The sequence below is a fragment of the Symphalangus syndactylus genome, chromosome 4, assembly GCF_028878055.3.
Source record: "Symphalangus syndactylus isolate Jambi chromosome 4, NHGRI_mSymSyn1-v2.1_pri, whole genome shotgun sequence".
In the NCBI taxonomy this organism is placed as follows: Eukaryota; Metazoa; Chordata; class Mammalia; order Primates; family Hylobatidae; genus Symphalangus; species Symphalangus syndactylus.
In genome coordinates this window covers 7,086,259-7,230,437 of record NC_072426.2, presented here as the reverse complement: position 1 = coordinate 7,230,437, position 144,179 = coordinate 7,086,259, and positions in this window count along the sequence as shown.

The following is a 144,179-nucleotide window of genomic DNA, read 5'->3' as shown; positions in this document are numbered from 1 at the left end:
CAGAGTTAAACCATACTTTTGATTGAGCAGATCTGAACACTCTTTCTGTAGAAAATGCAACTGCACATTTGGAGCGCTAAGAGGGTAGTAGTGGAAAAAGGAATATATTCAAATATAAACTACACAGAAGCCTTCTGTGAAACTTCTTTCTGATCTGAGCATTCAGCTAACAGAGTTAAACCATACTTTTGATTGAGCAGTTTTGAAACACTCTGTCTGTAGAAAATGCAACTGGACATTCGTAGCGCTAAGTGGGTAATAGTGGAAAAAAGAATATGTTCAAATATAAACTACACAGAAGCATTGTATGAAACTTCTTTCTGTTCTGTGCATTCAACTAACAGATTTGAACCTTACTTTTGATTGAGCCGTTCTGAAACACTCTTTCTGTAGAAACTGCAATTGGACATTCTGAGCGCTAAGAGGCCTATATTGGGAAAAGGAATGTCTACAAATAAAAACTACACAGAAGAATTGTGTGAAACTTCTTTCTGTTCTGTTTGTTCAACTAATAGAGTTGAACCTTAGTTTTGATTGAGCCGTTCTGAAACACTCTTTCTGTAGAAAATGCAAGTGGAGATTCGGAGCGCTAAGAGGGTAATAGTGGAAAAAGGAATGTCTCCAAATATAAACTACACAGAATAATTCTGTGAAACTTCTTTCTGATCTGTGCATTCAGCTAACAGAGTTAAACCATACTTTTGATTGAGCAGATCTGAACACTCTTTCTGTAGAAAATGCAACTGGACATTTGGAGCGCTAAGAGAGTAGTAGTGGAAAAAGGAATATATTCAAATATAAACTACACAGAAGCATTCTGTGAAACTTCTTTCTGATCTGAGCATTCAGCTAACAGAGTTAAACCATACTTTTGATTGAGCAGTTTTGAAACACTCTGTCTGTAGAAAATGCAACTGGACATTCGTAGCGCTAAGTGGGTAATAGTGGAAAAAAGAATATGTTCAAATATAAACTACACAGAAGCATTGTATGAAACTTCTTTCTGTTCTGTGCATTCAACTAACAGAGTTGAACCTTACTTTTGATTGAGCCTTTCTGAAACACTCTTTCTGTAGAAACTGCAATTGGACATTCTGAGCGCTAAGAGGCCTCTACTGGGAAAAATAATATCTTCAAATAAAAACTACACAGAAGCATTGTGTGAAACTTATTCCTGATATGTTCATTAAGCTAACAGAGTTAAACCATACTTTTGGTTGCGCAGTTCTGCACACTCTTTCTGTAGAAAATGCAAGTGGACATTCGGAGCGCTAAGAGGGTAATAGTGGAAAAAGGAATATATTCAAATATAAACTACACAGTAGCATTCTGTGAAACTTCTTTCTGTTCTGTGCGTTCAACTAACAGTGTTGAACCTTACTTTTGATTGAGCCGTTCTGAAACACTCTTTCTGTAGAAACTGCAATTGGACATGCTAAGCGCTAAGAGGCCTACATTGGGAAAAAGAATATCTTCAAATAAAAACTACACAGATGCATTCTGTGAAACTTATTTCTGATCTGTAAATTCAGTTAACAGAGATAAAACATATTTTTGATTGAGCAGTTATGAAACACTCTTTTTGTAGAAAATGCAAGTGGAGATTCGGAGCGCTAAGAGGGAAATAGTGGAAAAAGGAATGTCTCCAAATATAAACTACACAGAATCATTCGGTGAAACTTCTTTCTGATCTGTGCATTCAGCTGACAGAGTTAAACCATACTTTTGATTGAGCAGATCTGAACACTCTTTCTGTAGAAAATGCAACTGGACATTTGGAGCGCTAAGAGCGTAGTAGTGGAAAAAGGAATATATTCAAATATAAACTACACAGAAGCATTCTGTGAAACTTCTTTCTGATCTGAGCATTCAGCTAACAGAGTTAAACCATACTTTTGATTGAGCAGTTTTGAAACACTCTGTCTGTAGAAAATGCAACTGGACATTCGTAGCGCTAAGTGGGTAATAGTGGAAAAAAGAATATGTTCAAATATAAACTACACAGAATCATTGTATGAAACTTCTTTCTTTTCTGTGCATTCAACTAACAGAGTTGAACCTTACTTTTGATTGAGCCGTTCTGAAACACTCTTTCTGTGGAAACTGCAATTGGACATTCTGAGCGCTAAGAGGCCTATATTGGGAAAAAGTATGTCTACAAATAAAAACTACACAGAAGAATTTTGTGAAACTTCTTTCTGTTCTGTTTGTTCAACTAAAAGAGTTGAACCTTAGTTTTGATTGAGCCGTTCTGAAACACTCTTTCTGTAGAAAATCCAAGTGGAGATTCGGAGCGCTAAGAGGGTAATAGTGGAAAAAGGAATGTCTCCAAATATAAACTACACAGAAACATTCGGTGAAACTTCTTTCTGATCTGTGCATTCAGCTAACAGAATTAAACCATACTTTTGATTGAGCAGATCTGAACACTCTTTCTGTAGAAAATGCAACTGGACATTTGGAGCGCTATGAGAGTAGTAGTGGAAAAAGGAATATATTCAAATATAAACTACACAGAAGCATTCTTTTAAACTTCTTTCTGATCTGAGCATTCAGCTAAGAGTTAAACCATACTTTTGATTGAGCACTTTTGAAACACTCTGTCTGTAGAAAATGCAACTGGACATTCGTAGCGCTAACTGGGTAATAGTGGAAAAAAGAATATGTTCAAATATAAACTACACAGAAGCATTGTATGAAACTTCTTTCTGTTCTGTGCATTCAACTAACAGAGTTGAACCTTACTTTTGATTGAGCCTTTCTGAAACACTCTTTCTGTAGAAACTGCAATTGGACATTCTGAGCGCTAAGAGGCCTATATTGGGAAAAATAATATCTTCAAATAAAAACTACACAGAAGCATTGTGTGAAACTTATTTCTGATATGTTCATTAAGCTAACAGAGTTAAACCATACTTTTGATTGCGCAGTTCTGAACACTCTTTCTGTAGAAAATGCAAGTGGACATTCGGAGCGCTAAGAGGGTAATAGTGGAAAAAGGAATATATTCAAATTTAAACTACACAGTAGCATTCTGTGAAAATTCTTTCTGTTCTGTGCATTCAACTTACCGAGTTGAACCTTACTTTTGATTGAGCCGTTCTGAAACACTCTTTCTGTAGAAACTGCAATTGGACATGCTAAGCGCTAAGAGGCCTACATTGGGAAAAAGAATATCTTCAAATAAAAACAACACAGATGCATTCTGTGAAACTTATTTCTGATCTGTAAATTCAGTTAACAGAGATAAAACATATTTTTGATTGAGCAGTTATGAAACACTCTTTTTGTAGAAAATGCAAGTGGAGATTCGGAGCGCTAAGAGGGTAATAGTGGAAAAAGGAATGTCTCCAAATATAAACTACAGAGAATCATTCGGTGAAACTTCTTTCTGATCTGTGCATTCAGCTAAGAGAGTTAAACCATACTTTTGATTGAGCAGATCTGAACACTCTTTCTGTAGAAAATGCAACAGCACATTTGGAGCGCTAAGAGGGTAGTAGTGGAAAAAGGAATATATTCAAATATAAACTACACAGAAGCATTCTGTGAAACTTCTTTCTGATCTGAGCATTCAGCTAACAGAGTTAAACCATACTTTTGATTGAGCAGTTTTGAAACACTCTGTCTGTAGAAAATGCAACTGGACATTCGTAGCGCTAAGTGGGTAATAGTGGAAAAAAGAATATGTTCAAATATAAACTACACAGAAGCATTGTGTGAAACTTCTTTCTGTTCTGTGCATTCAACTAACAGAGTTGAACCTTACTTTTGATTGAGCCGTTCTGAAACACTCTTTCTGTAGAAACTGCAATTGGACATTCTGAGCGCTAAAAGGCCTATATTGGGAAAAAGAATGTCTACAAATAAAAACTACACAGAAGAATTGTGTGAAACTTCTTTCTGTTCCGTTTGTTCCACTAAAAGTGTTGAACCTTAGTTTTGATTGAGCCGTTCTGAAACACTCTTTCTGTAGAAAATGCAAGTGGAGATTCGGAGCGCTAAGAGGGTAATAGTGGAAAAAGGAATGTCTCCAAATATAAACTACACAGAATCATTCGGTGAAACTTCTTTCTGATCTGTGCATTCAGCTAACAGAGTTAAACCATACATTTGATTGAGCAGATCTGAACACTCTTTCTGTAGAAAATGCAACTGGACATTTGGAGCGCTAAGAGAGTAGTAGTGGAAAAAGGAATATATTCAAATATAAACTACACAGAAGCATTCTGTGAAACTTCTTTCTGATCTGAGCATTCAGCTAACAGAGTTAAACCATACTTTTGATTGAGCAGTTTTGAAACACTCAGTATGTAGAAAATGCAACTGGACATTAGTAGCGCTAAGTGGGTAATAGTGGAAAAAAGAATATGTTCAAATATAAAGTACACAGAAGCATTGTATGAAACTTCTTTCTGTTCTGTGCATTCAACTAACAGATTTGAACCTTACTTTTGATTGAGCCTTTCTGAAACTCTCTTTCTGCAGAAACTGCAATTGGACATTCTGAGCGCTAAGAGGCCTCTATTGGAAAAAATAATATCTTCAAATAAAAACTACACAGAAGCATTGTGTGAAACTTATTTCTGATATGTTCATTAAGCTAACAGAGTTAAACCATACTTTTGATTGCGCAGTTCTGAACACTCTTTCTGTAGAAAATGCAAGTGGACATTCGGAGCGCTAAGAGGGTAATAGTGGAAAAAGGAATATATTCAAATGTAAACTACACAGTAGCATTCTGTGAAAATTCTTTCTGTTCTGTGCATTCAACTCACAGAGTTGAACCTTACTTTTGATTGAGTCGTTCTGAAACACTCTTTCTGTAGAAACTGCAATTGGACATGCTAAGCGCTAAGAGGCCTACATTGGGAAAAAGAATATCTTCAAATAAAAACTACACAGATGCATTCTGTGAAACTTATTTCTGATCTGTAAATTCAGTTAACAGAGATAAAACATATTTTTGATTGAGCAGTTATGAAACACTCTTTTTGTAGAAAATGCAAGTGGAGATTCGGAGCGCTAAGAGGGTAATAGTGGAAAAAGGAATGTCTTCAAATATAAACTACACAGAATCATTCGGTGAAACTTCTTTCTGATCTGTGCATTCAGCTAACAGAATTAAACCATACTTTTGATTGAGCAGATCTGAACACTCTTTCTGTAGAAAATGCAACTGCACATTTGGAGCGCTAAGAGGGTAGTAGTGGAAAAAGGAATATATTCAAATATAAACTACACAGAAGCATTCTGTGAAACTTCTTTCTGATCTGAGCATTCAGCTAACAGAGTTAAACCATACTTTTGATTGAGCAGTTTTGAAACACTCTGTCTGTAGAAAATGCAACTGGACATTCGTAGCGCTAAGTGGGTAATAGTGGAAAAAAGAATATGTTCAAATATAAACTACACAGAAGCATTGTATGAAACTTCTTTCTGTTCTGTGCATTCAACTAACAGAGTTGAACCTTACTTTTGATTGAGCCGTTCTGAAACACTCTTTCTGTAGAAACTGCGATTGGACATTCTGAGCGCTAAGAGGCCTATATTGGGAAAAAGAATGTCTAGAAATAAAAACTACACAGAAGAATTGTGTGAAACTTCTTTCTGTTCCGTTTGTTCCACTAAAAGTGTTGAACCTTAGTTTTGATTGAGCCGTTCTGAAACACTCTTTCTGTAGAAAATGCAAGTGGAGATTCGGAGCGCTAAGAGGGTAATAGTGGAAATAGGAATGTCTCCAAATATAAACTACACAGAATCATTCTGTGAAACTTCTTTCTGATCTGTGCATTCAGCTAACAGAGTTAAACCATACTTTTGATTGAGCAGATCTGAACACTCTTTCTGTAGAAAATGCAACTGGACATTTGGAGCGCTAAGAGAGTAGTAGTGGAAAAAGGAATATATTCAAATATAAACTACACCGAAGCATTCTGTGAAACTTCTTTCTGATCTGAGCATTCAGCTAACAGAGTTAAACCATACTTTTGATTGAGCAGTTTTGAAACACTCTGTCTGTAGAAAATGCAACTGGACATTCGTAGCGCTCACTGGGTAATAGTGGAAAAAAGAATATGTTCAAATATAAACTACACAGAAGCATCGTATGAAACTTCTTTCTGTTCTGTGCATTCAACTAACAGAGTTGAACCTTACTTTTGATTGAGCCGTTCTGAAACACTCTTTCTGTAGAAACTGCAATTGGACATTCTGAGCGCTAAGAGGCCTATATTGGGAAAAGGAATGTCTACAAATAAAAACTACACAGAAGAATTGTGTGAAACTTCTTTCTGTTCTGTTTGTTCAACTAAAAGAGTTGAACCTTAGTTTTGATTGAGCCGTTCTGAAACACTCTTTCTGTAGAAAATGCAAGTGGAGATTCGGAGCGCTAAGAGGGTAATAGTGGAAAAAGGAATGTCTCCAAATATAAACTACACAGAATCATTCTGTGAAACTTCTTTCTGATCTGTGCATTCAGCTAACAGAGTTAAACCATACTTTTGATTGAGCAGATCTGAACACTCTTTCTGTAGAAAATGCAACTGGACATTTGGAGCGCTAAGAGAGTAGTAGTGGAAAAAGGAATATATTCAAATATAAACTACACAGAAGCATTCTGTGAAACTTCTTTCTGATCTGAGCATTCAGCTAACAGAGTTAAACCATACTTTTGATTGAGCAGTTTTGAAGCACTCTGTCTGTAGAAAATGCAACTGGACATTCGTAGCGCTAAGTGGCTAATAGTGGAAAAAAGAATATGTTCAAATATAAACTACACAGAAGCATTGTATGAAACTTCTTTCTGTTCTGTGCATTCAACTAACAGAGTTGAACCTTACTTTTGATTGAGCCTTTCTGAAACACTCTTTCTGTAGAAACTGCAATTGGACATTCTGAGCGCTAAGAGGCCTATATTGGGAAAAATAATATCTTCAAATAAAAACTACACAGAAGCATTGTGTGAAACTTATTTCTGATATGTTCATTAAGCTAACAGAGTTAAACCATACTTTTGATTGCGCAGTTCTGAACACTCTTTCTGTAGAAAATGCAAGTGGACATTCGGAGCGCTAAGAGGGTAATAGTGGAAAAAGGAATATATTCAAATATAAACTACACAGTAGCATTCTGTGAAACTTCTTTCTGTTCTGTGCGTTCAACTAACAGTGTTGAACCTTACTTTTTATTGAGCCGTTCTGAAACACTCTTTCTGTAGAAACTGCAATTGGACATGCTAAGCGCTAAGAAGCCTACATTGGGAAAAAGAATATCTTCAAATAAAAACTACACAGATGCATTCTGTGAAACTTATTTCTGATCTGTAAATTCAGTTAACAGAGATAAAACATATTTTTGATTGAGCAGTTATGAAACACTCTTTTTGTAGAAAATGCAAGTGGAGCTTCGGAGCGCTAAGAGGGTAATAGTGGAAAAAGGAATGACCCCAAATATAAACTACAGAGAATCATTCGGTGAAACTTCTTTCTGATCTGTGCATTCAGCTAACAGAGTTAAACCATACTTTTGATTGAGCAGATCTGAACACTCTTTCTGTAGAAAATGCAACTGGACATTTGGAGCGCTATGAGCGTATTAGTGGAAAAAGGAATATATTCAAATATAAACTACACAGAAGCATTCTGTGAAACTTCTTTCTGATCTGAGCATTCAGCTAACAGAGTTAAACCATACTTTTGATTGAGCAGTTTTGAAACACTCTGTCTGTAGAAAATGCAACTGGACATTCGTAGCGCTAAGTGGGTAATAGTGGAAGAAAGAATATGTTCAAATATAAACTACACAGAATCATTGTATGAAACTTCTTTCTGTTCTGTGCATTCAACTAACAGAGTTGAACCTTACATTTGATTGAGCCGTTCTGAAACACTCTTTCTGTAGAAACTGCAATTGGACATTCTGAGCGCTAAGAGGCCTATATTGGGAAAAAGAATGTCTACAAATAAAAACTACACAGAAGAATTGTGTGAAACTTCTTTCTGTTCTGTTTGTTCAACTAAAAGAGTTGAACCTTAGTTTTGATTGAGCCGTTCTGAAACACTCTTTCTGAAGAAAATGCAAGTGGAGATTCGGAGCGCTAAGAGGGTAATAGTGGAAAAAGGAATGTCTCCAAATATAAACTACACTGAATCATTCGGTGAAACTTCTTTCTGATCTGTGCATTCAGCTAACAGAGTTAAACCATACATTTGATTGAGCAGATCTGAACACTCTTTCTGTAGAAAATGCAACTGGACATTTGGAGCGCTAAGAGAGTAGTAGTGGAAAAAGGAATATATTCAAATATAAACTACACAGAAGCATTCTGTGAAACTTCTTTCTGATCTGAGCATTCAGCTAACAGAGTTAAACCATACTTTTGATTGAGCAGTTTTGAAACACTCAGTATGTAGAAAATGCAACTGGACATTAGTAGCGCTAAGTGGGTAATAGTGGAAAAAAGAATATGTTCAAATATAAAGTACACAGAAGCATTGTATGAAACTTCTTTCTGTTCTGTGCATTCAACTAACAGATTTGAACCTTACTTTTGATTGAGCCTTTCTGAAACTCTCTTTCTGCAGAAACTGCAATTGGACATTCTGAGCGCTAAGAGGCCTCTATTGGAAAAAATAATATCTTCAAATAAAAACTACACAGAAGCATTGTGTGAAACTTATTTCTGATATGTTCATTAAGCTAACAGAGTTAAACCATACTTTTGATTGCGCAGTTCTGAACACTCTTTCTGTAGAAAATGCAAGTGGACATTCGGAGCGCTAAGAGGGTAATAGTGGAAAAAGGAATATATTCAAATGTAAACTACACAGTAGCATTCTGTGAAAATTCTTTCTGTTCTGTGCATTCAACTCACAGAGTTGAACCTTACTTTTGATTGAGTCGTTCTGAAACACTCTTTCTGTAGAAACTGCAATTGGACATGCTAAGCGCTAAGAGGCCTACATTGGGAAAAAGAATATCTTCAAATAAAAACTACACAGATGCATTCTGTGAAACTTATTTCTGATCTGTAAATTCAGTTAACAGAGATAAAACATATTTTTGATTGAGCAGTTATGAAACACTCTTTTTGTAGAAAATGCAAGTGGAGATTCGGAGCGCTAAGAGGGTAATAGTGGAAAAAGGAATGTCTTCAAATATAAACTACACAGAATCATTCGGTGAAACTTCTTTCTGATCTGTGCATTCAGCTAACAGAATTAAACCATACTTTTGATTGAGCAGATCTGAACACTCTTTCTGTAGAAAATGCAACTGCACATTTGGAGCGCTAAGAGGGTAGTAGTGGAAAAAGGAATATATTCAAATATAAACTACACAGAAGCATTCTGTGAAACTTCTTTCTGATCTGAGCATTCAGCTAACAGAGTTAAACCATACTTTTGATTGAGCAGTTTTGAAACACTCTGTCTGTAGAAAATGCAACTGGACATTCGTAGCGCTAAGTGGGTAATAGTGGAAAAAAGAATATGTTCAAATATAAACTACACAGAAGCATTGTATGAAACTTCTTTCTGTTCTGTGCATTCAACTAACAGAGTTGAACCTTACTTTTGATTGAGCCGTTCTGAAACACTCTTTCTGTAGAAACTGCGATTGGACATTCTGAGCGCTAAGAGGCCTATATTGGGAAAAAGAATGTCTAGAAATAAAAACTACACAGAAGAATTGTGTGAAACTTCTTTCTGTTCCGTTTGTTCCACTAAAAGTGTTGAACCTTAGTTTTGATTGAGCCGTTCTGAAACACTCTTTCTGTAGAAAATGCAAGTGGAGATTCGGAGCGCTAAGAGGGTAATAGTGGAAATAGGAATGTCTCCAAATATAAACTACACAGAATCATTCTGTGAAACTTCTTTCTGATCTGTGCATTCAGCTAACAGAGTTAAACCATACTTTTGATTGAGCAGATCTGAACACTCTTTCTGTAGAAAATGCAACTGGACATTTGGAGCGCTAAGAGAGTAGTAGTGGAAAAAGGAATATATTCAAATATAAACTACACCGAAGCATTCTGTGAAACTTCTTTCTGATCTGAGCATTCAGCTAACAGAGTTAAACCATACTTTTGATTGAGCAGTTTTGAAACACTCTGTCTGTAGAAAATGCAACTGGACATTCGTAGCGCTCACTGGGTAATAGTGGAAAAAAGAATATGTTCAAATATAAACTACACAGAAGCATCGTATGAAACTTCTTTCTGTTCTGTGCATTCAACTAACAGAGTTGAACCTTACTTTTGATTGAGCCGTTCTGAAACACTCTTTCTGTAGAAACTGCAATTGGACATTCTGAGCGCTAAGAGGCCTATATTGGGAAAAGGAATGTCTACAAATAAAAACTACACAGAAGAATTGTGTGAAACTTCTTTCTGTTCTGTTTGTTCAACTAAAAGAGTTGAACCTTAGTTTTGATTGAGCCGTTCTGAAACACTCTTTCTGTAGAAAATGCAAGTGGAGATTCGGAGCGCTAAGAGGGTAATAGTGGAAAAAGGAATGTCTCCAAATATAAACTACACAGAATCATTCTGTGAAACTTCTTTCTGATCTGTGCATTCAGCTAACAGAGTTAAACCATACTTTTGATTGAGCAGATCTGAACACTCTTTCTGTAGAAAATGCAACTGGACATTTGGAGCGCTAAGAGAGTAGTAGTGGAAAAAGGAATATATTCAAATATAAACTACACAGAAGCATTCTGTGAAACTTCTTTCTGATCTGAGCATTCAGCTAACAGAGTTAAACCATACTTTTGATTGAGCAGTTTTGAAGCACTCTGTCTGTAGAAAATGCAACTGGACATTCGTAGCGCTAAGTGGCTAATAGTGGAAAAAAGAATATGTTCAAATATAAACTACACAGAAGCATTGTATGAAACTTCTTTCTGTTCTGTGCATTCAACTAACAGAGTTGAACCTTACTTTTGATTGAGCCTTTCTGAAACACTCTTTCTGTAGAAACTGCAATTGGACATTCTGAGCGCTAAGAGGCCTATATTGGGAAAAATAATATCTTCAAATAAAAACTACACAGAAGCATTGTGTGAAACTTATTTCTGATATGTTCATTAAGCTAACAGAGTTAAACCATACTTTTGATTGCGCAGTTCTGAACACTCTTTCTGTAGAAAATGCAAGTGGACATTCGGAGCGCTAAGAGGGTAATAGTGGAAAAAGGAATATATTCAAATATAAACTACACAGTAGCATTCTGTGAAACTTCTTTCTGTTCTGTGCGTTCAACTAACAGTGTTGAACCTTACTTTTTATTGAGCCGTTCTGAAACACTCTTTCTGTAGAAACTGCAATTGGACATGCTAAGCGCTAAGAAGCCTACATTGGGAAAAAGAATATCTTCAAATAAAAACTACACAGATGCATTCTGTGAAACTTATTTCTGATCTGTAAATTCAGTTAACAGAGATAAAACATATTTTTGATTGAGCAGTTATGAAACACTCTTTTTGTAGAAAATGCAAGTGGAGCTTCGGAGCGCTAAGAGGGTAATAGTGGAAAAAGGAATGACCCCAAATATAAACTACAGAGAATCATTCGGTGAAACTTCTTTCTGATCTGTGCATTCAGCTAACAGAGTTAAACCATACTTTTGATTGAGCAGATCTGAACACTCTTTCTGTAGAAAATGCAACTGGACATTTGGAGCGCTATGAGCGTATTAGTGGAAAAAGGAATATATTCAAATATAAACTACACAGAAGCATTCTGTGAAACTTCTTTCTGATCTGAGCATTCAGCTAACAGAGTTAAACCATACTTTTGATTGAGCAGTTTTGAAACACTCTGTCTGTAGAAAATGCAACTGGACATTCGTAGCGCTAAGTGGGTAATAGTGGAAGAAAGAATATGTTCAAATATAAACTACACAGAATCATTGTATGAAACTTCTTTCTGTTCTGTGCATTCAACTAACAGTGTTGAACCTTACATTTGATTGAGCCGTTCTGAAACACTCTTACTGTAGAAACTGCAATTGGACATTCTGAGCGCTAAGAGGCCTATATTGGGAAAAAGAATGTCTACAAATAAAAACTACACAGAAGAATTGTGTGAAACTTCTTTCTGTTCTGTTTGTTCAACTAAAAGAGTTGAACCTTAGTTTTGATTGAGCCGTTCTGAAACACTCTTTCTGTAGAAAATGCAAGTGGAGATTCGGAGCGCTAAGAGGGTAATAGTGGAAAAAGGAATGTCTCCAAATATAAACTACACAGAATCATTCGGTGAAACTTCTTTCTGATCTGGGCATTCAGCTAACAGAGTTAAACCATACATTTGATTGAGCAGATCTGAACACTCTTTCTGTAGAAAATGAAACTGGACATTTGGAGCGCTAAGAGAGTAGTAGTGGAAAAAGGAATATATTCAAATATAAACTACACAGAAGCATTCTGTGAAACTTCTTTCTGATCTGAGCATTCAGCTAACAGAGTTAAACCATACTTTTGATTGAGCAGTTTTGAAACACTCTGTCTGTAGAAAATGCAACTGGACATTCGTAGCGCTAAGTGGGTAATAGTGGAAAAAAGAATATGTTCAAATATAAACTACACAGAAGCATTGTATGAAACTTCTTTCTGTTCTGTGCATTCAACTAACAGAGTTGAACCTTACTTTTGATTGAGCCTTTCTGAAACACTCTTTCTGTAGAAACTGCAATTGGACATTCTGAGCGCTAAGAGGCCTCTACTGGGAAAAATAATATCTTCAAATAAAAACTACACAGAAGCATTGTGTGAAACTTATTCCTGATATGTTCATTAAGCTAACAGAGTTAAACCATACTTTTGATTGCGCAGTTCTGCACACTCTTTCTGTAGAAAATGCAAGTGGACATTCGGAGCCCTAAGAGGGTAATAGTGGAAAAAGGAATATATTCAAATATAAACTAAACAGTAGCATTCTGTGAAACTTCTTTCTGTTCTGTGCGTTCAACTAACAGTGTTGAACCTTACTTTTGATTGAGCCGTTCTGAAACACTCTTTCTGTAGAAACTGCAATTGGACATGCTAAGCGCTAAGAGGCCTACATTGGGAAAAAGAATATCTTCAAATAAAAACTACACAGATGCATTCTGTGAAACTTATTTCTGATCTGTAAATTCAGTTAACAGAGATAAAACATATTTTTGATTGAGCAGTTATGAAACACTCTTTTTGTAGAAAATGCAAGTGGAGATTCGGAGCGCTAAGAGGGTAATAGTGGAAAAAGGAATGTCTTCAAATATAAACTACACAGAATCATTCGGTGAAACTTCTTTCTGATCTGTGCATTCAGCTAACAGAATTAAACCATACTTTTGATTGAGCAGATCTGAACACTCTTTCTGTAGAAAATGCAACTGCACATTTGGAGCGCTAAGAGGGTAGTAGTGGAAAAAGGAATATATTCAAATATAAACTACACAGAAGCATTCTGTGAAACTTCTTTCTGATCTGAGCATTCAGCTAACAGAGTTAAACCATACTTTTGATTGAGCAGTTTTGAAACACTCTGTCTGTAGAAAATGCAACTGGACATTCGTAGCGCTAAGTGGGTAATAGTGGAAAAAAGAATATGTTCAAATATAAACTACACAGAAGCATTGTATGAAACTTCTTTCTGTTCTGTGCATTCAACTAACAGAGTTGAACCTTACTTTTGATTGAGCCGTTCTGAAACACTCTTTCTGTAGAAACTGCGATTGGACATTCTGAGCGCTAAGAGGCCTATATTGGGAAAAAGAATGTCTACAAATAAAAACTACACAGAAGAATTGTGTGAAACTTCTTTCTGTTCCGTTTGTTCCACTAAAAGTGTTGAACCTTAGTTTTGATTGAGCCGTTCTGAAACACTCTTTCTGTAGAAAATGCAAGTGGAGATTCCGAGCGCTAAGAGGGTAATAGTGGAAAAAGGAATGTCTCCAAATATAAACTACACAGAATCATTCTGTGAAACTTCTTTCTGATCTGTGCATTCAGCTAACAGAGTTAAACCATACTTTTGATTGAGCAGATCTGAACACTCTTTCTGTAGAAAATGCAACTGGACATTTGGAGCGCTAAGAGAGTAGTAGTGGAAAAAGGAATATATTCAAATATAAACTACACCGAAGCATTCTGTGAAACTTCTTTCTGATCTGAGCATTCAGCTAACAGAGTTAAACCATACTTTTGATTGAGCAGTTTTGAAACACTCTGTCTGTAGAAAATGCAACTGGACATTCGTAGCGCTCACTGGGTAATAGTGGAAAAAAGAATATGTTCAAATATAAACTACACAGAAGCATCGTATGAAACTTCTTTCTGTTCTGTGCATTCAACTAACAGAGTTGAACCTTACTTTTGATTGAGCCGTTCTGAAACACTCTTTCTGTAGAAACTGCAATTGGACATTCTGAGCGCTAAGAGGCCTATAATGGGAAAAGGAATGTCTACAAATAAAAACTACACAGAAGAATTGTGTGAAACTTCTTTCTGTTCTGTTTGTTCAACTAAAAGAGTTGAACCTTAGTTTTGTTTGAGCCGTTCTGAAACACTCTTTCTGTAGAAAATGCAAGTGGAGATTCGGAGCGCTAAGAGGGTAATAGTGGAAAAAGGAATGTCTCCAAATATAAACTACACAGAATCATTCTGTGAAACTTCTTTCTGATCTGTGCATTCAGCTAACAGAGTTAAACCATACTTTTGATTGAGCAGATCTGAACACTCTTTCTGTAGAAAATGCAACTGGACATTTGGAGCGCTAAGAGAGTAGTAGTGGAAAAAGGAATATATTCAAATATAAACTACACAGAAGCATTCTGTGAAACTTCTTTCTGATCTGAGCATTCAGCTAACAGAGTTAAACCATACTTTTGATTGAGCAGTTTTGAAGCACTCTGTCTGTAGAAAATGCAACTGGTCATTCGTAGCGCTAAGTGGCTAATAGTGGAAAAAAGAATATGTTCAAATATAAACTACACAGAAGCATTGTATGAAACTTCTTTCTGTTCTGTGCATTCAACTAACAGAGTTGAACCTTACTTTTGATTGATCCTTTCTGAAACACTCTTTCTGTAGAAACTGCAATTGGACATTCTGAGCGCTAAGAGGCCTATATTGGGAAAAATAATATCTTCAAATAAAAACTACACAGAAGCATTGTGTGAAACTTATTTCTGATATGTTCATTAAGCTAACAGAGTTAAACCATACTTTTGATTGCGCAGTTCTGAACACTCTTTCTGTAGAAAATGCAAGTGGACATTCGGAGCGCTAAGAGGGTAATAGTGGAAAAAGGAATATATTCAAATATAAACTACACAGTAGCATTCTGTGAAACTTCTTTCTGTTCTGTGCGTTCAACTAACATTGTTGAACCTTACTTTTGATTGAGCCGTTCTGAAACACTCTTTCTGTAGAAACTGCAATTGGACATGCTAAGCGCTAAGAAGCCTACATTGGGAAAAAGAATATCTTCAAATAAAAACTACACAGATGCATTCTGTGAAACTTATTTCTGATCTGTAAATTCAGTTAACAGAGATAAAACATATTTTTGATTGAGCAGTTATGAAACACTCTTTTTGTAGAAAATGCAAGTGGAGCTTCGGAGCGCTAAGAGGGTAATAGTGGAAAAAGGAATGTCTCCAAATATAAACTACAGAGAATCATTCGGTGAAACTTCTTTCTGATCTGTGCATTCAGCTAACAGAGTTAAACCATACTTTTGATTGAGCAGATCTGAACACTCTTTCTGTAGAAAATGCAACTGGACATTTGGAGCGCTAAGAGCGTAGTAGTGGAAAAAGGAATATATTCAAATATAAACTACACAGAAGCATTCTGTGAAACTTCTTTCTGATCTGAGCTTTCAGCTAACAGAGTTAAACCATACTTTTGATTGAGCAGTTTTGAAACACTCTGTCTGTAGAAAATGCAACTGGACATTCGTAGCGCTAAGTGGGTAATAGTGGAAGAAAGAATATGTTCAAATATAAACTACACAGAATCATTGTATGAAACTTCTTTCTGTTCTGTGCATTCAACTAACAGTGTTGAACCTTACATTTGATTGAGCCGTTCTGAAACACTCTTACTGTAGAAACTGCAATTGGACATTCTGAGCGCTAAGAGGCCTATATTGGGAAAAAGAATGTCTACAAATAAAAACTACACAGAAGAATTGTGTGAAACTTCTTTCTGTTCTGTTTGTTCAACTAAAAGAGTTGAACCTTAGTTTTGATTGAGCCGTTCTGAAACACTCTTTCTGTAGAAAATGCAAGTGGAGATTCGGAGCGCTAAGAGGGTAATAGTGGAAAAAGGAATGTCTCCAAATATAAACTACACAGAATCATTCGGTGAAACTTCTTTCTGATCTGGGCATTCAGCTAACAGAGTTAAACCATACATTTGATTGAGCAGATCTGAACACTCTTTCTGTAGAAAATGAAACTGGACATTTGGAGCGCTAAGAGAGTAGTAGTGGAAAAAGGAATATATTCAAATATAAACTACACAGAAGCATTCTGTGAAACTTCTTTCTGATCTGAGCATTCAGCTAACAGAGTTAAACCATACTTTTGATTGAGCAGTTTTGAAACACTCTGTCTGTAGAAAATGCAACTGGACATTCGTAGCGCTAAGTGGGTAATAGTGGAAAAAAGAATATGTTCAAATATAAACTACACAGAAGCATTGTATGAAACTTCTTTCTGTTCTGTGCATTCAACTAACAGAGTTGAACCTTACTTTTGATTGAGCCTTTCTGAAACACTCTTTCTGTAGAAACTGCAATTGGACATTCTGAGCGCTAAGAGGCCTCTACTGGGAAAAATAATATCTTCAAATAAAAACTACACAGAAGCATTGTGTGAAACTTATTCCTGATATGTTCATTAAGCTAACAGAGTTAAACCATACTTTTGATTGCGCAGTTCTGCACACTCTTTCTGTAGAAAATGCAAGTGGACATTCGGAGCCCTAAGAGGGTAATAGTGGAAAAAGGAATATATTCAAATATAAACTACACAGTAGCATTCTGTGAAACTTCTTTCTGTTCTGTGCGTTCAACTAACAGTGTTGAACCTTACTTTTGATTGAGCCGTTCTGAAACACTCTTTCTGTAGAAACTGCAATTGGACATGCTAAGCGCTAAGAGGCCTACATTGGGAAAAAGAATATCTTCAAATAAAAACTACACAGATGCATTCTGTGAAACTTATTTCTGATCTGTAAATTCAGTTAACAGAGATAAAACATATTTTTGATTGAGCAGTTATGAAACACTCTTTTTGTAGAAAATGCAAGTGGAGATTCGGAGCGCTAAGAGGGTAATAGTGGAAAAAGGAATGTCTTCAAATATAAACTACACAGAATCATTCGGTGAAACTTCTTTCTGATCTGTGCATTCAGCTAACAGAATTAAACCATACTTTTGATTGAGCAGATCTGAACACTCTTTCTGTAGAAAATGCAACTGCACATTTTGAGCGCTAAGAGGGTAGTAGTGGAAAAAGGAATATATTCAAATATAAACTACACAGAAGCATTCTGTGAAACTTCTTTCTGATCTGAGCATTCAGCTAACAGAGTTAAACCATACTTTTGATTGAGCAGTTTTGAAACACTCTGTCTGTAGAAAATGCAACTGGACATTCGTAGCGCTAAGTGGGTAATAGTGGAAAAAAGAATATGTTCAAATATAAACTACACAGAAGCATTGTATGAAACTTCTTTCTGTTCTGTGCATTCAACTAACAGAGTTGAACCTTACTTTTGATTGAGCCGTTCTGAAACACTCTTTCTGTAGAAACTGCGATTGGACATTCTGAGCGCTAAGAGGCCTATATTGGGAAAAAGAATGTCTACAAATAAAAACTACACAGAAGAATTGTTTGAAACTTCTTTCTGTTCCGTTTGTTCCACTAAAAGTGTTGAACCTTAGTTTTGATTGAGCCGTTCTGAAACACTCTTTCTGTAGAAAATGCAAGTGGAGATTCGGAGCGCTAAGAGGGTAATAGTGGAAAAAGGAATGTCTCCAAATATAAACTACACAGAATCATTCTGTGAAACTTCTTTCTGATCTGTGCATTCAGCTAACAGAGTTAAACCATACTTTTGATTGAGCAGATCTGAACACTCTTTCTGTAGAAAATGCAACTGGACATTTGGAGCGCTAAGAGAGTAGTAGTGGAAAAAGGAATATATTCAAATATAAACTACACCGAAGCATTCTGTGAAACTTCTTTCTGATCTGAGCATTCAGCTAACAGAGTTAAACCATACTTTTGATTGAGCAGTTTTGAAACACTCTGTCTGTAGAAAATGCAACTGGACATTCGTAGCGCTCACTGGGTAATAGTGGAAAAAAGAATATGTTCAAATATAAACTACACAGAAGCATCGTATGAAACTTCTTTCTGTTCGGTGCATTCAACTAACAGAGTTGAACCTTACTTTTGATTGAGCCGTTCTGAAACACTCTTTCTGTAGAAACTGCAATTGGACATTCTGAGCGCTAAGAGGCCTATATTGGGAAAAGGAATGTCTACAAATAAAAACTACACAGAAGAATTGTGTGAAACTTCTTTCTGTTCTGTTTGTTCAACTAAAAGAGTTGAACCTTAGTTTTGATTGAGCCGTTCTGAAACACTCTTTCTGTAGAAAATCCAAGTGGAGATTCGGAGCGCTAAGAGGGTAATAGTGGAAAAAGGAATGTCTCCAAATATAAACTACACAGAATCATTCGGTGAAACTTCTTTCTGATCTGTGCATTCAGCTAACAGAATTAAACCATACTTTTGATTGAGCAGATCTGAACACTCTTTCTGTAGAAAATGCAACTGGACATTTGGAGCGCTATGAGAGTAGTAGTGGAAAAAGGAATATATTCAAATATAAACTACACAGAAGCATTCTTTTAAACTTCTTTCTGATCTGAGCATTCAGCTAACAGAGTTAAACCATACTTTTGATTGAGCAGTTTTGAAACACTCTGTCTGTAGAAAATGCAACTGGACATTCGTAGCGCTAACTGGGTAATAGTGGAAAAAAGAATATGTTCAAATATAAACTACACAGAAGCATTGTATGAAACTTCTTTCTGTTCTGTGCATTCAACTAACAGAGTTGAACCTTACTTTTGATTGAGCCTTTCTGAAACACTCTTCCTGTAGAAACTGCAATTGGACATTCTGAGCGCTAAGAGGCCTATATTGGGAAAAATAATATCTTCAAATAAAAACTACACAGAAGCATTGTGTGAAACTTATTTCTGATATGTTCATTAAGCTAACAGAGTTAAACCATACTTTTGATTGCGCAGTTCTGAACACTCTTTCTGTAGAAAATGCAAGTGGACATTCGGAGCGCTAAGAGGGTAATAGTGGAAAAAGGAATATATTCAAATTTAAACTACACAGTAGCATTCTGTGAAAATTCTTTCTGTTCTGTGCATTCAACTAACCGAGTTGAACCTTACTTTTGATTGAGCCGTTCTGAAACACTCTTTCTGTAGAAACTGCAATTGGACATGCTAAGCGCTAAGAGGCCTACATTGGGAAAAAGAATATCTTCAAATAAAAACTACACAGATGCATTCTGTGAAACTTATTTCTGATCTGTAAATTCAGTTAACAGAGATAAAACATATTTTTGATTGAGCAGTTATGAAACACTCTTTTTGTAGAAAATGCAAGTGGAGATTCGGAGCGCTAAGAGGGTAATAGTGGAAAAAGGAATGTCTCCAAATATAAACTACAGAGAATCATTCGGTGAAACTTCTTTCTGATCTGTGCATTCAGCTAACAGAGTTAAACCATACTTTTGATTGAGCAGATCTGAACACTCTTTCTGTAGAAAATGCAACTGGACATTTGGAGCACTAAGAGCGTAGTAGTGGAAAAAGGAATATATTCAAATATAAACTACACAGAAGCATTCTGTGAAACTTCTTTCTGATCTGAGCATTCAGCTAACAGAGTTAAACCATACTTTTGATTGAGCAGTTTTGAATCACTCTGTCTGTAGAAAATGCAACTGGACATTCGTAGCGCTAAGTGGGTAATAGTGGAAAAAAGAATATGTTCAAATATAAACTACACAGAATCATTGTATGAAACTACTTTCTGTTCTGTGCATTCAACTAAGAGAGTTGAACCTTACTTTTGATTGAGCCGTTCTGAAACACTCTTTCTGTAGAAACTGCAATTGGACATTCTGAGCGCTAAGAGGCCTCTACTGGGAAAAATAATATCTTCAAATAAAAACTACACAGAAGCATTGTGTGAAACTTATTCCTGATATGTTCATTAAGCTAACAGAGTTAAACCATACTTTTGATTGCGCAGTTCTGAACACTCTTTCTGTAGAAAATGCAAGTGGACATTCGGAGCGCTAAGAGGGTAATAGTGGAAAAAGGAATATATTCAAATATAAACTACACAGTAGCATTCTGTGAAACTTCTTTCTGTTCTGTGCGTTCAACTAACAGTGTTGAACCTTACTTTTGATTGAGCCGTTCTGAAACACTCTTTCTGTAGAAACTGCAATTGGACATGCTAAGCGCTAAGAGGCCTACATTGGGAAAAAGAATATCTTCAAATAAAAACTACACAGATGCATTCTGTGAAACTTATTTCTGATCTGTAAATTCAGTTAACAGAGATAAAACATATTTTTGATTGAGCAGTTATGAAACACTCTTTTTGTAGAAAATGCAAGTGGAGATTCGGAGCGCTAAGAGGGTAATAGTGGAAAAAGGAATGTCTCCAAATATAAACTACAGAGAATCATTCGGTGAAACTTCTTTCTGATCTGTGCATTCAGCTAACAGAGTTAAACCATACTTTTGATTGAGCAGATCTGAACACTCTTTTTGTAGAAAATGCAACTGGACATTTGGAGCGCTAAGAGCGTAGTAGTGGAAAAAGGAATATATTCAAATATAAACTACACAGAAGCATTCTGTGAAACTTCTTTCTGATCTGAGCATTCAGCTAACAGAGTTAAACCATACTTTTGATTGAGCAGTTTTGAAACACTCTGTCTGTAGAAAATGCAACTGGACATTCGTAGCGCTAAGTGGGTAATAGTGGAAAAAAGAATATGTTCAAATATAAACTACACAGAAGCATTGTATGAAACTTCTTTCTTTTCTGTGCATTCAACTAACAGAGTTGAACCTTACTTTTGATTGAGCCGTTCTGAAACACTCTTTCTGTGGAAACTGCAATTGGACATTCTGAGCGCTAAGAGGCCTATATTGGGAAAAAGTATGTCTACAAATAAAAACTACACAGAAGAATTTTGTGAAACTTCTTTCTGTTCTGTTTGTTCAACTAAAAGAGTTGAACCTTAGTTTTGATTGAGCCGTTCTGAAACACTCTTTCTGTAGAAAATCCAAGTGGAGATTCGGAGCGCTAAGAGGGTAATAGTGGAAAAAGGAATGTCTCCAAATATAAACTACAAAGAATCATTCGGTGAAACTTCTTTCTGATCTGTGCATTCAGCTAACAGAATTAAACCATACTTTTGATTGAGCAGATCTGAACACTCTTTCTGTAGAAAATGCAACTGGACATTTGGAGCACTAAGAGCGTAGTAGTGGAAAAAGGAATATATTCAAATATAAACTACACAGAAGCATTCTGTGAAACTTCTTTCTGATCTGAGCATTCAGCTAACAGAGTTAAACCATACTTTTGATTGAGCAGTTTTGAAACACTCTGTCTGTAGAAAATGCAACTGGACATTCGTAGCGCTAAGTGGGTAATAGTGGAAAAAAGAATATGTTCAAATATAAACTACACAGAATCATTGTATGAAACTTCTTTCTGTTCTGTGCATTCAACTAACAGAGTTGAACCTTACTTTTGATTGAGCCGTTCTGAAACACTCTTTCTGTAGAAACTGCAATTGGACATTCTGAGCGCTAAGAGGCCTCTACTGGGAAAAATAATATCTTCAAATAAAAACTACACAGAAGCATTGTGTGAAACTTATTCCTGATATGTTCATTAAGCTAACAGAGTTAAACCATACTTTTGATTGCGCAGTTCTGAACACTCTTTCTGTAGAAAATGCAAGTGGACATTCGGAGCGCTAAGAGGGTAATAGTGGAAAAAGGAATATATTCAAATATAAACTACACAGTAGCATTCTGTGAAACTTCTTTCTGTTCTGTGCGTTCAACTAACAGTGTTGAACCTTACTTTTGATTGAGCCGTTCTGAAACACTCTTTCTGTAGAAACTGCAATTGGACATGCTAAGCGCAAAGAGGCCTACATTGGGAAAAAGAATATCTTCAAATAAAAACTACACAGATGCATTCTGTGAAACATATTTCTGATCTGTAAATTCAGTTAACAGAGATAAAACATATTTTTGATTGAGCAGTTATGAAACACTCTTTTTGTAGAAAATGCAAGTGGAGCTTCGGAGCGCTAAGAGGGTTATAGTGGAAAAGGGAATGTCTCCAAATATAAACTACAGAGAATCATTCGGTGAAACTTCTTTCTGATCTGTGCATTCAGTTAACAGAGTTAAACCATACTTTTGATTGAGCAGATCTGAACACTCTTTCTGTAGAAAATGCAACTGGACATTTGGAGCGCTAAGAGCGTAGTAGTGGAAAAAGGAATATATTCAAATATAAACTACACAGAAGCATTCTGTGAAACTTCTTTCTGATCTGAGCATTCAGCTAACAGAGTTAAACCATACTTTTGATTGAGCAGTTTTGAAACACTCTGTCTGTAGAAAATGCAACTGGACATTCGTAGCGCTAAGTGGGTAATAGTGGAAAAAAGAATATGTTCAAATATAAACTACACAGAATCATTGTATGCAACTTCTTTCTGTTCTGTGCATTCAACTAACAGAGTTGAACCTTACATTTGATTGAGCCGTTCTGAAACACTCTTTCTGTAGAAACTGCAATTGGACATTCTGAGCGCTAAGAGGCCTATATTGGGAAAAAGAATGTCTACAAATAAAAACTACACAGAAGAATTGTGTGAAACTTCTTTCTGTTCTGTTTGTTCAACTAAAAGAGTTGAACCTTAGTTTTGATTGAGCCGTTCTGAAACACTCTTTCTGTAGAAAATGCAAGTGGAGATTCGGAGCGCTAAGAGGGTAATAGTGGAAAAAGGAATGTCTCCAAATATAAACTACACAGAATCATTCGGTGAAACTTCTTTCTGATCTGTGCATTCAGCTAACAGAGTTAAACCATACATTTGATTGAGCAGATCTGAACACTCTTTCTGTAGAAAATGCAACTGGACATTTGGAGCGCTAAGACAGTAGTAGTGGAAAAAGGAATATATTCAAATATAAACTACACAGAAGCATTCTGTGAAACTTCTTTCTTATCTGAGCATTCAGCTAACAGAGTTAAACCATACTTTTGTTTGAGCAGTTTTGAAACACTCAGTCTGTAGAAAATGCAACTGGACATTAGTAGCGCTAAGTGGGTAATAGTGGAAAAAAGAATATGTTCAAATATAAACTACACAGAAGCATTGTATGAAACTTCTTTCTGTTCTGTGCATTCAACTAACAGATTTGAACCTTACTTTTGATTGAGCCTTTCTGAAACACTCTTTCTGTAGAAACTGCAATTGGACATTCTGAGCGCTAAGAGGCCTATATTGGAAAAAATAATATCTTCAAATAAAAACTACACAGAAGCATTGTGTGAAACTTATTTCTGATATGTTCATTAAGCTAACAGAGTTAAACCATACTTTTGATTGCGCAGTTCTGAACACTCTTTCTGTAGAAAATGCAAGTGGACATTCGGAGTGCTAAGAGGGTAATAGTGGAAAAAGGAATATATTCAAATATAAACTACACAGTAGCATTCTGTGAAAGTTCTTTCTGTTCTGTGCATTCAACTAACAGAGTTGAACATTACTTTTGATTGAGTCGTTCTGAAACACTCTTTCTGTAGAAACTGCAATTGGACATGCTAAGCGCTAAGAGGCCTACATTGGGAAAAAGAATATCTTCAAATAAAAACTACACAGATGCATTCTGTGAAACTTATTTCTGATCTGTAAATTCAGTTAACAGAGATAAAACATATTTTTGATTGAGCAGTTATGAAACACTCTTTTTGTAGAAAATGCAAGTGGAGATTCGGAGCGCTAAGAGGGTAATAGTGGAAAAAGGAATGTCTTCAAATATAAACTACACAGAATCATTCGGTGAAACTTCTTTCTGATCTGTGCATTCAGCTAACAGAGTTAAACCATACTTTTGATTGAGCAGATCTGAACACTCTTTCTGTAGAAAATGCAACTGCACATTTGGAGCGCTAAGAGGGTAGTAGTGGAAAAAGGAATATATTCAAATATAAACTACACAGAAGCATTCTGTGAAACTTCTTTCTGATCTGAGCATTCAGCTAACAGAGTTAAACCATACTTTTGATTGAGCAGTTTTGAAACACTCTGTCTGTAGATAATGCAACTGGACATTCGTAGCGCTCACTGGGTAATAGTGGAAAAAAGAATATGTTCAAATATAAACTACACAGAAGCATCGTATGAAACTTCTTTCTGTTCTGTGCATTCAACTAACAGAGTTGAACCTTACTTTTGATTGAGCCGTTCTGAAACACTCTTTCTGTAGAAACTGCAATTGGACATTCTGAGCGCTAAGAGGCCTATATTGGGAAAAGGAATGTCTACAAATAAAAACTACACAGAAGAATTGTGTGAAACTTATTTCTGATCTGTGCATTCAGCTAACAGAGTTAAACCATACTTTTTATTGAGCAGATCTGAACACTCTTTCTGTAGAAAATGCAACTGCACATTTGGAGCGCTAAGAGGGTAGTAGTGGAAAAAGGAATATATTCAAATATAAACTACACAGAAGCATTCTGTGAAACTTATTTCTGATCTGAGCATTCAGCTAACAGAGTTAAACCATACTTTTGATTGAGCAGTTTTGAAACACTCTGTCTGTAGAAAATGCAACTGGACATTCGTAGCGCTAAGTGGGTAATAGTGGAAAAAAGAATATGTTCAAATATAAACTACACAGAAGCATTGTATGAAACTTCTTTCTGTTCTGTGCATTCAACTAACAGAGTTGAACCTTACTTTTGATTGAGCCGTTCTGAAACACTCTTTCTGTAGAAACTGCAATTGGACATTCTGAGCGCTAAGAGGCCTATATTGGGAAAAAGAATGTCTACAAATAAAAACTACACAGAAGAATTGTGTGAAACTTCTCTCTGTTCCGTTTGTTCCACTAAAAGTGTTGAACCTTAGTTTTGATTGAGCCGTTCTGAAACACTCTTTCTGTAGAAAATGCAAGTGGAGATTCGGAGCGATAAGAGGGTAATAGTGGAAAAAGGAATGTCTCCAAATATAAACTACACAGAATCATTCGGTGAAACTTCTTTCTGATCTGTGCATTCAGCTAACAGAGTTAAACCATACATTTGATTGAGCAGATCTGAACACTCTTTCTGTAGAAAATGCAACTGGACATTTGGAGCGCTAAGAGAGTAGTAGTGGAAAAAGGAATATATTCAAATATAAACTACACAGAAGCATTCTGTGAAACTTCTTTCTGATCTGAGCATTCAGCTAACAGAGTTAAACCATACTTTTGATTGAGCAGTTTTGAAACACTCAGTCTGTAGAAAATGCAACTGGACATTAGTAGCGCTAAGTGGGTAATAGTGGAAAAAAGAATATGTTCAAATATAAACTACACAGAAGCATTGTATGAAACTTCTTTCTGTTCTGTGCATTCAACTAACAGATTTGAACCTTACTTTTGATTGAGCCTTTCTGAAACACTCTTTCTGTAGAAACTGCAATTGGACATTCTGAGCGCTAAGAGGCCTATATTGGAAAAAAAAATATCTTCAAATAAAAACTACACAGAAGCATTGTGTGAAACTTATTTCTGATATGTTCATTAAGCTAACAGAGTTAAACCATACTTTTGATTGCGCAGTTCTGAACACTCTTTCTGTAGAAAATGCAAGTGGACATTCGGAGTGCTAAGAGGGTAATAGTGGAAAAAGGAATATATACAAATATAAACTACACAGTAGCATTCTGTGAAAATTCTTTCTGTTCTGTGCATTCAACTAACAGAATTGAACCTTACTTTTGATTCAGTCGTTCTGAAACACTCTTTCTGTAGAAACTGCAATTGGACATGCTAAGCGCTAAGAGGCCTACATTGGGAAAAAGTATATCTTCAAATAAAAACTACACAGATGCATTCTGTGAAACTTATTTCTGATCTGTAAAATCAGTTAACAGAGATAAAACATATTTTTGATTGAGCAGTTATGAAACACTCTTTTTGTAGAAAATGCAAGTTGAGCTTCGGAGCGCTAAGAGGGTAATAGTGGAAAAAGGAATGTCTCCAAATATAAACTACAGAGAATCATTCGGTGAAACTTCTTTCTGATCTGTGCATTCAGCTAACAGAGTTAAACCATACTTTTGATTGAGCAGATCTGAACACTCTTTCTGTAGAAAATGCAACTGGACATTTGGAGCGCTAAGAGCGTAGTAGTGGAAAAAGGAATATATTCAAATATAAACTACACAGAAGCATTCTGTGAAACTTCTTTCTGATCTGAGCATTCAGCTAACAGAGTTAAACCATACTTTTGATTGAGCAGTTTTGAAACACTCTGTCTGTAGAAAATGCAACTGGACATTCGTAGCGCTAAGTGGGTAATAGTGGAAGAAAGAATATGTTCAAATATAAACTACACAGAATCATTGTATGAAACTTCTTTCTGTTCTGTGCATTCAACTAACAGAGTTGAACCTTACATTTGATTGAGCCGTTCTGAAACACTCTTTCTGTAGAAACTGCAATTGGACATTCTGAGCGCTAAGAGGCCTATATTGGGAAAAAGAATGTCTACAAATAAAAACTACACAGAAGAATTGTGTGAAACTTCTTTCTGTTCTGTTTGTTCAACTAAAAGAGTTGAACCTTAGTTTTGATTGAGCCGTTCTGAAACACTCTTTCTGTAGAAAATGCAAGTGGAGATTCGGAGCGCTAAGAGGGTAATAGTGGAAAAAGGAATGTCTCCAAATATAAACTACACAGAATCATTCGGTGAAACTTCTTTCTGATCTGTGCATTCAGCTAACAGAGTTAAACCATACATTTGATTGAGCAGATCTGAACACTCTTTCTGTAGAAAATGCAACTGGACATTTGGAGCGCTAAGAGAGTAGTAGTGGAAAAAGGAATATATTCAAATATAAACTACACAGAAGCATTCTGTGAAACTTCTTTCTGATCTGAGCATTCAGCTAACAGAGTTAAACCATACTTTTGATTGAGCAGTTTTGAAACACTCAGTATGTAGAAAATGCAACTGGACATTAGTAGCGCTATGTGGGTAATAGTGGAAAAAAGAATATGTTCAAATATAAACTACACAGAAGCATTGTATGAAACTTCTTTCTGTTCTGTGCATTCAACTAACAGATTTGAACCTTACTTTTGATTGAGCCTTTCTGAAACACTCTTTCTGTAGAAACTGCAATTGGACATTCTGAGCGCTAAGAGGCCTATATTGGAAAAAATAATATCTTCAAATAAAAACTACACAGAAGCATTGTGTGAAACTTATTTCTGATATGTTCATTAAGCTAACAGAGTTAAACCATACTTTTGATTGCGCAGTTCTGAACACTCTTTCTGTAGAAAATGCAAGTGGACATTCGGAGTGCTAAGAGGGTAATAGTGGAAAAAGGAATATATTCAAATATAAACTACACAGTAGCATTCTGTGAAAATTCTTTCTGTTCTGTGCATTCAACTAACAGAGTTGAAGCTTACTTTTGATTGAGTCGTTCTGAAACACTCTTTCTGTAGAAACTGCAATTGGACATGCTAAGCGCTAAGAGGCCTACATTGGGAAAAAGAATATCTTCAAATAAAATCTACACAGATGCATTCTGTGAAACTTATTTCTGATCTGTGCATTCAGCTAACAGAGTTAAACCATACTTTTGATTGAGCAGATCTGAACACTCTTTCTGTAGAAAATGCAACTGCACATTTGGAGCGCGAAGAGGGTAGTAGTGGAAAAAGGAATATATTCAAATATAAACTACACAGAAGCATTCTGTGAAACTTCTTTCTGATCTGAGCATTCAGCTAACAGAGTTAAACCATACTTTTGATTGAGCAGTTTTGAAACACTCTGTCTGTAGAAAATGCAACTGGACATTCATAGCGCTAAGTGGGTAATAGTGGAAAAAAGAATATGTTCAAATATAAACTACACAGAAGCATTGTATGAAACTTCTTTCTGTTCTGTGAATTCAACTAACAGAGTTGAACCTTACTTTTGATTGAGCCGTTCTGAAACACTCTTTCTGTAGAAACTGCAATTGGACATTCTGAGCGCTAAGAGGCCTATATTGCGAAAAAGAATGTCTACAAATAAAAACTACACAGAAGAATTGTGTGAAACTTCTTTCTGTTCCGTTTGTTCCACTAAAAGTGTTGAACCTTAGTTTTGATTGAGCCGTTCTGAAACACTCTTTCTGTAGAAAATGCAAGTGGAGATTCGGAGCGCTAAGAGGGTAATAGTGGAAAAAGGAATGTCTCCAAATATAAACTACACAGAATCATTCGGTGAAACTTCTTTCTGATCTGTGCATTCAGCTAACAGAGTTAAACCATACATTTGATTGAGCAGATCTGAACACTCTTTCTGTAGAAAATGCAACTGGACATTTGGAGCGCTAAGAGAGTAGTAGTGGAAAAAGGAATATATTCAAATATAAACTACACAGAAGCATTCTGTGAAACTTCTTTCTGATCTGAGCATTCAGCTAAAAGAGTTAAACCATACTTTTGATTGAGCAGTTTTGAAACACTCAGTCTGTAGAAAATGCAACTGGACATTAGTAGCGCTAAGTGGGTAATAGTGGAAAAAAGAATATGTTCAAATATAAACTACACAGAAGCATTGTATGAAACTTCTTTCTGTTCTGTGCATTCAACTAACAGATTTGAACCTTACTTTTGATTGAGCCTTTCTGAAACACTCTTTCTGTAGAAACTGCAATTGGACATTCTGAGCGCTAAGAGGCCTATATTGGAAAAAATAATATCTTCAAATAAAAACTACACAGAAGCATTGTGTGAAACTTATTTCTGATATGTTCATTAAGCTAACAGAGTTAAACCATACTTTTGATTGCGCAGTTCTGAACACTCTTTCTGTAGAAAATGCAAGTGGACATTCGGAGTGCTAAGAGGGTAATAGTGGAAAAAGGAATATATTCAAATATAAACTACACAGTAGCATTCTGTGAAAATTCTTTCCGTTCTGTGCATTCAACTAACAGAGTTGAACCTTACTTTTGATTGAGTCGTTCTGAAACACTCTTTCTGTAGAAACTGCAATTGGACATGCTAAGCGCTAAGAGGCCTACATTGGGAAAAAGGATATCTTCAAATAAAAACTACACAGATGCATTCTGTGAAACTTATTTCTGATCTGTAAATTCAGTTAACAGAGATAAAACATATTTTTGATTGAGCAGTTATGAAACACTCTTTTTGTAGAAAATGCAAGTGGAGCTTCGGAGCGCTAAGAGGGTAATAGTGGAAAAAGGAATGTCTCCAAATATAAACTACAGAGAATCATTCGGTGAAACTTCTTTCTGATCTGTGCATTCAGCTAACAGAGTTAAACCATACTTTTGATTGAGCAGATCTGAACACTCTTTCTGTAGAAAATGCAACTGGACATTTGGAGCGCTAAGAGCATAGTAGTGGAAAAAGGAATATATTCAAATATAAACTACACAGAAGCATTCTGTGAAACTTCTTTCTGATCTGAGCATTCAGCTAACAGAGTTAAACCATACTTTTGATTGAGCAGTTTTGAAACACTCTGTCTGTAGAAAATGCAACTGGACATTCGTAGCGCTAAGTGGGTAATAGTGGAAGAAAGATTATGTTCAAATATAAACTACACAGAATCATTGTATGAAACTTCTTTCTGTTCTGTGCATTCAACTAACAGAGTTGAACCTTACATTTGATTGAGCCGTTCTGAAACACTCTTTCTGTAGAAACTGCAATTGGACATTCTGAGCGCTAAGAGGCCTATATTGGGAAAAAGAATGTCTACAAATAAAAACTACACAGAAGAATTTTGTGAAACTTCTTTCTGTTCTGTTTGTTCAACTAAAAGAGTTGAACCTTAGTTTTGATTGAGCCGTTCTGAAACACTCTTTCTGTAGAAAATGCAAGTGGAGATTCGGAGCGCTAAGAGGGTAATAGTGGAAAAAGGAATGTCTCCAAATATAAACTACACAGAATCATTCGGTGAAACTTCTTTCTGATCTGTGCATTCAGCTAACAGAGTTAAACCATACATTTGATTGAGCAGATCTGAACACTCTTTCTGTAGAAAATGCAACTGGACATTTGGAGCGCTAAGAGAGTAGTAGTGGAAAAAGGAATATGTTCAAATATAAACTACACAGAAGCATTCTGTGAAACTTCTTTCTGATCTGAGCATTCAGCTAACAGAGTTAAACCATACTTTTGATTGAGCAGTTTTGAAACACTCAGTATGTAGAAAATGCAACTGGACATTAGTAGCGCTAAGTGGGTAATAGTGGAAAAAAGAATATGTTCAAATATAAACTACACAGAAGCATTGTATGAAACTTCTTTCTGTTCTGTGCATTCAACTAACAGATTTGAACCTTACTTTTGATTGAGCCTTTCTGAAACACTCTTTCTGTAGAAACTGCAATTGGACATTCTGAGCGCTAAGAGGCCTATATTGGAAAAAATAATATCTTCAAATAAAAACTACACAGAAGCATTGTGTGAAACTTATTTCTGATATGTTCATTAAGCTAACAGAGTTAAACCATACTTTTGATTGCGCAGTTCTGAACACTCTTTCTGTAGAAAATGCAAGTGGACATTCGGAGTGCTAAGAGGGTAATAGTGGAAAAAGGAATATATTCAAATATAAACTACACAGTAGCATTCTGTGAAAATTCTTTCTGTTCTGTGCATTCAACTAACAGAGTTGAAGCTTACTTTTGATTGAGTCATTCTGAAACACTCTTTCTGTAGAAACTGCAATTGGACATGCTAAGCGCTAAGAGGCCTACATTGGGAAAAAGAATATCTTCAAATAAAAACTACACAGATGCATTCTGTGAAACTTCTTTCTGATCTGTGCATTCAGCTAACAGAGTTAAACCATACTTTTGATTGAGCAGATCTGAACACTCTTTCTGTAGAAAATGCAACTGGACATTTGGAACGCTAAGAGAGTAGTAGTGGAAAAAGGAATATATTCAAATATAAACTACACAGAAGCATTCTGTGAAACTTCTTTCTGATCTGAGCATTCAGCTAACAGAGTTAAACCATACTTTTGATTGAGCAGTTTTGAAACACTCTGTCTGTAGAAAATGCAACTGGACATTCGTAGCGCTAAGTGGCTAATAGTGGAAAAAAGAATATGTTCAAATATAAACTACACAGAAGCATTGTATGAAACTTCTTTCTGTTCTGTGCATTCAACTAACAGATTTGAACCTTACTTTTGATTGAGCCTTTCTGAAACACTCTTTCTGTAGAAACTGCAATTGGACATTCTGAGCACTAAGAGGCCTATATTGGAAAAAATAATATCTTCAAATAAAAACTACACAGAAGCATTGTGTGAAACTTATTTCTGATATGTTCATTAAGCTAACAGAGTTAAACCATACTTTTGATTGCGCAGTTCTGAACACTCTTTCTGTAGAAAATGCAAGTGGACATTCGGAGTGCTAAGAGGGTAATAGTGGAAAAAGGAATATATTCAAATATAAACTACACAGTAGCATTCTGTGAAAATTCTTTCTGTTCTGTGCATTCAACTAACAGAGTTGAACCTTACTTTTGATTGAGTCGTTCTGAAACACTCTTTCTGTAGAAACTGCAATTGGACATGCTAAGCGCTAAGAGGCCTACATTGGGAAAAAGGATATCTTCAAATAAAAACTACACAGATGCATTCTGTGAAACTTATTTCTGATCTGTAAATTCAGTTAACATAGATAAAACATATTTTTGATTGAGCAGTTATGAAACACTCTTTTTGTAGAAAATGCAAGTGGAGCTTCGGAGCGCTAAGAGGGTAATAGTGGAAAAAGGAATGTCTCCAAATATAAACTACAGAGAATCATTCGGTGAAACTTCTTTCTGATCTGTGCATTCAGCTAACAGAGTTAAACCATACTTTTGATTGAGCAGATCTGAACACTCTTTCTGTAGAAAATGCAACTGGACATTTGGAGCGCTAAGAGCGTAGTAGTGGAAAAAGGAATATATTCAAATATAAACTACACAGAAGCATTCTGTGAAACTTCTTTCTGATCTGAGCATTCAGCTAACAGAGTTAAACCATACTTTTGATTGAGCAGTTTTGAAACACTCTGTCTGTAGAAAATGCAACTGGACATTCGTAGCGCTAAGTGGGTAATAGTGGAAGAAAGAATATGTTCAAATATAAACTACACAGAATCATTGTATGAAACTTCTTTCTGTTCTGTGCATTCAACTAACAGAGTTGAACCTTACATTTGATTGAGCCGTTCTGAAACACTCTTTCTGTAGAAACTGCAATTGGACATTCTGAGCGCTAAGAGGCCTATATTGGGAAAAAGAATGTCTACAAATAAAAACTACACAGAAGAATTGTGTGAAACTTCTTTCTGTTCTGTTTGTTCAACTAAAAGAGTTGAACCTTAGTTTTGATTGAGCCGTTCTGAAACACTCTTTCTGTAGAAAATGCAAGTGGAGATTCGGAGCGCTAAGAGGGTAATAGTGGAAAAAGGAATGTCTCCAAATATAAACTACACAGAATCATTCGGTGAAACTTCTTTCTGATCTGTGCATTCAGCTAACAGAGTTAAACCATACATTTGATTGAGCAGATCTGAACACTCTTTCTGTAGAAAATGCAACTGGACATTTGGAGCGCTAAGAGAGTAGTAGTGGAAAAAGGAATATATTCAAATATAAACTACACAGAAGCATTCTGTGAAACTTCTTTCTGATCTGAGCATTCAGCTAACAGAGTTAAACCATACTTTTGATTGAGCAGTTTTGAAACACTCAGTATGTAGAAAATGCAACTGGACATTAGTAGCGCTAAGTGGGTAATAGTGGAAAAAAGAATATGTTCAAATATAAACTACACAGAAGCATTGTATGAAACTTCTTTCTGTTCTGTGCATTCAACTAACAGAGTTGAACCTTACTTTTGATTGAGCCTTTCTGAAACACTCTTTCTGTAGAAACTGCAATTGGACATTCTGAGCGCTAAGAGGCCTATATTGGAAAAAATAATACCTTCAAATAAAAACTACACAGAAGCATTGTGTGAAACTTATTTCTGATATGTTCATTAAGCTAACAGAGTTAAACCATACTTTTGATTGCGCAGTTCTGAACACTCTTTCTGTAGAAAATGCAAGTGGACATTCGGAGTGCTAAGAGGGTAATAGTGGAAAAAGGAATATATTCAAATATAAACTACACAGTAGCATTCTGTGAAAATTCTTTCTGTTCTGTGCATTCAACTAACAGAGTTGAAGCTTACTTTTGATTGAGTCATTCTGAAACACTCTTTCTGTAGAAACTGCAATTGGACATGCTAAGCGCTAAGAGGCCTACATTGGGAAAAAGAATATCTTCAAATAAAAACTACACAGATGCATTCTGTGAAACTTATTTCTGATCTGTGCATTCAGCTAACAGAGTTAAACCATACTTTTGATTGAGCAGATCTGAACACTCTTTCTGTAGAAAATGCAACTGCACATTTGGAGCGCTAAGAGGGTAGTAGTGGAAAAAGGAATATATTCAAATATAAACTACACAGAAGCATTCTGTGAAACTTCTTTCTGATCTGAGCATTCAGCTAACAGAGTTAAACCATACTTTTGATTGAGCAGTTTTGAAACACTCTGTCTGTAGAAAATGCAACTGGACATTCGTAGCGCTAAGTGGGTAATAGTGGAAAAAAGAATATGTTCAAATATAAACTACACAGAAGCATTGTATGAAACTTCTTTCTGTTCTGTGCATTCAACTAACAGAGTTGAACCTTACTTTTGATTGAGCCGTTCTGAAACACTCTTTCTGTAGAAACTGCAATTGGACATTCTGAGCGCTAAGAGGCCTATATTGGGAAAAAGAATGTCTACAAATAAAAACTACACAGAAGAATTGTGTGAAACTTCTTTCTGTTCCGTTTGTTCCACTAAAAGTGTTGAACCTTAGTTTTGATTGAGCCGTTCTGAAACACTCTTTCTGTAGAAAATGCAAGTGGAGATTCGGAGCGCTAAGAGGGTAATAGTGGAAAAAGGAATGTCTCCAAATATAAACTACACAGAATCATTCGGTGAAACTTCTTTCTGATCTGTGCATTCAGCTAACAGAGTTAAACCATACTTTTGATTGAGCAGATCTGAACACTCTTTCTGTAGAAAATGCAACTGGACATTTGGAACGCTAAGAGAGTAGTAGTGGAAAAAGGAATATATTCAAATATAAACTACACAGAAGCATTCTGTGAAACTTCTTTCTGATCTGAGCATTCAGCTAACAGAGTTAAACCATACTTTTGATTGAGCAGTTTTGAAACACTCTGTCTGTAGAAAATGCAACTGGACATTCGTAGCGCTAAGTGGCTAATAGTGGAAAAAAGAATATGTTCAAATATAAACTACACAGAAGCATTGTATGAAACTTCTTTCTGTTCTGTGCATTCAACTAACAGAGTTGAACCTTACTTTTGATTGAGCCTTTCTGAAACACTCTTTCTGTAGAAACTGCAATTGGACATTCTGAGCGCTAAGAGGCCTATATTGGGAAAAATAATATCTTCAAATAAAAACTACACAGAAGCATTGTGTGAAACTTATTTCTGATATGTTCATTAAGCTAACAGAGTTAAACCATACTTTTGATTGCGCAGTTCTGAACACTCTTTCTGTAGAAAATGCAAGTGGACATTCGGAGCGCTAAGAGGGTAATAGTGGAAAAAGGAATATATTCAAATATAAACTACACAGTAGCATTCTGTGAAACTTCTTTCTGTTCTGTGCGTTCAACTAACAGTGTTGAACCTTACTTTTGATTGAGCCGTTCTGAAACACTCTTTCTGTAGAAACTGCAATTGGACATGCTAAGCGCTAAGAGGCCTACATTGGGAAAAAGGATATCTTCAAATAAAAACTACACAGATGCATTCTGTGAAACTTATTTCTGATCTGTAAATTCAGTTAACAGAGATAAAACATATTTTTGATTGAGCAGTTATGAAACACTCTTTTTGTAGAAAATGCAAGTGGAGATTCGGAGCGCTAAGTGGGTAATAGTGGAAAAAGGAATGTCTCCAAATATAAACTACAGAGAATCATTCGGTGAAACTTCTTTCTGATCTGTGCATTCAGCTAACAGAGTTAAACCATACTTTTGATTGAGCAGATCTGAACACTCTTTCTGTAGAAAATGCAACTGGACATTTGGAGCGCTAAGAGCGTAGTAGTGGAAAAAGGAATATATTCAAATATAAACTACACAGAAGCATTCTGTGAAACTTCTTTCTGATCTGAGCTTTCAGCTAACAGATTTAAACCATACTTTTGAGTGAGCAGTTTTGAAACACTCTGTCTGAAGAAAATGCAACTGGACATTCGTAGCGCTAAGTGGGTAATAGTGGAAGAAAGATTATGTTCAAATATAAACTACACAGAATCATTGTATGAAACTTCTTTCTGTTCTGTGCATTCAACTAACAGTGTTGAACCTTACATTTGATTGAGCCGTTCTGAAACACTCTTACTGTAGAAACTGCAATTGGACATTCTGAGCGCTAAGAGGCCTATATTGGGAAAAAGAATGTCTACAAATAAAAACTACACAGAAGAATTGTGTGAAACTTCTTTCTGTTCTGTTTGTTCAACTAAAAGAGTTGAACCTTAGTTTTGATTGAGCCGTTCTGAAACACTCTTTCTGTAGAAAATGCAAGTGGAGATTCGGAGCGCTAAGAGGGTAATAGTGGAAAAAGGAATGTCTCCAAATATAAACTACACAGAATCATTCGGTGAAACTTCTTTCTGATCTGTGCATTCAGCTAACAGAGTTAAAACATACATTTGATTGAGCAGATCTGAACACTCTTTCTGTAGAAAATGAAACTGGACATTTGGAGCGCTAAGAGAGTAGTAGTGGAAAAAGGAATATATTCAAATATAAACTACACAGAAGCATTCTGTGAAACTTCTTTCTGATCTGAGCATTCAGCTAACAGAGTTAAACCATACTTTTGATTGAGCAGTTTTGAAACACTCTGTCTGTAGAAAATGCAACTGGACATTCGTAGCGCTAACTGGGTAATAGTGGAAAAAAGAATATGTTCAAATATAAACTACACAGAAGCATTGTATGAAACTTCTTTCTGTTCTGTGCATTCAACTAACAGAGTTGAACCTTACTTTTGATTGAGCCTTTCTGAAACACTCTTTCTGTAGAAACTGCAATTGGACATTCTGAGCGCTAAGAGGCCTATATTGGGAAAAATAATATCTTCAAATAAAAACTACACAGAAGCATTGTGTGAAACTTATTTCTGATATGTTCATTAAGCTAACAGAGTTAAACCATACTTTTGATTGCGCAGTTCTGAACACTCTTTCTGTAGAAAATGCAAGTGGACATTCGGAGCGCTAAGAGGGTAATAGTGGAAAAAGGAATATATTCAAATTTAAACTACACAGTAGCATTCTGTGAAAATTCTTTCTGTTCTGTGCATTCAACTAACCGAGTTGAACCTTACTTTTGATTGAGCCGTTCTGAAACACTCTTTCTGTAGAAACTGCAATTGGACATGCTAAGCGCTAAGAGGCCTACATTGGGAAAAAGAATATCTTCAAATAAAAACTACACAGATGCATTCTGTGAAACTTATTTCTGATCTGTAAATTCAGTTAACAGAGATAAAACATATTTTTGATTGAGCAGTTATGAAACACTCTTTTTGTAGAAAATGCAAGTGGAGATTCGGAGCGCTAAGAGGGTAATAGTGGAAAAAGGAATGTCTCCAAATATAAACTACAGAGAATCATTCGGTGAAACTTCTTTCTGATCTGTGCATTCAGCTAACAGAGTTAAACCATACTTTTGATTGAGCAGATCTGAACACTCTTTCTGTAGAAAATGCAACTGGACATTTGGAGCACTAAGAGCGTAGTAGTGGAAAAAGGAATATATTCAAATATAAACTACACAGAAGCATTTTGTGAAACTTCTTTCTGATCTGAGCATTCAGCTAACAGAGTTAAACCATACTTTTGTTTGAGCAGTTTTGAAACACTCTGTCTGTAGAAAATGCAACTGGACATTCGTAGCGCTAAGTGGGTAATAGTGGAAAAAAGAATATGTTCAAATATAAACTACACAGAATCATTGTATGAAACTTCTTTCTGTTCTGTGCATTCAACTAACAGAGTTGAACCTTACTTTTAATTGAGCCGTTCTGAAACACTCTTTCTGTAGAAACTGCAATTGGACATTCTGAGCGCTAAGAGGCCTATATTGGGAAAAAGTATGTCTACAAATAAAAACTACACAGAAGAATTGTGTGAAACTTCTTTCTGTTCTGTTTGTTCAACTAAAAGAGTTGAACCTTAGTTTTGATTGAGCCGTTCTGAAACACTCTTTCTGTAGAAAATGCAAGTGGAGATTCGGAGCGCTAAGAGGCTAATAGTGGAAAAAGGAATGTCTCCAAATATAAACTGCACAGAATCATTCTGTGAAACTTCTTTCTGATCTGTGCATTCAGCTAACAGAGTTAAACCATACTTTTGATTGAGCAGATCTGAACACTCTTTCTGTAGAAAATGCAACTGGACATTTGGAGCGCTATGAGAGTAGTAGTGGAAAAAGGAATATATTCAAATATAAACTACACAGAAGCATTCTGTGAAACTTCTTTCTGATCTGAGCATTCAGCTAACAGAGTTAAACCATGCTTTTGATTGAGCAGTTTTGAAACCCTCTGTCTGTAGAAAATGCAACTGGACATTCGTAGCGCTAAGTGGGTAATAGTGGAAAAAAGAATATGTTCAAATATAAACTACACAGAAGCATTGTATGAAACTTCTTCCTGTTCTGTGCATTCAACTAACAGAGTTGAACCTTACTTTTGATTGAGCCGTTCTGAAACACTCTTTCTGTAGAAACTGCAATTGGACATTCTGAGCGCTAAGAGGCCTATATTGGGAAAAAGTATGTCTACAAATAAAAACTACACAGAAGAATTGTGTGAAACTTCTTTCTGTTCTGTTTGTTCAACTAAAAGAGTTGAACCTTAGTTTTGATTGAGCCGTTCTGAAACACTCTTTCTGTAGAAAATGCAAGTGGAGATTCGGAGCGCTTAGAGGGTAATAGTGGAAAAAGGAATGTCTCCAAATATAAACTACACAGAATCATTCGGTGAAACTTCTTTCTGATCTGTGCATTCAGCTAACAGAATTAAACCATACTTTTGATTGAGCAGATCTGAACACTCTTTCTGTAGAAAATGCAACTGGACATTTGGAGCGCTATGAGAGTAGTAGTGGAAAAAGGAATATATTCAAATATAAACTACACAGAAGCATTCTGTGAAACTTCTTTCTGATCTGAGCATTCAGCTAACAGAGTTAAACCATACTTTTGATTGAGCAGTTTTGAAACACTCTGTCTGTAGAAAATGCAACTGGACATTCGTAGCGCTAACTGGGTAATAGTGGAAAAAAGAATATGTTCAAATATAAACTACACAGAAGCATTGTATGAAACTACTTTCTGTTCTGTGCATTCAACTAACAGAGTTGAACCTTACTTTTGATTGAGCCTTTCTGAAACACTCTTTCTGTAGAAACTGCAATTGGACATTCTGAGCGCTAAGAGGCCTATATTGGGAAAAATAATATCTTCAAATAAAAACTACACAGAAGCATTGTGTGAAACTTATTTCTGATATGTTCATTAAGCTAACAGAGTTAAACCATACTTTTGATTGCGCAGTTCTGAACACTCTTTCTGTAGAAAATGCAAGTGGACATTCGGAGCGCTAAGAGGGTAATAGTGGAAAAAGGAATATATTCAAATATAAACTACACAGTAGCATTCTGTGAAAATTCTTTCTGTTCTGTGCATTCAACTAACCGAGTTGAACCTTACTTTTGATTGAGCCGTTCTGAAACACTCTTTCTGTAGAAACTGCAATTGGACATGCTAAGCGCTAAGAGGCCTACATTGGGAAAAAGAATATCTTCAAATAAAAACTACACAGATGCATTCTGTGAAACTTATTTCTGATCTGTAAATTCAGTTAACAGAGATAAAACATATTTTTGATTGAGCAGTTATGAAACACTCTTTTTGTAGAAAATGCAAGTGGAGATTCGGAGCGCTAAGTGGGTAATAGTGGAAAAAGGAATGTCTCCAAATATAAACTACAGAGAATCATTCGGTGAAACTTCTTTCTGATCTGTGCATTCAGCTAACAGTGTTAAACCATACTTTTGATTGAGCAGATCTGAACACTCTTTCTGTAGAAAATGCAACTGGACATTTGGAGCACTAAGAGCGTAGTAGTGGAAAAAGGAATATATTCAAATATAAACTACACAGAAGCATTCTGTGAAACTTCTTTCTGATCTGAGCATTCAGCTAACAGAGTTAAACCATACTTTTGATTGAGCAGTTTTGAAACACTCTGTCTGTAGAAAATGCAACTGGACATTCGTAGCGCTAAGTGGGTAATAGTGGAAAAAAGAATATGTTCAAATATAAACTACACAGAATCATTGTATGAAACTTCTTTCTGTTCTGTGCATTCAACTAACAGAGTTGAACCTTACTTTTGATTGAGCCGTTCTGAAACACTCTTTCTGTAGAAACTGCAATGGGACATTCTGAGCGCTAAGAGGCCTATATTGGGAAAAAGAATGTCTACAAATAAAAACTACACAGAAGAATTGTGTGAAACTTCTTTCTGTTCTGTTTGTTCAACTAAAAGAGTTGAACCTTAGTTTTGATTGAGCCGTTCTGAAACACTCTTTCTGTAGAAAATGCAAGTGGAGATTCGGAGCGCTAAGAGGGTAATAGTGGAAAAAGGAATGTCTCCAAATATAAACTACACAGAATCATTCGGTGAAACTTCTTTCTGATCTGTGCATTCAGCTAACAGAGTTAAAACATACATTTGATTGAGCAGATCTGAACACTCTTTCTGTAGAAAATGAAACTGGACATTTGGAGCGCTAAGAGAGTAGTAGTGGAAAAAGGAATATATTCAAATATAAACTACACAGAAGCATTCTGTGAAACTTCTTTCTGATCTGAGCATTCAGCTAACAGAGTTAAACCATACTTTTGATTGAGCAGTTTTGAAACACTCTGTCTGTAGAAAATGCAACTGGACATTCGTAGCGCTAACTGGGTAATAGTGGAAAAAAGAATATGTTCAAATATAAACTACACAGAAGCATTGTATGAAACTTCTTTCTGTTCTGTGCATTCAACTAACAGAGTTGAACCTTACTTTTGATTGAGCCTTTCTGAAACACTCTTTCTGTAGAAACTGCAATTGGACATTCTGAGCGCTAAGAGGCCTATATTGGGAAAAATAATATCTTCAAATAAAAACTACACAGAAGCATTGTGTGAAACTTATTTCTGATATGTTCATTAAGCTAACAGAGTTAAACCATACTTTTGATTGCGCAGTTCTGAACACTCTTTCTGTCTAAAATGCAAGTGGACATTCGGAGCGCTAAGAGGGTAATAGTGGAAAAAGGAATATATTCAAATTTAAACTACACAGTAGCATTCTGTGAAAATTCTTTCTGTTCTGTGCATTCAACTAACCGAGTTGAACCTTACTTTTGATTGAGCCGTTCTGAAACACTCTTTCTGTAGAAACTGCAATTGGACATGCTAAGCGCTAAGAGGCCTACATTGGGAAAAAGAATATCTTCAAATAAAAACTACACAGATGCATTCTGTGAAACTTATTTCTGATCTGTAAATTCAGTTAACAGAGATAAAACATATTTTTGATTGAGCAGTTATGAAACACTCTTTTTGTAGAAAATGCAAGTGGAGATTCGGAGCGCTAAGAGGGTAATAGTGGAAAAAGGAATGTCTCCAAATATAAACTACAGAGAATCATTCGGTGAAACTTCTTTCTGATCTGTGCATTCAGCTAACAGAGTTAAACCATACTTTTGATTGAGCAGATCTGAACACTCTTTCTGTAGAAAATGCAACTGGACATTTGGAGCACTAAGAGCGTAGTAGTGGAAAAAGGAATATATTCAAATATAAACTACACAGAAGCATTCTGTGAAACTTCTTTCTGATCTGAGCATTCAGCTAACAGAGTTAAACCATACTTTTGTTTGAGCAGTTTTGAAACACTCTGTCTGTAGAAAATGCAACTGGACATTCGTAGCGCTAAGTGGGTAATAGTGGAAAAAAGAATATGTTCAAATATAAACTACACAGAATCATTGTATGAAACTTCTTTCTGTTCTGTGCATTCAACTAACAGAGTTGAACCTTACTTTTAATTGAGCCGTTCTGAAACACTCTTTCTGTAGAAACTGCAATTGGACATTCTGAGCGCTAAGAGGCCTATATTGGGAAAAAGTATGTCTACAAATAAAAACTACACAGAAGAATTGTGTGAAACTTCTTTCTGTTCTGTTTGTTCAACTAAAAGAGTTGAACCTTAGTTTTGATTGAGCCGTTCTGAAACACTCTTTCTGTAGAAAATGCAAGTGGAGATTCGGAGCGCTAAGAGGCTAATAGTGGAAAAAGGAATGTCTCCAAATATAAACTGCACAGAATCATTCTGTGAAACTTCTTTCTGATCTGTGCATTCAGCTAACAGAGTTAAACCATACTTTTGATTGAGCAGATCTGAACACTCTTTCTGTAGAAAATGCAAATGGACATTTGGAGCGCTATGAGAGTAGTAGTGGAAAAAGGAATATATTCAAATATAAACTACACAGAAGCATTCTGTGAAACTTCTTTCTGATCTGAGCATTCAGCTAACAGAGTTAAACCATGCTTTTGATTGAGCAGTTTTGAAACACTCTGTCTGTAGAAAATGCAACTGGACATTCGTAGCGCTAAGTGGGTAATAGTGGAAAAAAGAATATGTTCAAATATAAACTACACAGAAGCATTGTATGAAACTTCTTCCTGTTCTGTGCATTCAACTAACAGAGTTGAACCTTACTTTTGATTGAGCCGTTCTGAAACACTCTTTCTGTAGAAACTGCAATTGGACATTCTGAGCGCTAAGAGGCCTATATTGGGAAAAAGTATGTCTACAAATAAAAACTACACAGAAGAATTGTGTGAAACTTCTTTCTGTTCTGTTTGTTCAACTAAAAGAGTTGAACCTTAGTTTTGATTGAGCCGTTCTGAAACACTCTTTCTGTAGAAAATGCAAGTGGAGATTCGGAGCGCTTAGAGAGTAATAGTGGAAAAAGGAATGTCTCCAAATATAAACTACACAGAATCATTCGGTGAAACATTTTTCTGATCTGTGTATTCAGCTAACAGAGTTAAACCATACTTTTGATTGAGCAGATCTGAACACTCTTTCTGTAGAAAATGCAACTGGACATTTGGAGCTCTAAGAGAGTAGTAGTGGAAAAAGGAATATATTCAAATATAAACTACACAGAAGCATTCTGTGAAACTTCTTTCTGATCTGAGCACTCAGCTAACAGAGTTAAACCATACTTTTGATTGAGCAGTTTTGAAACACTCTGTCTGTAGAAAATGCAACTGGATATTCGTAGCGCTAAGTAGGTAATAGTGGAAAAATGAATATGTTCAAATATAAACTACACAGAAGCATTGTATGAAACTTCTTTCTGTTCTGTGCATTCAACTAACAGAGTTGAACCTTACTTTTGATTGAGCCTTTCTGAAACACTCTTTCTGTAGAAACTGCAATTGGACATTCTGAGCGCTAAGTGGCCTCTACTGGGAAAAATAATATCTTCAAATAAAAACTACACAGAAGCATTGTGTGAAACTTATTTCTGATATGTTCATTAAGCTAACAGAGTTAAACCATACTTTTGATTGCGCAGTTCTGAACACTCTTTCTGTAGAAAATGCAAGTGGACATTCGGAGCGCTAAGAGGGAAATAGTGGAAAAAGGAATATATTCAAATATAAACTACACAGTAGCATTCTGTGAAAATTCTTTCTGTTCTGTGCATTCAACTAACAGAGTTGAACCTTACTTTTGATTGAGCCGTTCTGAAACACTCTTTCTGTAGAAAGTGCAATTGGACATGCTAAGCGCTAAGAGGCCTACATTGGGAAAAAGAATATCTTCAAATAAAAACTACACAGATGCATTCTGTGAAACTTATTTCTGATCTGTAAATTCAGTTAAAAGAGATAAAACATATTTTTTATTGAGCAGTTATGAAACACTATTTGTGTAGAAAATGCAAGTGGAGATTCGGAGCGCTAAGAGGGTAATAGTGGAAAAAGGAATGTCTTCAAATATAAACTACAGAGAATCATTCGGTGAAACTTCTTTCTGATCTGTGCATTCAGCTAACAGTGTTAAACCATACTTTTGATTGAGCAGATCTGAACACTCTTTCTGTAGAAAATGCAACTGGACATTTGGAGCGCTAAGAGCGTAGTAGTGGAAAAAGGAATATATTCAAATATGAACTACACAGAAGCATTCTGTGAAACTTCTTTCTGATCTGAGCATTCAGCTAACAGAGTTAAACCATACTTTTGATTGAGCAGTTTTGAAACACTCTGTCTGTAGAAAATGCAACTGGACATTCGTAGCGCTAAGTGGGTAATAGTGGAAAAAAGAATATGTTCAAATATAAACTACACAGAAGCATTGTATGAAACTTCTTTCTGTTCTGTGCATTCAACTAACAGAGTTGAACCTTACTTTTGATTGAGCCGTTCTGAAACACTCTTTCTGTAGAAACTGCAATTGGACATTCTGAGCGCTAAGAGGCCTATATTGGGAAAAAGAATGTCTACAAATAAAAACTACACAGAAGAATTGTGTGAAACTTCTTTCTGTTCTGTTTGTTCAACTAAAAGAGTTGAACCTTAGTTTTGATTGAGCCGTTCTGAAACACTCTTTCTGTAGAAAATGCAAGTGGAGATTCGGAGCGCTAAGAGGGTAATAGTGGAAAAAGGAATGTCTCCAAATATAAACTACACAGAATCATTCTGTGAAACTTCTTTCTGATATGTGCATTCAGCTAACAGAGTTAAACCATACTTTTGATTGAGCAGATCTGAACACTCTTTCTGTAGAAAATGCAACTGGACATTTGGAGCGCTAAGAGAGTAGTAGTGGAAAAAGGAATATATTCAAATATAAACTACACCGAAGCATTCTGTGAAACTTCTTTCTGATCTGAGCATTCAGCTAACAGAGTTAAAGCATAGTTTTGATTGAGCAGTTTTGAAACACTCTGTCTGTAGAAAATGCAACTGGACATTCGTAGCGCTAAGTGGGTAATAGTGGAAAAAAAATATGTTCAAATATAAACTACACAGAAGCATTGTATGAAACTTCTTTCTGTCCTGTGCATTCAACTAACAGATTTGAACCTTACTTTTGATTGAGCCTTTCTGAAACACTCTTTCTGTAGAAACTGCAATTGGACATTCTGAGCGCTAAGAGGCCTATATTGGAAAAAATAATATCTTCAAATAAAAACTACACAGAAGCATTGTGTGAAACTTATTTCTGATATGTTCATTAAGCTAACAGAGTTAAACCATACTTTTGATTGCGCAGTTCTGAACACTCTTTCTGTAGATAATGCAAGTGGACATTCGGAGTGCTAAGAGGGTAATAGTGGAAAAAGGAATATATTCAAATATAAACTACACAGTAGCATTCTGTGAAAATTCTTTCTGTTCTGTGCATTCAACTAACAGAGTTGAACCTTACTTTTGATTGAGTCGTTCTGAAACACTCTTTCTGTAGAAACTGCAATTGGACATGCTAAGAGTAAAGAGGCCTACATTGGGAAAAAGAATATCTTCAAATAAAAACTACACAGATGCATTCTGTGAAACTTATTTCTGATCTGTAAATTCAGTTAACAGAGATAAAACATATTTTTGATTGAGCAGTTATGAAACACTCTTTTTGTAGAAAATGCAAGTGGAGATTCGGAGCGCTAAGAGGGTAATAGTGGAAAAAGGAATGTCTTCAAATATAAACTACACAGAATCATTCGGTGAAACTTCTTTCTGATCTGTGCATTCAGCTAACAGAGTTAAACCATACTTTTGATTGAGCAGATCTGAACACTCTTTCTGTAGAAAATGCAACTATACATTTGGAGCACTAAGAGCGTAGTAGTGGAAAAAGGAATATATTCAAATATAAACTACACAGAAACATTCTGTGAAACTTCTTTCTGATCTGAGCATTCAGCTAACAGAGTTAAACCATACTTTTGATTGAGCAGTTTTGAAACACTCTGTCTGTAGAAAATGCAACTGGACATTCGTAGCGCTAAGTGGGTATTAGTGGAAAAAAGAATATGTTCAAATATAAACTACACAGAATCATTGTATGAAACTTCTTTCTGTTCTGTGCATTCAACTAACAGAGTTGAACCTTACTTTTGATTGAGCCGTTCTGAAACACTCTTTCTGTAGAAACTGCAATGGGACATTCTGAGCGCTAAGAGGCCTATATTAGGAAAAAGAATGTCTACAAATAAAAACTACACAGAAGAATTGTGTGAAACATCTTTCTGTTCTGTTTGTTCAAATAAAAGATTTGAACCTTAGTTTTGATTGAGCCGTTCTGAAACACTCTTTCTGTAGAAAATGCAAGTGGAGATTCGGAGCGCTAAGAAGGTAATAGTGGAAAAAGGAATGTCTCCAAATATAAACTACACAGAATAATTCTGTGAAATTTCTTTCTGATCTGTGCATTCAGCTAACAGAGTTAAACCATACTTTTGATTGAGCAGATCTGAACACTCTTTCTGTAGAAAATGCAACTGGACATTTGGAGCTCTAAGAGAGTAGTAGTGGAAAAAGGAATATATTCAAATATAAACTACACAGAAGCATTCTGTGAAACTTCTTTCTGATCTGAGCATTCAGCTAACAGAGTTAAACCATACTTTTGATTGAGCAGTTTTGAAACACTCTGTCTGTAGAAAATGCAACTGGACATTCGTAGCGCTAAGTGGGTAATAGTGGAAAAATGAATATGTTCAAATATAAACTACACAGAAGCATTGTATGAAACTTCTTTCTGTTCTGTGCATTCAACTAACAGAGTTGAACCTTACATTTGATTGAGCCTTTCTGAAACACTCTTTCTGTAGAAACTGCAATTGGACATTCTGAGCGCTAAGAGGCCTCTACTGGGAAAAATAATATCTTCAAATAAAAACTACACAGAAGCATTGTGTGAAACTTATTTCTGATATGTTCATTAAGCTAACAGAGTTAAACCATACTTTTGATTGCGCAGTTCTGAACACTCTTTCTGTAGAAAATGCAAGTGGACATTCGGAGCGCTAAGAGGGAAATAGTGGAAAAAGGAATATATTCAAATATAAACTACAATGTAGCATTCTGTGAAAATTCTTTCTGTTCTGTGCATTCAACTAACAGAGTTGAACCTTACTTTTGATTGAGCCGTTCTGAAACACTCTTTCTGTAGAAACTGCAATTGGACATTCTGAGCGCTAAGAGGCCTATATTGGGAAAAAGTATGTCTACAAATAAAAACTACACAGAAGAATTGTGTGAAACTTCTTTCTGTTCTGTTTGTTCAACTAAAAGAGTTGAACCTTAGTTTTGATTGAGCCGTTCTGAAACACTCTTTCTGTAGAAAATGCAAGTGGAGATTCGGAGCGCTAAGAGGGTAATAGTGGAAAAAGGAATGTCTCCAAATATAAACTACACAGAATCATTCGGTGAAACTTCTTTCTGATCTGTGCATTCAGCTAACAGAGTTAAACCATACTTTTGATTGAGCAGATCTGAACACTCTTTCTGTAGAAAATGCAACTGGACATTTGGAGCGCTATGAGAGTAGTAGTGGAAAAAGGAATATATTCAAATATAAACTACACAGAAGCATTCTGTGAAACTTCTTTCTGATCTGAGCATTCAGCTAACAGAGTTAAACCATACTTTTGATTGAGCAGTTTTGAAACACTCTGTCTGTAGAAAATGCAACTGGACATTCGTAGCGCTAACTGGGTAATAGTGGAAAAAAGAATATGTTCAAATATAAACTACACAGAAGCATTGTATGAAACTTGTTTCTGTTCTGTGCATTCAAATAACAGAGTTGAACCTTACTTTTGATTGAGCCTTTCTGAAACACTCTTTCTGTAGAAACTGCAATTGGACATTCTGAGCGCTAAGAGGCCTATATTGGGAAAAATAATATCTTCAAATAAAAACTACACAGAAGCATTGTGTGAAACTTATTTCTGATATGTTCATTAAGCTAACAGAGTTAAACCATACTTTTGATTGCGCAGTTCTGAACACTCTTTCTGTAGAAAATGCAAGTGGACATTCGGAGCACTAAGAGGGTAATAGTGGAAAAAGGAATATATTCAAATATAAACTACACAGTAGCATTCTGTGAAAATTCTTTCTGTTCTGTGCATTCAACTAACCGAGTTGAACCTTACTTTTGATTGAGCCGTTCTGAAACACTCTTTCTGTAGAAACTGCAATTGGACATGCTAAGCGCTAAGAGGCCTACATTGGGAAAAAGAATATCTTCAAATAAAAACTACACAGATGCATTCTGTGAAACTTATTTCTGATCTGTAAATTCAGTTAACAGAGATAAAACATATTTTTGATTGAGCAGTTATGAAACACTCTTTTTGTAGAAAATGCAAGTGGAGATTCGGAGCGCTAAGAGGGTAATAGTGGAAAAAGGAATGTCTCCAAATATAAACTACAGAGAATCATTCGGTGAAACTTCTTTCTGATCTGTGCATTCAGCTAACAGAGTTAAACCATACTTTTGATTGAGCAGATCTGAACACTCTTTCTGTAGAAAATGCAACTGGACATTTGGAGCACTAAGAGCGTAGTAGTGGAAAAAGGAATATATTCAAATATAAACTACACAGAAGCATTCTGTGAAACTTCTTTCTGATCTGAGCATTCAGCTAACAGAGTTAAACCATACTTTTGATTGAGCAGTTTTGAAACACTCTGTCTGTAGAAAATGCAACTGGACATTCGTAGCGCTAAGTGGGTAATAGTGGAAAAAAGAATATGTTCAAATATAAACTACACAGAAGCATTGTATGAAACTTCTTTCTGTTCTGTGCATTCAACTAACAGAGTTGAACCTTACTTTTGATTGAGCCGTTCTGAAACACTCTTTCTGTAGAAAGTGCAATTGGACATTCTGAGCGCTAAGAGGCCTATATTGGGAAAAAGAATGTCTACAAATAAAAACTACACAGAAGAATTGTGTGAAACTTCTTTCTGTTCTGTTTGTTCAACTAAAAGAGTTGAACCTTAGTTTTGATTGAGCCGTTCTGAAACACTCTTTCTGTAGAAAATGCAAGTGGAGATTCGGAGCGCTAAGAGGGTAATAGTGGAAAAAGGAATGTCTCCAAATATAAACTACACAGAATCATTCTGTGAAACTTCTTTCTGATATGTGCATTCAGCTAACAGAGTTAAACCATACTTTTGATTGAGCAGATCTGAACACTCTTTCTGTAGAAAATGCAACTGGACATTTGGAGCGCTAAGAGAGTAGTAGTGGAAAAAGGAATATATTCAAATATAAACTACACCGAAGCATTCTGTGAAACTTCTTTCTGATCTGAGCATTCAGCTAACAGAGTTAAAGCATAGTTTTGATTGAGCAGTTTTGAAACACTCTGTCTGTAGAAAATGCAACTGGACATTCGTAGCGCTAAGTGGGTAATAGTGGAAAAAAAATATGTTCAAATATAAACTACACAGAAGCATTGTATTAAACTTCTTTCTGTCCTGTGCATTCAACTAACAGATTTGAACCTTACTTTTGATTGAGCCTTTCTGAAACACTCTTTCTGTAGAAACTGCAATTGGACATTCTGAGCGCTAAGAGGCCTATATTGGAAAAAATAATATCTTCAAATAAAAACTACACAGAAGCATTGTGTGAAACTTATTTCTGATATGTTCATTAAGCTAACAGAGTTAAACCATACTTTTGATTGCGCAGTTCTGAACACTCTTTCTGTAGATAATGCAAGTGGACATTCGGAGTGCTAAGAGGGTAATAGTGGAAAAAGGAATATATTCAAATATAAACTACACAGTAGCATTCTGTGAAAATTCTTTCTGTTCTGTGCATTCAACTAACAGAGTTGAACCTTACTTTTGATTGAGTCGTTCTGAAACACTCTTTCTGTAGAAACTGCAATTGGACATGCTAAGAGTAAAGAGGCCTACATTGGGAAAAAGAATATCTTCAAATAAAAACTACACAGATGCATTCTGTGAAACTTATTTCTGATCTGTAAATTCAGTTAACAGAGATAAAACATATTTTTGATTGAGCAGTTATGAAACACTCTTTTTGTAGAAAATGCAAGTGGAGATTCGGAGCGTTAAGAGGGTAATAGTGGAAAAAGGAATGTCTTCAAATATAAACTACACAGAATCATTCGGTGAAACTTCTTTCTGATCTGTGCATTCAGCTAACAGAGTTAAACCATACTTTTGATTGAGCAGATCTGAACACTCTTTCTGTAGAAAATGCAACTATACATTTGGAGCACTAAGAGCGTAGTAGTGGAAAAAGGAATATATTCAAATATAAACTACACAGAAACATTCTGTGAAACTTCTTTCTGATCTGAGCATTCAGCTAACAGAGTTAAACCATACTTTTGATTGAGCAGTTTTGAAACACTCTGTCTGTAGAAAATGCAACTGGACATTCGTAGCGCTAAGTGGGTAATAGTGGAAAAAAGAATATGTTCAAATATAAACTACACAGAATCATTGTATGAAACTTCTTTCTGTTCTGTGCATTCAACTAACAGAGTTGAACCTTACTTTTGATTGAGCCGTTCTGAAACACTCTTTCTGTAGAAACTGCAATGGGACATTCTGAGCGCTAAGAGGCCTATATTAGGAAAAAGAATGTCTACAAATAAAAACTACACAGAAGAATTGTGTGAAACATCTTTCTGTTCTGTTTGTTCAAATAAAAGATTTGAACCTTAGTTTTGATTGAGCCGTTCTGAAACACTCTTTCTGTAGAAAATGCAAGTGGAGATTCGGAGCGCTAAGAAGGTAATAGTGGAAAAAGGAATGTCTCCAAATATAAACTACACAGAATAATTCTGTGAAACTTCTTTCTGATCTGTGCATTCAGCTAACAGAGTTAAACCATACTTTTGATTGAGCAGATCTGAACACTCTTTCTGTAGAAAATGCAACTGGACATTTGGAGCTCTAAGAGAGTAGTAGTGGAAAAAGGAATATATTCAAATATAAACTACACAGAAGCATTCTGTGAAACTTCTTTCTGATCTGAGCATTCAGCTAACAGAGTTAAACCATACTTTTGATTGAGCAGTTTTGAAACACTCTGTCTGTAGAAAATGCAACTGGACATTCGTAGCGCTAAGTGGGTAATAGTGGAAAAATGAATATGTTCAAATATAAACTACACAGAAGCATTGTATGAAACTTCTTTCTGTTCTGTGCATTCAACTAACAGAGTTGAACCTTACATTTGATTGAGCCTTTCTGAAACACTCTTTCTGTAGAAACTGCAATTGGACATTCTGAGCGCTAAGAGGCCTCTACTGGGAAAAATAATATCTTCAAATAAAAACTACACAGAAGCATTGTGTGAAACTTATTTCTGATATGTTCATTAAGCTAACAGAGTTAAACCATACTTTTGATTGCGCAGTTCTGAACACTCTTTCTGTAGAAAATGCAAGTGGACATTCGGAGCGCTAAGAGGGAAATAGTGGAAAAAGGAATATATTCAAATATAAACTACAATGTAGCATTCTGTGAAAATTCTTTCTGTTCTGTGCATTCAACTAACAGAGTTGAACCTTACTTTTGATTGAGCCGTTCTGAAACACTCTTTCTGTAGAAACTGCAATTGGACATTCTGAGCGCTAAGAGGCCTATATTGGGAAAAAGTATGTCTACAAATAAAAACTACACAGAAGAATTGTGTGAAACTTCTTTCTGTTCTGTTTGTTCAACTAAAAGAGTTGAACCTTAGTTTTGATTGAGCCGTTCTGAAACACTCTTTCTGTAGAAAATGCAAGTGGAGATTCGGAGCGCTAAGAGGGTAATAGTGGAAAAAGGAATGTCTCCAAATATAAACTACACAGAATCATTCGGTGAAACTTCTTTCTGATCTGTGCATTCAGCTAACAGAGTTAAACCATACTTTTGATTGAGCAGATCTGAACACTCTTTCTGTAGAAAATGCAACTGGACATTTGGAGCGCTATGAGAGTAGTAGTGGAAAAAGGAATATATTCAAATATAAACTACACAGAAGCATTCTGTGAAACTTCTTTCTGATCTGAGCATTCAGCTAACAGAGTTAAACCATACTTTTGATTGAGCAGTTTTGAAACACTCTGTCTGTAGAAAATGCAACTGGACATTCGTAGCGCTAACTGGGTAATAATGGAAAAAAGAATATGTTCAAATATAAACTACACAGAAGCATTGTATGAAACTTCTTTCTGTTCTGTGCATTCAAATAACAGAGTTGAACCTTACTTTTGATTGAGCCTTTCTGAAACACTCTTTCTGTAGAAACTGCAATTGGACATTCTGAGCGCTAAGAGGCCTATATTGGGAAAAATAATATCTTCAAATAAAAACTACACAGAAGCATTGTGTGAAACTTATTTCTGATATGTTCATTAAGCTAACAGAGTTAAACCATACTTTTGATTGCGCAGTTCTGAACACTCTTTCTGTAGAAAATGCAAGTGGACATTCGGAGCACTAAGAGGGTAATAGTGGAAAAAGGAATATATTCAAATATAAACTACACAGTAGCATTCTGTGAAAATTCTTTCTGTTCTGTGCATTCAACTAACCGAGTTGAACCTTACTTTTGATTGAGCCGTTCTGAAACACTCTTTCTGTAGAAACTGCAATTGGACATGCTAAGCGCTAAGAGGCCTACATTGGGAAAAAGAATATCTTCAAATAAAAACTACACAGATGCATTCTGTGAAACTTATTTCTGATCTGTAAATTCAGTTAACAGAGATAAAACATATTTTTGATTGAGCAGTTATGAAACACTCTTTTTGTAGAAAATGCAAGTGGAGATTCGGAGCGCTAAGAGGGTAATAGTGGAAAAAGGAATGTCTCCAAATATAAACTACAGAGAATCATTCGGTGAAACTTCTTTCTGATCTGTGCATTCAGCTAACAGAGTTAAACCATACTTTTGATTGAGCAGATCTGAACACTCTTTCTGTAGAAAATGCAACTGGACATTTGGAGCACTAAGAGCGTAGTAGTGGAAAAAGGAATATATTCAAATATAAACTACACAGAAGCATTCTGTGAAACTTCTTTCTGATCTGAGCATTCAGCTAACAGAGTTAAACCATACTTTTGATTGAGCAGTTTTGAAACACTCTGTCTGTAGAAAATGCAACTGGACATTCGTAGCGCTAAGTGGGTAATAGTGGAAAAAAGAATATGTTCAAATATAAACTACACAGAAGCATTGTATGAAACTTCTTTCTTTTCTGTGCATTCAACTAACAGAGTTGAACCTTACTTTTGATTGAGCCGTTCTGAAACACTCTTTCTGTGGAAACTGCAATTGGACATTCTGAGCGCTAAGAGGCCTATATTGGGAAAATGTATGTCTACAAATAAAAACTACACAGAAGAATTGTGTGAAACTTCTTTCTGTTCTGTTTGTTCAACTAAAAGAGTTGAACCTTAGTTTTGATTGAGCCGTTCTGAAACACTCTTTCTGCAGAAAATGCAAGTGGAGATTCGGAGCGCTAAGAGGGTAATAGTGGAAAAAGGAATGTCTCCAAATATAAACTACACAGAATCATTCGGTGAAACTTCTTTCTGATCTGTGCATTCAGCTAACAGAGTTAAACCATACTTTTGATTGAGCAGATCTGAACACTCTTTCTGTAGAAAATGCAACTGGAAATTTGGAGCGCTATGAGAGTAGTAGTGGAAAAAGGAATATATTCAAATATAAACTACACAGAAGCATTCTGTGAAACTTCTTTCTGATCTGAGCATTCAGCTAACAGAGTTAAACCATACTTTTGATTGAGCAGTTTTGAAACACTCTGTCTGTAGAAAATGCAACTGGACATTCGTAGCGCTAACTGGGTAATAGTGGAAAAAAGAATATGTTCAAATATAAACTACACAGAAGCATTGTATGAAACTTCTTTCTGTTCTGTGCATTCAACTAACAGAGTTGAACCTTACTTTTGATTGAGCCTTTCTGAAACACTCTTTCTGTAGAAACTGCAATTGGACATTCTGAGCGCTAAGAGGCCTCTACTGGGAAAAATAATATCTTCAAATAAAAACTACACAGAAGCATTGTGTGAAACTTATTCCTGATATGTTCATTAAGCTAACAGAGTTAAACCATACTTTTGATTGCGCAGTTCTGAACACTCTTTCTGTAGAAAATGCAAGTGGAGATTCGGAGCGCTAAGAGGGTAATAGTGGAAAAAGGAATGTCTCCAAATATAAACTACACAGAATCATTCGGTGAAACTTCTTTCTGATCTGTGCATTCAGCTAACAGAGTTAAACCATACATTTGATTGAGCAGATCTGAACACTCTTTCTGTAGAAAATGCAACTGGACATTTGGAACGCTAAGAGAGTAGTAGTGGAAAAAGGAATATATTCAAATATAAACTACACAGAAGCATTCTGTGAAACTTCTTTCTGATCTGAGCATTCAGCTAACAGAATTAAACCATACTTTTGATTGAGCAGTTTTGAAACACTCAGTCTGTAGAAAATGCAACTGGGCATTAGTAGCGCTAAGTGGGTAATAGTGGAAAAAAGAATATGTTCAAATATAAACTACACAGAAGCATTGTATGAAACTACTTTCTGTCCTGTGCATTCAACTAACAGATTTGAACCTTACTTTTGATTGAGCCTTTCTGAAACACTCTTTCTGTAGAAACTGCAATTGGACATTCTGAGCGCTAAGAGGCCTATATTGGAAAAAATAATATCTTCAAATAAAAACTACACAGAAGCATTGTGTGAAACTTATTTCTGATATGTTCATTAAGCTAACAGAGTTAAACCATACTTTTGATTGCGCAGTTCTGAACACTCTTTCTGTAGATAATGCAAGTGGACATTCGGAGTGCTAAGAGGGTAATAGTGGAAAAAGGAATATATTCAAATATAAACTACACAGTAGCATTCTGTGAAAATTCTTTCTGTTCTGTGCATTCAACTAACAGAGTTGAACCTTACTTTTGATTGAGTCGTTCTGAAACACTCTTTCTGTAGAAACTGCATTTGGGCATGCTAAGAGCAAAGAGGCCTACATTGGGAAAAAGAATATCTTCAAATAAAAACTACACAGATGCATTCTGTGAAACTTATTTCTGATCTGTAAATTCAGTTAACAGAGATAAAACATATTTTTGATTGAGCAGTTATGAAACACTCTTTTTGTAGAAAATGCAAGTGGAGATTCGGAGCGCTAAGAGGGTAATAGTGGAAAAAGGAATGTCTTCAAATATAAACTACACAGAATCATTCGGTGAAACTTCTTTCTGATCTGTGCATTCAGCTAACAGAGTTAAACCATACTTTTGATTGAGCAGATCTGAACACTCTTTCTGTAGAAAATGCAACTATACATTTGGAGCACTAAGAGCGTAGTAGTGGAAAAAGGAATATATTCAAATATAAACTACACAGAAGCATTCTGTGAAACTTCTTTCTGATCTGAGCATTCAGCTAACAGAGTTAAACCATACTTTTGATTGAGCAGTTTTGAAACACTCTGTCTGTAGAAAATGCAACTGGACATTCGTAGCGCTAAGTGGGTAATAGTGGAAAAAAGAATATGTTCAAATATAAACTACACAGAATCATTGTATGAAACTTCTTTCTGTTCTGTGCATTCAACTAACAGAGTTGAACCTTACTTTTGATTGAGCCGTTCTGAAACACTCTTTCTGTAGAAACTGCAATGGGACATTCTGAGCGCTAAGAGGCCTATATTGGGAAAAAGAATGTCTACAAATAAAAACTACACAGAAGAATTGTGTGAAACATCTTTCTGTTCTGTTTGTTCAAATAAAAGATTTGAACCTTAGTTTTGATTGAGCCGTTCTGAAACACTCTTTCTGTAGAAAATGCAAGTGGAGATTCGGAGCGCTAAGAAGGTAATAGTGGAAAAAGGAATGTCTCCAAATATAAACTACACAGAATAATTCTGTGAAACTTCTTTCTGATCTGTGCATTCAGCTAACAGATTTAAACCATACTTTTGATTGAGCAGATCTGAACACTCTTTCTGTAGAAAATGCAACTGGACATTTGGAGCTCTAAGAGAGTAGTAGTGGAAAAAGGAATATATTCAAATATAAACTACACAGAAGCATTCTGTGAAACTTCTTTCTGATCTGAGCATTCAGCTAACAGAGTTAAACCATACTTTTGATTGAGCAGTTTTGAAACACTCTGTCTGTAGAAAATGCAACTGGACATTCGTAGCGCTAAGTGGGTAATAGTGGAAAAATGAATATGTTCAAATATAAACTACACAGAAGCATTGTATGAAACTTCTTTCTGTTCTGTGCATTCAACTAACAGAGTTGAACCTTACATTTGATTGAGCCTTTCTGAAACACTCTTTCTGTAGAAACTGCAATTGGACATTCTGAGCGCTAAGAGGCCTCTACTGGGAAAAATAATATCTTCAAATAAAAACTACACAGAAGCATTGTGTGAAACTTATTTCTGATATGTTCATTAAGCTAACAGAGTTAAACCATACTTTTGATTGCGCAGTTCTGAACACTCTTTCTGTAGAAAATGCAAGTGGACATTCGGAGCGCTAAGAGGGAAATAGTGGAAAAAGGAATATATTCAAATATAAACTACAAAGTAGCATTCTGTGAAAATTCTTTCTGTTCTGTGCATTCAACTAACAGAGTTGAACCTTACTTTTGATTGAGCCGTTCTATAACACTCTTTCTGTAGAAACTGCAATTGGACATTCTGAGCGCTAAGAGGCCTATATTGGGAAAAAGTATGTCTACAAATAAAAACTACACAGAAGAATTGTGTGAAACTTCTTTCTGTTCTGTTTGTTCAACTAAAAGAGTTGAACCTTAGTTTTGATTGAGCCGTTCTGAAACACTCTTTCTGTAGAAAATGCAAGTGGAGATTCGGAGCGCTAAGAGGGTAATAGTGGAAAAAGGAATGTCTCCAAATATAAACTACACAGAATCATTCGGTGAAACTTCTTTCTGTTCTGTGCATTCAGCTAACAGAGTTAAACCATACTTTTGATTGAGCAGATCTGAACACTCTTTCTGTAGAAAATGTAACTGGACATTTGGAGCGCTATGAGAGTAGTAGTGGAAAAAGGAATATATTCAAATATAAACTACACAGAAGCATTCTGTGAAACTTCTTTCTGATCTGAGCATTCAGCTAACAGAGTTAAACCATACTTTTGATTGAGCAGTTTTGAAACACTCTGTCTGTAGAAAATGCAACTGGACATTCGTAGCGCAAACTGGGTAATAGTGGAAAAAAGAATATGTTCAAATATAAACTACACAGAAGCATTGTATGAAACTTCTTTCTGTTCTGTGCATTCAACTAACAGAGTTGAACCTTACTTTTGATTGAGCCTTTCTGAAACACTCTTTCTGTAGAAACTGCAATTGGACATTCTGAGCGCTAAGAGGCCTATATTGGGAAAAATAATATCTTCAAATAAAAACTACACAGAAGCATTGTGTGAAACTTATTTCTGATATGTTCATTAAGCTAACAGAGTTAAACCATACTTTTGATTGCGCAGTTCTGAACACTCTTTCTGTAGAAAATGCAAGTGGACATTCGGAGCGCTAAGAGGGTAATAGTGGAAAAAGGAATATATTCAAATATAAACTACACAGTAGCATTCTGTGAAAATTCTTTCTGTTCTGTGCATTCAACTAACCGAGTTGAACCTTACTTTTGATTGAGCCGTTCTGAAACACTCTTTCTGTAGAAACTGCAATTGGACATGCTAAGCGCTAAGAGGCCTACATTGGGAAAAAGAATATCTTCAAATAAAAACTACACAGATGCATTCTGTGAAACTTATTTCTGATCTGTAAATTCAGTTAACAGAGATAAAACATATTTTTGATTGAGCAGTTATGAAACACTCTTTTTGTAGAAAATGCAAGTGGAGATTCGGAGCGCTAAGAGGGTAATAGTGGAAAAAGGAATGTCTCCAAATATAAACTACAGAGAATCATTCGGTGAAACTTCTTTCTGATCTGTGCATTCAGCTAACAGAGTTAAACCATACTTTTGATTGAGCAGATCTGAACACTCTTTCTGTAGAAAATGCAACTGGACATTTGGAGCACTAAGAGCGTAGTAGTGGAAAAAGGAATATATTCAAATATAAACTACACAGAAGCATTCTGTGAAACTTCTTTCTGATCTGAGCATTCAGCTAACAGAGTTAAACCATACTTTTGATTGAGCAGTTTTGAAACACTCTGTCTGTAGAAAATGCAACTGGACATTCGTAGCGCTAAGTGGGTAATAGTGGAAAAAAGAATATGTTCAAATATAAACTACACAGAAGCATTGTATGAAACTTCTTTCTTTTCTGTGCATTCAACTAACAGAGTTGAACCTTACTTTTGATTGAGCCGTTCTGAAACACTCTTTCTGTGGAAACTGCAATTGGACATTCTGAGCGCTAAGAGGCCTATATTGGGAAAATGTATGTCTACAAATAAAAACTACACAGAAGAATTGTGTGAAACTTCTTTCTGTTCTGTTTGTTCAACTAAAAGAGTTGAACCTTAGTTTTGATTGAGCCGTTCTGAAACACTCTTTCTGCAGAAAATGCAAGTGGAGATTCGGAGCGCTAAGAGGGTAATAGTGGAAAAAGGAATGTCTCCAAATATAAACTACACAGAATCATTCGGTGAAACTTCTTTCTGATCTGTGCATTCAGCTAACAGAGTTAAACCATACTTTTGATTGAGCAGATCTGAACACTCTTTCTGTAGAAAATGCAACTGGAAATTTGGAGCGCTATGAGAGTAGTAGTGGAAAAAGGAATATATTCAAATATAAACTACACAGAAGCATTCTGTGAAACTTCTTTCTGATCTGAGCATTCAGCTAACAGAGTTAAACCATACTTTTGATTGAGCAGTTTTGAAACACTCTGTCTGTAGAAAATGCAACTGGACATTCGTAGCGCTAACTGGGTAATAGTGGAAAAAAGAATATGTTCAAATATAAACTACACAGAAGCATTGTATGAAACTTCTTTCTGTTCTGTGCATTCAACTAACAGAGTTGAACCTTACTTTTGATTGAGCCTTTCTGAAACACTCTTTCTGTAGAAACTGCAATTGGACATTCTGAGCGCTAAGAGGCCTCTACTGGGAAAAATAATATCTTCAAATAAAAACTACACAGAAGCATTGTGTGAAACTTATTCCTGATATGTTCATTAAGCTAACAGAGTTAAACCATACTTTTGATTGCGCAGTTCTGAACACTCTTTCTGTAGAAAATGCAAGTGGAGATTCGGAGCGCTAAGAGGGTAATAGTGGAAAAAGGAATGTCTCCAAATATAAACTACACAGAATCATTCGGTGAAACTTCTTTCTGATCTGTGCATTCAGCTAACAGAGTTAAACCATACATTTGATTGAGCAGATCTGAACACTCTTTCTGTAGAAAATGCAACTGGACATTTGGAACGCTAAGAGAGTAGTAGTGGAAAAAGGAATATATTCAAATATAAACTACACAGAAGCATTCTGTGAAACTTCTTTCTGATCTGAGCATTCAGCTAACAGAATTAAACCATACTTTTGATTGAGCAGTTTTGAAACACTCAGTCTGTAGAAAATGCAACTGGGCATTAGTAGCGCTAAGTGGGTAATAGTGGAAAAAAGAATATGTTCAAATATAAACTACACAGAAGCATTGTATGAAACTACTTTCTGTCCTGTGCATTCAACTAACAGATTTGAACCTTACTTTTGATTGAGCCTTTCTGAAACACTCTTTCTGTAGAAACTGCAATTGGACATTCTGAGCGCTAAGAGGCCTATATTGGAAAAAATAATATCTTCAAATAAAAACTACACAGAAGCATTGTGTGAAACTTATTTCTGATATGTTCATTAAGCTAACAGAGTTAAACCATACTTTTGATTGCGCAGTTCTGAACACTCTTTCTGTAGATAATGCAAGTGGACATTCGGAGTGCTAAGAGGGTAATAGTGGAAAAAGGAATATATTCAAATATAAACTACACAGTAGCATTCTGTGAAAATTCTTTCTGTTCTGTGCATTCAACTAACAGAGTTGAACCTTACTTTTGATTGAGTCGTTCTGAAACACTCTTTCTGTAGAAACTGCATTTGGGCATGCTAAGAGCAAAGAGGCCTACATTGGGAAAAAGAATATCTTCAAATAAAAACTACACAGATGCATTCTGTGAAACTTATTTCTGATCTGTAAATTCAGTTAACAGAGATAAAACATATTTTTGATTGAGCAGTTATGAAACACTCTTTTTGTAGAAAATGCAAGTGGAGATTCGGAGCGCTAAGAGGGTAATAGTGGAAAAAGGAATGTCTTCAAATATAAACTACACAGAATCATTCGGTGAAACTTCTTTCTGATCTGTGCATTCAGCTAACAGAGTTAAACCATACTTTTGATTGAGCAGATCTGAACACTCTTTCTGTAGAAAATGCAACTATACATTTGGAGCACTAAGAGCGTAGTAGTGGAAAAAGGAATATATTCAAATATAAACTACACAGAAGCATTCTGTGAAACTTCTTTCTGATCTGAGCATTCAGCTAACAGAGTTAAACCATACTTTTGATTGAGCAGTTTTGAAACACTCTGTCTGTAGAAAATGCAACTGGACATTCGTAGCGCTAAGTGGGTAATAGTGGAAAAAAGAATATGTTCAAATATAAACTACACAGAATCATTGTATGAAACTTCTTTCTGTTCTGTGCATTCAACTAACAGAGTTGAACCTTACTTTTGATTGAGCCGTTCTGAAACACTCTTTCTGTAGAAACTGCAATGGGACATTCTGAGCGCTAAGAGGCCTATATTGGGAAAAAGAATGTCTACAAATAAAAACTACACAGAAGAATTGTGTGAAACATCTTTCTGTTCTGTTTGTTCAAATAAAAGATTTGAACCTTAGTTTTGATTGAGCCGTTCTGAAACACTCTTTCTGTAGAAAATGCAAGTGGAGATTCGGAGCGCTAAGAAGGTAATAGTGGAAAAAGGAATGTCTCCAAATATAAACTACACAGAATAATTCTGTGAAACTTCTTTCTGATCTGTGCATTCAGCTAACAGATTTAAACCATACTTTTGATTGAGCAGATCTGAACACTCTTTCTGTAGAAAATGCAACTGGACATTTGGAGCTCTAAGAGAGTAGTAGTGGAAAAAGGAATATATTCAAATATAAACTACACAGAAGCATTCTGTGAAACTTCTTTCTGATCTGAGCATTCAGCTAACAGAGTTAAACCATACTTTTGATTGAGCAGTTTTGAAACACTCTGTCTGTAGAAAATGCAACTGGACATTCGTAGCGCTAAGTGGGTAATAGTGGAAAAATGAATATGTTCAAATATAAACTACACAGAAGCATTGTATGAAACTTCTTTCTGTTCTGTGCATTCAACTAACAGAGTTGAACCTTACATTTGATTGAGCCTTTCTGAAACACTCTTTCTGTAGAAACTGCAATTGGACATTCTGAGCGCTAAGAGGCCTCTACTGGGAAAAATAATATCTTCAAATAAAAACTACACAGAAGCATTGTGTGAAACTTATTTCTGATATGTTCATTAAGCTAACAGAGTTAAACCATACTTTTGATTGCGCAGTTCTGAACACTCTTTCTGTAGAAAATGCAAGTGGACATTCGGAGCGCTAAGAGGGAAATAGTGGAAAAAGGAATATATTCAAATATAAACTACAAAGTAGCATTCTGTGAAAATTCTTTCTGTTCTGTGCATTCAACTAACAGAGTTGAACCTTACTTTTGATTGAGCCGTTCTATAACACTCTTTCTGTAGAAACTGCAATTGGACATTCTGAGCGCTAAGAGGCCTATATTGGGAAAAAGTATGTCTACAAATAAAAACTACACAGAAGAATTGTGTGAAACTTCTTTCTGTTCTGTTTGTTCAACTAAAAGAGTTGAACCTTAGTTTTGATTGAGCCGTTCTGAAACACTCTTTCTGTAGAAAATGCAAGTGGAGATTCGGAGCGCTAAGAGGGTAATAGTGGAAAAAGGAATGTCTCCAAATATAAACTACACAGAATCATTCGGTGAAACTTCTTTCTGTTCTGTGCATTCAGCTAACAGAGTTAAACCATACTTTTGATTGAGCAGATCTGAACACTCTTTCTGTAGAAAATGTAACTGGACATTTGGAGCGCTATGAGAGTAGTAGTGGAAAAAGGAATATATTCAAATATAAACTACACAGAAGCATTCTGTGAAACTTCTTTCTGATCTGAGCATTCAGCTAACAGAGTTAAACCATACTTTTGATTGAGCAGTTTTGAAACACTCTGTCTGTAGAAAATGCAACTGGACATTCGTAGCGCAAACTGGGTAATAGTGGAAAAAAGAATATGTTCAAATATAAACTACACAGAAGCATTGTATGAAACTTCTTTCTGTTCTGTGCATTCAACTAACAGAGTTGAACCTTACTTTTGATTGAGCCTTTCTGAAACACTCTTTCTGTAGAAACTGCAATTGGACATTCTGAGCGCTAAGAGGCCTATATTGGGAAAAATAATATCTTCAAATAAAAACTACACAGAAGCATTGTGTGAAACTTATTTCTGATATGTTCATTAAGCTAACAGAGTTAAACCATACTTTTGATTGCGCAGTTCTGAACACTCTTTCTGTAGAAAATGCAAGTGGACATTCGGAGCGCTAAGAGGGTAATAGTGGAAAAAGGAATATATTCAAATATAAACTACACAGTAGCATTCTGTGAAAATTCTTTCTGTTCTGTGCATTCAACTAACCGAGTTGAACCTTACTTTTGATTGAGCCGTTCTGAAACACTCTTTCTGTAGAAACTGCAATTGGACATGCTAAGCGCTAAGAGGCCTACATTGGGAAAAAGAATATCTTCAAATAAAAACTACACAGATGCATTCTGTGAAACTTATTTCTGATCTGTAAATTCAGTTAACAGAGATAAAACATATTTTTGATTGAGCAGTTATGAAACACTCTTTTTGTAGAAAATGCAAGTGGAGATTCGGAGCGCTAAGAGGGTAATAGTGGAAAAAGGAATGTCTCCAAATATAAACTACAGAGAATCATTCGGTGAAACTTCTTTCTGATCTGTGCATTCAGCTAACAGAGTTAAACCATACTTTTGATTGAGCAGATCTGAACACTCTTTCTGTAGAAAATGCAACTGGACATTTGGAGCACTAAGAGCGTAGTAGTGGAAAAAGGAATATATTCAAATATAAACTACACAGAAGCATTCTGTGAAACTTCTTTCTGATCTGAGCATTCAGCTAACAGAGTTAAACCATACTTTTGATTGAGCAGTTTTGAAACACTCTGTCTGTAGAAAATGCAACTGGACATTCGTAGCGCTAAGTGGGTAATAGTGGAAAAAAGAATATGTTCAAATATAAACTACACAGAAGCATTGTATGAAACTTCTTTCTTTTCTGTGCATTCAACTAACAGAGTTGAACCTTACTTTTGATTGAGCCGTTCTGAAACACTCTTTCTGTGGAAACTGCAATTGGACATTCTGAGCGCTAAGAGGCCTATATTGGGAAAATGTATGTCTACAAATAAAAACTACACAGAAGAATTGTGTGAAACTTCTTTCTGTTCTGTTTGTTCAACTAAAAGAGTTGAACCTTAGTTTTGATTGAGCCGTTCTGAAACACTCTTTCTGCAGAAAATGCAAGTGGAGATTCGGAGCGCTAAGAGGGTAATAGTGGAAAAAGGAATGTCTCCAAATATAAACTACACAGAATCATTCGGTGAAACTTCTTTCTGATCTGTGCATTCAGCTAACAGAGTTAAACCATACTTTTGATTGAGCAGATCTGAACACTCTTTCTGTAGAAAATGCAACTGGAAATTTGGAGCGCTATGAGAGTAGTAGTGGAAAAAGGAATATATTCAAATATAAACTACACAGAAGCATTCTGTGAAACTTCTTTCTGATCTGAGCATTCAGCTAACAGAGTTAAACCATACTTTTGATTGAGCAGTTTTGAAACACTCTGTCTGTAGAAAATGCAACTGGACATTCGTAGCGCTAACTGGGTAATAGTGGAAAAAAGAATATGTTCAAATATAAACTACACAGAAGCATTGTATGAAACTTCTTTCTGTTCTGTGCATTCAACTAACAGAGTTGAACCTTACTTTTGATTGAGCCTTTCTGAAACACTCTTTCTGTAGAAACTGCAATTGGACATTCTGAGCGCTAAGAGGCCTCTACTGGGAAAAATAATATCTTCAAATAAAAACTACACAGAAGCATTGTGTGAAACTTATTCCTGATATGTTCATTAAGCTAACAGAGTTAAACCATACTTTTGATTGCGCAGTTCTGAACACTCTTTCTGTAGAAAATGCAAGTGGAGATTCGGAGCGCTAAGAGGGTAATAGTGGAAAAAGGAATGTCTCCAAATATAAACTACACAGAATCATTCGGTGAAACTTCTTTCTGATCTGTGCATTCAGCTAACAGAGTTAAACCATACATTTGATTGAGCAGATCTGAACACTCTTTCTGTAGAAAATGCAACTGGACATTTGGAACGCTAAGAGAGTAGTAGTGGAAAAAGGAATATATTCAAATATAAACTACACAGAAGCATTCTGTGAAACTTCTTTCTGATCTGAGCATTCAGCTAACAGAATTAAACCATACTTTTGATTGAGCAGTTTTGAAACACTCAGTCTGTAGAAAATGCAACTGGGCATTAGTAGCGCTAAGTGGGTAATAGTGGAAAAAAGAATATGTTCAAATATAAACTACACAGAAGCATTGTATGAAACTACTTTCTGTCCTGTGCATTCAACTAACAGATTTGAACCTTACTTTTGATTGAGCCTTTCTGAAACACTCTTTCTGTAGAAACTGCAATTGGACATTCTGAGCGCTAAGAGGCCTATATTGGAAAAAATAATATCTTCAAATAAAAACTACACAGAAGCATTGTGTGAAACTTATTTCTGATATGTTCATTAAGCTAACAGAGTTAAACCATACTTTTGATTGCGCAGTTCTGAACACTCTTTCTGTAGATAATGCAAGTGGACATTCGGAGTGCTAAGAGGGTAATAGTGGAAAAAGGAATATATTCAAATATAAACTACACAGTAGCATTCTGTGAAAATTCTTTCTGTTCTGTGCATTCAACTAACAGAGTTGAACCTTACTTTTGATTGAGTCGTTCTGAAACACTCTTTCTGTAGAAACTGCATTTGGGCATGCTAAGAGCAAAGAGGCCTACATTGGGAAAAAGAATATCTTCAAATAAAAACTACACAGATGCATTCTGTGAAACTTATTTCTGATCTGTAAATTCAGTTAACAGAGATAAAACATATTTTTGATTGAGCAGTTATGAAACACTCTTTTTGTAGAAAATGCAAGTGGAGATTCGGAGCGCTAAGAGGGTAATAGTGGAAAAAGGAATGTCTTCAAATATAAACTACACAGAATCATTCGGTGAAACTTCTTTCTGATCTGTGCATTCAGCTAACAGAGTTAAACCATACTTTTGATTGAGCAGATCTGAACACTCTTTCTGTAGAAAATGCAACTATACATTTGGAGCACTAAGAGCGTAGTAGTGGAAAAAGGAATATATTCAAATATAAACTACACAGAAGCATTCTGTGAAACTTCTTTCTGATCTGAGCATTCAGCTAACAGAGTTAAACCATACTTTTGATTGAGCAGTTTTGAAACACTCTGTCTGTAGAAAATGCAACTGGACATTCGTAGCGCTAAGTGGGTAATAGTGGAAAAAAGAATATGTTCAAATATAAACTACACAGAATCATTGTATGAAACTTCTTTCTGTTCTGTGCATTCAACTAACAGAGTTGAACCTTACTTTTGATTGAGCCGTTCTGAAACACTCTTTCTGTAGAAACTGCAATGGGACATTCTGAGCGCTAAGAGGCCTATATTGGGAAAAAGAATGTCTACAAATAAAAACTACACAGAAGAATTGTGTGAAACATCTTTCTGTTCTGTTTGTTCAAATAAAAGATTTGAACCTTAGTTTTGATTGAGCCGTTCTGAAACACTCTTTCTGTAGAAAATGCAAGTGGAGATTCGGAGCGCTAAGAAGGTAATAGTGGAAAAAGGAATGTCTCCAAATATAAACTACACAGAATAATTCTGTGAAACTTCTTTCTGATCTGTGCATTCAGCTAACAGATTTAAACCATACTTTTGATTGAGCAGATCTGAACACTCTTTCTGTAGAAAATGCAACTGGACATTTGGAGCTCTAAGAGAGTAGTAGTGGAAAAAGGAATATATTCAAATATAAACTACACAGAAGCATTCTGTGAAACTTCTTTCTGATCTGAGCATTCAGCTAACAGAGTTAAACCATACTTTTGATTGAGCAGTTTTGAAACACTCTGTCTGTAGAAAATGCAACTGGACATTCGTAGCGCTAAGTGGGTAATAGTGGAAAAATGAATATGTTCAAATATAAACTACACAGAAGCATTGTATGAAACTTCTTTCTGTTCTGTGCATTCAACTAACAGAGTTGAACCTTACATTTGATTGAGCCTTTCTGAAACACTCTTTCTGTAGAAACTGCAATTGGACATTCTGAGCGCTAAGAGGCCTCTACTGGGAAAAATAATATCTTCAAATAAAAACTACACAGAAGCATTGTGTGAAACTTATTTCTGATATGTTCATTAAGCTAACAGAGTTAAACCATACTTTTGATTGCGCAGTTCTGAACACTCTTTCTGTAGAAAATGCAAGTGGACATTCGGAGCGCTAAGAGGGAAATAGTGGAAAAAGGAATATATTCAAATATAAACTACAAAGTAGCATTCTGTGAAAATTCTTTCTGTTCTGTGCATTCAACTAACAGAGTTGAACCTTACTTTTGATTGAGCCGTTCTATAACACTCTTTCTGTAGAAACTGCAATTGGACATTCTGAGCGCTAAGAGGCCTATATTGGGAAAAAGTATGTCTACAAATAAAAACTACACAGAAGAATTGTGTGAAACTTCTTTCTGTTCTGTTTGTTCAACTAAAAGAGTTGAACCTTAGTTTTGATTGAGCCGTTCTGAAACACTCTTTCTGTAGAAAATGCAAGTGGAGATTCGGAGCGCTAAGAGGGTAATAGTGGAAAAAGGAATGTCTCCAAATATAAACTACACAGAATCATTCGGTGAAACTTCTTTCTGTTCTGTGCATTCAGCTAACAGAGTTAAACCATACTTTTGATTGAGCAGATCTGAACACTCTTTCTGTAGAAAATGTAACTGGACATTTGGAGCGCTATGAGAGTAGTAGTGGAAAAAGGAATATATTCAAATATAAACTACACAGAAGCATTCTGTGAAACTTCTTTCTGATCTGAGCATTCAGCTAACAGAGTTAAACCATACTTTTGATTGAGCAGTTTTGAAACACTCTGTCTGTAGAAAATGCAACTGGACATTCGTAGCGCAAACTGGGTAATAGTGGAAAAAAGAATATGTTCAAATATAAACTACACAGAAGCATTGTATGAAACTTCTTTCTGTTCTGTGCATTCAACTAACAGAGTTGAACCTTACTTTTGATTGAGCCTTTCTGAAACACTCTTTCTGTAGAAACTGCAATTGGACATTCTGAGCGCTAAGAGGCCTATATTGGGAAAAATAATATCTTCAAATAAAAACTACACAGAAGCATTGTGTGAAACTTATTTCTGATATGTTCATTAAGCTAACAGAGTTAAACCATACTTTTGATTGCGCAGTTCTGAACACTCTTTCTGTAGAAAATGCAAGTGGACATTCGGAGCGCTAAGAGGGTAATAGTGGAAAAAGGAATATATTCAAATATAAACTACACAGTAGCATTCTGTGAAAATTCTTTCTGTTCTGTGCATTCAACTAACCGAGTTGAACCTTACTTTTGATTGAGCCGTTCTGAAACACTCTTTCTGTAGAAACTGCAATTGGACATGCTAAGCGCTAAGAGGCCTACATTGGGAAAAAGAATATCTTCAAATAAAAACTACACAGATGCATTCTGTGAAACTTATTTCTGATCTGTAAATTCAGTTAACAGAGATAAAACATATTTTTGATTGAGCAGTTATGAAACACTCTTTTTGTAGAAAATGCAAGTGGAGATTCGGAGCGCTAAGAGGGTAATAGTGGAAAAAGGAATGTCTCCAAATATAAACTACAGAGAATCATTCGGTGAAACTTCTTTCTGATCTGTGCATTCAGCTAACAGAGTTAAACCATACTTTTGATTGAGCAGATCTGAACACTCTTTCTGTAGAAAATGCAACTGGACATTTGGAGCACTAAGAGCGTAGTAGTGGAAAAAGGAATATATTCAAATATAAACTACACAGAAGCATTCTGTGAAACTTCTTTCTGATCTGAGCATTCAGCTAACAGAGTTAAACCATACTTTTGATTGAGCAGTTTTGAAACACTCTGTCTGTAGAAAATGCAACTGGACATTCGTAGCGCTAAGTGGGTAATAGTGGAAAAAAGAATATGTTCAAAAATAAACTACACAGAAGCATTGTATGAAACTTCTTTCTTTTCTGTGCATTCAACTAACAGAGTTGAACCTTACTTTTGATTGAGCCGTTCTGAAACACTCTTTCTGTGGAAACTGCAATTGGACATTCTGAGCGCTAAGAGGCCTATATTGGGAAAAAGTATGTCTACAAATAAAAACTACACAGAAGAATTGCGTGAAACTTCTTTCTGTTCTGTTTGTTCAACTAAAAGAGTTGAACCTTAGTTTTGATTGAGCCGTTCTGAAACACTCTTTCTGTAGAAAATGCAAGTGGAGATTCGGAGCGCTAAGAGGGTAATAGTGGAAAAAGGAATGTCTCCAAATATAAACTACACAGAATCATTCGGTGAAACTTCTTTCTGATCTGTGCATTCAGCTAACAGAGTTAAACCATACTTTTGATTGAGCAGATCTGAACACTCTTTCTGTAGAAAATGCAACTGGAAATTTGGAGCGCTATGAGAGTAGTAGTGGAAAAAGGAATATATTCAAATATAAACTACACAGAAGCATTCTGTGAAACTTCTTTCTGATCTGAGCATTCAGCTAACAGAGTTAAACCATACTTTTGATTGAGCAGTTTTGAAACACTCTGTCTGTAGAAAATGCAACTGGACATTCGTAGCGCTAACTGGGTAATAGTGGAAAAAAGAATATGTTCAAATATAAACTACACAGAAGCATTGTATGAAACTTCTTTCTGTTCTGTGCATTCACCTAACAGAGTTGAACCTTACTTTTGATTGAGCCTTTCTGAAACACTCTTTCTGTAGAAACTGCAATTGGACATTCTGAGCGCTAAGAGGCCTCTACTGGGAAAAATAATATCTTCAAATAAAAACTACACAGAAGCATTGTGTGAAACTTATTCCTGATATGTTCATTAAGCTAACAGAGTTAAACCATACTTTTGATTGCGCAGTTCTGAACACTCTTTCTGTAGAAAATGCAAGTGGACATTCGGAGCGCTAAGAGGGTAATAGTGGAAAAAGGAATATATTCAAATATAAACTACACAGTAGCATTCTGTGAAAATTCTTTCTGTTCTGTGCGTTCAACTAACAGTGTTGAACCTTACTTTTGATTGAGCCGTTCTGAAACACTCTTTCTGTAGAAACTGCAATTGGACATGCTAAGCGCTAAGAGGCCTATATTGGGAAAAAGAATATCTTCAAATAAAAACTACACAGATGCATTCTGTGAAACTTATTTCTGATCTGTAAATTCAGTTAACAGAGATAAAACATATTTTTGATTGAGCAGTTATGAAACACTCTTTTTGTAGAAAATGCAAGTGGAGATTCGGAGCGCTAAGAGGGTAATAGTGGAAAAAGGAATATCTCCAAATATAAACTACAGAGAATCATTCGGTGAAACTTCTTTCTGATCTGTGCATTCAGCTAACAGAGTTAAACCATACTTTTGATTGAGCAGATCTGAACACTCTTTCTGTAGAAAATGCAACTGGACATTTGGAGCGCTAAGAGCGTAGTAGTGGAAAAAGGAATATATTCAAATATAAACTACACAGAAGCATTCTGTGAAACTTCTTTCTGATCTGAGCATTCAGCTAACAGAGTTAAACCATACTTTTGATTGAGCAGTTTTGAAACACTCTGTCTGTAGAAAATGCAACTGGACATTCGTAGCGCTAAGTGGGTAATAGTGGAAAAAAGCATATGTTCAAATATAAACTACACAGAAGCATTGTATGAAACTTCTTTCTTTTCTGTGCATTCAACTAACAGAGTTGAACCTTACTTTTGATTGAGCCGTTCTGAAACACTCTTTCTGTGGAAACTGCAATTGGACATTCTGAGCGCTAAGAGGCCTATATTGGGAAAAAGTATGTCTACAAATAAAAACTACACAGAAGAATTGTGTGAAACTTCTTTCTGTTCTGTTTGTTCAACTAAAAGAGTTGAACCTTAGTTTTGATTGAGCCGTTCTGAAACACTCTTTCTGTAGAAAATGCAAGTGGAGATTCGGAGCGCTAAGAGGGTAATAGTGGAAAAAGGAATGTCTCCAAATATAAACTACACAGAATCATTCGGTGAAACTTCTTTCTGATCTGTGCATTCAGCTAACAGAGTTAAACCATACTTTTGATTGAGCAGATCTGAACACTCTTTCTGTAGAAAATGCAACTGGACATTTGGAGCGCTATGAGAGTAGTAGTGGAAAAAGGAATATATTCAAATATAAACTACACAGAAGCATTCTGTGAAACTTCTTTCTGATCTGAGCATTCAGCTAACAGAGTTAAACCATACTTTTGATTGAGCAGTTTTGAAACACTCTGTCTGTAGAAAATGCAACTGGACATTCGTAGCGCTAAGTGGGTAATAGTGGAAAAAAGAATATGTTCAAATATAAACTACACAGAAGCATTGTATGAAACTTCTTTCTGTTCTGTGCATTCAACTAACAGAGTTGAACCTTACTTTTGATTGAGCCTTTCTGAAACACTCTTTCTGTAGAAACTGCAATTGGACATTCTGAGCGCTAAGAGGCCTATATTGGGAAAAATAATATCTTCAAATAAAAACTACACAGAAGCATTGTGTGAAACTTATTTCTGATATGTTCATTAAGCTAACAGAGTTAAACCATACTTTTGATTGAGCAGATCTGAACACTCTTTCTGTAGAAAATGCAACTGGACATTTGGAGCGCTAAGAGCGTAGTAGTGGAAAAAGGAATATATTCAAATATGAACTACACAGAAGCATTCTGTGAAACTTCTTTCTGATCTGAGCATTCAGCTAACAGAGTTAAACCATACTTTTGATTGAGCAGTTTTGAAACACTCTGTCTGTAGAAAATGCAACTGGACATTCGTAGTGCTAAGTGGGTAATAGTGGAAAAAAGAATATGTTCAAATATAAACTACACAGAATCATTGTATGAAACTTATTTCTTTTCTGTGCATTCAACTAACAGAGTTGAACCTTACTTTTGATTGAGCCGTTCTGAAACAATCTTTCTGTAGAAACTGCAATTGGACATTCTGAGCGCTAAGAGGCCTATATTGGGAAAAAGAATGTCTACAAATAAAAACTACACAGAAGTATTGTGTGAAACTTCTTTCTGTTCTGTTTGTTCAACTAAAAGAGTTGAACCTTAGTTTTGATTGAGCCGTTCTGAAACACTCTTTCTGTAGAAAATGCAAGTGGAGATTCGGAGCGCTAAGAGGGTAATAGTGGAAAAAGGAATGTCTCCAAATATAAACTACACAGAATCATTCGGTGAAACTTCTTTCCGATCTGTGCATTCAGCTAACAGAGTTAAACCATACTTTTGATTGAGCAGATCTGAACACTCTTTCTGTAGAAAATGCAACTGGACATTTGGAGCGCTAAGAGAGTAGTAGTGGAAAAAGGAATATATTCAAATATAAACTACACAGAAGCATTCTGTGAAACTTCTTTCTGATCTGAGCATTCAGCTAACAGAGTTAAACCATACTTTTGATTGAGCAGTTTTGAAACACTCTGTCTGTAGAAAATGAAACTGGACATTCGTAGCGCTAAGTGGGTAATAGTGGAAAAATGAATATGTTCAAATATAAACTACACAGAAGCATTGTATGAAACTTCTTTCTGTTCTGTGCATTCAACTAACAGAGTTGAACCTTACTTTTGATTGAGCCTTTCTGAAACACTCTTTCTGTAGAAACTGCAATTGGACATTCTGAGCGCTAAGAGGCCTCTACTGGGAAAAATAATATCTTCAAATAAAAACTACACAGAAGCATTGTGTGAAACTTATTTCTGATATGTTCATTAAGCTAACAGAGTTAAACCATACTTTTGATTGCGCAGTTCTGAACACTCTTTCTGTAGAAAATGCAAGTGGACATTCGGAGCGCTAAGAGGGAAATAGTGGAAAAAGGAATATATTCAAATATAAACTACACAGTAGCATTCTGTGAAAATTCTTTCTGTTCTGTGCATTCAACTAACAGAGTTGAACCTTACTTTTGATTGAGCCGTTCTGAAACACTCTTTCTGTAGAAACTGCAATTGGACATGCTAAGTGCTAAGAGGCCTACATTGGGAAAAAGAATATCTTCAAATAAAAACTACACAGATGCATTCTGTGAAACTTATTTCTGATCTGTAAATTCAGTTAACAGAGATAAAACATATTTTTGATTGAGAAGTTATGAAACACTCTTTGTGTAGAAAATGCAAGTGGAGATTCGGAGCGCTAAGAGGGTAATAGTGGAAAAAGGAATGTCTTCAAATATAAATTACAGAGAATCATTCGGTGAAACTTCTTTCTGATCTGTGCATTCAGCTAACAGAGTTAAACCATACTTTTGATTGAGCAGATCTGAACACTCTTTCTGTAGAAAATGCAACTGGACATTTGGAGCGCTAAGAGCATAGTAGTGGAAAAAGGAATATATTCAAATATGAACTACACAGAAGCATTCTGTGAAACTTCTTTCTGATCTGAGCATTCAGCTAACAGAGTTAAACCATACTTTTGATTGAGCAGTTTTGAAACACTCTGTCTGTAGAAAATGCAACTAGTCATTCGTAGCGCTCAGTGGGTAATAGTGGAAAAAAGAATATGTTCAAATATAAACTACACAGAATCATTGTATGAAACTTCTTTCTTTTCTGTGCATTCAACTAACAGAGTTGAACCTTACTTTTGATTGAGCCGTTCTGAAACACTCTTTCTGTAGAAAATGCAATTGGACATTCTGAGCGCTAAGAGGCCTATATTGGGAAAAAGAATGTCTACAAATAAAAACTACACAGAAGAATTGTGTGAAACTTCTTTCTGTTCTGTTTGTTCAACTAAAAGAGTTGAACCTTAGTTTTGATTGAGCCGTTCTGAAACACTCTTTCTGTAGAAAATGCAAGTGGAGATTCGGAGCGCTAAGAGGGTAATAGTGGAAAAAGGAATGTCTCCAAATATAAACTACACAGAATCATTCAGTGAAACATCTTTCTGATCTGTGCATTCAGCTAACAGAGTTAAACCATACTTTTGATTGAGCAGATCTGAACACTCTTTCTGTAGAAAATGCAACTGGACATTTGGAGCGCTAAGAGAGTAGTACTGGAAAAAGGAATATATTCAAATATAAACTACACAGAAGCATTCTGTGAAACTTCTTTCTGATCTGAGCATTCAGCTAACAGAGTTAAACCATACTTTTGATTGAGCAGTTTTGAAACACTCTGTCTGTAGAAAATGCAACTGGACATTCGTAGCGCTAAGTGGGTAATAGTGGAAAAAAGAATATGTTCAAATATAAACTACACAGAAGCATTGTATGAAACTTCTTTCTGTTCTGTGCATTCAACTAACAGAGTTGAACCTTACTTTTGATTGAGCCTTTCTGAAACACTCTTTCTGTATAAACTGCAATTGGACATTCTGAGCGCTAAGAGGCCTCTACTGGGAAAAATAATATCTTCAAAAAAAAACTACACGGAAGCATTGTGTGAAACTTATTTCTGATATGTTCATTAAGCTAACAGAGTTAAACCATACTTTTGATTGGGCAGTTCTGAACACTCTTTCTGTAGAAAATGCAAGTGGAGATTCGGAGCGCTAAGAGGGTAATAGTGGAAAAAGTAATATATTCAAATATAAACTACACAGTAGCATTCTGTGAAAATTCTTTCTGTTCTGTGCATTCAACTAACAGAGTTGAACCTTACTTTTGATTGAGCCGTTCTGAAACACTCTTTCTGTGGAAACTGCAATTGGACATGCTAAGCGCTAAGAGGCCTACATTGGGAAAAAGAATATCTTCAAATAAAAACTACACAGAGGCATTCTGTGAAACTTAATTCTGATCTGTAAATTCAGTTAACAGAGATAAAACATATTTTTGATTGAGCAGTTATGAAACACTCTTTTTGTAGAAAATGCAAGTGGAGATTCGGAGCGCTAAGAGGGTAATAGTGGAAAAAGGAATGTCTTCAAATATAAACTACAGAGAATCATTCGGTGAAACTTCTTTCTGATCTGTGCATTCAGCTAACAGAGTTAAACCACACTTTTGATTGAGCAGTTTTGAAACACTCTGTCTGTAGAAAATGCAACTGGACATTCGTAGCGCTAAGTGGGTAATAGTAGAAAAAAGAATATGTTCAAATATAAACTACACAGAATCATTGTATGAAACTTCTTTCTTTTCTGTGCATTCAACTAACAGAGTTGAACCTTACTTTTGATTGAGCCGTTCTGAAACACTCTTTCTGTAGAAACTGCAATTGGACATTCTGAGCGCTAAGAGGCCTATATTGGGAAAAAGAATGTCTACAAATAAAAACTACACAGAAGAATTGTGTGAAACTTCTTTCTGTTCTGTTTGTTCAACTAAAAGAGTTGAACCTTAGTTTTGATTGAGCCGTTCTGAAACACTCTTTCTGTAGAAAATGCAAGTGGAGATTCGGAGCGCTAAGAGGGTAATAGTGGAAAAAGGAATGTCTCCAAATATAAACTACACAGAATCATTCGGTGAAACTTCTTTCTGATCTGTGCATTCAGCTAACAGAGGTAAACCATACTTTTGATTGAGCAGATCTGAACACTCTTTCTGTAGAAAATGCAACTGGACATTTGGAGCGCTAAGAGCGTAGTAGTGGAAAAAGGAATATATTCAAATATAAACTACACAGAAGCATTCTGTGAAACTTCTTTCTGATCTGAGCATTCAGCTAACAGAGTTAAACCATACATTTCATTGAGCAGTTTTGAAACACTCTGTCTGTAGAAAATGCAACTGGACATTCGTAGCGCTAAGTGGGTAATAGTGGAAAAATGAACATGTTCAAATATAAACTACACAGAATCATTGTATGAAACTTCTTTCTCTTCTGTGCATTCAACTAACAGAGTTGAACCTTACTTTTGATTGAGCCGTTCTGAAACACTCTTTCTGTAGAAACTGCAATTGGACATTCTGAGCGCTAAGAGGCCTATATTGGGAAAAAGAATGTCTACAAATAAAAACTACACAGAAGAATTGTGTGAAACTTCTTTCTGTTCTGTTTGTTCAAATAAAAGAGTTGAACCTTAGTTTTGATTGAGCCGTTCTGAAACACTCTTTCTGTAGAAAATGCAAGTGGAGATTCGGAGCGCTAAGAGGGTAATAGTGGAAAAAGGAATGTCTCCAAATATAAACTACACAGAATCATTCGGTGAAACTTCTTTCCGATCTGTGCATTCAGCTAACAGAGTTAAACCATACTTTTGATTGAGCAGATCTGAACACTCTTTCTGTAGAAAATGCAACTGGACATTTGGAGCGCTAAGAGAGTAGTAGTGGAAAAAGGAATATATTCAAATATAAACTACACAGAAGCATTCTGTGAAACTTCTTTCTGATCTGAGCATTCAGCTAACAGAGTTAAACCATACTTTTGATTGAGCAGTTTTGAAACACTCTGTCTGTAGAAAATGCAACTGGACATTCGTAGCGCTAAGTGGGTAATAGTGGAAAAAAGAATATGTTCAAATATAAACTACACAGAAGCATTGTATGAAACTTCGTTCTGTTCTGTGCATTCAACTAACAGAGTTGAACCTTACTTTTGATTGAGCCGTTCTGAAACACTCTTTCTGTAGAAACTGCAATTGGACATGCTAAGCGCTAAGAGGCCTACATTGGGAAAAAGAATATCTTCAAATAAAAACTACACAGAGGCATTCTGTGAAACTTAATTCTGATCTGTAAATTCAGTTAACAGAGATAAAACATATTTTTGATTGAGCAGTTATGAAACACTCTTTCTGTAGAAAATGCAACTGGACATTTGGAGCGCTAAGAGCGTAGTAGTGGAAAAAGGAATATATTCAAATATGAACTACACAGAAGCATTCTGTGAAACTTCTTTCTGATCTGAGCATTCAGCTAACAGAGTTAAACCATACTTTTGATTGAGCAGTTTTGAAACACTCTGTCTGTAGAAAATGCAACTGGACATTCGTAGCGCTAAGTGGGTAATAGTGGAAAAAAGAATATGTTCAAATATAAACTACACAGAAGCATTGTATGAAACTTCTTTCTGTTCTGTGCATTCAACTACCAGAGTTGAACCTTACTTTTGATTGAGCCGTTCTGAAACACTCTTTCTGTAGAAACTGCAATTGGACATTCTGAGCGCTAAGAGGCCTATATTGGAAAAAGAATGTCTACAAATAAAAACTACACAGAAGAATTGTGTGAAACTTCTTTCTGTTCTGTTTGTTCAACTAAAAGAGTTGAACCTTAGTTTTGATTGAGCCGTTCTGAAACACTCTTTCTGTAGAAAATGCAAGTGGAGATTCGGAGCGCTAAGAGGGTAATAGTGGAAAAAGGAATGTCTCCAAATATAAACTACACAGAATCATTCGGTGAAACTTCTTTCTGATCTGTGCATTCAGCTAACAGAGTTAAACCATACTTTTGATTGAGCAGATCTGAACACTCTTTCTGTAGAAAATGCAACTGGACATTTGGAGCGCTAAGAGCGTAGTAGTGGAAAAAGGAATATATTCAAATATAAACTACACAGAAGCATTCTGTGAAACTTCTTTCTGATCTGAGCATTCAGCTAACAGAGTTAAACCATACTTTTGATTGAGCAGTTTTCAAACACTCTGTCTGTAGAAAATGCAACTGGACATTCGTAGCGCTAAGTGGTTAATAGTGGAAAAAAGAATATGTTCAAATATAAACTACACAGAAGCATTGTATGAAACTTCTTTCTTTTCTTTGCATTCAACTAACAGAGTTGAACCTTACTTTTGATTGAGCCTTTCTGAAACACTCTTTCTGTAGAAACTGCAATTGGACATTCTGAGCGCTAAGAGGCCTCTATTGGTAAAAATAATATCTTCAAATAAAAACTACACAGAAGCATTGTGTGAAACTTATTTCTGATATGTTCATTAAGCTAACAGAGTTAAACCATACTTTTGATTGCGCAGTTCTGAACACTCTTTCTGTAGACAATGCAAGTGGACATTCGGAGCGCTAAGAGGGTAATAATGGAAAAAGGAATATATTCAAATATAAACTACACTGTAGCATTCTGTGAAAATTCTTTCTGTTCTGTGCATTCAACTAACAGAGTTGAACCTTACTTTTGATTGAGCCGTTCTGAAACACTCTTTCTGTAGAAACTGCAATTGGAGATGCTAAGCGCTAAGAGGCCTACATTGGGAAAAAGAATATCTTCAAATAAAAACTACACAGATGCATTCTGTGAAACTTATTTCTGATCTGTAAATTCAGTTAACAGAGATAAAACATATTTTTGATTGAGCAGTTATGAAACACTCTTTTTGTAGAAAATGCAAGTGGAGATTCGGAGCGCTAAGAGGGTATTAGTGGAAAAAGGAATGTCTTCAAATATAAACTACAGAGAATCATTCGGTGAAACTTCTTTCTGATCTGTGCATTCAGCTAACAGAGTTAAACCATACTTTTGATTGAGCAGATCTGAACACTCTTTCTGTAGAAAATGCAACGGGACATTTGGAGCGCTAAGAGCGTAGTAGTGGAAAAAGGAATATATTCAAATATAAACTACACAGAAGCATTCTGTGAAACTTCTTTCTGATCTGAGCATTCAGCTAACAGAGTTAAACCATACTTTTGATTGAGCAGTTTTGAAACACTCTGTCTGTAGAAAATGCAACTGGACATTCGTAGCGCTAAGTGGGTAATAGTGGAAAAAAGAATATGTTCAAATATAAACTACACAGAAGCATTGTATGAAACTTCTTTCTTTTCTGTGCATTCAACTAACAGAGTTGAACCTTACTTTTGATTGAGCCGTTCTGAAACACTCTTTCTGTGGAAACTGCAATTGGACATTCTGAGCGCTAAGAGGCCTATATTGGGAAAAAGTATGTCTACAAATAAAAACTACACAGAAGAATTGTGTGAAACTTCTTTCTGTTCTGTTTGTTCAACTAAAAGAGTTGAACCTTAGTTTTGATTGAGCCGTTCTGAAACACTCTTTCTGTAGAAAATGCAAGTGGAGATTCGGAGCGCTAAGAGGGTAATAGTGGAAAAAGGAATGTCTCCAAATATAAACTACACAGAATCATTCGGTGAAACTTCTTTCTGATCTGTGCATTCAGCTAACAGAATTAAACCATACTTTTGATTGAGCAGATCTGAACACTCTTTCTGTAGAAAATGCAACTGGACATTTGGAGCGCTAAGAGAGTAGTAGTGGAAAAAGGAATATATTCAAATATAAACTACACAGAAGCATTCTGTGAAACTTCTTTCTGATCTGAGCATTCAGCTAACAGAGTTAAACCATACTTTTGATTAAGCAGTTTTCAAACACTCTGTCTGTAGAAAATGCAACTGGACATTCGTAGCGCTAACTGGGTAATAGTGGAAAAAAGAATATGTTCAAATATAAACTACACAGAAGCATTGTATGAAACTTCGTTCTGTTCTGTGCATTCAACTAACAGAGTTGAACCTTACTTTTGATTGAGCCTTTCTGAAACACTCTTTCTGTAGAAACTGCAATTGGACATTCTGAGCGCTAAGAGGCCTATATTGGGAAAAATAATATCTTCAAATAAAAACTACACAGAAGCATTGTGTGAAACTTATTTCTGATATGTTCATTAAGCTAACAGAGTTAAACCATACTTTTGATTGCGCAGTTCTGAACACTATTTCTGTAGAAAATGCAAGTGGACATTCGGAGCGCTAAGAGGGTAATAGTGGAAAAAGGAATATATTCATATATAAACTACACAGTAGCATTCTGTGAAAATTCTTTCTGTTCTGTGCATTCAACTAACCGAGTTGAACCTTACTTTTGATTGAGCCGTTCTGAAACACTCTTTCTGTAGAAACTGCAATTGGACATGCTAAGCGCTAAGAGGCCTACATTGGGAAAAAGAATATCTTCAAATAAAAACTACACAGATGCATTCTGTGAAACTTATTTCTCATCTGTAAATTCAGTTAACAGAGATAAAACATATTTTTGATTGAGCAGTTATGAAACACTCTTTGTGTAGAAAATGCAAGTGGAGATTCGGAGCGCTAAGAGGATAATAGTGGAAAAAGGAATGTCTCCAAATATAAACTACAGAGAATCATTCGGTGAAACTTCTTTCTGATCTGTGCATTCAGCTAAGAGAGTTAAACCATACTTTTGATTGAGCAGATCTGAACACTCTTTCTGTAGAAAATGCAACTGGACATTTGGAGCGCTAAGAGCGTAGTAGTGGAAAAAGGAATATATTCAAATATAAACTACACAGAAGCATTCTGTGAAACTTCTTTCTGATCTGAGCATTCAGCTAACAGAGTTAAACCATACTTTTGAATGAGCAGTTTTGAAACACTCTGTCTGTAGAAAATGCAACTGGACATTCGTAGCGCTAAGTGGGTAATAGTGGAAAAAAGTATATGTTCAAATATAAACTACACAGAATCATTGTATGAAACTTCTATCTGTTCTGTGCATTCAACTAACAGAGTTGAACCTTACTTTTGATTGAGCCGTTCTGAAACACTCTTTCTGTAGAAACTGCAATTGGACATTCTGAGCGCTAAGAGGCCTATATTGGGAAAAAGAATGTCTACAAATAAAAACTACACAGAAGAATTGTGTGAAACTTCTTTCTGTTCTGTTTGTTCAACTAAAAGATTTGAACCTTAGTTTTGATTGAGCCGTTCTGAAACACTCTTTCTGTAGAAAATGCAAGTGGAGATTCGGAGCGCTAAGAGGGTAATAGTGGAAAAAGGAATGTCTCCAAATATAAACTACACAGAATCATTCGGTGAAACTTCTTTCTGATCTGTGCATTCAGCTAACAGAGTTAAACCATACTTTTGATTGAGCGGATCTGAACACTCTTTCTGTAGAAAATGCAACTGGACATTTGGAGCGCTAAGAGCGTAGTAGTGGAAAAAGGAATATATTCAAATATAAACTACACAGAAGCATTCTGTGAAACTTCTTTCTGATCTGAGCATTCAGCTAACAGAGTTAAACCATACTTTTCATTGAGCAGTTTTGAAACACTCTGTCTGTAGAAAATGCAACTGGACATTCGTAGCGCTAAGTGGGTAATAGTGGAAAAATGAATATGTTCAAATATAAACTACACAGAATCATTGTATGAAACTTCTTTCTCTTCTGTGCATTCAACTAACAGAGTTGAACCTTACTTTTGATTGAGCCGTTCTGAAACACTCTTTCTGTAGAAACTGCAATTGGACATTCTGAGCGCTAAGACGCCTATATTGGGAAAAAGAATGTCTACAAATAAAAACTACACAGAAGAATTGTGTGAAACTTCTTTCTGTTCTGTTTCTTCAAATAAAAGAGTTGAACCTTAGTTTTGATTGAGCCGTTCTGAAACACTCTTTCTGTAGAAAATGCAAGTGGAGATTCGGAGCGCTAAGAGGGTAATAGTGGAAAAAGGAATGTCTCCAAATATAAACTACACAGAATCATTCGGTGAAACTTCTTTCCGATCTGTGCATTCAGCTAACAGAGTTAAACCATACTTTTGATTGAGCAGATCTGAACACTCTTTCTGTAGAAAATGCAACTGGACATTTGGAGCGCTAAGAGAGTAGTAGTGGAAAAAGGAATATATTCAAATATAAACTACACAGAAGCATTCTGTGAAACTTCTTTCTGATCTGAGCATTCAGCTAACAGAGTTAAACCATACTTTTGATTGAGCAGTTTTGAAACACTCTGTCTGTAGAAAATGCAACTGGACATTCGTAGCGCTAAGAGGGTAATAGTGGAAAAAAGAATATGTTCAAATATAAACTACACAGAAGCATTGTATGAAACTTCGTTCTGTTCTGTGCATTCAACTAACAGAGTTGAACCTTACTTTTGATTGAGCCTTTCTGAAACACTCTTTCTGTAGAAACTGCAATTGGACATTCTGAGCGCTAAGAGGCCTCTACTGGGAAAAATAATATCTTCAAATAAAAACTACACAGAAGCATTGTGTGAAACTTATTTCTGATATGTTCATTAAGCTAACAGAGTTAAACCATACTTTTGATTGCGCAGTTCTGAACACTCTTTCTGTAGAAAATGCAAGTGGACATTCGGAGCGCTAAGAGGGTAATAGTGGAAAAAGGAATATATTCAAATATAAATTACACAGTAGCATTCTGTGAAAATTCTTTCTGTTCTGTGCATTCAACTAACAGAGTTGAACCTTACTTTTTATTGAGCCGTTCTGAAACACTCTTTCTGTAGAAACTGCAATTGGACATGCTAAGCGCTAAGAGGCCTACATTGGGAAAAAGAATATCTTCAAATAAAAACTACACAGATGCATTCTGTGAAACTTATTTCTGATCTGTAAATTCAGTTAACAGAGATAAAACATATTTTTGATTGAGCAGTTATGAAACACTCTTTGTGTAGAAAATGCAAGTGGAGATTCGGAGCGCTAAGAGGGTAATAGTGGAAAAAGGAATGTCTTCAAATATAAACTACAGAGAATCATTCGGTGAAACTTCTTTCTGATCTGTGCATTCAGCTAACAGAGTTAAACCATACTTTTGATTGAGCATATCTGAACACTCTTTCTGTAGAAAATGCAACTGGACATTTTGAGCGCTAAGAGCGTAGTAGTGGAAAAAGGAATATATTCAAATATGAACTACACAGAAGCATTCTGTGAAACTTCTTTCTGATCTGAGCATTCAGCTAACAGAGTTAAACCATACTTTTGATTGAGCAGTTTTGAAACACTCTGTCTGTAGAAAATGCAACTGGACATTCGTAGCGCTAAGTGGGTAATAGTGGAAAAAAGAATATGTTCAAATATAAACTACACAGAAGCATTGTATGAAACTTCTTTCTGTTCTGTGCATTCAACTAACAGAGTTGAACCTTACTTTTGATTGAGCCGTTCTGAAACACTCTTTCTGTAGAAACTGCAATTGGACATTCTGAGCGCTAAGAGGCCTATATTGGGAAAAAAAATGTCTACAAATAAAAACTACACAGAAGAAATGTGTGAAACTACTTTCTGTTCTGTTTGTTCAACTAAAAGAGTTGAACCTTAGTTTTGATTGAGCCGTTCTGAAACACTCTTTCTGTAGAAAATGCAAGTGGAGATTCGGAGCGCTAAGAGGGTAATAGTGGAAAAAGGAATGTCTCCAAATATAAACTACACAGAATCATTCGGTGAAACTTCTTTCTGATCTGTGCATTCAGCTAACAGAGTTAAACCATACTTTTGATTGAGCAGATCTGAACACTCTTTCTGTAGAAAATGCAACTGGACATTTGGAGCGCTAAGAGAGTAGTAGTGGAAAAAGGAATATATTCAAATATAAACTACACAGAAGCATTCTGTGAAACTTCTTTCTGATCTGAGCATTCAGCTAACAGAGTTAAACCATACTTTTGATTGAGCAGTTTTCAAACACTCTGTCTGTAGAAAATGCAACTGGACATTCGTAGCGCTAAGTGGGTAATAGTGGAAAAAAGAATATGTTCAAATATAAACTACACAGAAGCATTGTATGAAACTTCTTTCTGTTCTGTGCATTCAACTAACAGAGTTGAACCTTACTTTTGATTGAGCCTTTCTGAAACACTCTTTCTGTAGAAACTGCAATTGGACATTCTGAGCGCTAAGAGGCCTCTACTGGGAAAAATAATATCTTCAAAAAAAAACTACACGGAAGCATTGTGTGAAACTTATTTCTGATATGTTCATTAAGCTAACAGAGTTAAACCATACTTTTGATTGGGCAGTTCTGAACACTCTTTCTGTAGAAAATGCAAGTGGAGATTCGGAGCGCTAAGAGGGTAATAGTGGAAAAAGGAATATATTCAAATATAAACTACACAGTAGCATTCTGTGAAAATTCTTTCTGTTCTGTGCATTCAACTAACAGAGTTGAACCTTACTTTTGATTGAGCCGTTCTGAAACACTCTTTCTGTAGAAACTGCAATTGGACATGCTAAGCGCTAAGAGGCCTACATTGGGAAAAAGAATATCTTCAAATAAAAACTACACAGATGCATTCTGTGAAACTTATTTCTGATCTGTAAATTCAGTTAACAGAGATAAAACATATTTTTGATTGAGCAGTTATGAAACACTCTTTGTGTAGAAAATGCAAGTGGAGATTCGGAGCGCTAAGAGGGTAATAGTGGAAAAAGGAATGTCTTCAAATATAAACTACAGAGAATCATTCGGTGAAACTTCTTTCTGATCTGTGCATTCAGCTAACAGAGTTAAACCATACTTTTGATTGAGCATATCTGAACACTCTTTCTGTAGAAAATGCAACTGGACATTTTGAGCGCTAAGAGCGTAGTAGTGGAAAAAGGAATATATTCAAATATGAACTACACAGAAGCATTCTGTGAAACTTCTTTCTGATCTGAGCATTCAGCTAACAGAGTTAAACCATACTTTTGATTGAGCAGTTTTGAAACACTCTGTCTGTAGAAAATGCAACTGGACATTCGTAGCGCTAAGTGGGTAATAGTGGAAAAAAGAATATGTTCAAATATAAACTACACAGAAGCATTGTATGAAACTTCTTTCTGTTCTGTGCATTCAACTAACAGAGTTGAACCTTACTTTTGATTGAGCCGTTCTGAAACACTCTTTCTGTAGAAACTGCAATTGGACATTCTGAGCGCTAAGAGGCCTATATTGGGAAAAAAAATGTCTACAAATAAAAACTACACAGAAGAAATGTGTGAAACTACTTTCTGTTCTGTTTGTTCAACTAAAAGAGTTGAACCTTAGTTTTGATTGAGCCGTTCTGAAACACTCTTTCTGTAGAAAATGCAAGTGGAGATTCGGAGCGCTAAGAGGGTAATAGTGGAAAAAGGAATGTCTCCAAATATAAACTACACAGAATCATTCGGTGAAACTTCTTTCTGATCTGTGCATTCAGCTAACAGAGTTAAACCATACTTTTGATTGAGCAGATCTGAACACTCTTTCTGTAGAAAATGCAACTGGACATTTGGAGCGCTAAGAGAGTAGTAGTGGAAAAAGGAATATATTCAAATATAAACTACACAGAAGCATTCTGTGAAACTTCTTTCTGATCTGAGCATTCAGCTAACAGAGTTAAACCATACTTTTGATTGAGCAGTTTTCAAACACTCTGTCTGTAGAAAATGCAACTGGACATTCGTAGCGCTAAGTGGGTAATAGTGGAAAAAAGAATATGTTCAAATATAAACTACACAGAAGCATTGTATGAAACTTCTTTCTGTTCTGTGCATTCAACTAACAGAGTTGAACCTTACTTTTGATTGAGCCTTTCTGAAACACTCTTTCTGTAGAAACTGCAATTGGACATTCTGAGCGCTAAGAGGCCTCTACTGGGAAAAATAATATCTTCAAAAAAAAACTACACGGAAGCATTGTGTGAAACTTATTTCTGATATGTTCATTAAGCTAACAGAGTTAAACCATACTTTTGATTGGGCAGTTCTGAACACTCTTTCTGTAGAAAATGCAAGTGGAGATTCGGAGCGCTAAGAGGGTAATAGTGGAAAAAGGAATATATTCAAATATAAACTACACAGTAGCATTCTGTGAAAATTCTTTCTGTTCTGTGCATTCAACTAACAGAGTTGAACCTTACTTTTGATTGAGCCGTTCTGAAACACTCTTTCTGTAGAAACTGCAATTGGACATGCTAAGCGCTAAGAGGCCTACATTGGGAAAAAGAATATCTTCAAATAAAAACTACACAGAGGCATTCTGTGAAACTTATTTCTGATCTGTAAATTCAGTTAACAGAGATAAAACATATTTTTGATTGAGCAGTTATGAAACACTCTTTTTGTAGAAAATGCAAGTGGAGATTCGGAGCGCTAAGAGGGTAATAGTGGAAAAAGGAATGTCTTCAAATATAAACTACAGAGAATCATTCGGTGAAACTTCTTTCTGATCTGTGCATTCAGCTAACAGAGTTAAACCATACTTTTGATTGAGCAGTTTTGAAACACTCTGTCTGTAGAAAATGCAACTGGACATTCGTAGCGCTAAGTGGGTAATAGTGGAAAAAAGAATATGTTCAAATATAAACTACACAGAATCATTGTATGAAACTTCTTTCTTTTCTGTGCATTCAACTAACAGAGTTGAACCTTACTTTTGATTGAGCCGTTCTGAAACACTCTTTCTGTAGAAACTGCAATTGGACATTCTGAGCGCTAAGAGGCCTATATTGGGAAAAAGAATGTCTACAAATAAAAACTACACAGAAGAATTGTGTGAAACTTCTTTCTGTTCTGTTTGTTCAACTAAAAGAGTTGAACCTTAGTTTTGATTGAGCCGTTCTGAAACACTCTTTCTGTAGAAAATGCAAGTGGAGATTCGGAGCGCTAAGAGGGTAATAGTGGAAAAAGGAATGTCTCCAAATATAAACTACACAGAATCATTCGGTGAAACTTCTTTCTGATCTGTGCATTCAGCTAACAGAGTTAAACCATACTTTTGATTGAGCAGATCTGAACACTCTTTCTGTAGAAAATGCAACTGGACATTTGGAGCGCTAAGAGCGTAGTAGTGGAAAAAGGAATATATTCAAATATAAACTACACAGAAGCATTCTGTGAAACTTCTTTCTGATCTGAGCATTCAGCTAACAGAGTTAAACCATACTTTTCATTGAGCAGTTTTGAAACACTCTGTCTGTAGAAAATGCAACTGGACATTCGTAGCGCTAAGTGGGTAATAGTGGAAAAATGAATATGTTCAAATATAAACTACACAGAATCGTTGTATGAAACTTCTTTCTCTTCTGTGCATTCAACTAACAGAGTTGAACCTTACTTTTGATTGAGCCGTTCTGAAACACTCTTTCTGTAGAAACTGCAATTGTACATTCTGAGCGCTAAGAGGCCTATATTGGGAAAAAGAATGTCTACAAATAAAAACTACACAGAAGAATTGTGTGAAACTTCTTTCTGTTCTGTTTGTTCAAATAAAAGATTTGAACCTGAGTTTTGATTGAGCCGTTCTGAAACACTCTTTCTGTAGAAAATGCAAGTGGAGATTCGGAGCGCTAAGAGGGTAATAGTGGAAAAAGGAATGTCTCCAAATATAAACTACACAGAATCATTCGGTGAAACTTCTTTCCGATCTGTGCATTCAGCTAACAGAGTTAAACCATACTTTTGATTGAGCAGATCTGAACACTCTTTCTGTAGAAAATGCAACTGGACATTTGGAGCGCTAAGAGAGTAGTAGTGGAAAAAGGAATATATTCAAATATAAACTACACAGAAGCATTGTGTGAAACTTCTTTCGGATCTGAGCATTCAGCTAACAGAGTTAAACCATACTTTTGATTGCGCAGTTCTGAACACTCTTTCTGTAGAAAATGCAAGTGGACATTCGGAGCGCTAAGAGGGTAATAGTGGAAAAAGGAATATATTCAAATATAAATTACACAGTAGCATTCTGTGAAAATTCTTTCTGTTCTGTGCATTCAACTAACAGAGTTGAACCTTACTTTTGATTGAGCCGTTCTGAAACACTCTTTCTGTAGAAACTGCAATTGGACATGCTAAGCGCTAAGAGGCCTACATTGGGAAAAAGAATATCTTCAAATAAAAACTACACAGATGCATTCTGTGAAACTTATTTCTGATCTGTAAATTCAGTTAACAGAGATAAAACATATTTTTGATTGAGCAGTTATGAAACACTCTTTGTGTAGAAAATGCAAGTGGAGATTCGGAGCGCTAAGAGGGTAATAGTGGAAAAAGGAATGTCTTCAAATATAAACTACAGAGAATCATTCGGTGAAACTTCTTTCTGATCTGTGCATTCAGCTAACAGAGTTAAACCATACTTTTGATTGAGCAGATCTGAACACTCTTTCTGTAGAAAATGCAACTGGACATTTGGAGCGCTAAGAGCGTAGTAGTGGAAAAAGGAATATATTCAAATATGAACTACACAGAAGCATTCTGTGAAACTTCTTTCTGATCTGAGCATTCAGCTAACAGAGTTAAACCATACTTTTGATTGAGCAGTTTTGAAACACTCTGTCTGTAGAAAATGCAACTGGACATTCGTAGCGCTAAGTGGGTAATAGTGGAAAAAAGAATATGTTCAAATATAAACTACACAGAAGCATTGTATGAAACTTCTTTCTGTTCTGTGCATTCAACTACCAGAGTTGAACCTTACTTTTGATTGAGCCGTTCTGAAACACTCTTTCTGTAGAAACTGCAATTGGACATTCTGAGCGCTAAGAGGCCTATATTGGAAAAAGAATGTCTACAAATAAAAACTACACAGAAGAATTGTGTGAAACTTCTTTCTGTTCTGTTTGTTCAACTAAAAGAGTTGAACCTTAGTTTTGATTGAGCCGTTCTGAAACACTCTTTCTGTAGAAAATGCAAGTGGAGATTCGGAGCGCTAAGAGGGTAATAGTGGAAAAAGGAATGTCTCCAAATATAAACTACACAGAATCATTCGGTGAAACTTCTTTCTGATCTGTGCATTCAGCTAACAGAGTTAAACCATACTTTTGATTGAGCAGATCTGAACACTCTTTCTGTAGAAAATGCAACTGGACATTTGGAGCGCTAAGAGCGTAGTAGTGGAAAAAGGAATATATTCAAATATAAACTACACAGAAGCATTCTGTGAAACTTCTTTCTGATCTGAGCATTCAGCTAACAGAGTTAAACCATACTTTTGATTGAGCAGTTTTCAAACACTCTGTCTGTAGAAAATGCAACTGGACATTCGTAGCGCTAAGTGGTTAATAGTGGAAAAAAGAATATGTTCAAATATAAACTACACAGAAGCATTGTATGAAACTTCTTTCTTTTCTTTGCATTCAACTAACAGAGTTGAACCTTACTTTTGATTGAGCCTTTCTGAAACACTCTTTCTGTAGAAACTGCAATTGGACATTCTGAGCGCTAAGAGGCCTCTATTGGGAAAAATAATATCTTCAAATAAAAACTACACAGAAGCATTGTGTGAAACTTATTTCTGATATGTTCATTAAGCTAACAGAGTTAAACCATACTTTTGATTGCGCAGTTCTGAACACTCTTTCTGTAGACAATGCAAGTGGACATTCGGAGCGCTAAGAGGGTAATAATGGAAAAAGGAATATATTCAAATATAAACTACACTGTAGCATTCTGTGAAAATTCTTTCTGTTCTGTGCATTCAACTAACAGAGTTGAACCTTACTTTTGATTGAGCCGTTCTGAAACACTCTTTCTGTAGAAACTGCAATTGGAGATGCTAAGCGCTAAGAGGCCTACATTGGGAAAAAGAATATCTTCAAATAAAAACTACACAGATGCATTCTGTGAAACTTATTTCTGATCTGTAAATTCAGTTAACAGAGATAAAACATATTTTTGATTGAGCAGTTATGAAACACTCTTTTTGTAGAAAATGCAAGTGGAGATTCGGAGCGCTAAGAGGGTATTAGTGGAAAAAGGAATGTCTTCAAATATAAACTACAGAGAATCATTCGGTGAAACTTCTTTCTGATCTGTGCATTCAGCTAACAGAGTTAAACCATACTTTTGATTGAGCAGATCTGAACACTCTTTCTGTAGAAAATGCAACGGGACATTTGGAGCGCTAAGAGCGTAGTAGTGGAAAAAGGAATATATTCAAATATAAACTACACAGAAGCATTCTGTGAAACTTCTTTCTGATCTGAGCATTCAGCTAACAGAGTTAAACCATACTTTTGATTGAGCAGTTTTGAAACACTCTGTCTGTAGAAAATGCAACTGGACATTCGTAGCGCTAAGTGGGTAATAGTGGAAAAAAGAATATGTTCAAATATAAACTACACAGAAGCATTGTATGAAACTTCTTTCTTTTCTGTGCATTCAACTAACAGAGTTGAACCTTACTTTTGATTGAGCCGTTCTGAAACACTCTTTCTGTGGAAACTGCAATTGGACATTCTGAGCGCTAAGAGGCCTACATTGGGAAAAAGAATATCTTCAAATAAAAACTACACAGATGCATTCTGTGAAACTTATTTCTGATCTGTAAATTCAGTTAACAGAGATAAAACATATTTTTGATTGAGCAGTTATGAAACACTCTTTGTGTAGAAAATGCAAGTGGAGATTCGGAGCGCTAAGAGGGTAATAGTGGAAAAAGGAATGTCTTCAAATATAAACTACAGAGAATCATTCGGTGAAACTTCTTTCTGATCTGTGCATTCAGCTAACAGAGTTAAACCATACTTTTGATTGAGCAGATCTGAACACTCTTTCTGTAGAAAATGCAACTGGACATTTGGAGCGCTAAGAGCGTAGTAGTGGAAAAAGGAATATATTCAAATATGAACTACACAGAAGCATTCTGTGAAACTTCTTTCTGATCTGAGCATTCAGCTAACAGAGTTAAACCATACTTTTGATTGAGCAGTTTTGAAACACTCTGTCTGTAGAAAATGCAACTGGACATTCGTAGCGCTAAGTGGGTAATAGTGGAAAAAAGAATATGTTCAAATATAAACTACACAGAAGCATTGTATGAAACTTCTTTCTGTTCTGTGCATTCAACTACCAGAGTTGAACCTTACTTTTGATTGAGCCGTTCTGAAACACTCTTTCTGTAGAAACTGCAATTGGACATTCTGAGCGCTAAGAGGCCTATATTGGAAAAAGAATGTCTACAAATAAAAACTACACAGAAGAATTGTGTGAAACTTCTTTCTGTTCTGTTTGTTCAACTAAAAGAGTTGAACCTTAGTTTTGATTGAGCCGTTCTGAAACACTCTTTCTGTAGAAAATGCAAGTGGAGATTCGGAGCGCTAAGAGGGTAATAGTGGAAAAAGGAATGTCTCCAAATATAAACTACACAGAATCATTCGGTGAAACTTCTTTCTGATCTGTGCATTCAGCTAACAGAGTTAAACCATACTTTTGATTGAGCAGATCTGAACACTCTTTCTGTAGAAAATGCAACTGGACATTTGGAGCGCTAAGAGCGTAGTAGTGGAAAAAGGAATATATTCAAATATAAACTACACAGAAGCATTCTGTGAAACTTCTTTCTGATCTGAGCATTCAGCTAACAGAGTTAAACCATACTTTTGATTGAGCAGTTTTCAAACACTCTGTCTGTAGAAAATGCAACTGGACATTCGTAGCGCTAAGTGGTTAATAGTGGAAAAAAGAATATGTTCAAATATAAACTACACAGAAGCATTGTATGAAACTTCTTTCTTTTCTTTGCATTCAACTAACAGAGTTGAACCTTACTTTTGATTGAGCCTTTCTGAAACACTCTTTCTGTAGAAACTGCAATTGGACATTCTGAGCGCTAAGAGGCCTCTATTGGGAAAAATAATATCTTCAAATAAAAACTACACAGAAGCATTGTGTGAAACTTATTTCTGATATGTTCATTAAGCTAACAGAGTTAAACCATACTTTTGATTGCGCAGTTCTGAACACTCTTTCTGTAGACAATGCAAGTGGACATTCGGAGCGCTAAGAGGGTAATAATGGAAAAAGGAATATATTCAAATATAAACTACACTGTAGCATTCTGTGAAAATTCTTTCTGTTCTGTGCATTCAACTAACAGAGTTGAACCTTACTTTTGATTGAGCCGTTCTGAAACACTCTTTCTGTAGAAACTGCAATTGGAGATGCTAAGCGCTAAGAGGCCTACATTGGGAAAAAGAATATCTTCAAATAAAAACTACACAGATGCATTCTGTGAAACTTATTTCTGATCTGTAAATTCAGTTAACAGAGATAAAACATATTTTTGATTGAGCAGTTATGAAACACTCTTTTTGTAGAAAATGCAAGTGGAGATTCGGAGCGCTAAGAGGGTATTAGTGGAAAAAGGAATGTCTTCAAATATAAACTACAGAGAATCATTCGGTGAAACTTCTTTCTGATCTGTGCATTCAGCTAACAGAGTTAAACCATACTTTTGATTGAGCAGATCTGAACACTCTTTCTGTAGAAAATGCAACGGGACATTTGGAGCGCTAAGAGCGTAGTAGTGGAAAAAGGAATATATTCAAATATAAACTACACAGAAGCATTCTGTGAAACTTCTTTCTGATCTGAGCATTCAGCTAACAGAGTTAAACCATACTTTTGATTGAGCAGTTTTGAAACACTCTGTCTGTAGAAAATGCAACTGGACATTCGTAGCGCTAAGTGGGTAATAGTGGAAAAAAGAATATGTTCAAATATAAACTACACAGAAGCATTGTATGAAACTTCTTTCTTTTCTGTGCATTCAACTAACAGAGTTGAACCTTACTTTTGATTGAGCCGTTCTGAAACACTCTTTCTGTGGAAACTGCAATTGGACATTCTGAGCGCTAAGAGGCCTATATTGGGAAAAAGTATGTCTACAAATAAAAACTACACAGAAGAATTGTGTGAAACTTCTTTCTGTTCTGTTTGTTCAACTAAAAGAGTTGAACCTTAGTTTTGATTGAGCCGTTCTGAAACACTCTTTCTGTAGAAAATGCAAGTGGAGATTCGGAGCGCTAAGAGGGTAATAGTGGAAAAAGGAATGTCTCCAAATATAAACTACACAGAATCATTCGGTGAAACTTCTTTCTGATCTGTGCATTCAGCTAACAGAATTAAACCATACTTTTGATTGAGCAGATCTGAACACTCTTTCTGTAGAAAATGCAACTGGACATTTGGAGCGCTAAGAGAGTAGTAGTGGAAAAAGGAATATATTCAAATATAAACTACACAGAAGCATTCTGTGAAACTTCTTTCTGATCTGAGCATTCAGCTAACAGAGTTAAACCATACTTTTGATTGAGCAGTTTTCAAACACTCTGTCTGTAGAAAATGCAACTGGACATTCGTAGCGCTAACTGGGTAATAGTGGAAAAAAGAATATGTTCAAATATAAACTACACAGAAGCATTGTATGAAACTTCGTTCTGTTCTGTGCATTCAACTAACAGAGTTGAACCTTACTTTTGATTGAGCCTTTCTGAAACACTCTTTCTGTAGAAACTGCAATTGGACATTCTGAGCGCTAAGAGGCCTATATTGGGAAAAATAATATCTTCAAATAAAAACTACACAGAAACATTGTGTGAAACTTATTTCTGATATGTTCATTAAGCTAACAGAGTTAAACCATACTTTTGATTGCGCAGTTCTGAACACTATTTCTGTAGAAAATGCAAGTGGACATTCGGAGCGCTAAGAGGGTAATAGTGGAAAAAGGAATATATTCATATATAAACTACACAGTAGCATTCTGTGAAAATTCTTTCTGTTCTGTGCATTCAACTAACCGAGTTGAACCTTACTTTTGATTGAGCCGTTCTGAAACACTCTTTCTGTAGAAACTGCAATTGGACATGCTAAGCGCTAAGAGGCCTACATTGGGAAAAAGAATATCTTCAAATAAAAACTACACAGATGCATTCTGTGAAACTTATTTCTCATCTGTAAATTCAGTTAACAGAGATAAAACATATTTTTGATTGAGCAGTTATGAAACACTCTTTGTGTAGAAAATGCAAGTGGAGATTCGGAGCGCTAAGAGGATAATAGTGGAAAAAGGAATGTCTCCAAATATAAACTACAGAGAATCATTCGGTGAAACTTCTTTCTGATCTGTGCATTCAGCTAAGAGAGTTAAACCATACTTTTGATTGAGCAGATCTGAACACTCTTTCTGTAGAAAATGCAACTGGACATTTGGAGCGCTAAGAGCGTAGTAGTGGAAAAAGGAATATATTCAAATATAAACTACACAGAAGCATTCTGTGAAACTTCTTTCTGATCTGAGCATTCAGCTAACAGAGTTAAACCATACTTTTGAATGAGCAGTTTTGAAACACTCTGTCTGTAGAAAATGCAACTGGACATTCGTAGCGCTAAGTGGGTAAAAGTGGAAAAAAGAATATGTTCAAATATAAACTACACAGAATCATTGTATGAAACTTCTTTCTGTTCTGTGCATTCAACTAACAGAGTTGAACCTTACTTTTGATTGAGCCGTTCTGAAACACTCTTTCTGTAGAAACTGCAATTGGACATTCTGAGCGCTAAGAGGCCTATATTGGGAAAAAGAATGTCTACAAATAAAAACTACACAGAAGAATTGTGTGAAACTTCTTTCTGTTCTGTTTGTTCAAATAAAAGATTTGAACCTTAGTTTTGATTGAGCCGTTCTGAAACACTCTTTCTGTAGAAAATGCAAGTGGAGATTCGGAGCGCTAAGTGGGTAATAGTGGAAAAAGGAATGTCTCCAAATATAAACTACACAGAATCATTCGGTGAAACTTCTTTCTGATCTGTGCATTCAGCTAACAGAGTTAAACCATACTTTTGATTGAGCAGATCTGAACACTCTTTCTGTAGAAAATGCAACTGGACATTTGGAGCGCTAAGAGAGTAGTAGTGGAAAAAGGAATATATTCAAATATAAACTACACAGAAGCATTCTGTGAAACTTCTTTCTGATCTGAGCATTCAGCTAACAGAGTTAAACCATACTTTTGATTGAGCAGTTTTGAAACACTCTGTCTGTAGAAAATGCAACTGGACATTCGTAGTGCTAAGTGGGTAATAGTGGAAAAAAGAATATGTTCAAATATAAACTACACAGAAGCATTGTATGAAACTTCGTTCTGTTCTGTGCATTCAACTAACAGAGTTGAACCTTACTTTTGATTGAGCCTTTCTGAAACACTCTTTCTGTAGAAACTGCAATTGGACATTCTGAGCGCTAAGAGGCCTCTACTGGGAAAAATAATATCTTCAAATAAAAACTACATAGAAGCATTGTGTGAAACTTATTTCTGATATGTTCATTAAGCTAACAGAGTTAAACCATACTTTTGATTGCGCAGTTCTGAACACTCTTTCTGTAGAAAATGCAATTGGACATTCGGAGCGCTAAGAGGGTAATAGTGGAAAAAGGAATATATTCAAATATAAACTACACAGTAGCATTCTGTGAAACTTCTTTCTGTTCTGTGCATTCAACTAACCGAGTTGAACCTTACTTTTGATTGAGCCGTTCTGAAACACTCTTTCTGTAGAAACTGCAATTGGACATGCTAAGCGCTAAGAGGCCAACATTGGGAAAAAGAATATCTTCAAATAAAAACTACACAGATGCATTCTGTGAAACTTATTTCTGATCTGTAAATTCAGTTAACAGAGATAAAACATATTTTTGATTGAGCAGTTATGAAACACTCTTTTTGTAGAAAATGCAAGTGGAGATTCGGAGCGCTAAGAGGGTAATAGTGGAAAAAGGAATGTCTTCAAATATAAACTACAGAGAATCATTCGGTGAAACTTCTTTCTGATCTGTGCATTCAGCTAACAGAGTTAAACCATACTTTTGATTGAGCAGATCTGAACACTCTTTCTGTAGAAAATGCAACGGGACATTTGGAGCGCTAAGAGCGTAGTAGTGGAAAAAGGAATATATTCAAATATAAACTACACAGAAGCATTCTGTGAAACTTCTTTCTGATCTGAGGATTCAGCTAACAGAGTTAAACCATACTTTTGATTGAGCAGTTTTGAAACACTCTGTCTGTAGAAAATGCAACTGGACATTCGTAGCGCTAAGTGGGTAATAGTGGAAAAAAGAATATGTTCAAATATAAACTACACAGAAGCATTGTATGAAACTTCTTTCTTTTCTGTGCATTCAACTAACAGAGTTGAACCTTACTTTTGATTGAGCCGTTCTGAAACACTCTTTCTGTGGAAACTGCAATTGGACATTCTGAGCGCTAAGAGGCCTCTATTGGGAAAAAGTATGTCTACAAATAAAAACTACACAGAAGAATTGTGTGAAACTTCTTTCTGTTCTGTTTGTTCAACTAAAAGAGTTGAACCTTAGTTTTGATTGAGCCGTTCCGAAACACTCTTTCTGTAGAAAATGCAAGTGGAGATTCGGAGCGCTAAGAGGGTAATACTGGAAAAAGGAATGTCTCCAAATATAAACTACACAGAATCATTCGGTGAAACTTCTTTCTGATCTGTGCATTCAGCTAACAGAGTTAAACCATACTTTTGATTGAGCAGATCTGAACACTCTTTCTGTAGAAAATGCAACTGGACATTTGGAGCGCTAAGAGAGTAGTAGTGGAAAAAGGTATATATTCAAATATAAACTACACAGAAGCATTCTGTGAAACTTCTTTCTGATCTGAGCATTCAGCTAACAGAGTTAAACCATACTTTTGATTGAGCAGTTTTCAAACACTCTGTCTGTAGAAAATGCAACTGGACATTCGTAGCGCTAACTGGGTAATAGTGGAAAAAAGAATATGTTCAAATATAAACTACACAGAAGCATTGTATGAAACTTCGTTCTGTTCTGTGCATTCAACTAACAGAGTTGAACCTTAATTTTGATTGAGCCTTTCTGAAACACTCTTTCTGTAGAAACTGCAATTGGACATTCTGAGCGCTAAGAGGTCTATATTGGGAAAAAAATATCTTCAAATAAAAACTACACAGAAGCATTGTGTGAAACTTATTACTGATATGTTCATTAAGCTAACAGAGTGAAACCATACTTTTGATTGCGCAGTTCTGAACACTCTTTCTGTAGAAAATGCAAGTGGACATTCGGAGCGCTAAGAGGGTAATAGTGGAAAAAGGAATATATTCATATATAAACTACACAGTAGCATTCTGTGAAAATTCTTTCTGTTCTGTGCATTCAACTAACCGAGTTGAACCTTACTTTTGATTGAGCCGTTCTGAAACACTCTTTCTGTAGAAACTGCAATTGGACATGCTAAGCGCTAAGAGGCCTACATTGGGAAAAAGAATATCTTCAAATAAAAACTACACAGATGCATTCTGTGAAACTTATTTCTGATCTGTAAATTCAGTTAACAGAGATAAAACATATTTTTGATTGAGCAGTTATGAAACACTCTTTTTGTATAAAATGCAAGTGGAGATTCGGAGCGCTAAGAGGATAATAGTGGAAAAAGGAATGTCTCCAAATATAAACTACAGAGAATCATTCGGTGAAACTTCTTTCTGATCTGTGCATTCAGCTAACAGAGTTAAACCATACTTTTGATTGAGCAGATCTGAACACTCTTTCTGTAGAAAATGCAACTGGACATTTGGAGCGCTAAGAGCGTAGTAGTGGAAAAAGGAATATATTCAAATATGAACTACACAGAAGCATTCTGTGAAACTTCTTTCTGATCTGAGCATTCAGCTAACAGAGTTAAACCATACTTTTGATTGAGCAGTTTTGAAACACTCTGTCTGTAGAAAATGCAACTGGACATTCGTAGCGCTAAGTGGGTAATAGTGGAAAAAAGAATATGTTCAAATATAAACTACACAGAAGCATTGTATGAAACTTCTTTCTGTTCTGTGCATTCAACTAACAGAGTTGAACCTTACTTTTGATTGAGCCGTTCTGAAACACTCTTTCTGTAGAAACTGCAATTGGACATTCTGAGCGCTAAGAGGCCTATATTGGAAAAAGAATGTCTACAAATAAAAACTACACAGAAGAATTGTGTGAAACTTCTTTCTGTTCTGTTTGTTCAACTAAAAGAGTTGAACCTTAGTTTTGATTGAGCCGTTCTGAAACACTCTTTCTGTAGAAAATGCAAGTGGAGATTCGGAGCGCTAAGAGGGTAATAGTGGAAAAAGGAATGTCTCCAAATATAAACTACACAGAATCATTCGGTGAAACTTCTTTCTGATCTGTGCATTCAGCTAACAGAGTTAAACCATACTTTTGATTGAGCAGATCTGAACACTCTTTCTGTAGAAAATGCAACTGGACATTTGGAGCGCTAAGAGCGTAGTAGTGGAAAAAGGAATATATTCAAATATAAACTACACAGAAGCATTCTGTGAAACTTCTTTCTGATCTGAGCATTCAGCTAACAGAGTTAAACCATACTTTTGATTGAGCAGTTTTCAAACACTCTGTCTGTAGAAAATGCAACTGGACATTCGTAGCGCTAAGTGGTTAATAGTGGAAAAAAGAATATGTTCAAATATAAACTACACAGAAGCATTGTATGAAACTTCTTTCTTTTCTTTGCATTCAACTAACAGAGTTGAACCTTACTTTTGATTGAGCCTTTCTGAAACACTCTTTCTGTAGAAACTGCAATTGGACATTCTGAGCGCTAAGAGGCCTCTATTGGGAAAAATAATATCTTCAAATAAAAACTACACAGAAGCATTGTGTGAAACTTATTTCTGATATGTTCATTAAGCTAACAGAGTTAAACCATACTTTTGATTGCGCAGTTCTGAACACTCTTTCTGTAGACAATGCAAGTGGACATTCGGAGCGCTAAGAGGGTAATAATGGAAAAAGGAATATATTCAAATATAAACTACACAGTAGCATTCTGTGAAAATTCTTTCTGTTCTGTGCATTCAACTAACAGAGTTGAACCTTACTTTTGATTGAGCCGTTCTGAAACACTCTTTCTGTAGAAACTGCAATTGGAGATGCTAAGCGCTAAGAGGCCTACATTGGGAAAAAGAATATCTTCAAATAAAAACTACACAGATGAATTCTGTGAAACTTATTTCTGATCTGTAAATTCAGTTAACAGAGATAAAACATATTTTTGATTGAGCAGTTATGAAACACTCTTTTTGTAGAAAATGCAAGTGGAGATTCGGAGCGCTAAGAGGGTATTAGTGGAAAAAGGAATGTCTTCAAATATAAACTACAGAGAATCATTCGGTGAAACTTCTTTCTGATCTGTGCATTCAGCTAACAGAGTTAAACCATACTTTTGATTGAGCAGATCTGAACACTCTTTCTGTAGAAAATGCAACGGGACATTTGGAGCGCTAAGAGCGTAGTAGTGGAAAAAGGAATATATTCAAATATAAACTACACAGAAGCATTCTGTGAAACTTCTTTCTGATCTGAGCATTCAGCTAACAGAGTTAAACCATACTTTTGAATGAGCAGTTTTGAAACACTCTGTCTGTAGAAAATGCAACTGGACATTCGTAGCGCTAAGTGGGTGATAGTGGAAAAAAGAATATGTTCAAATATAAACTACACAGAAGCATTGTATGAAACTTCTTTCTTTTCTGTGCATTCAACTAACAGAGTTGAACCTTACTTTTGATTGAGCCGTTCTGAAACACTCTTTCTGTGGAAACTGCAATTGGACATTCTGAGCGCTAAGAGGCCTATATTGGGAAAAAGTATGTCTACAAATAAAAACTACACAGAAGAATTGTGTGAAACTTCTTTCTGTTCTGTTTGTTCAACTAAAAGAGTTGAACCTTAGTTTTGATTGAGCCGTTCTGAAACACTCTTTCTGTAGAAAATGCAAGTGGAGATTCGGAGCGCTAAGAGGGTAATAGTGGAAAAAGGAATGTCTCCAAATATAAACTACACAGAATCATTCGGTGAAACTTCTTTCTGATCTGTGCATTCAGCTAACAGAATTAAACCATGCTTTTGATTGAGCAGATCTGAACACTCTTTCTGTAGAAAATGCAACTGGACATTTGGAGCGCTAAGAGAGTAGTAGTGGAAAAAGGTATATATTCAAATATAAACTACACAGAAGCATTCTGTGAAACTTCTTTCTGATCTGAGCATTCAGCTAACAGAGTTAAACCATACTTTTGATTGAGCAGTTTTCAAACACTCTGTCTGTAGAAAATGCAACTGGACATTCGTAGCGCTAACTGGGTAATAGTGGAAAAAAGAATATGTTCAAATATAAACTACACAGAAGCATTGTATGAAACTTCGTTCTGTTCTGTGCATTCAACTAACAGAGTTGAACCTTAATTTTGATTGAGCCTTTCTGAAACACTCTTTCTGTAGAAACTGCAATTGGACATTCTGAGCGCTAAGAGGCCTATATTGGGAAAAATAATATCTTCAAATAAAAACTACACAGAAGCATTGTGTGAAACTTATTACTGATATGTTCATTAAGCTAACAGAGTTAAACCATACTTTTGATTGCGCAGTTCTGAACACTCTTTCTGTAGAAAATGCAAGTGGACATTCGGAGCGCTAAGAGGGTAATAGTGGAAAAAGGAATATATTCATATATAAACTACACAGTAGCATTCTGTGAAAATTCTTTCTGTTCTGTGCATTCAACTAACCGAGTTGAACCTTACTTTTGATTGAGCCGTTCTGAAACACTCTTTCTGTAGAAACTGCAATTGGACATGCTAAGCGCTAAGAGGACTACATTGGGAAAAAGAATATCTTCAAATAAAAACTACACAGATGCATTCTGTGAAACTTATTTCTGATCTGTAAATTCAGTTAACAGAGATAAAACATATTTTTGATTGAGCAGTTATGAAACACTCTTTTTGTATAAAATGCAAGTGGAGATTCGGAGCGCTAAGAGGATAATAGTGGAAAAAGGAATGTCTCCAAATATAAACTACAGAGAATCATTCGGTGAAACTTCTTTCTGATCTGTGCATTCAGCTAACAGAGTTAAACCATACTTTTGATTGAGCAGATCTGAACACTCTTTCTGTAGAAAATGCAACTGGACATTTGGAGCGCTAAGAGCGTAGTAGTGGAAAAAGGAATATATTCAAATATAAACTACACAGAAGCATTCTGTGAAACTTCTTTCTGATCTGAGCATTCAGCTAACAGAGTTAAACCATACTTTTGATTGAGCAGTTTTGAAACACTCTGTCTGTAGAAAATGCAACTGGACATTCGTAGCGCTAAGTGGGTAATAGTGGAAAAAAGAATATGTTCAAATATAAACTACACAGAATCATTGAATGAAACTCCTTTCTGTTCTGTGCATTCAACTAACAGAGTTGAACTTTACTTTTGATTGAGCCGTTCTGAAACACTCTTTCTGTAGAAACTGCAATTGGACATTCTGAGCGCTAAGAGGCCTATATTGGGAAAAAGAATGTCTACAAATAAAAACTACACAGAAGAATTGTGTGAAACTTCATTCTGTTCTGTTTGTTCAAATAAAAGATTTGAACCTTAGTTTTGATTGAGCCGTTCTGAAACACTCTTTCTGTAGAAAATGCAAGTGGAGATTCGGAGCGCTAAGTGGGTAATAGTGGAAAAAGGAATGTCTCCAAATATAAACTACACAGAATCATTCGGTGAAACTTCTTTCTGATCTGTGCATTCAGCTAACAGAGTTAAACCATACTTTTGATTGAGCAGATCTGAACACTCTTTCTGTAGAAAATGCAACTGGACATTTGGAGCGCTAAGAGAGTAGTAGTGGAAAAAGGAATATATTCAAATATAAACTACACAGAAGCATTCTGTGAAACTTCTTTCTGATCTGAGCATTCAGCTAACAGAGTTAAACCATACTTTTGATTGAGCAGTTTTGAAACACTCTGTCTGTAGAAAATGCAACTGGACATTCGTAGTGCTAGGTGGGTAATAGTGGAAAAAAGAATATGTTCAAATATAAACTACACAGAAGCATTGTATGAAACTTCGTTCTGTTCTGTGCATTCAACTAACAGAGTTGAACCTTACTTTTGATTGAGCCTTTCTGAAACACTCTTTCTGTAGAAACTGCAATTGGACATTCTGAGCGCTAAGAGGCCTCTACTGGGAAAAATAATATCTTCAAATAAAAACTACACAGAAGCATTGTGTGAAACTTATTTCTGATATGTTCATTAAGCTAACAGAGTTAAACCATACTTTTGATTGCGCAGTTCTGAACACTCTTTCTGTAGAAAATGCAAGTGGACATTCGGAGCGCTAAGAGGGTAATAGTGGAAAAAGGAATATATTCAAATATAAACTACACAGTAGCATTCTGTGAAACTTCTTTCTGTTCTGTGCATTCAACTAACCGAGTTGAACCTTACTTTTGATTGAGCCGTTCTGAAACACTCTTTCTGTAGAAACTGCAATTGGACATGCTAAGCGCTAAGAGGCCAACATTGGGAAAAAGAATATCTTCAAATAAAAACTACACAGATGCATTCTGTGAAACTTATTTCTGATCTGTAAATTCAGTTAACAGAGATAAAACATATTTTTGATTGAGCAGTTATGAAACACTCTTTTTGTAGAAAATGCAAGTGGAGATTCGGAGCGCTAAGAGGGTAATAGTGGAAAAAGGAATGTCTTCAAATATAAACTACAGAGAATCATTCGGTGAAACTTCTTTCTGATCTGTGCATTCAGCTAACAGAGTTAAACCATACTTTTGATTGAGCAGATCTGAACACTCTTTCTGTAGAAAATGCAACGGGACATTTGGAGCGCTAAGAGCGTAGTAGTGGAAAAAGGAATATATTCAAATATAAACTACACAGAAGCATTCTGTGAAACTTCTTTCTGATCTGAGGATTCAGCTAACAGAGTTAAACCATACTTTTGATTGAGCAGTTTTGAAACACTCTGTCTGTAGAAAATGCAACTGGACATTCGTAGCGCTAAGTGGGTAATAGTGGAAAAAAGAATATGTTCAAATATAAACTACACAGAAGCATTGTATGAAACTTCTTTCTTTTCTGTGCATTCAACTAACAGAGTTGAACCTTACTTTTGATTGAGCCGTTCTGAAACACGCTTTCTGTGGAAACTGCAATTGGACATTCTGAGCGCTAAGAGGCCTCTATTGGGAAAATGTATGTCTACAAATAAAAACTACACAGAAGAATTGTGTGAAACTTCTTTCTGTTCTGTTTGTTCAACTAAAAGAGTTGAACCTTAGTTTTGATTGAGCCGTTCTGAAACACTCTTTCTGTAGAAAATGCAAGTGGAGATTCGGAGCGCTAAGAGGGTAATAGTGGAAAAAGGAATGTCTCCAAATATAAACTACACAGAAACATTCGGTGAAACTTCTTTCTGATCTGTGCATTCAGCTAACAGAGTTAAACCATGCTTTTGATTGAGCAGATCTGAACACTCTTTCTGTAGAAAATGCAACTGGACATTTGGAGCGCTAAGAGAGTAGTAGTGGAAAAAGTTATATATTCAAATATAAACTACACAGAAGCATTCTGTGAAACTTCTTTCTGATCTGAGCATTCAGCTAACAGAGTTAAACCATACTTTTGATTGAGCAGTTTTCAAACACTCTGTCTGTAGAAAATGCAACTGGACATTCGTAGCGCTAACTGGGTAATAGTGGAAAAAAGAATATGTTCAAATATAAACTACACAGAAGCATTGTATGAAACTTCGTTCTGTTCTGTGCATTCAACTAACAGAGTTGAACCTTAATTTTGATTGAGCCTTTCTGAAACACTCTTTCTGTAGAAACTGCAATTGGACATTCTGAGCGCTAAGAGGCCTATATTGGGAAAAATAATATCTTCAAATAAAAACTACACAGAAGCATTGTGTGAAACTTATTACTGATATGTTCATTAAGCTAACAGAGTTAAACCATACTTTTGATTGCGCAGTTCTGAACACTCTTTCTGTAGAAAATGCAAGTGGACATTCGGAGCGCTAAGAGGGTAATAGTGGAAAAAGGAATATATTCATATATAAACTACACAGTAGCATTCTGTGAAAATTCTTTCTGTTCTGTGCATTCAACTAACCGAGTTGAACCTTACTTTTGATTGAGCCGTTCTGAAACACTCTTTCTGTAGAAACTGCAATTGGACATGCTAAGCGCTAAGAGGACTACATTGGGAAAAAGAATATCTTCAAATAAAAACTACACAGATGCATTCTGTGAAACTTATTTCTGATCTGTAAATTCAGTTAACAGAGATAAAACATATTTTTGATTGAGCAGTTATGAAACACTCTTTTTGTATAAAATGCAAGTGGAGATTCGGAGCGCTAAGAGGATAATAGTGGAAAAAGGAATGTCTCCAAATATAAACTACAGAGAATCATTCGGTGAAACTTCTTTCTGATCTGTGCATTCAGCTAACAGAGTTAAACCATACTTTTGATTGAGCAGATCTGAACACTCTTTCTGTAGAAAATGCAACTGGACATTTGGAGCGCTAAGAGCGTAGTAGTGGTAAAAGGAATATATTCAAATATAAACTACACAGAAGCATTCTGTGAAACTTCTTTCTGATCTGAGCATTCAGCTAACAGAGTTAAACCATACTTTTGATTGAGCAGTTTTGAAACACTCTGTCTGTAGAAAATGCAACTGGACATTCGTAGCGCTAAGTGGGTAATAGTGGAAAAAAGAATATGTTCAAATATAAACTACACAGAATCATTGAATGAAACTCCTTTCTGTTCTGTGCATTCAACTAACAGAGTTGAACTTTACTTTTGATTGAGCCGTTCTGAAACACTCTTTCTGTAGAAACTGCAATTGGACATTCTGAGCGCTAAGAGGCCTATATTGGGAAAAAGAATGTCTACAAATAAAAACTACACAGAAGAATTGTGTGAAACTTCATTCTGTTCTGTTTGTTCAAATAAAAGATTTGAACCTTAGTTTTGATTGAGCCGTTCTGAAACACTCTTTCTGTAGAAAATGCAAGTGGAGATTCGGAGCGCTAAGAGGGTAATAGTGGAAAAAGGAATGTCTCCAAATATAAACTACACAGAATCATTCTGTGAAACTTCTTTCTGATCTGTGCATTCAGCTAACAGAGTTAAACCATACTTTTGATTGAGCAGATCTGAACACACTTTCTGTAGAAAATGCAACTGGACATTTGGAGCGCTAAGAGACTAGTAGTGGAAAAAGGAATATATTCAAATATAAACTACACAGAAGCATTCTGTGAAACTTCTTTCTGATCTGAGCATTCAGCTAACAGAGTTAAACCATACTTTTGATTGAGCAGTTTTGAAACACTCTGTCTGTAGAAAATGCAACTGGACATTCGTAGTGCTAAGTGGGTAATAGTGGAAAAAAGAATATGTTCAAATATAAACTACACAGAAGCATTGTATGAAACTTCGTTCTGTTCTGTGCATTCAACTAACAGAGTTGAACCTTACTTTTGATTGAGCCTTTCTGAAACACTCTTTCTGTAGAAACTGCAATTGGACATTCTGAGCGCTAAGAGGCCTCTACTGGGAAAAATAATATCTTCAAATAAAAACTACACAGAAGCATTGTGTGAAACTTATTTCTGATATGTTCATTAAGCTAACAGAGTTAAACCATACTTTTGATTGCGCAGTTCTGAACACTCTTTCTGTAGAAAATGCAAGTGGACATTCGGAGCGCTAAGAGGGTAATAGTGGAAAAAGGAATATATTCAAATATAAACTACACAGTAGCATTCTGTGAAAATTCTTTCTGTTCTGTGCATTCAACTAACAGAGTTGAACCTTACTTTTGATTGAGCCGTTCTGAAACACTCTTTCTGTAGTAACTGCAATTGGACATGCTAAGCGCTAAGAGGCCTACATTGGGAAAAAGAATATCTTCAAATAAAAACTACACAGATGCATTCTGTGAAACTTATTTCTCATCTGTAAATTCAGTTAACAGAGATAAAACATATTTTTGATTGAGCAGTTATGAAACACTCTTTGTGTAGAAAATGCAAGTGGAGATTCGGAGCGCTAAGAGGGTAATAGTGGAAAAAGGAATGTCTTCAAATATAAACTACAGAGAATCATTCGGTGAAACTTCTTTCTGATCTGTGCATTCAGCTAACAGAGTTAAACCATACTTTTGATTGAGCAGTTTTCAAACACTCTGTCTGTAGAAAATGCAACTGGACATTCGTAGCGCTAAGTGGTTAATAGTGGAAAAAAGAATATGTTCAAATATAAACTACACAGAAGCATTGTATGAAACTTCTTTCTTTTCTTTGCATTCAACTAACAGAGTTGAACCTTACTTTTGATTGAGCCTTTCTGAAACACTCTTTCTGTAGAAACTGCAATTGGACATTCTGAGCGCTAAGAGGCCTCTATTGGGAAAAATAATATCTTCAAATAAAAACTACACAGAAGCATTGTGTGAAACTTATTTCTGATATGTTCATTAAGCTAACAGAGTTAAACCATACTTTTGATTGCGCAGTTCTGAACACTCTTTCTGTAGAAAATGCAAGTGGACATTCGGAGCGCTAAGAGGGTAATAATGGAAAAAGGAATATATTCAAATATAAACTACACAGTAGCATTCTGTGAAAATTCTTTCTGTTCTGTGCATTCAACTAACAGAGTTGAACCTTACTTTTGATTGAGCCGTTCTGAAACACTCTTTCTGTAGAAACTGCAATTGGAGATGCTAAGCGCTAAGAGGCCTACATTGGGAAAAAGAATATCTTCAAATAAAAACTACACAGATGCATTCTGTGAAACTTATTTCTGATCTGTAAATTCAGTTAACAGAGATAAAACATATTTTTGATTGAGCAGTTATGAAACACTCTTTTTGTAGAAAATGCAAGTGGAGATTCGGAGCGCTAAGAGGGTAATAGTGGAAAAAGGAATGTCTTCAAATATAAACTACAGAGAATCATTCGGTGAAACTTCTTTCTGATCTGTGCATTCAGCTAACAGAGTTAAACCATACTTTTGATTGAGCAGATCTGAACACTCTTTCTGTAGAAAATGCAACGGGACATTTGGAGCGCTAAGAGCGTAGTAGTGGAAAAAGGAATATATTCAAATATAAACTACACAGAAGCATTCTGTGAAACTTCTTTCTGATCTGAGCATTCAGCTAACAGAGTTAAACCATACTTTTGATTGAGCAGTTTTGAAACACTCTGTCTGTAGAAAATGCAACTGGACATTCGTAGCGCTAAGTGGGTGATAGTGGAAAAAAGAATATGTTCAAATATAAACTACACAGAAGCATTGTATGAAACTTCTTTCTTTTCTGTGCATTCAACTAACAGAGTTGAACCTTACTTTTGATTGAGCCGTTCTGAAACACTCTTTCTGTGGAAACTGCAATTGGACATTCTGAGCGCTAAGAGGCCTATATTGGGAAAAAGTATGTCTACAAATAAAAACTACACAGAAGAATTTTGTGAAACTTCTTTCTGTTCTGTTTGTTCAACTAAAAGAGTTGAACCTTAGTTTTGATTGAGCCGTTCTGAAACACTCTTTCTGTAGAAAATGCAAGTGGAGATTCGGAGCGCTAAGAGGGTAATAGTGGAAAAAGGAATGTCTCCAAATATAAACTACACAGAAACATTCGGTGAAACTTCTTTCTGATCTGTGCATTCAGCTAACAGAGTTAAACCATGCTTTTGATTGAGCAGATCTGAACACTCTTTCTGTAGAAAATGCAACTGGACATTTGGAGCGCTAAGAGAGTAGTAGTGGAAAAAGGTATATATTCAAATATAAACTACACAGAAGCATTCTGTGAAACTTCTTTCTGATCTGAGCATTCAGCTAACAGAGTTAAACCATACTTTTGATTGAGCAGTTTTCAAACACTCTGTCTGTAGAAAATGCAACTGGACATTCGTAGCGCTAACTGGGTAATAGTGGAAAAAAGAATATGTTCAAATATAAACTACACAGAAGCATTGTATGAAACTTCGTTCTGTTCTGTGCATTCAACTAACAGAGTTGAACCTTAATTTTGATTGAGCCTTTCTGAAACACTCTTTCTGTAGAAACTGCAATTGGACATTCTGAGCGCTAAGAGGCCTATATTGGGAAAAATAATATCTTCAAATAAAAACTACACAGAAGCATTGTGTGAAACTTATTACTGATATGTTCATTAAGCTAACAGAGTTAAACCATACTTTTGATTGCGCAGTTCTGAACACTCTTTCTGTAGAAAATGCAAGTGGACATTCGGAGCGCTAAGAGGGTAATAGTGGAAAAAGGAATATATTCATATATAAACTACACAGTAGCATTCTGTGAAAATTCTTTCTGTTCTGTGCATTCAACTAACCGAGTTGAACCTTACTTTTGATTGAGCCGTTCTGAAACACTCTTTCTGTAGAAACTGCAATTGGACATGCTAAGCGCTAAGAGGACTACATTGGGAAAAAGAATATCTTCAAATAAAAACTACACAGATGCATTCTGTGAAACTTATTTCTGATCTGTAAATTCAGTTAACAGAGATAAAACATATTTTTGATTGAGCAGTTATGAAACACTCTTTTTGTATAAAATGCAAGTGGAGATTCGGAGCGCTAAGAGGATAATAGTGGAAAAAGGAATGTCTCCAAATATAAACTACAGAGAATCATTCGGTGAAACTTCTTTCTGATCTGTGCATTCAGCTAACAGAGTTAAACCATACTTTTGATTGAGCAGATCTGAACACTCTTTCTGTAGAAAATGCAACTGGACATTTGGAGCGCTAAGAGCGTAGTAGTGGAAAAAGGAATATATTCAAATATAAACTACACAGAAGCATTCTGTGAAACTTCTTTCTGATCTGAGCATTCAGCTAACAGAGTTAAACCATACTTTTGATTGAGCAGTTTTGAAACACTCTGTCTGTAGAAAATGCAACTGGACATTCGTAGCGCTAAGTGGGTAATAGTGGAAAAAAGAATATGTTCAAATATAAACTACACAGAATCATTGAATGAAACTCCTTTCTGTTCTGTGCATTCAACTAACAGAGTTGAACTTTACTTTTGATTGAGCCGTTCTGAAACACTCTTTCTGTAGAAACTGCAATTGGACATTCTGAGCGCTAAGAGGCCTATATTGGGAAAAAGAATGTCTACAAATAAAAACTACACAGAAGAATTGTGTGAAACTTCATTCTGTTCTGTTTGTTCAAATAAAAGATTTGAACCTTAGTTTTGATTGAGCCGTTCTGAAACACTCTTTCTGTAGAAAATGAAAGTGGAGATTCGGAGCGCTAAGTGGGTAATAGTGGAAAAAGGAATGTCTCCAAATATAAACTACACAGAATCATTCGGTGAAACTTCTTTCTGATCTGTGCATTCAGCTAACAGAGTTAAACCATACTTTTGATTGAGCAGATCTGAACACTCTTTCTGTAGAAAATGCAACTGGACATTTGGAGCGCTAAGAGAGTAGTAGTGGAAAAAGGAATATATTCAAATATAAACTACACAGAAGCATTCTGTGAAACTTCTTTCTGATCTGAGCATTCAGCTAACAGAGTTAAACCATACTTTTGATTGAGCAGTTTTGAAACACTCTGTCTGTAGAAAATGCAACTGGACATTCGTAGTGCTAGGTGGGTAATAGTGGAAAAAAGAATATGTTCAAATATAAACTACACAGAAGCATTGTATGAAACTTCGTTCTGTTCTGTGCATTCAACTAACAGAGTTGAACCTTACTTTTGATTGAGCCTTTCTGAAACACTCTTTCTGTAGAAACTGCAATTGGACATTCTGAGCGCTAAGAGGCCTCTACTGGGAAAAATAATATCTTCAAATAAAAACTACACAGAAGCATTGTGTGAAACTTATTTCTGATATGTTCATTAAGCTAACAGAGTTAAACCATACTTTTGATTGCGCAGTTCTGAACACTCTTTCTGTAGAAAATGCAAGTGGACATTCGGAGCGCTAAGAGGGTAATAGTGGAAAAAGGAATATATTCAAATATAAACTACACAGTAGCATTCTGTGAAACTTCTTTCTGTTCTGTGCATTCAACTAACCGAGTTGAACCTTACTTTTGATTGAGCCGTTCTGAAACACTCTTTCTGTAGAAACTGCAATTGGACATGCTAAGCGCTAAGAGGCCAACATTGGGAAAAAGAATATCTTCAAATAAAAACTACACAGATGCATTCTGTGAAACTTATTTCTGATCTGTAAATTCAGTTAACAGAGATAAAACATATTTTTGATTGAGCAGTTATGAAACACTCTTTTTGTAGAAAATGCAAGTGGAGATTCGGAGCGCTAAGAGGGTAATAGTGGAAAAAGGAATGTCTTCAAATATAAACTACAGAGAATCATTCGGTGAAACTTCTTTCTGATCTGTGCATTCAGCTAACAGAGTTAAAACATACTTTTGATTGAGCAGATCTGAACACTCTTTCTGTAGAAAATGCAACGGGACATTTGGAGCGCTAAGAGCGTAGTAGTGGAAAAAGGAATATATTCAAATATAAACTACACAGAAGCATTCTGTGAAACTTCTTTCTGATCTGAGGATTCAGCTAACAGAGTTAAACCATACTTTTGATTGAGCAGTTTTGAAACACTCTGTCTGTAGAAAATGCAACTGGACATTCGTAGCGCTAAGTGGGTAATAGTGGAAAAAAGAATATGTTCAAATATAAACTACACAGAAGCATTGTATGAAACTTCTTTCTTTTCTGTGCATTCAACTAACAGAGTTGAACCTTACTTTTGATTGAGCCGTTCTGAAACACGCTTTCTGTGGAAACTGCAATTGGACATTCTGAGCGCTAAGAGGCCTCTATTGGGAAAATGTATGTCTACAAATAAAAACTACACAGAAGAATTGTGTGAAACTTCTTTCTGTTCTGTTTGTTCAACTAAAAGAGTTGAACCTTAGTTTTGATTGAGCCGTTCTGAAACACTCTTTCTGTAGAAAATGCAAGTGGAGATTCGGAGCGCTAAGAGGGTAATAGTGGAAAAAGGAATGTCTCCAAATATAAACTACACAGAAACATTCGGTGAAACTTCTTTCTGATCTGTGCATTCAGCTAACAGAGTTAAACCATGCTTTTGATTGAGCAGATCTGAACACTCTTTCTGTAGAAAATGCAACTGGACATTTGGAGCGCTAAGAGAGTAGTAGTGGAAAAAGGTATATATTCAAATATAAACTACACAGAAGCATTCTGTGAAACTTCTTTCTGATCTGAGCATTCAGCTAACAGAGTTAAACCATACTTTTGATTGAGCAGTTTTCAAACACTCTGTCTGTAGAAAATGCAACTGGACATTCGTAGCGCTAACTGGGTAATAGTGGAAAAAAGAATATGTTCAAATATAAACTACACAGAAGCATTGTATGAAACTTCGTTCTGTTCTGTGCATTCAACTAACAGAGTTGAACCTTAATTTTGATTGAGCCTTTCTGAAACACTCTTTCTGTAGAAACTGCAATTGGACATTCTGAGCGCTAAGAGGCCTATATTGGGAAAAATAATATCTTCAAATAAAAACTACACAGAAGCATTGTGTGAAACTTATTACTGATATGTTCATTAAGCTAACAGAGTTAAACCATACTTTTGATTGCGCAGTTCTGAACACTCTTTCTGTAGAAAATGCAAGTGGACATTCGGAGCGCTAAGAGGGTAATAGTGGAAAAAGGAATATATTCATATATAAACTACACAGTAGCATTCTGTGAAAATTCTTTCTGTTCTGTGCATTCAACTAACCGAGTTGAACCTTACTTTTGATTGAGCCGTTCTGAAACACTCTTTCTGTAGAAACTGCAATTGGACATGCTAAGCGCTAAGAGGACTACATTGGGAAAAAGAATATCTTCAAATAAAAACTACACAGATGCATTCTGTGAAACTTATTTCTGATCTGTAAATTCAGTTAACAGAGATAAAACATATTTTTGATTGAGCAGTTATGAAACACTCTTTTTGTATAAAATGCAAGTGGAGATTCGGAGCGCTAAGAGGATAATAGTGGAAAAAGGAATGTCTCCAAATATAAACTACAGAGAATCATTCGGTGAAACTTCTTTCTGATCTGTGCATTCAGCTAACAGAGTTAAACCATACTTTTGATTGAGCAGATCTGAACACTCTTTCTGTAGAAAATGCAACTGGACATTTGGAGCGCTAAGAGCGTAGTAGTGGAAAAAGGAATATATTCAAATATAAACTACACAGAAGCATTCTGTGAAACTTCTTTCTGATCTGAGCATTCAGCTAACAGAGTTAAACCATACTTTTGATTGAGCAGTTTTGAAACACTCTGTCTGTAGAAAATGCAACTGGACATTCGTAGCGCTAAGTGGGTAATAGTGGAAAAAAGAATATGTTCAAATATAAACTACACAGAATCATTGAATGAAACTCCTTTCTGTTCTGTGCATTCAACTAACAGAGTTGAACTTTACTTTTGATTGAGCCGTTCTGAAACACTCTTTCTGTAGAAACTGCAATTGGACATTCTGAGCGCTAAGAGGCCTATATTGGGAAAAAGAATGTCTACAAATAAAAACTACACAGAAGAATTGTGTGAAACTTCATTCTGTTCTGTTTGTTCAAATAAAAGATTTGAACCTTAGTTTTGATTGAGCCGTTCTGAAACACTCTTTCTGTAGAAAATGCAAGTGGAGATTCGGAGCGCTAAGAGGGTAATAGTGGAAAAAGGAATGTCTCCAAATATAAACTACACAGAATCATTCTGTGAAACTTCTTTCTGATCTGTGCATTCAGCTAACAGAGTTAAACCATACTTTTGATTGAGCAGATCTGAACACACTTTCTGTAGAAAATGCAACTGGACATTTGGAGCGCTAAGAGACTAGTAGTGGAAAAAGGAATATATTCAAATATAAACTACACAGAAGCATTCTGTGAAACTTCTTTCTGATCTGAGCATTCAGCTAACAGAGTTAAACCATACTTTTGATTGAGCAGTTTTGAAACACTCTGTCTGTAGAAAATGCAACTGGACATTCGTAGTGCTAAGTGGGTAATAGTGGAAAAAAGAATATGTTCAAATATAAACTACACAGAAGCATTGTATGAAACTTCGTTCTGTTCTGTGCATTCAACTAACAGAGTTGAACCTTACTTTTGATTGAGCCTTTCTGAAACACTCTTTCTGTAGAAACTGCAATTGGACATTCTGAGCGCTAAGAGGCCTCTACTGGGAAAAATAATATCTTCAAATAAAAACTACACAGAAGCATTGTGTGAAACTTATTTCTGATATGTTCATTAAGCTAACAGAGTTAAACCATACTTTTGATTGCGCAGTTCTGAACACTCTTTCTGTAGAAAATGCAAGTGGACATTCGGAGCGCTAAGAGGGTAATAGTGGAAAAAGGAATATATTCAAATATAAACTACACAGTAGCATTCTGTGAAAATTCTTTCTGTTCTGTGCATTCAACTAACAGAGTTGAACCTTACTTTTGATTGAGCCGTTCTGAAACACTCTTTCTGTAGTAACTGCAATTGGACATGCTAAGCGCTAAGAGGCCTACATTGGGAAAAAGAATATCTTCAAATAAAAACTACACAGATGCATTCTGTGAAACTTATTTCTCATCTGTAAATTCAGTTAACAGAGATAAAACATATTTTTGATTGAGCAGTTATGAAACACTCTTTGTGTAGAAAATGCAAGTGGAGATTCGGAGCGCTAAGAGGGTAATAGTGGAAAAAGGAATGTCTTCAAATATAAACTACAGAGAATCATTCGGTGAAACTTCTTTCTGATCTGTGCATTCAGCTAACAGAGTTAAACCATACTTTTGATTGAGCAGTTTTCAAACACTCTGTCTGTAGAAAATGCAACTGGACATTCGTAGCGCTAAGTGGTTAATAGTGGAAAAAAGAATATGTTCAAATATAAACTACACAGAAGCATTGTATGAAACTTCTTTCTTTTCTTTGCATTCAACTAACAGAGTTGAACCTTACTTTTGATTGAGCCTTTCTGAAACACTCTTTCTGTAGAAACTGCAATTGGACATTCTGAGCGCTAAGAGGCCTCTATTGGGAAAAATAATATCTTCAAATAAAAACTACACAGAAGCATTGTGTGAAACTTATTTCTGATATGTTCATTAAGCTAACAGAGTTAAACCATACTTTTGATTGCGCAGTTCTGAACACTCTTTCTGTAGAAAATGCAAGTGGACATTCGGAGCGCTAAGAGGGTAATAATGGAAAAAGGAATATATTCAAATATAAACTACACAGTAGCATTCTGTGAAAATTCTTTCTGTTCTGTGCATTCAACTAACAGAGTTGAACCTTACTTTTGATTGAGCCGTTCTGAAACACTCTTTCTGTAGAAACTGCAATTGGAGATGCTAAGCGCTAAGAGGCCTACATTGGGAAAAAGAATATCTTCAAATAAAAACTACACAGATGCATTCTGTGAAACTTATTTCTGATCTGTAAATTCAGTTAACAGAGATAAAACATATTTTTGATTGAGCAGTTATGAAACACTCTTTTTGTAGAAAATGCAAGTGGAGATTCGGAGCGCTAAGAGGGTAATAGTGGAAAAAGGAATGTCTTCAAATATAAACTACAGAGAATCATTCGGTGAAACTTCTTTCTGATCTGTGCATTCAGCTAACAGAGTTAAACCATACTTTTGATTGAGCAGATCTGAACACTCTTTCTGTAGAAAATGCAACGGGACATTTGGAGCGCTAAGAGCGTAGTAGTGGAAAAAGGAATATATTCAAATATAAACTACACAGAAGCATTCTGTGAAACTTCTTTCTGATCTGAGCATTCAGCTAACAGAGTTAAACCATACTTTTGATTGAGCAGTTTTGAAACACTCTGTCTGTAGAAAATGCAACTGGACATTCGTAGCGCTAAGTGGGTAATAGTGGAAAAAAGAATATGTTCAAATATAAACTACACAGAAGCATTGTATGAAACTTCTTTCTTTTCTGTGCATTCAACTAACAGAGTTGAACCTTACTTTTGATTGAGCCGTTCTGAAACACTCTTTCTGTGGAAACTGCAATTGGACATTCTGAGCGCTAAGAGGCCTATATTGGGAAAAAGTATGTCTACAAATAAAAACTACACAGAAGAATTTTGTGAAACTTCTTTCTGTTCTGTTTGTTCAACTAAAAGAGTTGAACCTTAGTTTTGATTGAGCCGTTCTGAAACACTCTTTCTGTAGAAAATGCAAGTGGAGATTCGGAGCGCTAAGAGGGTAATAGTGGAAAAAGGAATGTCTCCAAATATAAACTACACAGAATCATTCGGTGAAACTTCTTTCTGATCTGTGCATTCAGCTAACAGAATTAAACCATACTTTTGATTGAGCAGATCTGAACACTCTTTCTGTAGAAAATGCAACTGGACATTTGGAGCGCTAAGAGAGTAGTAGTGGAAAAAGGAATATATTCAAATATAAACTACACAGAAGCATTCTGTGAAACTTCTTTCTGATCTGAGCATTCAGCTAACAGAGTTAAACCATACTTTTGATTGAGCAGTTTTCAAACACTCTGTCTGTAGAAAATGCAACTGGACATTCGTAGCGCTAACTGGGTAATAGTGGAAAAAAGAATATGTTCAAATATAAACTACACAGAAGCATTGTATGAAACTTCGTTCTGTTCTGTGCATTCAACTAACAGAGTTGAACCTTACTTTTGATTGAGCCTTTCTGAAACACTCTTTCTGTAGAAACTGCAATTGGACATTCTGAGCGCTAAGAGGCCTATATTGGGAAAAATAATATCTTCAAATAAAAACTACACAGAAGAATTGTGTGAAACTTATTTCTGGTATGTTCATTAAGCTAACAGAGTTAAACCATACTTTTGATTGCGCAGTTCTGAACACTCTTTCTGTAGAAAATGCAAGTGGACATTCGGAGCGCTAAGAGGGTAATAGTGGAAAAAGGAATATATTCATATATAAACTACACAGTAGCATTCTGTGAAAATTCTTTCTGTTCTGTGCATTCAACTAACCGAGTTGAACCTTACTTTTGATTGAGCCGTTCTGAAACACTCTTTCTGTAGAAACTGCAATTGGACATGCTAAGCGCCAAGAGGCCTACATTGGGAAAAAGAATATCTTCAAATAAAAACTACACAGATGCATTCTGTGAAACTTATTTCTGATCTGTAAATTCAGTTAACAGAGATAAAACATATTTTTGATTGAGCAGTTATGAAACACTCTTTTTGTATAAAATGCAAGTGGAGATTCGGAGCGCTAAGAGGATAATAGTGGAAAAAGGAATGTCTCCAAATATAAACTACAGAGAATCATTCGGTGAAACTTCTTTCTGATCTGTGCATTCAGCTAAGAGAGTTAAACCATACTTTTGATTGAGCAGATCTGAACACTCTTTCTGTAGAAAATGCAACTGGACATTTGGAGCGCTAAGAGCGTAGTAGTGGAAAAAGCAATATATTCAAATATAAACTACACAGAAGCATTCTGTGAAACTTCTTTCTGATCTGAGCATTCAGCTAACAGAGTTAAACCATACTTTTGATTGAGCAGTTTTGAAACACTCTGTCTGTAGAAAATGCAACTGGACATTCGTAGCGCTAAGTGGGTAATAGTGGAAAAAAGAATATGTTCAAATATAAACTACACAGAATCATTGTATGAAACTTCTTTCTGTTCTGTGCATTCAACTAACAGAGTTGAACCTTACTTTTGATTGAGCCGTTCTGAAACACTCTTTCTGTAGAAACTGCAATTGGACATTCTGAGCGCTAAGAGGCCTATATTGGGAAAAAGAATGTCTACAAATAAAAACTACACAGAAGAACTGTGTGAAACTTCTTTCTGTTCTGTTTGTTCAAATAAAAGATTTGAACCTTAGTTTTGATTGAGCCGTTCTGAAACACTCTTTCTGTAGAAAATGCAAGTGGAGATTCGGAGCGCTAAGTGGGTAATAGTGGAAAAAGGAATGTCTCCAAATATAAACTACACAGAATCATTCGGTGAAACTTCTTTCTGATCTGTGCATTCAGCTAACAGAGTTAAACCATACTTTTGATTGAGCAGATCTGAACACTCTTTCTGTAGAAAATGCAACTGGACATTTGGAGCGCTAAGAGAGTAGTAGTGGAAAAAGGAATATATTCAAATATAAACTACACAGAAGCATTCTGTGAAACTTCTTTCTGATCTGAGCATTCAGCTAACAGAGTTAAATCATACTTTTGATTGAGCAGTTTTGAAACACTCTGTCTGTAGAAAATGCAACTGGACATTCGTAGTGCTAAGTGGGTAATAGTGGAAAAAAGAATATGTTCAAATGTAAACTACACAGAAGCATTGTATGAAACTTCGTTCTGTTCTGTGCATTCAACTAACAGAGTTGAACCTTACTTTTGATTGAGCCTTTCTGAAACACTCTTTCTGTAGAAACTGCAATTGGACATTCTTAGCGCTAAGAGGCCTCTACTGGGAAAAATAATATCTTCAAATAAAAACTACACAGAAGCATTGTGTGAAACTTATTTCTGATATGTTCATTAAGCTAACAGAGTTAAACCATACTTTTGATTGCGCAGTTCTGAACACTCTTTCTGTAGAAAATGCAAGTGGACATTCGGAGCGCTAAGAGGGTAATAGTGGAAAAAGGAATATATTCAAATATAAACTACACAGTAGCATTCTGTGAAACTTCTTTCTGTACTGTGCATTCAACTAACCGAGTTGAACCTTACTTTTGATTGAGCCGTTCTGAAACACTCTTTCTGTAGAAACTGCAATTGGACATGCTAAGCGCTAAGAGGCCTACATTGGGAAAAAGAATATCTTCAAATAAAAACTACACAGATGCATTCTGTGAAACTTATTTCTGATCTGTAAATTCAGTTAACAGAGATAAAACATATTTTTGTTTGAGCAGTTATGAAACACTCTTTTTGTAGAAAATGCAAGTGGAGATTCGGAGCACTAAGAGGGTAATAGTGGAAAAAGTAATGTCTTCAAATATAAACTACAGAGAATCATTCGGTGAAACTTCTTTCTGATCTGTGCATTCAGCTAACAGAGTTAAACCATACTTTTGATTGAGCAGATCTGAACACTCTTTCTGTAGAAAATGCAACGGGACATTTGGAGCGCTAAGAGCGTAGTAGTGGAAAAAGGAATATATTCAAATATAAACTACACAGAAGCATTCTGTGAAACTTCTTTCTGATCTGAGCATTCAGCTAACAGAGTTAAACCATACTTTTGATTGAGCAGTTTTGAAACACTCTGTCTGTAGAAAATGCAACTGGACATTCGTAGCGCTAAGTGGGTAATAGTGGAAAAAAGAATATGTTCAAATATAAACTACACAGAAGCATTGTATGAAACTTCTTTCTTTTCTGTGCATTCAACTAACAGAGTTGAACCTTACTTTTGATTGAGCCGTTCTGAAACACTCTTTCTGTGGAAACTGCAATTGGACATTCTGAGCGCTAAGAGGCCTATATTGGGAAAAAGTATGTCTACAAATAAAAACTACACAGAAGAATTTTGTGAAACTTCTTTCTGTTCTGTTTGTTCAACTAAAAGAGTTGAACCTTAGTTTTGATTGAGCCGTTCTGAAACACTCTTTCTGTAGAAAATGCAAGTGGAGATTCGGAGCGCTAAGAGGGTAATAGTGGAAAAAGGAATGTCTCCAAATATAAACTACACAGAATCATTCGGTGAAACTTCTTTCTGATCTGTGCATTCAGCTAACAGAATTAAACCATACTTTTGATTGAGCAGATCTGAACACTCTTTCTGTAGAAAATGCAACTGGACATTTGGAGCGCTAAGAGAGTAGTAGTGGAAAAAGGAATATATTCAAATATAAACTACACAGAAGCATTCTGTGAAACTTCTTTCTGATCTGAGCATTCAGCTAACAGAGTTAAACCATACTTTTGATTGAGCAGTTTTCAAACACTCTGTCTGTAGAAAATGCAACTGGACATTCGTAGCGCTAACTGGGTAATAGTGGAAAAAAGAATATGTTCAAATATAAACTACACAGAAGCATTGTATGAAACTTCGTTCTGTTCTGTGCATTCAACTAACAGAGTTGAACCTTACTTTTGATTGAGCCTTTCTGAAACACTCTTTCTGTAGAAACTGCAATTGGACATTCTGAGCGCTAAGAGGCCTATATTGGGAAAAATAATATCTTCAAATAAAAACTACACAGAAGAATTGTGTGAAACTTATTTCTGGTATGTTCATTAAGCTAACAGAGTTAAACCATACTTTTGATTGCGCAGTTCTGAACACTCTTTCTGTAGAAAATGCAAGTGGACATTCGGAGCGCTAAGAGGGTAATAGTGGAAAAAGGAATATATTCATATATAAACTACACAGTAGCATTCTGTGAAAATTCTTTCTGTTCTGTGCATTCAACTAACCGAGTTGAACCTTACTTTTGATTGAGCCGTTCTGAAACACTCTTTCTGTAGAAACTGCAATTGGACATGCTAAGCGCCAAGAGGCCTACATTGGGAAAAAGAATATCTTCAAATAAAAACTACACAGATGCATTCTGTGAAACTTATTTCTGATCTGTAAATTCAGTTAACAGAGATAAAACATATTTTTGATTGAGCAGTTATGAAACACTCTTTTTGTATAAAATGCAAGTGGAGATTCGGAGCGCTAAGAGGATAATAGTGGAAAAAGGAATGTCTCCAAATATAAACTACAGAGAATCATTCGGTGAAACTTCTTTCTGATCTGTGCATTCAGCTAAGAGAGTTAAACCATACTTTTGATTGAGCAGATCTGAACACTCTTTCTGTAGAAAATGCAACTGGACATTTGGAGCGCTAAGAGCGTAGTAGTGGAAAAAGCAATATATTCAAATATAAACTACACAGAAGCATTCTGTGAAACTTCTTTCTGATCTGAGCATTCAGCTAACAGAGTTAAACCATACTTTTGATTGAGCAGTTTTGAAACACTCTGTCTGTAGAAAATGCAACTGGACATTCGTAGCGCTAAGTGGGTAATAGTGGAAAAAAGAATATGTTCAAATATAAACTACACAGAATCATTGTATGAAACTTCTTTCTGTTCTGTGCATTCAACTAACAGAGTTGAACCTTACTTTTGATTGAGCCGTTCTGAAACACTCTTTCTGTAGAAACTGCAATTGGACATTCTGAGCGCTAAGAGGCCTATATTGGGAAAAAGAATGTCTACAAATAAAAACTACACAGAAGAACTGTGTGAAACTTCTTTCTGTTCTGTTTGTTCAAATAAAAGATTTGAACCTTAGTTTTGATTGAGCCGTTCTGAAACACTCTTTCTGTAGAAAATGCAAGTGGAGATTCGGAGCGCTAAGTGGGTAATAGTGGAAAAAGGAATGTCTCCAAATATAAACTACACAGAATCATTCGGTGAAACTTCTTTCTGATCTGTGCATTCAGCTAACAGAGTTAAACCATACTTTTGATTGAGCAGATCTGAACACTCTTTCTGTAGAAAATGCAACTGGACATTTGGAGCGCTAAGAGAGTAGTAGTGGAAAAAGGAATATATTCAAATATAAACTACACAGAAGCATTCTGTGAAACTTCTTTCTGATCTGAGCATTCAGCTAACAGAGTTAAATCATACTTTTGATTGAGCAGTTTTGAAACACTCTGTCTGTAGAAAATGCAACTGGACATTCGTAGTGCTAAGTGGGTAATAGTGGAAAAAAGAATATGTTCAAATGTAAACTACACAGAAGCATTGTATGAAACTTCGTTCTGTTCTGTGCATTCAACTAACAGAGTTGAACCTTACTTTTGATTGAGCCTTTCTGAAACACTCTTTCTGTAGAAACTGCAATTGGACATTCTGAGCGCTAAGAGGCCTCTACTGGGAAAAATAATATCTTCAAATAAAAACTACACAGAAGCATTGTGTGAAACTTATTTCTGATATGTTCATTAAGCTAACAGAGTTAAACCATACTTTTGATTGCGCAGTTCTGAACACTCTTTCTGTAGAAAATGCAAGTGGACATTCGGAGCGCTAAGAGGGTAATAGTGGAAAAAGGAATATATTCAAATATAAACTACACAGTAGCATTCTGTGAAACTTCTTTCTGTTCTGTGCATTCAACTAACCGAGTTGAACCTTACTTTTGATTGAGCCGTTCTGAAACACTCTTTCTGTAGAAACTGCAATTGGACATGCTAAGCGCTAAGAGGCCTACATTGGGAAAAAGAATATCTTCAAATAAAAACTACACAGATGCATTCTGTGAAACTTATTTCTGATCTGTAAATTCAGTTAACAGAGATAAAACATATTTTTGATTGAGCAGTTATGAAACACTCTTTTTGTAGAAAATGCAAGTGGAGATTCGGAGCACTAAGAGGGTAATAGTGGAAAAAGTAATGTCTTCAAATATAAACTACAGAGAATCATTCGGTGAAACTTCTTTCTGATCTGTGCATTCAGCTAACAGAGTTAAACCATACTTTTGATTGAGCAGATCTGAACACTCTTTCTGTAGAAAATGCAACGGGACATTTGGAGCGCTAAGAGCGTAGTAGTGGAAAAAGGAATATATTCAAATATAAACTACACAGAAGCATTCTGTGAAACTTCTTTCTGATCTGAGCATTCAGCTAACAGAGTTAAACCATACTTTTGATTGAGCAGTTTTGAAACACTCTGTCTGTAGAAAATGCAACTGGACATTCGTAGCGCTAAGTGGGTAATAGTGGAAAAAAGAATATGTTCAAATATAAACTACACAGAAGCATTGTATGAAACTTCTTTCTTTTCTGTGCATTCAACTAACAGAGTTGAACCTTACTTTTGATTGAGCCGTTCTGAAACACTCTTTCTGTGGAAACTGCAATTGGACATTCTGAGCGCTAAGAGGCCTCTATTGGGAAAAAGTATGTCTACAAATAAAAACTACACAGAAGAATTGTGTGAAACTTCTTTCTGTTCTGTTTGTTCAACTAAAAGAGTTGAACCTTAGTTTTGATTGAGCCGTTCTGAAACACTCTTTCTGTAGAAAATGCAAGTGGAGATTCGGAGCGCTAAGAGGGTAATAGTGGAAAAAGGAATGTCTCCAAATATAAACTACACAGAATCATTCGGTGAAACTTCTTTCTGATCTGTGCATTCAGCTAACAGAGTTAAACCATACTTTTGATTGAGCAGATCTGAACACTCTTTCTGTAGAAAATGCAACTGGACATTTGGAGCGCTAAGAGAGTAGTAGTGGAAAAAGGAATATATTCAAATATAAACTACACAGAAGCATTCTGTGAAACTTCTTTCTGATCTGAGCATTCAGCTAACAGAGTTAAACCATACTATTGATTGAGCAGTTTTCAAACACTCTGTCTGTAGAAAATGCAACTGGACATTCGTAGCGCTAACTGGGTAATAGTGGAAAAAAGAATATGTTCAAATATAAACTACACAGAAGCATTGTATGAAACTTCGTTCTGTTCTGTGCATTCAACTAACAGAGTTGAACCTTAATTTTGATTGAGCCTTTCTGAAACACTCTTTCTGTAGAAACTGCAATTGGACATTCTGAGCGCTAAGAGGCCTATATTGGGAAAAATAATATCTTCAAATAAAAACTACACAGAAGCATTGTGTGAAACTTATTACTGATATGTTCATTAAGCTAACAGAGTTAAACCATACTTTTGATTGCGCAGTTCTGAACACTCTTTCTGTAGAAAATGCAAGTGGACATTCGGAGCGCTAAGAGGGTAATAGTGGAAAAAGGAATATATTCATATATAAACTACACAGTAGCATTCTGTGAAAATACTTTCTGTTCTGTGCATTCAACTAACCGAGTTGAACCTTACTTTTGATTGAGCCGTTCTGAAACACTCTTTCTGTAGAAACTGCAATTGGACATGCTAAGCGCTAAGAGGCCTACATTGGGAAAAAGAATATCTTCAAATAAAAACTACACAGATGCATTCTGTGAAACTTATTTCTGATCTGTAAATTCAGTTAACAGAGATAAAACATATTTTTGATTGAGCAGTTATGAAACACTCTTTTTGTATAAAATGCAAGTGGAGATTCGGAGCGCTAAGAGGATAATAGTGGAAAAAGGAATGTCTCCAAATATAAACTACAGAGAATCATTCGGTGAAACTTCTTTCTGATCTGTGCATTCAGCTAACAGAGTTAAACCATACTTTTGATTGAGCAGATCTGAACACTCTTTCTGTAGAAAATGCAACTGGACATTTGGAGCGCTAAGAGCGTAGTAGTGGAAAAAGGAATATATTCAAATATAAACTACACAGAAGCATTCTGTGAAACTTCTTTCTGATCTGAGCATTCAGCTAACAGAGTTAAACCATACTTTTGATTGAGCAGTTTTGAAACACTCTGTCTGTAGAAAATGCAACTGGACATTCGTAGCGCTAAGTGGGTAATAGTGGAAAAAAGAATATGTTCAAATATAAACTACACAGAATCATTGAATGAAACTCCTTTCTGTTCTGTGCATTCAACTAACAGAGTTGAACTTTACTTTTGATTGAGCCGTTCTGAAACACTCTTTCTGTAGAAACTGCAATTGGACATTCTGAGCGCTAAGAGGCCTATATTGGGAAAAAGAATGTCTACAAATAAAAACTACACAGAAGAATAGTGTGAAACTTCTTTCTGTTCTGTTTGTTCAAATAAAAGATTTGAACCTTAGTTTTGATTGAGCCGTTCTGAAACACTCTTTCTGTAGAAAATGCAAGTGGAGATTCGGAGCGCTAAGAGGGTAATAGTGGAAAAAGGAATATATTCAAATATAAACTACACAGTAGCATTCTGTGAAAATTCTTTCTGTTCTGTGCATTCAACTAACCGAGTTGAACCTTACTTTTGATTGAGCCGTTCTGAAACACTCTTTCTGTAGAAACTGCAATTGGACATGCTAAGCGCTAAGAGGCCTACATTGGGAAAAAGAATATCTTCAAATAAAAACTACACAGATGCATTCTGTGAAACTTATTTCTGATCTGTAAATTCAGTTAACAGAGATAAAACATATTTTTGATTGAGCAGTTATGAAACACTCTTTTCGTAGAAAATGCAAGTGGAGATTCGGAGCGCTAAGAGGGTAATAGTGGAAAAAGGAATGTCTTCAAATATAAACTACAGAGAATCATTCGGTGAAACTTCTTTCTGATCTGTGCATTCAGCTAACAGAGTTAAACCATACTTTTGATTGAGCAGATCTGAACACTCTTTCTGTAGAAAATGCAACGGGACATTTGGAGCGCTAAGAGCGTAGTAGTGGAAAAAGGAATATATTCAAATATAAACTACACAGAAGCATTCTGTGAAACTTCTTTCTGATCTGAGCATTCAGCTAACAGAGTTAAACCATACTTTTGATTGAGCAGTTTTGAAACACTCTGTCTGTAGAAAATGCAACTGGACATTCGTAGCGCTAAGTGGGTAATAGTGGAAAAAAGAATATGTTCAAATATAAACTACACAGAAGCATTGTATGAAACTTCTTTCTTTTCTGTGCATTCAACTAACAGAGTTGAACCTTACTTTTGATTGAGCCGTTCTGAAACACTCTTTCTGTGGAAACTGCAATTGGACATTCTGAGCGCTAAGAGGCCTATATTGGGAAAAAGTATGTCTACAAATAAAAACTACACAGAAGAATTGTGTGAAACTTCTTTCTGTTCTGTTTGTTCAACTAAAAGAGTTGAACCTTAGTTTTGATTGAGCCGTTCTGAAACACTCTTTCTGTAGAAAATGCAAGTGGAGATTCGGAGCGCTAAGAGGGTAATAGTGGAAAAAGGAATGTCTCCAAATATAAACTACACAGAATCATTTGGTGAAACTTCTTTCTGATCTGTGCATTCAGCTAACAGAATTAAACCATACTTTTGATTGAGCAGATCTGAACACTCTTTCTGTAGAAAATGCAACTGGACATTTGGAGCGCTATGAGAGTAGTAGTGGAAAAAGGAATATATTCAAATATAAACTACACAGAAGCATTCTGTGAAACTTCTTTCTGATCTGAGCATTCAGCTAACAGAGTTAAACCATACTTTTGATTGAGCAGTTTTCAAACACTCTGTCTGTAGAAAATGCAACTGGACATTCGTAGCGCTAACTGGGTAATAGTGGAAAAAAGAATATGTTCAAATATAAACTACACAGAAGCATTGTATGAAACTTCGTTCTGTTCTGTGCATTCAACTAACAGAGTTGAACCTTACTTTTGATTGAGCCTTTCTGAAACACTCTTTCTGTAGAAACTGCAATTGGACATTCTGAGCGCTAAGAGGCCTATATTGGGAAAAATAATATCTTCAAATAAAAACTACACAGAAGCATTGTGTGAAACTTATTTCTGGTATGTTCATTAAGCTAACAGAGTTAAACCATACTTTTGATTGCGCAGTTCTGAACACTCTTTCTGTAGAAAATGCAAGTGGACATTCGGAGCGCTAAGAGGGTAATAGTGGAAAAAGGAATATATTCATATATAAACTACACAGTAGCATTCTGTGAAAATTCTTTCTGTTCTGTGCATTCAACTAACCGAGTTGAACCTTACTTTTGATTGAGCCGTTCTGAAACACTCTTTCTGTAGAAACTGCAATTGGACATGCTAAGCGCTAAGAGGCCTACATTGGGAAAAAGAATATCTTCAAATAAAAACTACACAGATGCATTCTGTGAAACTTATTTCTGATCTGTAAATTCAGTTAACAGAGATAAAACATATTTTTGATTGAGCAGTTATGAAACACTCTTTTTGTATAAAATGCAAGTGGAGATTCGGAGCGCTAAGAGGATAATAGTGGAAAAAGGAATGTCTCCAAATAGAAACTACAGAGAATCATTCGGTGAAACTTCTTTCTGATCTGTGCATTCAGCTAAGAGAGTTAAACCATACTTTTGATTGACCAGATCTGAACACTCTTTCTGTAGAAAATGCAACTGGACATTTGGAGCGCTAAGAGCGTAGTAGTGGAAAAAGCAATATATTCAAATATAAACTACACAGAAGCATTCTGTGAAACTTCTTTCTGATCTGAGCATTCAGCTAACAGAGTTAAACCATACTTTTGATTGAGCAGTTTTCAAACACTCTGTCTGTAGAAAATGCAACTGGACATTCGTAGCGCTAAGTGGGTAATAGTGGAAAAAAGAATATGTTCAAATATAAACTACACAGAATCATTGTATGAAACTTCTTTCTGTTCTGTGCATTCAACTAACAGAGTTGAACCTTACTTTTGATTGAGCCGTTCTGAAACACTCTTTCTGTAGAAACTGCAATTGGACATTCTGAGCGCTAAGAGGCCTATATTGGGAAAAAGAATGTCTACAAATAAAAACTACACAGAAGAACTGTGTGAAACTTCTTTCTGTTCTGTTTGTTCAAATAAAAGATTTGAACCTTAGTTTTGATTGAGCCGTTCTGAAACACTCTTTCTGTAGAAAATGCAAGTGGAGATTCGGAGCGCTAAGTGGGTAATAGTGGAAAAAGGAATGTCTCCAAATATAAACTACACAGAATCATTCGGTGAAACTTCTTTCTGATCTGTGCATTCAGCTAACAGAGTTAAACCATACTTTTGATTGAGCAGATCTGAACACTCTTTCTGTACAAAATGCAACTGGACATTTGGAGCGCTAAGAGAGTAGTAGTGGAAAAAGGAATATATTCAAATATAAACTACGCAGAAGCATTCTGTGAAACTTCTTTCTGATCTGAGCATTCAGATAACAGAGTTAAACCATACTTTTGATTGAGAAGTTTTGAAACACTCTGTCTGTAGAAAATGCAACTGGACATTCGTAGTGCTAAGTGGGTAATAGTGGAAAAAAGAATATGTTCCAATATAAACTACACAGAAGCATTGTATGAAACTTCGTTCTGTTCTGTGCATTCAACTAACAGAGTTGAACCTTACTTTTGATTGAGCCTTTCTGAAACACTCTTTCTGTAGAAACTGCAATTGGACATTCTGAGCGCTAAGAGGCCTCTACTGGGAAAAATAATATCTTCAAATAAAAACTACACAGAAGCATTGTGTGAAACTTATTTCTGATATGTTCATTAAGCTAACAGAGTTAAACCATACTTTTGATTGCGCAGTTCTGAACACTCTTTCTGTAGAAAATGCAAGTGGACATTCGGAGCGCTAAGAGGGTAATAGTGGAAAAAGGAATATATTCAAATATAAACTACACAGTAGCATTCTGTGAAACTTCTTTCTGTTCTGTGCATTCAACTAACCGAGTTGAACCTTACTTTTGATTGAGCCGTTCTGAAACACTCTTTCTGTAGAAAATGCAATTGGACATGCTAAGCGCTAAGAGGCCTACATTGGGAAAAAGAATATCTTCAAATAAAAACTACACAGATGCATTCTGTGAAACTTATTTCTGATCTGTAAATTCAGTTAACAGAGATAAAACATATTTTTGATTGAGCAGTTATGAAACACTCTTTTTGTAGAAAATGCAAGTGGAGATTCGGAGCGCTAAGAGGGTAATAGTGGAAAAAGGAATGTCTTCAAATATAAACTACAGAGAATCATTCGGTGAAACTTCTTTCTGATCTGTGCATTCAGCTAACAGAGTTAAACCATACTTTTGATTGAGCAGATCTGAACACTCTTTCTGTAGAAAATGCAACGGGACATTTGGAGCGCTAAGAGCGTAGTAGTGGAAAAAGGAATATATTCAAATATAAACTACACAGAAGCATTCTGTGAAACTTCTTTCTGATCTGAGCATTCAGCTAACAGAGTTAAACCATACTTTTGATTGAGCAGTTTTGAAACACTCTGTGTGTAGAAAATGCAACTGGACATTCGTAGCGCTAAGTGGGTAATAGTGGAAAAAAGAATATGTTCAAATATAAACTACACAGAAGCATTGTATGAAACTTCTTTCTTTTCTGTGCATTCAACTAACAGAGTTGAACCTTACTTTTGATTGAGCCGTTCTGAAACACTCTTTCTGTGGAAACTGCAATTGGACATTCTGAGCGCTAAGAGGCCTCTATTGGGAAAAAGTATGTCTACAAATAAAAACTACACAGAAGAATTGTGTGAAACTTCTTTCTGTTCTGTTTGTTCAACTAAAAGAGTTGAACCTTAGTTTTGATTGAGCCGTTCTGAAACACTCTTTCTGTAGAAAATGCAAGTGGAGATTCGGAGCGCTAAGAGGGTAATAGTGGAAAAAGGAATGTCTCCAAATATAAACTACACAGAATCATTCGGTGAAACTTCTTTCTGATCTGTGCATTCAGCTAACAGAGTTAAACCATACTTTTGATTGAGCAGATCTGAACACTCTTTCTGTAGAAAATGCAACTGGACATTTGGAGCGCTAAGAGAGTAGTAGTGGAAAAAGGAATATATTCAAATATAAACTACACAGAAGCATTCTGTGAAACTTCTTTCTGATCTGAGCATTCAGCTAACAGAGTTAAACCATACTATTGATTGAGCAGTTTTCAAACACTCTGTCTGTAGAAAATGCAACTGGACATTCGTAGCGCTAACTGGGTAATAGTGGAAAAAAGAATATGTTCAAATATAAACTACACAGAAGCATTGTATGAAACTTCGTTCTGTTCTGTGCATTCAACTAACAGAGTTGAACCTTAATTTTGATTGAGCCTTTCTGAAACTCTCTTTCTGTAGAAACTGCAATTGGACATTCTGAGCGCTAAGAGGCCTATATTGGGAAAAATAATATCTTCAAATAAAAACTACACAGAAGCATTGTGTGAAACTTATTACTGATATGTTCATTAAGCTAACAGAGTTAAACCATACTTTTGATTGCGCAGTTCTGAACACTCTTTCTGTAGAAAATGCAAGTGGACATTCGGAGCGCTAATAGGGTAATAGTGGAAAAAGGAATATATTCATATATAAACTACACAGTAGCATTCTGTGAAAATACTTTCTGTTCTGTGCATTCAACTAACCGAGTTGAACCTTACTTTTGATTGAGCCGTTCTGAAACACTCTTTCTGTAGAAACTGCAATTGGACATGCTAAGCGCTAAGAGGCCTACATTGGGAAAAAGAATATCTTCAAATAAAAACTACACAGATGCATTCTGTGAAACTTATTTCTGATCTGTAAATTCAGTTAACAGAGATAAAACATATTTTTGATTGAGCAGTTATGAAACACTCTTTTTGTATAAAATGCAAGTGGAGATTCGGAGCGCTAAGAGGATAATAGTGGAAAAAGGAATGTCTCCAAATATAAACTACAGAGAATCATTCGGTGAAACTTCTTTCTGATCTGTGCATTCAGCTAACAGAGTTAAACCATACTTTTGATTGAGCAGATCTGAACACTCTTTCTGTAGAAAATGCAACTGGACATTTGGAGCGCTAAGAGCGTAGTAGTGGAAAAAGGAATATATTCAAATATAAACTACACAGAAGCATTCTGTGAAACTTCTTTCTGATCTGAGCATTCAGCTAACAGAGTTAAACCATACTTTTGATTGAGTAGTTTTGAAACACTCTGTCTGTAGAAAATGCAACTGGACATTCGTAGCGCTAAGTGGGTAATAGTGGAAAAAAGAATATGTTCAAATATAAACTACACAGAATCATTGAATGAAACTCCTTTCTGTTCTGTGCATTCAACTAACAGAGTTGAACTTTACTTTTGATTGAGCCGTTCTGAAACACTCTTTCTGTAGAAACTGCAATTGGACATTCTGAGCGCTAAGAGGCCTATATTGGGAAAAAGAATGTCTACAAATAATAACTACACAGAAGAATTGTGTGAAACTTCTTTCTGTTCTGTTTGTTCAAATAAAAGATTTGAACCTTAGTTTTGATTGAGCCGTTCTGAAACACTCTTTCTGTAGAAAATGCAAGTGGAGATTCGGAGCGCTAAGAGGGTAATAGTGGAAAAAGGAATGTCTCCAAATATAAACTACACAGAATCATTCTGTGAAACTTCTTTCTGATCTGTGCATTCAGCTAACAGAGTTAAACCATACTTTTGATTGAGCAGATCTGAACACTCTTTCTGTAGAAAATGCAACTGGACATTTGGAGCGCTAAGAGAGTAGTAGTGGAAAAAGGAATATATTCAAATATAAACTACACAGAAGCATTCTGTGAAACTTCTTTCTGATCTGAGCATTCAGCTAACAGAGTTAAACCATACTTTTGATTGAGCAGTTTTGAAACACTCTGTCTGTAGAAAATGCAACTGGACATTCGTAGTGCTAAGTGGGTAATAGTGGAAAAAAGTATATGTTCAAATATAAACTACACAGAAGCATTGTATGAAACTTCGTTCTGTTCTGTGCATTCAACTAACAGAGTTGAACCTTACTTTTGATTGAGCCTTTCTGAAACACTCTTTCTGTAGAAACTGCAATTGGACATTCTGAGCGCTAAGAGGCCTCTACTGGGAAAAAAAATATCTTCAAATAAAAACTACACAGAAGCATTGTGTGAAACTTATTTCTGATATGTTCACTAAGCTAACAGAGTTAAACCATACTTTTGATTGCGCAGTTCTGAACACTCTTTCTGTAGAAAATGCAAGTGGACATTCGGAGCGCTAAGAGGGTAATAGTGGAAAAAGGAATATATTCAAATATAAACTACACAGTAGCATTCTGTGAAAATTCTTTCTGTTCTGTGCATTCAACTAACAGAGTTGAACCTTACTTTTGATTGAGCCGTTCTGAAACACTCTTTCTGTAGTAACTGCAATTGGACATGCTAAGCGCTAAGAGGCCTACATTGGGAAAAAGAATATCTTCAAATAAAAACTACACAGATGCATTCTGTGAAACTTATTTCTCATCTGTAAATTCAGTTAACAGAGATAAAACATATTTTTGATTGAGCAGTGATGAAACACTCTTTGTGTAGAAAATGCAAGTGGAGATTCGGAGCGCTAAGAGGGTAATAGTTTAAAAAGGAATGTCTTCAAATATAAACTACAGAGAATCATTCGGTGAAACTTCTTTCTGATCTGTGCATTCAGCTAACAGAGTTAAACCATACTTTTGATTGAGCAGATCTGAACACTCTTTCTGTAGAAAATGCAACTGGACATTTGGAGCGCTAAGAGCGTAGTAGTGGAAAAAGGAATATATTCAAATATGAACTACACAGAAGCATTCTGTGAAACTTCTTTCTGATCTGAGCATTCAGCTAACAGAGTTAAACCATACTTTTGATTGAGCAGTTTGAAACACTCTGTCTGTAGAAAATGCAACTGGACATTCGTAGCGCTAAGTGGGTAATAGTGGAAAAAAGAATATGTTCAAATATAAACTACACAGAAGCATTGTATGAAACTTCTTTCTGTTCTGTGCTTTCAACTAACAGAGTTGAACCTTACTTTTGATTGAGCCGTTCTGAAACACTCTTTCTGTAGAAACTGCAATTGGACATTCTGAGCGCTAAGAGGCCTATATTGGGAAAATGAATGTCTACAAATAAAAACTACACAGAAGAATTGTGTGAAGCTTCTTTCTGTTCTGTTTGTTCAACTAAAAGAGTTGAACCTTAGTTTTGATTGAGCCGTTCTGAAACACTCTTTCTGTAGAAAATGCAAGAGGAGATTCGGAGCGCTAAGAGGGTAATAGTGGAAAAAGGAATGTCTCCAAATATAAACTACACAGAATCATTCTGTGAAACTTCTCTCTGATCTGTGCATTCAGCTAACAGAGTTAAACCATACTTTTGATTGAGCAGATCTGAACACTCTTTCTGTAGAAAATGCAACTGGACATTTGGAGCGCTAAGAGCGTAGTAGTGGAAAAAGGAATATATTCAAATATAAACTACACAGAAGCATTCTGTGAAACTTCTTTCTGATCTGAGCATTCAGCTAACAGAGTTAAACCATACATTTGATTGAGCAGTTTTGAAACACTCTGTCTGTAGAAAATGCAACTGGACATTCGTAGCGCTAAGTGGGTAATAGTGGAAAAAAGAATATGTTCAAATATAAACTACACAGAAGCATTGTATGAAACTTCTTTCTGTTCTGTGCATTCAACTAACAGAGTTGAACCTTACTTTTGATTGAGCCTTTCTGAAACACTCTTTCTGTAGAAACTGCAATTGGACATTCTGAGCGCTAAGAGGCCTATATTGGGAAAAATAATATCTTCAAATAAAAACTACACAGAAGCATTGTGTGAAACTTATTTCTGATATGTGCATTCAGCTAACAGAGTTAAACCATACTTTTGATTGCGCAGTTCCGAACACTCTTTCTGTAGAAAATGCAAGTGGACATTCGGAGCGCAAAGAGGGTAATAGTGGAAAAAGGAATATATTCAAATATAAACTACACAGTAGCATTCTGTAAAACTTCTTTCTGTTCTGTGCATTCAGCTAACAGTGTTGAACCTTACTTTTGATTGAGCCGTTCTGAAACACTCTTTCTGTAGAAACTGCAATTGGACATTCTAAGCGCTAAGAGGCCTACATTGGGAAAAAGAATATCTTCAAATAAAAACTGCACAGTTGCATTCTGTGAAACTTATTTCTGATCTGTAAATTCAGTTAACAGAGCTAAACCATATTTTTGATTGAGCAGTTATGAAACAATCTTTTTGTAGAAAATGCAAGTGGACATTCGGAGCGCTAAGATTGTAATAGAGGAAAAAGGAATATCTCCAATTAAAAACTGCACAGAAGCATTCTCTGAAACCACTTTCTGTTCTCCGCATTCAACTAACAGAGTTGAGACTTACTTTTGAAGGAGCAGTTCTGAAACACTCTTTGTGTAGAAACTGCCAGTGGATATTCGCAGCGCTAAGTGGGTAATAGTCCAAAAAGGTGTATCTTCAACTAAATACTACACAGAAGCATTCTGTGAAACTACTTTCTGTTCTGTGCATTCAACTAAGAGAGTTGAACCTTACATTTCATTGAGCCGTTCTGAAACACTCTTTCTGTTGAAACTGCAACTGGACATTCTGAGCGCTAAGAGGCCTATATTGGGATAAATAATATCTTCAAATAAAAACTACACAGAAGCATTGTTTGAAACTTATTTCTGAAATGTGCATTCAGCTAACAGAGTTAAACCATACTTTTGATTGCGCAGTTCAGAACACTCTTTCTGTAGAAAATGCAAGTGGACATTCGGAGCGCTAAGAGGGTAATAGTGGAAAAAGAATATTTTCAAATATAAACTACACAGAAGCATCCTGTGAAACTACTTTCTGTTCTGTGCATTCAAATACCAGGGTTGAACCTTACTTTTGATTGAGCCGTTCTGAAACACTCTTTCTGTAGAAACTGCAATTGGACATTCTGAGCGCTAAGAGGCCTATATTGGGAAAAAGAATATCTACAAATAAAAACTACACAGAAGTATACTGTGAAAGTTCTTTCTGTTCTTTTCATTCAACTAAAAGAGTTGAAACTTAGTTTTGATTGAGCCGTTCTGAAACACTCTTTCTGTAGAAAATGCAAGTGGAGATTCTGAGCGCTAAGAGGGTAATAGTGGAAAAAGGAATGTCTTCAAATATAAACTACACAGAATCATTCCGTGAAACTTCTTTCTGATCTGTGCATTCAGCTAACAGAGTAAAACCATACTTTTGATTGAGCAGATCTGAACACTCTTTCTGTAGAAAATGCAACTGGACATTTGGAGCGCTAAGAGTGTTGTAGTTGAAAAAGGAATATATTCAAATATAAACTACACAGAAGCATTCTGTGAAACTTCTTTCTGATCTGAGCTTTCAGCTAACAGAGTTAAACCATACATTTGATTGAGCAGTTTTGAAACACTCTGTCTGTAGAAAATGCAACTGGACATTCGTAGCGCTAAGTGGGTAATAGTGGAAAAAAGAATATGTTCAAATATAAACTACACAGAAGCATTGTATGAAACTTCTTTCTGTTCTGTGCATTCAACTAACAGAGTTGAACCTTACTTTTCATTGAGCCGTTCTGAAACACTCTTTCTGTAGCAACTGCAATTGGACATTCTGAGCGCTAAGAGGCCTATATTGGGAAAACAATGTCTACAAATAAAAACTACACAGAAGTATTCTGTGAAACTTCTTTCTGTTCTGTTCATTCAACTAAAAGAGTTGAACCTTAGTTTTGATTGAGCCGTTCTGAAACACTCTTTCTGTAGAAAATGCAAGTGGAGATTCGGAGCGCTAAGAGGGTAATAGTGGAAAAAGGAATGTCTTCAAATATAAACTACACAGAATAATTCTGTGAAACTTCTTTCTGATCTGTGCATTCAGCGAACAGAGTTAAACCATACTTTTGATTGAGCAGATCTGAACACTCTTTCTGTAGAAAAGGCAACTGGACATTTGGAGCGCTAAGAGGGTAGTAGTGGAAAAAGGAATATATTCAAATATAAACTACACAGAAGCATTCTGTGAAACTTCTTTCTGATCTGAGCATTCAGCTAACAGAGTTAAACCATACTTTTGATTGAGCAGTTTTGAAACACTCTGTCTGTAGAAAATGCAACTCGACATTCGTAGCGCTAAGTGGGTAATAGTGGAAAAAAGAATATGTTCAAATATAAACTACACAGAAGCATTGTATGAAACTTCTTTCTGTTCTGTGCATTCAACTAACAGAGTTGAACCTTACTTTTGATTGAGCCTTTCTGAAACACTCTTTCTGTAGAAACTGCAATTGGACATTCTGAGCGCTAAGTGGCCGCTATTGGGAAAAATAATATCTTCAAATAAAAACTACACAGAAGCATTGTGTGAAACTTATTTCTGATATGTGCATTCAGCTAACAGAGTTAAACCATACTTTTGATTGCGCAGTTCCGAACACTCTTTCCGTAGAAAATGCAAGTGGACATTCGGAGCGCAAAGATGGTAATAGTGGAAAAAGGAATATATTCAAATATAAACTACACAGTAGCATTCTATAAAACTTCTTTCTGTTCTGTGCATTCAACTAACAGAGTTGAACCTTACTTTTGATTGAGCCGTTCTGAAACACTCTTTCTGTAGAAAATGCAATTGGACATTCTAAGCGCTAAGAGGCCTACATTGGGAAAAAGAATATCTTCAAATAAAAACTGCACAGATGCATTCTGTGAAACTTATTTCTGATCTGTAAATTCAGTTAACAGAGCTAAACCATATTTTTTATTGAGCAGTTATGAAACACTCTTTTTGTAGAAAATGCAAGTGTACATTCGAAGCGCTAAGATTGTAATAGAGGAAAAAGGAATATCTCCAATTAAAAACTACACAGAAGCATTTTCTGAAACCACTTTCTGTTCTCCGCATTCAACTAACAGAGTTGAGCCTTACTTTTGAACTAGGAGTTCTGAAACACTCTTTGTGTAGAAACTGCCAGTGGATATTCGGAGCACTAAGTGGGTAATAGTCCAAAAAGGAGTATCTTCAACTAAATACTACACAGAAGCATTCTGTGAAACTACTTTCTGTTCTGTGCATTCAACTAAGAGAGTTGAACCTTACATTTGATTGAGCCGTTCTGAATCACTCTTTCTGTAGAAACTGCAATTGGACATACTGAGCGCTAAGAGGCCTATATTCGGAAAAATAATATCTTCAAATAAAAACTACACAGAAGCATTGTTTGAAACTTATTTCTGAAATGTGCATTCAGCTAACAGAGTTAAACCATACTTTTGATTGCGCAGTTCAGAACACTCTTTCTGTAGAAAATGCAAGTGGACATTCGGAGCACTAAGAGGGTAATAGTGGAAAAAGGAATATATTCAAATATAAACTACACAGAAGCATTCTGTGAAACTTCTTTCTGTTCTGTGCATTCAACTACCAGTGTTGAATCTTACTTTTGATTGAGCCGTTCTGAAGCACTCTTTCTGTAGAAACTGCAATTGGACATTCTGAGCGCTAAGAGGCCTATATTGGGAAAAAAATATCTACAAATAAAAACTACACAGAAGCATTCTGTGAAGCTTCTTTCTGTTCTGTTCATTCAACTAAAAGAGTTGAACCTTAGTTTTGATTGAGCCGTTCTGAAACACCCTTTCTGTAGAAAATGCAAGAGGAGATTCGGAGCGCTAAGAGGGTAACAGTGGATAAAGGAATGTCTTCAAATATAAACTACACAGAATCATTCTGTGAAACATCTTTCTGATCTGTGCATTCAGCTAACAGAGTTAAACCATACTTTTGATTGAGCAGATCTGAACACTCTTTCTGTAGAAAATGCAACTGGACATTTGGAGCGCTAAGAGGGTAGTAGTGGAAAAGGGAATATATTCAAATATAAACTACACAGAAGCATTCTGTGAAACTTCTTTCTGATCTGAGCATTCAGCTAACAGAGTTAAACCATACTTTTGATTGAGAAGTTTTGAAACACTCTGTCTGTAGAAAATGCAAATGGACATTCGTAGCGTTAAGTGGGTAATAGTGGAAAAAAGAATATGTTCAAATATAAACTACACAGAAGCATTGTATGAAATTTCTTTCTGTTCTGTGCATTCAACTAACAGAGTTGAACCTTACTTTTCATTGAGCCGTTCTGAAACACTCTTTCTGTAGAAACTGCAATTGGACATTCTGAGCTCTAAGAGACCTATATTGGGAAAAATAATATCTTCAAATAAAAACTACACAGAAGCATTGTGTGAAACTTATTTCTGATATGTGCATTCAGCTAACAGATTTAAACAATACTTTTGATTGCGCAGTTCCGTACACTCTTTCTGTAGAGAATGCAAGTGGACATTCGGAGCGCTAAGAGGGTAATAGTGGAAAAAGGAATATATTCAAATATAAACTACACAGTAGCATTTTGTGAAACTTCTTTCTGTTCTGTGCATTCAACTAACAGAGTTGAACCTTACTTTTGATTGAGCCGTTCTGAAACTCTTTTGTGTAGAAACTGAAATTGGACATTCTAAGCGTTAAGAGGCCTACATTGGGAAAAAGAATATCTTCAAATAAAAACTACACAGATGCATTCTGTGAAACTTATTACTGATCTGTAAATTCAGTTAACAGAGCTAAATCATATTTTTGATTGAGCAGTTATGAAACACTCTTTTTGTAGAAAATGCAAGTGGACATTCGGAGCGCTAAGATTGTAATAGAGGAAAAAGGAATATCTCCAATTAAAAACTACACAGAAGCATTCTCTGAAACCCCTTTCTGTTCTCCGCATTCAACTAACAGAGTTGAGCCTTACTTTTGAAGGAGCAGTTCTGAAACACTCTTTGTGTAGAAACTGCCAGTGGATATGTGGAGCGCTAAGTGGGTAATAGTCCAAAAAGGAGTATCTTCAACTAAATACTACACAGAAGCATTCTCTGAAACCCCTTTCTGTTCTCCGCATTCAACTAACAGAGTTGAGCCTTACTTTTGAAGGAGCCGTTCTGAAACACTCTTTTTGTAGAAACTGCAATTGGACATTTTGAGCGCTAAGAGGCCTATATTGGGAAAAATAATATCTTCAAATAAAAACTACACAGAAGCATTGTGTGAAAGTTATTTCTGATATGTGCATTAAGCTAACAGATTTAAACCATACTTTTGATTGCGCAGTTCCGAACACTCTTTCTGTAGCGAATGCAAGTGGACATTCGGAGCGCTAAGAGGGTAATAGTGGAAAAAGGAATATATTCAAATATAAACTACACAGTAGCATTCTGTGAAACTTCTTTCTGTTCTGTGCATTCAACTAACAGAGTTGAACCTTACTTTTGATTGAGCCGTTCTGAAACACTCTTTCTTTAGAAACTCCAATTGGACATTCTGAGCGCTAAGAGGCCTATATTGGGAAAAATAATATCTACAAATAAAAACTACACAGAAGCATTCTGTGAAACTTCTTTCTCTTCTGTTCATTCAACTAAAAGTGTTGAACCTTAGTTTTGATTGAGCCGTTCTGAAACACTCTTTCTGTAGAAAATGCAAGTGGAGATTCGGAGCGCTAAGAGGGTAATAGTGGAAAAAGGAATGTCTTCAAGTATAAACTACACAGAATCATTCTGTGAAACATCTTTCTGATCTGTGCATTCAGCTAACAGAGTTAAACCATACTTTTCATTGAGCAGATCTGAACACTCTTTCTGTAGATAATGCAACTGGACATTTGGAGCAATAAGAGGGTAGTAGTGGAAAAAGGAATATATTCAAATATAAACTACAAAGAAGCATTCTGTGAAACTTCTTTCTGATCTGAGCATTCAGCTAACAGAGTTAAACCATACTTTTGATTGAGCAGTTTTGCAACACTCTGTCTGTAGAAAATGCACCTGGACATTCGTAGCGCTAAGTGGGTAATAGTGGAAAAAAGAATATGTTCAAATATAAACTACACAGAAGCATTGTATGACACTTCTTTCTGTTCTGTGCATTCAACTAACAGAGTTGAACCTTACTTTTGATTGAGAAGTTCTCAAACACTCTTTCTGTAGAAACTGCAATTGGACATTCTGAGTGCTTAGACGCCTATATTGGGAAAAATAATATCTTCAAATAAAAAATACACAGTTGCATTCTGTGAAACTTATTTCTGATCTGTAAATTCAGTTAACAGAGGTAAACCATATTTTTGATTGAGCAGTTATGAAACACTCTTTTTGTAGAAAATGCGAGTGGACATTCGGAGCGCTAAGAGGGTAATAGTGGAAAAAGGAATATATTCAAATATAAACTACACAGTAGCATTCTGTGAAACTTCTTTCTGTTCTGTGCATTCAACTAACAGAGTTGAACCTTAGTTTTGATTGAGCCGTTCTGAAACACTCTTTCTGTAGAAACTGCAATTGGACATTCTAAGCGCTAAGAGGCCTACATTGGGAAAAAGAACATCTTCAAATAAAAACTACACAGATGCATTCTGTGAAACATATTTCTGATATGTAAATTCAGTTAACAAAGCTAAACCATATTTTTGATTGAGCAGTTATGAAACACTCTTTTTGTAGAAAATGCAAGTGGACATTCGGAGCGCTAAGATTGTAATAGAGGAAAAAGGAATATCTCCAATTAAAAACTACACAGATGCATTCTCTGAAACCCCTTTCTGTTCTCCGCATTCAACTAACAGATTTGAGCCTTACTTTTGAAGGAGCAGTTCTGAAACACTCTTTGTGTAGAAACTGCCAGTGGATATTCGGAGCGCTAAGTGGGTAATAGTCCAAAAGGAGTATCTTCAACTAAATACTACACAGAAGCATTCTGTGAAACTTCTTTCTGTTCTGTGCATTCAACTAAGAGAGTTGAACCTTACATTTGATTGAGCCGTTCTGAAACACTCTTTCTGTAGAAACTGCAATCGGACATTCTGAGCGCTAAGAGGCCTATATTGGCAAAAATAATATCTTCAAATAAAAACTACACAGAAACATTGTTTGAAACTTATTTCTGATATGTGCATTCAGCTAACAGAGTTAAACCATACTTTTGATTGCGCAGTTCTGAACACTCTTTCTGTAGAAAATGCAAGTGGACATTCGGAGCGCTAAGAGGGTAATAGTGGAAAAAGGAATATATTCAAATATAAACTACACAGTAGCATTCTGTGAAACTTCTTTCTGTTCTGTGCATTCAACGAACAGATGTGAACCTTACTTTTGATTGAGCCGTTCTGAAACACTCTATCAGTAGAAACTGCAATTGGACATTCTGAGCGCTAAGAGGCCTACATTGGGAAAAAAATATCTTCAAATAAAAACTACACAGATGCATTCTGTGAAAATTTTTTCTGATCTGTAAATTCAGTTAACAGAGCTAAACCATATTTTTGATTGAGCAGTTACTAAACACGCTTTTTGTAGAAAATGCAAGTGGACATTCGGAGCGCTAAGATTGTAATAGAGGAAAAAGGAATATCTCCAATTAAAAACTACACAGAAGCATTCTCTGAAACCCCTTTCTGTTCTCCGCATTCAGCTAACAGAATTGAGCCTTACTTTTGAAGGAGCAGTTCTGAAACACTCTTTGTGTAGAGACTGCCAGTGGATATTCGGAGCGCTAAGTGGGTAATAGTCCAAAAAGGAGTATCTTCAACTAAATACTACACAGAAGCATTCTGTGAAACTTCTTTCTGTTCTGTGCATTCAACTAAGAGAGTTGAACCTTACATTTGATTGAGCCGTTCTGAAACACTCTTTCTGTAGAAACTGCAATTGGACATTCTGAGCGCTAAGAGCCCTATATTGGGAAAAATAATATCTTCAAATAAAAACTACACAGAAGCATTGTTTGAAAGTTATTTCTGATATGTGCATTAAGCTAACAGAGTTAAACCATACTTTTGATTGCGCAGTTCAGAACACTCTTTCTGTAGAAAATGCAAGTGGACATTCGGAGCCCTAAGAGGGTAATAGTGGAAAAAGGAATATATTCAAATATAAACTACACAGAAGCATTCTGTGAAACTTCTTTCTGTTCTGTGCATTTTACTACCAGGGTTGAACCTTACTTTTGATTGAGCCGTTCTGAAGCACTCTTTCTGTAGAAACAGCAATTGGACATTCTGAGCGCTAAGAGGCCTATATTGGGAAAAAGAATATCTACAAATAAAAACTACACAGAAGCATTCTGTGAAAGTTCTTTCTGTTCTGTTCATTCAACTAAAATAGTTGAACCTTAGTTTTGATTGAGCCGTTCTGAAACACTCTTTCTGTAGAAAATGCAAGTGGAGATTCGGAGCACTAAGAGGGTAATAGTGGAAAAAGGAATGTCTTCAAATATAAACTACACAGAATCATTCTTTGTAACATCTTTCTGATCTGTGCATTCAGGTAACAGACTTAAACCATACTTTTGATTGAGCAGATCTGAACACTCTTTCTGTAGAAAATGCAACTGGACATTTGGAGCGCTAAGAGAGTAGTAGTGGAAAAAGGAATATATTCAAATATAAACTACACAGAAGCATTCTGTGAAACTTCTTTCTGATCTGAGCATTCAGCTAACAGAGTTAAACCATACTTTTGATTGAGCAGTTTTGAAACACTCTGTCTGTAGAAAATGCAACTGGACATTCGTAGCGCTAAGTGGGTAATAGTGGAAAAAAGAATATGTTCAAATATAAACTACACAGAAGCATTGTATGGAACTTCTTTCTGTTCTGTGCATTCAACTAACAGAGCTGAAACTTACTTTTGATTGAGCCGTTCTGAAACACTCTTTCTGTAGAAACTGCAATTGGACATTCTGAGCGCTAAGAGGCCTATATTGGGAAAAATAATATCTTCAAATAAAAACTACACAGAAGCATTGTGTGAAACTTATTTCTGATATGTGCATTCAGCTAACAGAGTTAAACCATACTTTTGATTGCGCAGTTCCGAACACTCTTTCTGTAGAAAATGCAAGTGGACATTCGGAGCGCAAAGAGGGTAATATTGGAAAAAGGAATATATTCAAATATAAACTACACAGTAGCATTCTGTAAAACTTCTTTCTGTTCTGTGCATTCAGCTAACAGTGTTGAACCTTACTTTTGATTGAGCCGTTCTGAAACACTCTTTCTGTAGAAACTGCAATTGGACATTCTAAGCGCTAAGAGGCCTACATTGGGAAAAAGAATATCTTCAAATAAAAACTGCACAGTTGCATTCTGTGAAACTTATTTCTGATCTGTAAATTCAGTTAACAGAGCTAAACCATATTTTTGATTGAGCAGTTATGAAACAATCTTTTTGTAGAAAATGCAAGTGGACATTCGGAGCGCTAAGATTGTAATAGAGGAAAAAGGAATATCTCCAATTAAAAACTGCACAGAAGCATTCTCTGAAACCACTTTCTGTTCTCCGCATTCAACTAACAGAGTTGAGACTTACTTTTGAAGGAGCAGTTCTGAAACACTCTTTCTGTAGAAACTGCCAGTGGATATTCGCAGCGCTAAGTGGGTAATAGTCCAAAAAGGTGTATCTTCAACTAAATACTACACAGAAGCATTCTGTGAAACTACTTTCTGTTCTGTGCATTCAACTAAGAGAGTTGAACCTTACATTTCATTGAGCCGTTCTGAAACACTCTTTCTGTTGAAACTGCAACTGGACATTCTGAGCGCTAAGAGGCCTATATTGGGATAAATAATATCTTCAAATAAAAACTACACAGAAGCATTGTTTGAAACTTATTTCTGAAATGTGCATTCAGCTAACAGAGTTAAACCATACTTTTGATTGCGCAGTTCAGAACACTCTTTCTGTAGAAAATGCAAGTGGACATTCGGAGCGCTAAGAGGGTAATAGTGGAAAAAGAATATTTTCAAATATAAACTACACAGAAGCATCCTGTGAAACTACTTTCTGTTCTGTGCATTCAAATACCAGGGTTGAACCTTACTTTTGATTGAGCCGTTCTGAAACACTCTTTCTGTAGAAACTGCAATTGGACATTCTGAGCGCTAAGAGGCCTATATTGGGAAAAAGAATATCTACAAATAAAAACTACACAGAAGTATACTGTGAAAGTTCTTTCTGTTCTTTTCATTCAACTAAAAGAGTTGAAACTTAGTTTTGATTGAGCCGTTCTGAAACACTCTTTCTGTAGAAAATGCAAGTGGAGATTCTGAGCGCTAAGAGGGTAATAGTGGAAAAAGGAATGTCTTCAAATATAAACTACACAGAATCATTCCGTGAAACTTCTTTCTGATCTGTGCATTCAGCTAACAGAGTAAAACCATACTTTTGATTGAGCAGATCTGAACACTCTTTCTGTAGAAAATGCAACTGGACATTTGGAGCGCTAAGAGTGTTGTAGTTGAAAAAGGAATATATTCAAATATAAACTACACAGAAGCATTCTGTGAAACTTCTTTCTGATCTGAGCTTTCAGCTAACAGAGTTAAACCATACATTTGATTGAGCAGTTTTGAAACACTCTGTCTGTAGAAAATGCAACTGGACATTCGTAGCGCTAAGTGGGTAATAGTGGAAAAAAGAATATGTTCAAATATAAACTACACAGAAGCATTGTATGAAACTTCTTTCTGTTCTGTGCATTCAACTAACAGAGTTGAACCTTACTTTTCATTGAGCCGTTCTGAAACACTCTTTCTGTAGCAACTGCAATTGGACATTCTGAGCGCTAAGAGGCCTATATTGGGAAAACAATGTCTACAAATAAAAACTACACAGAAGTATTCTGTGAAACTTCTTTCTGTTCTGTTCATTCAACTAAAAGAGTTGAACCTTAGTTTTGATTGAGCCGTTCTGAAACACTCTTTCTGTAGAAAATGCAAGTGGAGATTCGGAGCGCTAAGAGGGTAATAGTGGAAAAAGGAATGTCTTCAAATATAAACTACACAGAATAATTCTGTGAAACTTCTTTCTGATCTGTGCATTCAGCGAACAGAGTTAAACCATACTTTTGATTGAGCAGATCTGAACACTCTTTCTGTAGAAAAGGCAACTGGACATTTGGAGCGCTAAGAGGGTAGTAGTGGAAAAAGGAATATATTCAAATATAAACTACACAGAAGCATTCTGTGAAACTTCTTTCTGATCTGAGCATTCAGCTAACAGAGTTAAACCATACTTTTGATTGAGCAGTTTTGAAACACTCTGTCTGTAGAAAATGCAACTCGACATTCGTAGCGCTAAGTGGGTAATAGTGGAAAAAAGAATATGTTCAAATATAAACTACACAGAAGCATTGTATGAAACTTCTTTCTGTTCTGTGCATTCAACTAACAGAGTTGAACCTTACTTTTGATTGAGCCTTTCTGAAACACTCTTTCTGTAGAAACTGCAATTGGACATTCTGAGCGCTAAGTGGCCGCTATTGGGAAAAATAATATCTTCAAATAAAAACTACACAGAAGCATTGTGTGAAACTTATTTCTGATATGTGCATTCAGCTAACAGAGTTAAACCATACTTTTGATTGCGCAGTTCCGAACACTCTTTCCGTAGAAAATGCAAGTGGACATTCGGAGCGCAAAGATGGTAATAGTGGAAAAAGGAATATATTCAAATATAAACTACACAGTAGCATTCTATAAAACTTCTTTCTGTTCTGTGCATTCAACTAACAGAGTTGAACCTTACTTTTGATTGAGCCGTTCTGAAACACTCTTTCTGTAGAAAATGCAATTGGACATTCTAAGCGCTAAGAGGCCTACATTGGGAAAAAGAATATCTTCAAATAAAAACTGCACAGATGCATTCTGTGAAACTTATTTCTGATCTGTAAATTCAGTTAACAGAGCTAAACCATATTTTTTATTGAGCAGTTATGAAACACTCTTTTTGTAGAAAATGCAAGTGTACATTCGAAGCGCTAAGATTGTAATAGAGGAAAAAGGAATATCTCCAATTAAAAACTACACAGAAGCATTTTCTGAAACCACTTTCTGTTCTCCGCATTCAACTAACAGAGTTGAGCCTTACTTTTGAACTAGGAGTTCTGAAACACTCTTTGTGTAGAAACTGCCAGTGGATATTCGGAGCACTAAGTGGGTAATAGTCCAAAAAGGAGTATCTTCAACTAAATACTACACAGAAGCATTCTGTGAAACTACTTTCTGTTCTGTGCATTCAACTAAGAGAGTTGAACCTTACATTTGATTGAGCCGTTCTGAATCACTCTTTCTGTAGAAACTGCAATTGGACATACTGAGCGCTAAGAGGCCTATATTCGGAAAAATAATATCTTCAAATAAAAACTACACAGAAGCATTGTTTGAAACTTATTTCTGAAATGTGCATTCAGCTAACAGAGTTAAACCATACTTTTGATTGCGCAGTTCAGAACACTCTTTCTGTAGAAAATGCAAGTGGACATTCGGAGCACTAAGAGGGTAATAGTGGAAAAAGGAATATATTCAAATATAAACTACACAGAAGCATTCTGTGAAACTTCTTTCTGTTCTGTGCATTCAACTACCAGTGTTGAATCTTACTTTTGATTGAGCCGTTCTGAAGCACTCTTTCTGTAGAAACTGCAATTGGACATTCTGAGCGCTAAGAGGCCTATATTGGGAAAAAAATATCTACAAATAAAAACTACACAGAAGCATTCTGTGAAGCTTCTTTCTGTTCTGTTCATTCAACTAAAAGAGTTGAACCTTAGTTTTGATTGAGCCGTTCTGAAACACCCTTTCTGTAGAAAATGCAAGAGGAGATTCGGAGCGCTAAGAGGGTAACAGTGGATAAAGGAATGTCTTCAAATATAAACTACACAGAATCATTCTGTGAAACATCTTTCTGATCTGTGCATTCAGCTAACAGAGTTAAACCATACTTTTGATTGAGCAGATCTGAACACTCTTTCTGTAGAAAATGCAACTGGACATTTGGAGCGCTAAGAGTGTAGTAGTGGAAAAGGGAATATATTCAAATATAAACTACACAGAAGCATTCTGTGAAACTTCTTTCTGATCTGAGCATTCAGCTAACAGAGTTAAACCATACTTTTGATTGAGCAGTTTTGAAACACTCTGTCTGTAGAAAATGCAAATGGACATTCGTAGCGTTAAGTGGGTAATAGTGGAAAAAAGAATATGTTCAAATATAAACTA